This window comes from Bufo bufo, chromosome 2, assembly GCF_905171765.1.
Source record: "Bufo bufo chromosome 2, aBufBuf1.1, whole genome shotgun sequence".
Taxonomy (NCBI): Eukaryota; Metazoa; Chordata; class Amphibia; order Anura; family Bufonidae; genus Bufo; species Bufo bufo.
Window position 1 is genome coordinate 665,994,231 of NC_053390.1, and position 133,043 is coordinate 666,127,273.

A 133,043-nucleotide genomic window follows, 5' to 3' on the forward strand; every position below is an offset into this window, starting at 1 on the left:
CATCACCTCCGCCTGCCGTTACCACCGGTTCCAGAATTCGTTTGTCCTTACCAGACAAATATGACGGAGATCCTAAGCAGTGCCGTGGGTTCTTGTCGCAGTGCTCTCTCCACCTCGAGCTTCTGTCCGACCAGTTTCCTTCTGAGCGAGCCAAGGTAGCCTTTATTCTCAGTTTACTGTCCGGGAAGGCCCTGGCCTGGGCTACACCACTATGGGACCGCGCAGATCCTGCCACCGCTTCCGTCCAGAGCTTCTGCCTAGAGTTCCGGAATGTTTTTAAGGAGCCTGCCCGGGTTACCTCCGCAGAGACTGCCTTACTAAATTTGACCCAAGGAGGTTCTTCCGTGGGTGACTATGCCATTCAGTTCCGCACCCTGGCCTCTGAGCTGAACTGGAACAATTAAGCCCTTTGCGCCACGTTCAAGAAAGGACTTAACAGTGAAGTAAAGGATGTTCTGGCTGCACGTGAGCTTCCTTCCACTCTTAGTGACCTCATCTTGCTGGCCACTAGGATAGACAAACGTTTCGCCAAAAGACAAGAGGAACTCCTCCTTGAAAAGGAAAAAGTTCGTCCTAGACGCTTTCCTCGTCTGGCTCCCGTTTTTCCGCATCCCCTCTCAACCCGCTACTGGGTTTTCCGCCGTGGAAGCCATGCAGGTGGATCGGTCACGCTTGACTCCGCAAGAACGAAGCCGCCGCAGAAACGATAACCTGTGTCTGTACTGTGCCAGTACCGAGCACTTCCTTAGAGATTGTCCTCTCCGTCCACCGCGTTCGGGAAACGCTCGCACCTAGTAAGCGTCGGAGAGGCGTTGCTAGGTGTGGATTCTTCCTTTCCACGTCTCATCATACCCGTGCAGTTGATCATCTCTTCCAAGTCCTCTTTCTCCGCAGCCGCCTTCTTGGATTCCGGTTCAGCTGGCAACTTCATTCACGCCTCCTTGGTTGACAAGTACCGTATTCCAGTAATCCATCTACCCAAGCCGTTTTTCATTTCTACTGTTAACGGTGAGAGACTCTCAGCCACCGTGCAGTTCCGTACCCAGCCTCTGCAGATGGACATCAGAATATTTCATACCGAGACTTTAGAATTCTTTGTCCTTCCCTTCTGTTCCTCCGAACTCCTCCTGGGTCTGCCGTGGCTTCAACGTCATAGCCCTGTCCTGAATTGGTCCACCGGTGAGATCCTGCGTTGGGGCTCCTCCTGTTCGGACCGCTGTCTCAAGCCTGCTCTGGTCAAACAGAACCCGCAAGTTTCTCCGCCTTCTGGGCTGCCCAAGCCATACCATTCCTTCACGGATGTCTTCTGCAAGAAACAAGCTGAGGTTCTTTCTCCTCACCGATCCTATGATTGCCCGATCGACCTGATACTCGGTTCTACTCCACCTCGGGGCAGAATTTATCCTCTCTCACCTCCTGAGACTCTTGCCATGTCCGACTATATACGTGAGAACCTACAGAGAGGATTCATAAGAAAATCTTCTTCTCCTGCTGGGGCCGGTTTTTTCTTTGTGACTAAAAAAGACGGCTCCCTCCGCCCCTGCATTGACTACAGAGGTCTTAATAAAATTACCATCAAGAACCGTTACCCTCTGCCTCTAATCTCTGAGCTATTTGATCGTCTCCGAGGGGCTAAGATCTTCACTAAATTCGACCTTCGAGGGGCCTATAATCTGATCCGTATCCGTGAGGGAGACGAATGGAAGACCGCCTTTAACACAAGGGACGGCCATTTCGAGCATTTGGTGATGCCCTTCAGCCTCTGCAACGCACCTGCTGTCTTCCAGGAATTTGTCAATGACATTTTCAGGGACTTACTTTACACCTGCGTGGTCGTATACCTGGATGATATCCTCATCTTTTCCTCCAATTTGGATCAACACCGGGTCCATGTGCAACAAGTTCTTACTCGTCTTAGGAGAAATCGCCTGTACGCTAAACTTGAAAAATGTATTTTTGAACGGACTTCCCTGCCTTTCCTGGGATACATTATCTCAGCCCAAGGACTTCAAATGGACCCAGCCAAACTCTCGGCGGTTCTGGATTGGCCACGTCCCTTTGGTCTCCGAGCTATACAAAGATTTCTGGGCTTTGCGAATTACTACAGGCAATTCATCCCTCACTATTCCACTCTGGTAGCTCCTATCGTGGCCCTCACTAGAAAAGGAGCTAACCCCAAATCCTGGCATTCCCAAGCCGAAGAAGCCTTCCAGTCCCTGAAATCCGCCTTTGTCTCTGCACCCGTTCTCTCTAGACCAGATTCCACCAAGCCCTTCTCTCTTGAAGTGGATGCCTCCTCGGTGGGAGCCGGAGCTGTCCTCACCCAGAAGTCTTCCCGGGACAAGACTTCAACTTGTGGCTTCTTTTCTAAAACATTCTCTTCCGCAGAGAGAAATTACTCCATTGGGGACAGGGAACTGCTGGCTATTAAATTGGCACTGAAGGAATGGAGACATTTACTCGAGGGCGCCACACATCCCGTGTACATCTTCACGGACCACAAGAACCTGGCTTATCTCCAGTCTGCTCAGAGATTAAATCCCAGTCAGGCTCGTTGGTCTCAGTTCTTCGCCCGCTTTAACTTTGAGATCCATTTCCATCCGGCTTGTAAGAACATTAGGGCAGATGCTCTGTCTCGCTCCTCTGATGTGGTGGGCGACGAGTTAACACCTCGATATATTATCCACCCAGAACGCCTTATTACAGTCGCTCCCGTGGACCTGCGCCTTCTTCCTCCTGGCAAATCCTACGTACCTCCACGTCAGCGGCTGCGAATTCTCAAGTGGGGCCACGCCTCCCCTTTTGCCGGTCATCCAGGGGTGCTAAAGTCTCTCCAACTAATCTCCCGAAGGTACTGGTGGTCTTCTCTGGAGAAAGATGTCTCGGACTTCGTCCAGGCCTGTACGATTTGTGCCCGGGATAAATCGCCTCGCCAGAAACCAGCGGGTCTCCTCTTGCCTCTACCTGTTCCTGAAGTTCCCTGGTCTCACATCGCCATGGACTTTATTACAGATCTTCCCTCCTCCCATGGCAAGTCTGTTATTTGGGTCGTGGTGGATGGCTTCTCCAAGATGGCTCACTTTTTACCCCTGCCCGGTCTACACTCTGCACCCATTTTGGCCAAACAATTTTTCCAACACATCTTCCGTCTCCATGGCCTTCCCAAACATATTGTCTCGGATCGTGGGGTACAATTCGTCTCCAAGTTCTGGAGGGCTCTATGTGCTCAGCTCGGGATCAAATTGGACTTTTCTTCTTCGTACCATCCTCAGTCTAACGGCCAAGTAGAACGGGTGAACCAGGTTTTGGGTGACTATCTGCGTCACTTTGTATCCTCACGCCATGACGACTGGGTTGATCTACTTCCCTGGGCGGAGTTTTCCTACAACTACAAACAATCCTCTGCCACTAACAAGTCTCCTTTCCTTGTAGTTTTTGGCCGTCATCCTTTTCCACCTCTGCCGCAGTCTCCCACTCCTTCTTCTGTACCTGCAGTTGACAGTCTTGTACAAGATTTTTCCTCCATCTGGCGAGAAACCCACGCTGCTCTCCTCAGGGCTTCCGCCCGTATGAAGGTTCAAGTTGACAAGAGACGCAGATCTCCACCGGAATTTGGTCCGGGTGACAAGGTGTGGCTCTCCTCTAGGTACATCCGATTTAGGGTCCCAAGTTACAAGTTGGGCCCTCGTTTCTTGGGACCCTATAAAATCAAGAGTCGTATCAATCAAGTTTCTTATCAGCTCCATCTTCCTCCCTCCCTCCGAATCCATAACTCCTTCCATGTCTCCCTACTTAAACCTGCTGTCTTTAACCGTTTTTCTCCCAAGCTTATTTCTCCCACCCCTGTCGCCGGTACCTCCGATAAATTCTCTGTCAAGGAGATCTTGGCGACCAAGATCTCCCGGGGGAAAAGATTTTTTTTGGTCGACTGGGAGGGCTGTGGTCCTGAGGAGAGGTCATGGGAGCCGGAGGAGAACATCCTGGACCGCAGTCTCATCTGCAAGTTCTTCGGTACCAAAAAGGGAGGGAGACCAAAGGGGGGGTACTGTTACGCTGAGCGCTCCGGGTCCCCTGCTGGCCTCGGAGCGCTCACAGCGTATACCCGCAGGCAGCACTCCAGCGTCTCGGCGTGTGAGTCCTCGCTCTCTAGGACGTGCGCGCACCGGGACTCTTAGATTCAAAGGACCAGTGCACCAGTGATTGGTGCCTGGTCCAAAGGGGTTATTAAGGGTTAAGGTTGACAGGCAGTGCTGACTTAATTAGGCTGCACCTGTGCACTGCCCATTTATACCTTCTCCTCCCACAGCTTTCTGCCGGATCTTTGTGCCTTGTGCCTCAGAGAAAGCGTTCCCTGCGTTGTTAGTTTGCCTTACCTGTTGCCGTACCCGTTGCTACCGTCCACTCGCCTTTGAACCTTTGCCGCCTGCCCTGACCGCTGCTACGTCCGACTACGCTCTTACCTTCTCCCTGTGTACCACGCCTTATCAGCTGCCAGAGAGGTCGAGTTGTTACTAGGGGACACGACCTGGTAGTTACCGCCGCGGCAAATCCATCCTGCCTTGCGGCGGGCTCTGGTGAAGACCAGTAACTGCTTAGAACCAGTCCTCTAGTACAACCCGCGCCATCGCCTCTCTGGTCCAGCGGATTCACTACCTGTCCTGCCGGTTCGTGACATTAACACATGTGGAATTATATACATAACAAACAAGTGTGAAACAACTGAAAATATGTCATATTCTAGGTTCTTCAAAGTAGCCACCTTTTGCTTTGATCACTGCTTTGCACACTCTTGGCATTCTCTTGATGAGCTTCAAGAGCTAGTCACCTGAAATGGTCTTCCAACAGTCTTGAAGGAGTTCCCAGAGATGCTTAGCACTTGTTGGCCCTTTTGCCTTCACTCTGCGGTCCAGCTCACCCCAAACCATCTCGATTGGGTTCAGGTCCGGTGACTGTGGAGGCCAGGTCATCTGGCGCAGCACCCCATCCCTCTCCTTCATGGTCAAATAGCCCTTACTTTCAAAGTTTTCCCAATTTTTCGGCTGACTGACTGACCTTCATTTCTTAAAGTAATGATGCCCCTCTTTTTTATTTACTTAGCTGCTTTTTTCTTGCCATAATACAAATTCTAACAGTCTATTCAGTAGGACTATCAGCTGTGTATCCACCTGACTTCTCCTCAACGCCACTGATGGTCCCAACCCCATTTATAAGGCAAGAAATCCCACTTATTAAACCTGACAGGCCACACCTGTGAAGTGAAAACCATTTCAGGGGACTACCTCTTGAAGCTCATCAAGAGAATGCCAAGAGTGTGCAAAGCAGTAATCAAAGCAAAAGGTGGCTACTTTGAAGAACCTAGAATATGACATATTTTCAGTTGTTTCACACTTGTTTGTTATGTATATAATTCCACATGTGTTAATTCATAGTTTTGATGCCTTCAGTGTAAATCTACAATTTTCATAGTCATGAAAATAAAGAAAACTCTTTGAATGAGAAGGTGTGTCCAAACTTTTGGTCTGTTCTGTATATATACCAAAATAGGACTTCTATTTTTCTACTATTCAACCCAGAGACTTACTAATACTTCTTATACCCTACAGGTCTGACCATATGTAGCAGGAATCTTCTGAAACTTGTGTTACACTGTGTCCTCACCTAGACCTATGATTTTACGTATATACTTACCCTTTTGGCTACTAATCTCTTTTGTTATACCGACAGATCTCGTCTGTCCATTATATTCTATACTCTGTGTACTAAATCTAATATCCGATTTGGACTATGTACCTTGACATATATTATTAATATCTAGGAATATCGTTTTCCTATGTATGTATCGTCATATGTCCCATATCTCTTATTTTGCCCCAGGCCGTGAACAAGGTCTTGTGATAAGACAACGTTGGCCAGTATTTATTATTACTTCCTGGATGGATAATAAGGAAGCATTATTAATTCAACTATAAAACGAGTGCCGTGGTCATTCCCATTATTTTGTTTCAAACGTACACACATTTTTTTTCCTTTTTGCATTCTTAAAAAATGTAAAAAATTTGAAAAGTTTTGTTTTGAAATCTATTGTAACAGTTAGAAAAAAAATTGATAAGAAAGGAAAAATATACATTGTTTTCATAATTTTCAGTTTTTACTTCAAAAGGTCTAAGGTGTCCTGTGAAAAATCATATGAAATACATGTAAGTTTGCCCATAAATGTATTAGTTATTTGCAGTTGGATAGGCCCATTGCTAAAACTGAAAAATTAACCTGCAAAGGAAGGGAGTAAGCACTCCGGTAATGAAATGTAGAGTTAAGTGAATCCAAGTCCACAAAGAGGAGTTCGATCCAAATTTCAAGATGATTTGATTTGCTGCAAAGCTGAATTTTCTCGTGCTTTGTGGTAGCGAAACGATTTAACCTGAAATAATGCAAAAAAAACAACATACTTAAAACTGCTCCATTTGCTCGCACCGGGCTGGCTGCCGCCATCTTGCTTGAGGCTCTCAGCCGAAATCCTGTGCGTGGTGACGCATTAATAAGCCCATAACCAGTGGCGTAACTACCGGGGAAGCAGGGGAAGCGGCTGCTTCGGGGCCCGGGCTGACAAGGGGCCCGGCGCCTAGCAGCGTGTGCCTGTGACTGTGTCAGATGATTTTTTAATACAGCGGCGGCCCCCTTCACATACAGCAGAGGCCGGGCCCCTTCACAATTCAGTGATTCACATACAGTGCAGGCCGGGCCGCCCCCCCCCCCCCCCTGCCAGCATCTCGCTGGTCTAATTAGGCCCGCCTACTGACCTGACCTGAGGAGGGAGTGGCAGGCGGGAGAAATGAAACAAGCAAGAGGAGCTCCATGGCAGCAGCACAGCAGGCAGTGCACATCAGTCACTGGGAGTTTGGGGCAGATACCTGAAAACTTTTCAGGTATGTCCCCACGTAGTGTTGTGCCTCGGGGCTAAGTAGCAGGCAGCTTGTGACCTTGGTTGCTGAGCACTATCTGCAGCCGGCCAGTGCACAGCTTCCTGTGTGATCTGTCTGCAGTCAAAGAAGGATTAACCAGCTGATAGCCGGGGAATTGCAGAATCCCTGCACCCTTTTTCCCTCAGCTTCTGTCTCCTGCCGATCTCCTGCTTATTATGACCAAAAATTGTGAGTCTGTGCCCCCATTCCTGTACTGTGCCCCCATTCCTGTACTATGCCCCCCTGCCCTGTACTATGCCCCCCTGCCCTGTACTATGCCCCCCTGCCCTGTACTATGCCCCCCTGCCCTGTACTATCCCCCCCCTGCCCTGTACTATGCCCCCCTACCCTGTACTGTGCCCCCCCTGCCCTGTACTGTGCCCCCCCTGCCCTGTACTGTGCCCCCCTGCCCTGTACTGTGCCCCCCTGCCCTGTACTGTGCCCCCCTGCCCTGTACTGTGCCCCCCCTGCCCTGTACTATGCCCCCCCTGCCCTGTACTATGCCCCCCTGCCCTGTACTATGCCCCCCTGCCCTGTACTATGCCCCCCTGCCCCGTACTATGCCCCCTTCTCTGTGCCACAAGCCCTGTGCCCCTGGCCCTGTACTGTGCCCCCTGCTCTGTGCCCCCAGCCCCGTACTGTGCCCCCATCCCTGTACTGTGCCTCCTTCTCTATACTGCGGCCCCTGCCCTGTACTGTGCACCCTATGCTGTACTGTGCCCCCTGCTCTGTGCCCCCAGCCCCGTACTGTGCCCCCATCCCTGTACTGTGCCTCCTTCTCTATACTGCGCCCCCTGCCCTGTACTGTGCACCCTATGCTGTATTGTGCCCCCTGCCCTGGGCCCACTACCGTGTATTTGTCCACCACCCTGTACTGTGCCCCCTGCTCTGTGCCACAAGCCCTGTGCCCCCAGCCCCGTACTGTGCCCCACATCCCTGTACTGTGCCCCCTTCTCTATACTGCGCCCCCTGCCCTGTACTGTGCACCCTATGCTGTATTGTGCCCCCTGCCCTGGGCCCACTACCGTGTATTTGTCCACCACCCTGTACTGTGCCCCCTGCCCTGTGTCCTATTCCCTGCACTATGTCCCATTATAATACTGTGTAGGAGGCATATTACAGGAGTATAAGGAGATACCCCTGTACTTTGCCCTCTTATACTCTACACTGTGCCCCTGGTCATATATTGTACAGTGCCCCCTTATACTCTGTTATCCAGTCACTGTATGGCAGTGTTATCCAGTCACTGTATGGCAGTGTTATCCAGTCACTGTATGGCAGTGTTATCCAGTCACTGTATGGCAGTGTTATCCAGTCACTGTATGGCAGTGTTATCCAGTCACTGTATGGCAGTGTTATCTAGTCACTGTATGGCAGTGTTATAACGTTGCAGTGTTTGTTATCCAGTCATGGTATGAGCTATTATCCAATATGGTATTTAGTCTCTGTATGTTGGTAATATATAGTCACTAAATGTATTATTATTCGGGGGTATAAATCATTTTTTATTTTCTTCCAGAGGGAAGTGGAGATCTTGATGTTCCTCAACACCATAGTCATGATGAAGAACAGGCGGAGTAGTAAGTCTTAGAATTTTCAATATTAAAGAGCATGTGTCAGCATGATCAACCCTAGTAAACCATATTGCCTGGTAGGGTTGATCATGCTGAGTACTAGGATCAGTATTTTATGTTTATGCTAATTAGGTTCTCTGCCCTTGTCTGAGCCCCCCTGGCCTGTGCCCCCCCTTGCGCCTGTCTGCGTTCCACTGGTCTAGATCGTGAGTAGCCAAAGGAGTGGGGTTTACACAGGACGAGGGACTTGCAAAGCACCCGGGGGGCCCATACAAAAATTTGCTGTGGGGCCCAGTCACTTATAGTTACGCCCCTGCCCATAACATTACTTCAAGCCCAAAGTCTAGTTACTGATGTCTAAATTTCCATATACAATCAAACATATATTAATTGTGTCTGGAATATTGTACACAGATGGGAATAAATGAAAGCTATAAACAGAGTTCTTTGTGGGATGAGAAGCAAGCAGACATGTGCTTTCTTTCCCCGTAACAAGCTGGCAGTGTATATTATATTATAATGGACTGTATACTGAAGGGTCAAGTTCAAGTATGGGCTATGGACACAAAAACAATTTGAAAGACTGTGATTCTATCAGAATGTTTAAACTCTTTTGTACTTTGACCTTTTGCATCACCCTGAATACATCAACCCTACTGTTGTTTAAAGTGCCTTATCTGCTTAGTCAGTGCTGATAAAGCCATTTATGTAAACCTTCACATTCTACACTTGTTGGCTAGTCATGAACAGAGAAGGGTCTTGTATAATGGACTGACTGTGACCAAATATTTAAAGACACAGAAAGCTCTAAATATGTACAAAAACGTTATAAAATTATTTCCTTTGGCAAAGGAAAACATATTAAATGGTTCATTTTAAGTTTAAAGAGGACCTGTCACCGCCCCTGACATGTCTGTTTTGTAACTACTTGCATTCCCCATGTAGTAACAATTCTGGAGCATCTGTTCTTACTGCTCTAGGTTGTGTCATTCCTACTGGATGAAGCACCAAAGCTGTGTAGAGGAACAGGCCTTTACAGAAGTTTGGCGCTTCCCCCGGCAGACTGTGCAACATACTTAAATTTACACCACTTCCCTTGTTGGCGTAGATTTAAACCATTTTTGCTCCAAAAACTAGCGTAGATCATGGTAAATAAGCCGGGCCTGCCGGCACACCCTCGCTATGCCCCCTTTTCTCGCCACTTGGGAAAAGTGGCGTGAGTGGGGAAAAGTCACAAATTTTGCCACAAAATGAAGCGCGACAAAATCTGCAACTTAATTATACCGTTACTATGTTAAAAAGGACCACTCCTGACATGTCTGTTTTAATAGTTTCATGTATTCCCCATGTAATAACAATTCTGTAACATCTATTCTTATGGCTCTATGTTGTGCCATTCCTCTATTATTTCTACTAGAAGTTATGAATACATTGCTAGCAGTCTGCAGTAAGGGTACTGAGGGGTGGTGACCAGTTGGAGGTGTGTACCTGTGCAGCGTCCCACTCAGAAAATGTGGGAACTGCAAATAGCTTTAAAACGGTATTATCATCTTGCATGTCATTTTGTATTACAACACCTGTTGTATCCCTGTTCATAGGCTGGTCTGGTGTAATTTATACATCCCACCACTAGATGGGGATAGCACTTAGATTATATATAAACCTTAGCCAGGCCTAGAGTGTGGGGAATTAGGATTCAAATTCAAACAGAGATGAGAATGCAGAGTGAAGACTTCACGCCACAGATTAGTGAGTGGAGCCAACTTCGCTATGAGGTGATATTAAGATGTGAGAGCGTTTTCCTTCTGTGGCCGGACTATATACTTGCATCCCTGACCAGTAGGAGAGAGTTTGCCTCCCTGGAACAGACCCAAGCATCAGAAAGATTAATCGACGATAACAGCCGTTATTTAGGGCTACAGACACGTTTGCGCATGGTGGAGGACATTATAGCTTCTGGCCGCCACACCATAATTCTGGGAAAACAGATTAGCTACCTGTCCCAATATTCAGCTTGGAGGGAAAAGACAAGGTATAGGACTGAGCATACCAACTGAAGTAAGGTACTCCATAACCACAGCCTGAATCAGGGCCTAAGAAAGCCTATAAACAGTGGATTCGCAGATTAAGGCCTCATGCACACGACCGTATTTTTTCACGGTCCGCAAAACGGGGTCCGTTGGTCCGTGATCCGTGACCGTTTTTTCGTCCGTGGGTCTTCCTTGATTTTTGGAGGATCCACGGACATGAAAAAAAAGTCGTTTTGGTGCCTGGCCGTGCGGAGCCAAACTGATCCGTCCTGAATTACAATGCAAGTCAATGGGGACGGATCCGTTTGACGTTGACACAATATGGTGCAATTTCAAACGGATCCATCCCCCATTGACTTTCAATGTAAAGTCAGGAGTTAATATACCATAGGATCGGAGTTTTCTCCAATCCGATGGTATATTTTAACTTGAAGCGTCCCCATCACCATGGGAACGCCTCTATGTTAGAATATACCATTGGATTTGAGTTACATCGTGAAACTCAGATCCGACAGTATATTCTAACACAGGCGTTCCCATAGTGATGGGGACACTCCTAGTTAGAATATACTACGGCCCCCCTCTATTGTAATATTATTGGTGGCCAGTGTGCGGTCTCCGTCGCCCCCCCCCCCCCTCTATTGTAATATCATTGGTGGCCAGCGTGCGGCCTCCCCTCTCCCCCCCCCTGCCCGATCATTGGTGGCAGCGGAGAGTTCCGATCGGAGTCCCAGTTTAATCGCTGGGGCTCCGATCGGTAACCATGGCAACCAGGTCGCTACTGCAGGCCTGGTTGCCATGGTTACTTAGCAATATTACAATATTAGAAGCATCATACTTACCTGCTGCGCTGTCTGTGATTGGCTGGGAGCTCCTCCTACTGGTAAGTGACAGATCATTAAGCAATGCGCCGAACAGACCTGTCACTTACCAGTAGGAGGAGCTCCCGGCCGGTCACAGACAGCGCAGCAGGTAAGTATGATGCTTCTAATATTGTAATATTGCTAAGTAACCATGGCAACCAGGCCTGCAGTAGCGTCCTGGTTGCCATGGTTACCAATCGGAGCCCCAGCGAATAAACTGGGACTCCGATCGGAACTCTCCGCTGCCACCAATGATCGGGGGGGGGAGAGGGGAGGCCGCACACTGGCCACCAATGATATTAATACAATAGAGGGGGGGCCGGGGGGAGGCCGCACACTGGCCACCAATGATATTACAATAGAGGGAGGGAGGGGGGGCGGGGGGGCCGAACTGGCCACCAATGATATTCAAACTGGGGGGGAGGGGGGTCTGCCCCCTGCTGCCTGGCAGCCCCTGATCTCTTATAGGGGGCTATGATATGCACAATTAACCCCTCAGGTGCAGCACCTGAGGGGTTAATTGTGCGGATCACAGCCCCCTGTAAGAGATCGGGTGCTGCCAGGCAGCAGGGGGCAGTCATGTACACAGTTCATAGTATATTCTAACTAGAAGTGTCCCCATCACTATGTGAACGACTCTGTGTTAGAATATACTGTCGGATATGAGTTTTCACGAAGTGAAAACTCATCTCTAAAAAAGCTTTTATGTAGACGGATCTTCGGATCCGTCTGTATGAAAGTAACCTATGGCCATGGATCATGGACACGGATGCCAATCTTGTGTGCATCCGTGTTCTTTCACGGACCCATTGACTTGAATGGGTCCGTGAACCGTTGTCCGTCAAAAAAATAGGACAGGTCCTATTTTTTTGACGGACAGGAAACACAGATCACGGATGCGGCTGCAAAACGGTGCATTTTCCGATTTTTCCACTGACCCATTGAAAGTCAATGGGTCCGCGAAAAAAAACTGAAAACGGCACAACGGCCACGGATGCACACAACGGTCGTGTGCATGAGGCCTAACTCTAATACCAACAAGAGAGTATTCTGTAATGCCGCAGCCAAATTCAGTTCAAGTAAAAGTTGTGAGTTGTATCTTACCACTGTCTACCTCATCATTCTTACTATTGGTTGTACCACCATTAACGGTACTGGCGTCATGACAAATACCATCAAGGGACACAAGCACTCTAAGCACCCCTGACATCAAGGGCACCTCAATCTCCATCTTGGCTGATGCTTCCCTATCACAGAGCGTGCCCCGGAGGATTTCGTGCTGTCCACCTCAACACTGTGCTGCCAGCCCAGGGAGGCTTTCTGCTAACCGTGAGTAAACTGATGAACTGTGTTGCTATTTGGCCCCTCATCGGCCCACCGTGCACCTCACGTGTTGCCCCTGCGGTACTGGCTGGCTGCACCTGCACAGACTCCCTCTATCCAATCAGTGCTGACATTTTCAGACTGTGCAGGTACACCCCCCCAACTGGTTACCACCCTTCTGTACCCTTACTGCAGACTGCTAGCAATTCATTCATAACTTCTAGTAGTAATAATAATAAAGGAATGGCACAACATAGAGTCATAAGAATAGATGTTCCAGAACTGTTTACATGGGGAATGCATGAAGCTATTAAAACAGACATGTCAGGAGTGGTGAGGGGTCCTCTATAATACATGTCCCCCATAATGTTCAAATGCACATGTACTTGTATTTGTGTCTGTGTTTATGATGCTGATTATGTTTTACCATTGAAAGTACTGTATTTCTTTGTATTCACTTGATAAAATATGATATAAACAAAAAATTGGCATGCATTGGCTAAGATTGGACATTCACATTGGATTGTCACTGACAGGTGGTCTCCAATTCCTCTGAAGACAGTGTTGAGGAAAGAAGGATCAGATAAACTGAATTTCTATGCCGCAGTGTTCTGTTTGTCAACCAATATTAACCGAACAGAATTAAGCTCAAAAAAGCCGACCCGCAAGGAGCCACAATTGTCACCAACAAGTGAACATGACTTTCTTGTATCTGAAAATCCAAAAAAGCTTTATTATAAATATACATAAACAATACATACATAATGATAAAAAAGGCAGCACAAGGCGGGACACATGGATAAGGAACAGGACCCGGGAGATCAGCACACCAAGAGGACAGGGATAAAGAATGCTGGCTGGAAAAACATACCAAAAAACCTCATGGCAAGGAAGGAAGAAGCCAGGTTTACTGGCGAAACGGAGTTGGGTCAGGAGTCGGCCGAGAGATCGATATACCATTTAGGGTATGCTCAATTTGTTCTTTCACCAAACCTCTATAGTTCCATGATTGCCTCTCTTGTATTTTGTTTGGGACGTTTTTTGCCATGAGGTTTTTTGGTATGTTTTTCCAGCCAGCATTCTTTATCCCTCTCCTCTTGGTGTGCTGATCTCCCAGCCTCTCCTTGGGTCCTGTTCCTTATCCGTGTGTCCCGCCTTGTGCTGCCTTTTTTATCATTATGTATATATGTATTGTTTATGTATATTTATAATAAAGCAGTGTTCTGTTTGGCAGCAGCTTTCTACTCATGGTCTTCCAAACGGAGGTTCTTATGACATATGTCGTGGATATGCAATAAATGTCAAAGGTAGGAATATCCATTTAAACCATGAATACTCCAGACTGCCAACGGAGCCCAAATGTAGAAACAGCAGCAGCCCAGACCCTTTTCTAAAACCAGACCAATAGGAGGCCTGATACCAGCAGAATGAGCTTTGCTTTCTGCTTTGATGTGGCTGAGGCCATCATCATCAGCATGGTGACCTCCAGACTCCCTGTGAACTTAGCTTTGAGTTCCCATGCGCCCTGTTTAGATTGAAGGTTTAACATCATCATATTAATTCAAGCACAAATCCATGACTTTCTCATGTCAACTGTACACAGGTCACATCGACAGTAAGGGCTCATAGATTATTTGTGAAATTACATTATGCAATGATTAATCCAAATCCCAAGTAATCCACAAATGGAGGTATTCTCTGCTGAACCTCATGTGCTCCGTCTTTGTAGAATTTTTTTTGTAATCAGATTAATAAGAATCACCATAAGGCCTCATGCACACGACCGTTGTTTTATTCCGTGTCCGTTGTTCCGTTTTTTGTGATTTTCTGCGGACTCATTGACTTTCAATGGGTCCGTTGAAAACTCGGCTAATGCACCATTTGTCATCCGCGTCCGTGATCCGTGGTTCCAGTCCGTCAAAAAAATATAACCTGTCCTATTTTTTTCACGGAAAACGGTTCGCGAACCCATTCAAGTCAATGGGACCATGAAAAAAAACGCGGAGGCACACAAGATTGTCATCCGTGTCCGCGCGTCCGCGTCCGTTTTTTTCCTATCATTTGCACGGCAAACTTGACTTAGACTTTTTTTTCCTTTCCTTCATGTCTGGTGATCCTCCAAAAATAAAGGAAGACACACGGAAACAAAAACGGAAACGGATCACGGAACAACTGAAACCCAATTTGCGGAACGGAACACAACAACGGTCGTGTGCATGAGGCCTAACAGAGAACATTGAGACTACTGATCATATTGGACAGGTTTTTGAATATATACTGTTATTATGTGAGAAAATTCTGTAAAACCACAGTTTGGGGAAGCTACAGATGTATAGCATTAGCATATTAGCATTAAAAGCCCTCCTTCTTTATGCCTCATGCACACCACCATTTGTATTTTGCGGTCCGCAAAACACGGATCTGCAAAATACAGCTGATGTCCGTGTGAAATCCATGTTGTATCCATTTATTGAGGACCCATTGACTTGTTCTATCTTTTTGCAGAACGTTTTACGTTTTATGGCATGAGTACAATGTCTATAAATTATTGTTCAGACCTGATAACCCCTATGATACAAATTGATCACTTATTTTATTTAAACATGTTCATACTTTATGTCATTCTAATATGACTGCCTTATATTGTTTGTATTGTCTCACAGTGTTTTAAAAAGGTAATTTTTGACCGAAACGTCACTTGAATGTGAAGTTGCCTTACGAATAAAGATTGAATTCTGCATAGAATTGGAGTGCTGTTGTTAATATCTATTACTATTGCTCACACGTAGTAATGGTACATCTCCCAATCTGCACTCTTGCGGATTAGCTTTCCATGTTTCTTATATGATGTACAGGACAGGGTCATATATAGAAATCACAGTGCCCCATAACAAAAGTAAGACCTCTGCCCAAAAAAAGGTCAAGGTTTTCTTTAATTTTGGTTGCTCACTTCAGCAAATGACATTTATCATGAAGACAAATTAATACAAGGCACTTACTAATCTATTGTGATTGTCCATATTGTTTCCTTTGCTGGCTTGATTCATTTTTCCATCACATTATACACTGCTCGTATCCACAGGTTATGACCACCCTGCAATCCATCAGTGGTGGCCATGCTTGAGGATTTTTGGACCCCGGACCCGAACATTTCAGTAAAAGTTTGGGTTCGAGTTCGGTGAGTTAATGGCGCTTTTTGAAAGGCTGCAGAGCAGCCAATCAACAAGCATTTAACTCGTGTGCCCTTAGAAGCCATCACAGCCATGCCTACTAATGGCATGGACTGACTGCCCTACGTTTACCCTCCTCTCAAAAGAAGCACAGTGCCACGGTACCCCGTGAACCGACGGATATTATCTGTGTCACAGGTAAGTCATTTTGTGCAAGAACCTACATCTGGGGCCTTTGCTGCATTTGTCACAGTGAAATACAAGATTTAAATACTGCAATTATATTCTGGGTTTAAAAAAACAACCATTTTTTGCAAAACCCTACATCTGGGTCCTTTACTGCATTTGTCACAGTGAAATACAAGCTTTAAATACTGCAATTATATTCTGGGTTTAAAAAAAACACCCATTTTGGGCAAGATAATACATTTGCGGCCTTTGCTGCATTTCTGGCAGTCCAATACAATCGTTAGATACTGCTGTTATATTCTGGTATTAAAAAAAACCCACACATTTTGGGCAAGATAATACATTTGCGGCCTTTGCTGCATTTCTGACAGTCCAATACAAGTGTTAGATACCGCTGTTATATTCTGGTTTTAAAAAAAACACCCCTTTTGTGTAGGACACTACATTTGGGGTCTTTGCTGCATTTGTCACATTCAAATACAACCAGTCAATACTGCAGTTACATTGTTGGTTGGCAAATTAACATTTTTTGTGACCGTGAAGTAATTGTATAAAATTCGCCTGTCACACTGTTGTGTGACCTCAAGAAATTTTTCATCTTTATGACACCGGCACTGCCTTAACCCTCAGTGAACTTAATTGTTGACTATTGGCAGTCGCCTGACATAAACCTTCTGTTAGTTTGGTGGGTGAACGCAAAGAATAAGGAGAGCGTCAAATAAGGGACGTGGACAAGGTTGTGGTGCTGCTGGTGGAGCTCCTGTTGCAGGGAGAGGACGTGGTCGATCTGTGCCAGCTACACGCACAAGTGAAACACCTTCCTCAGGTGCGAGTAGGCGACAGAACCTTCAGCGGTATTTGGTAGCGCCGAATGCGGCTCTACGAATGGTGAGGCCAGAACAAGTACAGGCAATAGTAGATTAGGTGGCTGACAGTGCCTCCAGTTCCTTTACATTGACTCCCACCCAGTCTCCTGCTAAAAGATCAGAGTTGGCACCTGCAGCCCATGGCCATCAGTCTTTTACCTCACCCCCTTGCAAATCAGCAGAGCAGTCTGAGCCCCAAGTCATGCAGCAGTTTCTTCTGCTTTTTGATGACTCTGCTAGCAGGGTTTCGCAGGGCCATCCACATGGCCCTGCCCCAGAAGTGGAAGAGATTGAGTGCACCGATGCAACTTATTTTTCAGGATAAGTACATGGGAGGACGCCCGCAGCACGTCTCGGATGATGGCGAAACACAGGTGCCAACTGCTGTGGCTTTCTGCAGTGTGCAGATCGACAAGGAGGGCAGGGGTGAAGACTGGGTGGAAGATGATGTGGAGGATGCTGAGGTCCTTGACCCAACATGGAATCAAGGTCATGCGAGTGGTCGCACAGAGCCACCAGCACAGCAGAAGAGGGAGCAGGGTGCAAAAGCGGTGCGGCCGTCCCCTAGACAGTACGCCTGCTACTGCCCACCGCACCAAGGGATCGAGCATACCAAAGCCAGCTCCAAGGAGTTCTCTGGCATGGCAGTTCTTCAGAAAATGTGCTGACGACAAGACACGAGTGGTTTGCACGCTGTGCAATCAGAGCATGAAGCGAGGCATAAACGTTCTCAACCTGAGCACAACCTGCATGACCAGGCATCTAAGTGCAAAGCACGAGCTGCAGGGGAGTAGACACCTCAAAAACAAAGAAAGGTCTCTGGCTCCTCCTGCTTCCTCTTCTGCTGCAGTCTCGGCCTCTTCATCCCCCTCTGGAGTGACAGTGGCACCTGCCACCCCGCAAACAGAGGATCTGCCAGCAACGCCACCACCTGGGTCACCAAGCATCTCCACAATGTCCCATGGAAGCGTTCAGCTGTTTATCTCCCAAACACTGGAACGAAAGAGGAAGTACCCCCCTACCCACCCACGATCCCTGGCCCTGAATTCCAGCATTTCAAAATTACTGGCCTTTGAAATGCTGTCTTTCCGTCTGGTAGAGACGGAGGGTTTTAAAAGCCTTATGGCGGTGGCTGTCCCACAGTATGTCATGCCCAGCCGCCACTACTTTTCCAGGCGAGCCATCCCTTCCCTGCACAACCAAGTGTTCAGGTGTGCACTGCGCAACGCCATCTGTGGCAAGGTCCACCTAACTACGGATATGTGGACCAGTAAGCACGGTCAGGGACATTATATCTCCATAACAGAACACTGGGTAAATGCAGTGTCGGCTGGGCCTGAGGCGGATAGCAGTTTGGCGCATGTCCTTCCACCACCGAGGATTGCAGGGTGCTTCTCTTTGCCTCCTGTTGCTTCCTCCTTCTACTCCGCTTCCTCATCCTCTCCCGCCTCCTCATCCGGTCAGTGTAACACCTTCACCACCAACTTCAGCACAGCCAGGGGTAAACGACAGCAGGCAGTTTTAAAACTTATCTGTTTGGGGGACAAACCCCACACCGCGCAGGAGCTGTAGACGGGCATGGAACAACAGACCGATGAGTGGTTGGTGCCAGTGAGCCTCAAGCCCGGCCTGGTGGTGTGCGATAATGGGCGAAATCTCGTAGCAGCTCTGGGCCTAGCCGGTTTGATGCACATCCCTTGCCTGGCGCATGTGCTGAATTTGGTGGTGCAGAAGTTCCTTGAAAATTACCCCGATATGTCAGAGCTGCTGCATAAAGTGCGGGTCGTCTGTGCGCGCTTTCAGCGTTCTCACCCTGCTGCTGCTCGCCTGTCAGCGCTGCAGCATAACTTCGTCCTTCCTGCTCACCGCCTCATATGCGAAGTGCCCACAAGGTGGAACTCCACCTTGCACATGCTGGCCAGACTGTGTGAGCAGCAGCAGGCGATAGTGGAGTTTCAGCTGCAGCATGCACGGGTGAGTCGCTCTGCGGAAAAGCACCACTTCACCACCAATGACTGAGCCTCCATGAGAGACCTGTGTGCCTTGTTGCACTGTTTCAAGTACTCCACCAACATGGCCAGTGCCGATGACTCCGTTCTCAGCGTTACTATCCCACTTCTATGCCTCCTTGAAAAAACGCTTCGGGCGATGATGGAAGAGGATGTGGCACAGGAGGAGGAGGAGGAAGAGGGATCATTTCCAAGGGTTTCAGGCCAGTCATTCACAAGTGGCTCAGAGGGTGGGTTCCTGCACCCACAAACGCCAGGTACACAATTGTCCAGCAAGGGCACAGTTCTGGAGGATGACGAGGTGGAGGAGGAGGAGATGGAGGAGGAGGAACCGTGTTACAGCAGGGTGGCACCCAAACAAGCTCCTGGCCATTACTGGTGTGTGGCTGGGGGGATACAGAGGACACAGACGATACACCTCCCACAAGGGCAGCTTTTTGTTGCCTCTGGGCAGCCTGGCACACATTGTCTGGTGAAATTCACCAACTTTTTCACTGCTCTACCTAGTGGACAGGGAAATACATTTTACTAATTTGTTTGTTACATTGTTGGGTGAAATTCACCAATTTTTGGCTGTGATATACCCCTGCTCTACCTGGTAGACAGGGAAATAAATTTCACTAATTTTTCTGTTACATTGTCGGGTGAAATTCCCAAATTTTTAGCTGTGATATACCCCTTCTCTACCTAGTAGACATGGAAATACATTTAAATAATTTGTCTGTTACATTGTCAGGTGAAATTCACCAATTTTTGGCTGTAAAATACCCCTGCTCTACCTAGTAGGCAGTAAAATAAATTTCACTAATTTGTCTGATAAATTGTTGGGTTACATATCCCAAATGTTTAGCTGTGATATACCCCTGCTCTACCTAGTAGACAGAGAAATACATTTAACTAATTTGTCTGTTACATTGTCGGGTGAAATTCACCAATTTTTGGCTGTGATATACCCCTGCTCTACCTAGTGGACAGGGAAATACATTTAACTAATTTGTCTGTTACATTTTGGGTGAAATTCACCAATTTTTGGCTGTGATATACCCCTGCTCTACCTAGTAGACAGGGAAATACATTTCACCAATTTGTCTGTTACATTGTCGGGTAAAATTCACCAATTTTTGGCTGTGATATACCCCTGCTCCACCTAGTGGACAGGGAAATACATTTAACTAATTTGTCTGTTACATTGTTAGGTGACATTCACCAATTTTTGACTGTGATATACCCCTGCTCTACATAGTGGAAAGGGAAATACATTTCACTAATTTGTCTGTTACATAGTTGGGTAACATTTACCAACTTGTGGCTGTGATATACCCCTGCTCTACCTAGTGGACAAGGAAATACATTTCACTAATTCATCTGTTATATTGTTGGGTGACAAATGCTCATCTTTTGCTCTAGAAAGTACATTTGCGGTCTACACTGCATTTAGGACAGTACGAATGGTAAGGCCAGAACAAGTACAGACTATAGTAGATTGGGTGGCTGACAGTGCCTACAGTTCCTTCGCATTGTCTCCCACCCAGTCCCCTGCTGAAAGATCAGAGTTGGCACCTACAGGCCATGGCCATCTGTCTTTCAACTCACCCCCTTGCAAATCAGGCAAGCAGTCTGAGCCCCAAGTCATGCAGAAGTCTGTTATGCTTTTTGATGACTCTGCTGGCAGGGTTTCGCAGGGCCATCCACATAGCCCTGCACCAGAAGTGGAAGAGATTGAGTGCACTGATGCCCAACCACTTATGTTTCAGTATGAGGACATTGAAAGACCACCGCAGCACATCTCTGATGATGACAAAACACAGGTGCCAACTGCTGTGGCTTTCTGCAGTCTGCAGACCGACAAGAAGGGCAGGGGTAAAGAGTGGGTGGAAGATGATGTGGAGGATGATGAGATACTAGACCCCACATGGAATTAAGGTCATGCGAGTGACCTGTCTAGTTCGGAGGAAGAGGCGGTGGTCGCACAGAGGCAACAGCACAGCAAAAGAGGGAGCAGGGTGCAAAAGCGTCTGTTACATTCTTGGGTGACATTTTACCATTTTTGCCTTGAATAAACCCCTGCTCTGCATAGGTGACAGGGACCTAAATTTCCAAAAAATCATCTGTTAGATTGTCAGGTGACATTTTACCAATTTTGGCGTATACAAACCCCTGCTCTGCATAGGTGACAGGGATCTAATTTTTGTAAAATCGTCTGTTCAATTGGTGGGTTACATGAACCTAGTTTTGCCGTGAATAAACCCCTGCTCTGCATAGTTGACAGGGACCGAAATTTTTAAAAATCTTCTGTTCCATTGGTGGGTGACATTAACCCATTTTTGTCGATGAAAAACCCCTGCTCTGCATAGGTGTCAAAAATTTGTCTTTAATTGACGCACGCCACCTCCTTTCATTCGATCCTTCCGCTTTAACAACTTGTCCCACATTTCCGCTCGATCACATTTCAGCCATTGACCTCCCTTGGATGCGGTATCCCTTTCTCATGCTCCCTCTCCGGCGTTGAACCCTGATTCGCCGCTAACCGTGATCAACATGGTAGGCGCAGAAAAGAACATCGAAAGTTGATAGAGACTTGCGATCAGGCAGAAGTTATCTAGAGTCAACAAAGCAGCAGCAGGGCCTCTCCTGTCTAACGATTCCAAATCCAAAATACCCCAGTGACATTCCCTGTAATTTTTTATTAATCATTCCAATAACAAGGCATCTTAAGAGTCCTGTATTGTTATTTATCGTCACTACCTCCCTGAGTCGGGAGTGGGTAATTGCTGCGCACCCCCTCCTTTACTTTGAAGCTTCTGCTTCAATAATTTGTCCCACATTTCCGCTCGATTACATTTCATTTCATCCATTGACCTCCCTTGGATGTGGTATCCCTTTCTCAGGCTCCCTCTTCGGCCTGGAACCCTGATTCCCCGCTACCAGTGATCACTATGGTAGGCACAGAAAAGAACAATGAAAGTTGATAGAGAAGATATCCAATTGGATCGTGGATTTCAAGGGGACGTGCGACATGGTTGAGCAGTATGTGTGCACACGCCTACACGTACTGACTGATGGGTCTGCCCCCTTCAACTTCTGGGTCTCCAAATTGGACACATGGCCTGAGCTTCCCCTTTACGCCTTGAAGGTGTTGACCTGCCCTGCAGCCAGTGTATTGTCTGAACGTTTGTTTAGCACGGCTGGAGGGGGTTATCACAGGTTCTATTTCCCAATGTTTTGGGGTCTAACCAAATTTAAAATAAAATAAAATAAATAACAAAACTAAAAACCAGTGTTGGCTACATCCTCGTCCACCGCCGCTTCCACCTACACTGCCATATCCACCGCCTCCTCAACCCCCTACTTCATATGGACCTCCTCCTCCTAGATCAAGAATTTTTATTTTTTACGTATTTTATGTTATTTTAAGTCATTTCCCTATCCACATTTGTTTGCAGAGCACTTGCCATGCTCTTAACCACTTTTTGCAGCCATTTGCACCCCTCTAGCCCTTTCCATGACTTTTTTAGAGCCTTTTTAGTGCTCCAAAGTTCGGGTCCCCATTGACTTCAATGGGGTTCGGGGTCAAGTTAGGGTCCTGAACGCGAACTTTTTTGTGAAGTTCGGCCGAACCCGAACATCCAGGTGTCCGCTCAACTCTACTTGCAAACTATAAGAAAAAGCACCAGCCTATGCACATTCCCGTGGTCCCAGCCACCAGAGAGGCCAGTATGTTTTCCTATAGTGTGCAAGCACTGCCACCACTGCTGGACTGCAGGATGGTCGTAACCCCTGGATATGAGCAGTGTATAATGAGATGGAAAAATTTATCAAGTTCTGTAAAGGAGGCAATCACAATACATTAGTAAGTGCCTTGTATTACATTTCTCTACATGATAAATGCCATTTGCTGAAGTGATACAATCCCTTTAAGCTCCATTTGACTCACTTGCTGCTATAATGCCTACTGTGTAACCCAAGGTATCCTCTAATTCTGTGTTTGCTGTCTTACCACTACTATCCCCAATTACTGTATCTTCTGTCCTGCCACTACTGTCCCCAAATACTGTATCGGCTGTCCTGCCACTACTGTCCCCAATTACTGTATCTGCTGTTCTGCCACTACTGTCCCCAATTACTGTATCGGCTGTCCTGCCACTACTGCCCCCAAATACTCTATCGGCTGTCCTGCCACTACTGCCCCCAAATACTGTATCGGCTGTCCTGCCACTACTGCCCCCAAATACTGTATCGGCTGTCCTGCCACTACTGCCCCCAAATACTGTATCGGCTGTCCTGCCACTACTGCCCCCAAATACTGTATCTGCTGTCCTGCTACTACTGTCCCCAATTACTGTATCTGTTGCCCTGCCACTACTGCCCCCAATTACTGTATCAGCTGTCTTGCCACTACTGTCCCCAATTACTTCAAACTTCAAAAAAGCAAACTTTAGCCAACTAAGAGAGGCCATAGGCCTAACTAACTAGGACAAAGTCCTCAAAAATAAAAATACAGCCACAAAATGGGATATTTTTAAAAGCATCCTAAAAACTAATTGTGAGAGGTACATACCTTATAGGAATAAAAGGTTAAGGAACAAGAAGAAACCAATGTGGATAAATAGAACTGTAAAGAAGGCAATAAATGACAAAAAGAAAGCATTTAAATCACTAAAACAGGAGGGTAGCGAGGAAGCACTGAAAAACTATAAGGAAAAAAATAGAATATGTAAAAAACAAGACAAAGCCGCCAAACTAGAGACCGAGAGATTAATTGCAAAAGAGAGCAAAACTAACCCTAAAATGTTCTTCAATTATATAAATGGTGTCTGTATGTGGGTAAGTAACTGGCTCAATGATAGAAAACAGAGGGTGGTTATTAATGGTACACACTCAGGTTGGGTCACTGTCACTAGCGGAGTACCTCAGGGGTCAGTATTGGGCCCTATTCTCTTTAATATATTTATTTATGATCTTGTAGAAGGTTTGCATAGTAAAATACTAAACTGTGTAAAGTAACACTGAAGAGGACACTATACAGCTACAGATGGATCTGGATAGATTAGTGGCTTGGGCAGAGAAGTGGCAGATGAGGTTTAACACTGACAAATGTAAGGTTATGCACATGGGAAGGAATAATGCAAATCACCAGTACACACTAAATGGTAAAACACTGGGTAACACTGACATGGAAAAGGACCTAGGAATTTTAATAAACAGCAAACTAAGCAGTAAAAACCAGTGTCAGGCAGCTGCTGCCAAGGACAATAAGATAATGGGTTGCATCAAAAGGGGCATAGATGCCCGTGATGAGAACATAGTCCTACCACTTTACAAATCACTAGTCAGACCACACATGGAGTACTGTGTACAGTTCTGGGCTCCTGTGAACAAGGCAGACATAACAGAGCTGGAGAGGGTACAGAGGAGGACAACTAAAGTAATAACTGGAATGGGGCAACTACAGTACCCAGAAAGATTATCAACATTAGGGTTATTCACTTTAGAAAAAAGACGACTGAGAGGAGATCTAATTACTATGTATAAATATATCAGGGGGCAGTGCAGAGATTTCTCCCATCATCTATTTATCCCCAGGAGTCCAGGGGCATAGCTAAAGGCTCATGGGCCCTGGTCCAAGGGTTCAGCTTGGGCCCCCCCTTCCCTCAGTGTTTTGTGGCTAGGGAAGCACATAGCCTTCATACTGCCTGCGGCAAAAAATTGAAACAGTAGAACCCCCAATCCCCCATTCCAAATTCTTGACCTAACCCCTTCCTTCTAGCCAGAGCTATAACTTGACCAGCATGCACTTTCTATAATACTGGTGTCTTTCTATAATACTGGTATCTTCTTATGTGGCACAAGGGTCTTTGGACCCCCTCAGGCTCCTGCGCCCGGTAGCGACTGCTACCTCTGCACCCCCTATAGCTACACCCCTGCCCAGGACTGTGTCTGTGACGAGGGGACACCCTCTGCATCTGGAGGAGAGAAGGTTTGCACACAAACATAGAAAAGGATTCTTTACGGTAAGAGCAGTGAGACTATGGAACTCTCTGCCTGAGGAGGTGGTGATGGTGAGTATATTAAAAGAATTCAAGAGGGGCCTGGATGAATTTCTGGAGTGTAATAATATTACAGGCTATATCTACTAGAGAGGGGACGTTGATCCAGGGAGTTATTCTAAAAGCCTTATTCAAGTCGGGAAGGAATTTTTCCCCCCTTAAGTGGGGGAAATTGGCTTCTACCTCACAGTTTTTTTTTGCCTTCCTCGGGATCAACTTGCAGGATAACAGGCCGAACTGGATGGACAAATCTTTTTTCGGCCTTATATACTATGTTACTATGTTACTGTACTGCCACTACTGCCCCCAAATACTGTATCGGCTGTCCTGCCACTACTGTCCCCAATTACTGTATCTGCTGTCCTGCCACTACTGCCCCCAAATATTGTGCAAGCCCAGGTGTCCATAAGTGTTGTGCTTGATCCATCCCCTTATTCTGTGCCTGTTGTGCCCTTGGCATTTTACCCGCATCATTCTGTGCCCTGAAATATTGTGCCTAATGCCCCTTTCCATCTTTTGTTGCTATTGCTCTCTTGAACTTTGCCTGCAGCACTCTTGCACAGTGCCTGGTGTGCACCCATATATTGTTCCTGTTGTCTCCCATTTCCTTTTCCAGCTTATTGTTATGTCTGCCATGCCCCTATATATTATGCCCACTCTTCCCTTGTGCTATGCCTTCTATGGTACATCACTGCTAATGGATAGTGAAAAATGTTAATAACTCATCATGTCTGCTATTCAAGGGCTGTCTTACGCAGCAGCCAGCTGAACAAAAATCCTGGCCCTGGTATATAGGAAGCTTTGCTTTGGTGGAGTGACTCATTGATGACAGCGAGCTTGAAATAAAAAGTTAATAGGTTTTGTATGCTGTGGTTCTACAATAGAAAACATGCTGTATCTCTGCCAGTCATGAGTGTATAGTCGGATTACACTGGGGGACTTTTATTCTTGCTAGTAAGCAGATATCCTCTCACCACAGTAGAACAATATGTCAACTTCAGTGGAAGAAAATTAACCCTTTCACTATGAAGAAAGATTTGCAATAAAAGATTTTAGAGGTTAGAGATGGACAATATGCAAATGATTGGCAATACTGAAGATAAAAATGCCTATGTAGTGGGTAAGGTCTGAAGAGATTTAAAGGGAACCGGTCATCAACTTTATGCACCGAGCTTATTTCAGCGGTGTGTCATTCATGAGCTAAAAGTAAGTCGTTGCTGAGAGCCAGCATCATAATCATTGCAGTCTGGACCTGGAAAAGAGTCACAGCTGCCTGAGAAGAGTCATAGTTATTCATGAGTTCCTTTTCTGCCCGCCCATTCACTGATCATTGGTAATCTTCTCCTCTGTTTTCTCCCTCCATCACAAGTAGGTGGTGGAAGCAGGAGTTTATGAATAACCATGACTCTTCTCGGGCAGCTATGACTCTTTTTCCAGGCCCAGGCTGTAATGATTATAAAGCTGGTCCTCAGCAACCACTTAAGTTTAGCTCATGAATGACACACCGCCAAAATCTGCTTGTCTTTCACTACTTTATGTTGCCCACAGTGAGGGCGGCATAGCCTTGATGATAGGTTCCCTTTGAAACGTTTATAGCTTTGCGGGACTTGTGGAGTTTTTTATATGGGTGGGCTCATGGTACCTTCTCTTCTCCTGGCAATCAATTTCCAAACATTGTCACAAAAAGTCTGAAGGGAAATTCATCAGAGAAAATATTTTTCAATCCTTTGCAGTCCAATCCCTATACTTCCTGCCGAAGGTCAGTCTGTCCTTGGTGTTTTTTCTTGGAGAGAAGGGGCTTATTTGCTACCTTCTTTGGGCTCATGCACACAAACGTTTTTTTTGCGTTTAGTATACTGGCCATTTTTTTAGTTCAGTATGCGTTACTTATACTGAACCATTCATTTCAATGGGTCAGCAAAAACAACTGAAGTGTCTCCGAGTGCATTCCGTTTTTGGTATTTCCGTTTTTCCGTTCCGTTCAAAGATAGAACATGTCCTATTATTGCCCGCAAATCACGTTCCGTGGCTCCATTCAAGTCAATGGGTCCGCAAAAAAAAAACCACATATACGGAATGTACTACGTATCCGTTCCGTTTTTGCGGAACTATCTATTGGAAATTTTATGCCCAGCCAAATTTTTTCTATATAATTACTGTATACTGTATATGCCATACGGAAAAAATGGAACGGAACCGGAAACACTACTGAAACAAAAAACAGAAAAACGGATCCGTTAAAAACGGTCCGCAAAACACTGAAAAAGCCATATGGTCGTGTGCATGAGCCGTTTAGCAGATGGTCCTGGTACTTGCTGTACTTTCTTGGGCACCCTGAAACCCATCTTCACAGCAAATTGAACCTCTCTCCTTGAAGTTCTTGTGGCGGCGGCCATGCGGGGACCAGGAGCGGTGCAGTGTGCGGGGAGCCAGGTAAGTAGAATCAGTGTGTGGGGCCCGGGCATATGAGGGGGCATTTTCAGCCTTGGACAATCCCTTTAAGTTCATTTTCATGGCAAGGAATGATTTTGCAATTAATTGCAATTCATCTGATCACTCTCTGTAACGATCTAGAGCTAATGTAAACTGCCACCATAAAAACTGAACCCGAAAACTGTGTGAAAACCAACATTTTTGTCAGTGTCAAAAATGTTGGCCATGTCTGTAGATTATATCTGATATCACATATTTCCAAACAGACTTGCACAATATGACCTGCGGCCTTATTATTATAAATGAGTAACATTTCCTTTAGAGTCATGAGTAAGCTGTATGAAGAACAATCTGTCTCTAATTACAGAGAAGGGATTTTTCTCATGTGTATGCTCCTGAACTACTACTGGCATAAGCAAAAAATTATGTTAACTATTTTAGTTTGAAGAAGTACATTTATTTAACTGAGATAACACTTACAGATCATTAACAGGTCTTAATCTGGTAATGCTCTCAGTCCACAGCTTCCTCCCATCTCCCATAGTCTTACAATGTGTCCATGGGAATCTAAAGACCTGGGAAGCAATGGATTTCCTGTTTAGAGCAGCAATTCCCTCTGAAATTGCATTCTTCACATATATATTTTTTTCACATCGTTTCTTTCAGCTTTGGTTTATATTTCTCATTTCTGACTTGCCTTTGAGCCTTTGTGCTCGCTAGTGACTTAATTGCAATTTATGGGGGAATTTGCAATCCAATTTGGAACTCGGCACTGTTTTCCGCTATCAGAAAGGATTGTGGGATTCCAAAAGCAGACAGGCAATTTTAGTAGTGAGAGTTGCTCTTCAAAATGTTCAGTGTTGATGAGGTTTTAGAATGATCTAAATGGTTTTATCACGTATGAAAAATAGGAAAGAAATAATCCGGAACAAGAATCCAAAGTTCATTAAAATCACATCACCTTTATTGCAACTTCGCGATAGACGCAACACTGGAAAAAAAGATGCCCACTGCTAATATTTTTCAGCATTAAGAGGGGTTTTCTGGTTTGCATTGACATGCTTTAAAATATTTTTTATGAGCACAGCAGTAATTTTGTAATGTGTTTCTTTTACATTTATTGCTATCTTCCGTTCTATGGTCACATGACCATGTCCATGCCGCTCTTTCTTATTTCCTGTGATGTTTTGTCCATTGGCGTGTCAATGCAGCAACAGAGGAAGGGATAGGGAAGTGTCTATGTACAGTCGTGGCCAAAAGTTTTGAGAATTACATAAATATTGGAAATTGGAAAAGTTGATGCTTAAGTTTTTATAATAGCAATTTGCATATACTCCAGAATGTTATGAAGAGTGATCAGATGAATTGCATAGTCCTGCTTTGCCATGAAAATTAACTTAAACCCAAAAAAAACTTTCCACTGCATTTCATTGCTGTCATTAAAGGACCTGGAGATCATTATGTCAGGCTGATTGGGTTAAAATGGCAGACTTGACATGTTAAAATGAGGGTGATGCTTGAAATCATTGTTCTTCCATTGTTAACCATGGTGACCTGCAAAGAAACGCGTGCAGCCATCATTGCGTTGCATAAAAATGGCTTCACAGGCAAGGATATTGTGGCTACTAAGATTGCACCTCAATCAACAATTTATTGGATCATCAAGAACTTCAAGGAAAGAGGTTCAATTCTTGTTAAGAAGGCTTCAGGGCGTCCAAGAAAGTCCAGCAAGCGCCAGGACCGTCTCCTAAAGAGGATTCAGCTGCGGGATCGGAGTGCCACCAGTGCAGAGCTTGCTCAGGAATGGCAGCAGGCAGGTGTGAGCGCATCTGCACACACAGTGAGGCGAAGACTTTTGGAAGATGGCCTGGTGTCAAGAAGGGCAGCAAAGAAGCCACTTCTCTCCAAAAAAAATCAGGGACAGATCGATCTTCTGTAGAAAGTTTGGTGAATGGACTGCTGAGGACTGGGGCAAAGTCATATTCTCCGATGAAGCCTCTTTCCGATTGTTTGGGGCATCTGGAAAAAGGCTTGTCCGGAGAAGAAAAGGTGAGCGCTACCATCAGTCCTGCGTCATGCCAACAGTAAAGCATCCTGAGACCATTCATGTGTGGGGTTGCTTCTCATCCAAGGGAGTGGGCTCACTCACAATTTTGCCCAAAAACACAGCCATGAATAAAGAATGGCACCAAAACACCCTCCAACAGCAACTTCTTCCAACAATCCAACAACAGTTTGGTGAAGAACAATGCATTTTCCAGCACGATGGAGCACCGTGCCATAAGGCAAAAGTGATAACTAAGTGGCTCGGGGACCAAAACGTTGAAATTTTGGGTCCATGGCCTGGAAACTCCCCAGATCTTAATCCCATCGAGAACTTGTGGTCAATCCTCAAGAGGCGGGTGGACAAACAAAAACCCACTAATTCTGACAAACTCCAAGAAGTGATTATGAAAGAATGGGTTGCTATCAGTCAGGAATTGGCCCAGAAGTTGATTGAGTGCATGCCCAGTCAAATTGCAGAGGTCCTGAAAAAGAAGGGCCAACACTGCAAATACTGACTCTTTGCATAAATGTCATGTAATTGTCGATAAAAGCCTTTTAAACGTATGAAGTGTGTGTAATTATATTTCACTACATCACAGAAACAACTGAAACAAAGATCTAAAAGCAGTTTAGCAGCAAACTTTGTGAAAACTAATATTTGTGTCATTCTCAAAACTTTTGGCCACGACTGTAACTACCTGGGTGGGAGAAGCTATAAACTAGCTGGGTGTTATTAGGTGCAGTGCTGGAACTGTGGTAGAGATAGGCGAAGTGCATCATGGGTTTGGTTTGATACAGCAACAGGAAGTGCTACATACAGGATGTAACAAACCAAGGATATTTGTTTATATGGTGAAGATGGATCAGAAGAGTCCCAATTAAAAGAGAAAAAAGCATGGGGAAGATGTACATGAGGTAAGCAACTACAAGAGGGGGTTAAGGGATTGAAGTTGCAATACAGCTTTTGTGATTTAATTGAATTTGGGATTCAGATGCTTGAACTCTTCTAGAACTGATCTAATCCTCACTTCCAGTAATCTGTTCCATGATGTACTAGACACCTGTATTCCCCCAATAGTTACATCGGATCATGGTCCAGTCACCCTCCAGCTGGGTGGTTTCCCTGTACAGGCTCACACAAAAATATGGACATTCCCTTCCTGTCTTTATGACTTGCATTATTTTTGGTCCTATAAAAAAAGAAATTGGGTAAATTACATTGATGATAACATACTCCACTGGGACAATATTGGTCTATTATGGGCCAAGGTCGTGATGAGAGGCCATGTTATTAGTTACTTAGCATACAAAAGAAAAAAACACTGACAACTATTTCAGACACTACATGGGGAAGTCTTAAAAATACAAGACGCCCATACCCAATTTCCCTCTCCCTCTACCAAAACGTAAAATCAAGAGGCCTAATCATTACATCTTTCTCCAGGTTATTGCCAGAGAACAAGTGAAAAACACACAAAACCGTTATTTCAGGTGGGGCAATTGGGTGGGTCCACTCCTGGCTAAGTTGACTTATACTGAACATATAGATTCAAACACAGGACGCATGACCCCGACAAAATAGAACAAATACTTATGGACTTTTATGAAGATTTGTATAGGGCGGACCCAACAGATATACCCCCCATTGATAGGTTTCTGAACTCACTAACTCTCCCTGGTGTTCCTGATGACCTTAAGGATCTTTCATACTTGGATATATCACAGAGGAGGATGTACAAGGCATTATTGCCTCACTCATTGCACAACGACAAAACCCTGGGCTCAGACAGATTCCCAGCTATATATTATAAGCTACTGCTACCCGACATAGTTCCTCACCCGACACAACTATTTAATGCCGTATACAAGGAACATATTCGAGTTAATACCTTCATGGACTCCAGAACGATTCTCCTCCCGAAACCCCAAAAGAACCATGCACTCCCTCAATCGTATCAACCAATATCCCTCCTTAACCAGGATTTTAAACTGCCCTCTAAGATTTTAGCCAAAGGATTGCAGTTAATACTTCAATACTTCATCCAGCACAACAGGGCTTTACTATCAGCAGATATTCCATCAAAAACATTAGAACAGTTATTGTACCCACAATAGCAGCAAGAGACACAAGTCACCAACCTTCCCTGCTGCTTGGCCTAGATACAGAAAACGCCTTTGATAAGGTCTTGTGGCCCTTTCTGATGATGGCCCTATGCAAAAGGGGCTTTGGCTCCATTTTCTGCCAATAAATCACCCATACCCAGACCTTATCTAACACTTCCCTCTTTATAATGGGTAAACAATCAACACCTATAGCCCTATTGCGTTGTACCAGACAAGGATGCCCCCTATAGCCCTTACTTTTTAACCTCTCCCTTGACCCACTTCTATTCCATCTATACACCTCTAATACCTTTCAGGAATACAGATAGGAAGCAAAGAGATCCATGCGGTTGCCTTTGCAGACAACATCCTTCTGATGGTCTCTGACACAAAACAGCACTTGGCCCCTGTGATAGATGGACTATTTACTTTAAGTACCTTGTCAGGATACACATTAAATCTAGATAAATGTGAAGCCATCCTATTAAAAGGCCTTAATAAACCCCTATGGACTGGAAGGTTTTACCTATCAATGGCATTCAAAGGCCCTGACTTACCTTGGAGTAGAAATTAAACGCTCCCCTTCCAGCCTTTATTGAATTAACCTTAATAAAATATATCTGGAAAAACATCAATCTATCATAACATAGGTAGAGCTAACATCCTCAAAATGATCGAATTCCAGAGATTACTTTATTTACTACAATCAATGCCAATCTATCTCCGTCCTCATGACGAGAAATGAATCAATTATTTATACTGCTCATACATTTGGAAGGGGGGGAAGAGCCAATATCCCATACCATATACTTCAATAACCAAAACTAAACGGAGGCCTTAATTTTCCTAACATACGTTTATATAACTTAGCAGCACTGCCTAGATACTTGGTGGACTGCATACAAAGATCCTCCCTTGAAACTGACACTGAATTGGATCAGAGTTTTATCCCTCAGACAACCTTGATGTAATTAATGCATTCACAATTTCATTCCATCCCAGAGCATGCACGAGGCAACCCGCTTCTGATCACCTTCTTGGAGGGCCTAGCACAAAATGAGGCTTTTAAATGGACTCCATCCAAATTACTCCCCCCTCCTCTCTCTGATGAATAACCCACACTTCGAACAAGGGCAATCCTACACAATTTACTATCAATGGCAGCAACAGGATATCTCAGGCATTCGCCACTTAACAAACTTTTCGCAAAAACAAATGTTTACCCTCTCCAAACTACAAAATAAATTCCCAAATACAATTTTTCCCTTTTTTCCCTTTTTACAAACGCAGAGCTATGTGAGAGAAGTGATACGGAAAATGTCTCCACAAGACTGGACATCATTTAATACTCACTTCACTAGCACTGCCTCCCATAGGGCCCTCATCACTAGTGATGGACGAACAATGGCCGGGACATTTCGCGAACGCGCATTTGCTATCAAATGTTCGCGAACTGCGCGTTTGCGGCGGGCCCCATTTGTTTTAATGGCAGGCGAATCTGAAAAACCTTCAGGTCATTTTTGAAGCCAGCAAACACTTACTAGAAGTACACAAACAGTCCCACAACAGGACAGTGATATACCAGAAGGGGGATCATTGACAAAAATTCCCACAAAAAATATGTATTTTAATCAGGGGCCATTTTTATGCGTCTTAAAGGAAAAATCTCAAAAATGTGCCCTGCTGGAGCCTTGAATTATAATTTTTTCTATCGGTTTGATGTATACAAATGTGCAGCACTCCACGTTTTTGTATCCTGCAAAGTTCATTAAAAAAATGCATACGTTAACGAAAAAATGTTTTCTACCATGGAACTGTATGGTGAACGGACGCCACTGTATGGCATCAGTCTGAGGCTTCTGTTAACACATACATTTTTAGTATGCATTAAAAGGATGGCAAAAATAGGATGTGAACCCAGCCGTAGTGTCAGAATAAGCACCAGTACACAGCGGAGCAGCGTGGCGGAGAGGGGAGACCGCCATGTACTGACAGAGCGCTACCTGGTCCTGGTGGTCAGGGATGAGGACTGTGTTTCCCAAGGATTATTTTCTACTGGGAAATACAGGGCACAGTATAATACACTAGAATCTATATAATATAAAGATATTAGCCCTACCCCCAAATAATAATACAATTAGGTGGTCATTTATTATATAGAAATATGTCTTTGTTAGGCGTATTTCTGACACAGATTGTCGCGCAAAGGTCCTTAGCACCGCAATCTGCATATTTTTTACGCTCATGCCAGGTCTAAAAAAGTATGGCGTGGGCAGGGAAAGGGATACAGTTATGGCCATCCAGTTATTGGATACCACCGCCATACATTGACTGGATAACACCTATATACAGTGACTGGATAACACTGCCATACCGTGACCGGATAAAAGGGCATAGGAAGGCACAGTACAGGGAATGACTAGTGGCACTGCACAGGGTGTGGTAAGAGGGCACAATGCAGGATATAAGGGGGCACAGTACGGGTGAGGGGCACAGTAGGGGGTGGGGGGCACAGTCACATGACCCTGTGACATTAGAAGGTCCTTATGGTGAATGCGGTTCATACACCACCATCATGAGAGGCAGAGGAGTGAGACAGGGGTGTGATTATGTGTCTAGAGATAAAAAAATGTAACTGTCGGACAGCAAAGAACTTTGGATTCTGTGGCTTGAGGTATATTAAGCAGTCACAGAATAAATATGTAACTGTCGGCCAGTACAGGCCTCAAAAATTAGGAATTCACCTGACATAAAAGGCCTTTTATGCCGCTGTATATACATATGGCAAGGACCATTCTATGTTCTGGGTGGTGACGGATATGTGTGGGCTGGCATGAGGAAATTCAATTACACATGGTCATCACAGGTGTTGAATTCCTCTGAGATCCATGCCTCATTCATTTTTAAAAATGTGAGGTAGTCCACACTGTCGTGAGCTAGGCGAGTGCGCTTATCGGTCACGATCCCCCCTGCTGTGCTGAACGTCCTTTCGGACAGGACACTCGACGAGGGGCAAGCCAAGAGTTCCATGGAAAATTGTGCCAGCTCTGTCCACAGGTCAAGCCTGCACACCCAGTAGTCAAGGGGTCCCTCGCTTCTCACAGCGTCCACATCAGCCGTTAACCTGATGTAGTCGGACGCCTGTCGGTCTAGACGTTCCTTGAGGCTGGATCCGGAGGGTGGCTGTTGGTGGGTTGGATGCAAGAATGATCTCATATCCAAAGTGACCAACACATCTTCAAACCGCCCTCTTTTTGCAGGCACGGTAGGATTGGTACCAGCACCTGTTTCGCTGTAGGTGGAAATTCCTCTGCCAGTGCCCACAACAACAGAATGCAACATCTCTCGCAGCAAGGCAAGGAAATGCTGCATTCTGACAGCCCTCTGTGATGCTGGTAACATGTCCGTTTTGTGTTTGTGTTTGTACCGGAGGTCTAAGTACGTTGCCACCCAGTACAAGTCCTTGCCCTTTATGCTTTTTATACAGGGGTCCCTCTTCAAACACTGGATCATGAAGGCCCCCATTTGCACTAAATTGAAAGTGGTGGAGTGCCCTGGCTCCTGCTCATCACCCAGGAGAATGTCGTCCTCGGTCTCCTCCCCCCAGCCACAGACAACACCTGTTTAAGTTTAAAACCTGCTCTTGTTGTTCCTCCTCCTCCCCCCAGCCACTATCCTCCTCTAACTCCTCTTCAGACTCCTGCTGACAGCCCCCCCTAGGAATTCACTCAGCATTGCGACTTCCTCATCTTCCTGCTCCTGCTCCTCGACGGCTTGATCAATGACACGAAGCAATGCACGCTCCAGAAAGAAGGCGTAAGGTACGATGCCCTGGCTGCGACTGACCAGTTTGATGATCTTATCAAATGGCCACAGAAGTCTGCATGCGTCGGGCATGAGCAGCCACTGGCGAGGTGAAAAAAAACAAGCTCCCCAGAACCTGTCCTGCCGCAGAGTTTGTATAGGTAGTCGTTAACGGTATGTTTCTGCTGGAACAGCCTATCAAGCATATACAAGGTGGAGTTCCAGTGCGTCGGGCAGTCACAAATCAGACGTCTGACGGGCAAGTGGTGTCGCCGCTAAATGTCAGCAAGGCGAGCCATGGCTATGTAAGGCTACTTTCACACTTGCGTTAGGAGCGGATCCGTCTGGTGTCTGCACAGACGGATCCGCTCCTATAATGCAAACGCTTGCATCCGTTCAGAACGGATCCGTTTGCATAACTGTTTATTTCAGATCAGATTTTTCACTTCGGAAAACTCAGATCTTCTAAAATGGCCAGAGATTTTCCTGGCCTGCCGCAAGACGTCCTGGACCCCGGGGTATTTGGCAATGACATGCTGGCGCTGCACGACTAAGTTCAGGACGTGTGCCATGCACGGCACATGTGTCATTTTGCCCTGTTTCAGTGTTCTCAGCAGATTGGCACCGTTGTCGCACACCACTTTACTGTCAAATTAAGCGGGGTTAGCCACTGATCGACCTGTGACTGCAGAGCTGAAACGAGTGCAGGACCAGTGTGGCTCTTGGCTTCCAGGCACAACAGCCGCAGCACAGCTCGGCAATGTCTCACCTGGCACTTCGAATAGGTTCTGGGGAGCTTGGGGGGTGCAGTAGAAAAGGAGGAGTCAGCCGAGGAGATGATGGAGGATGGAGTAGGAGGAGGAGAAGAAGAGGCAGGCCTGCATGCAATCCATGGCGGTAACACCAAATCCGCACGGGTGTCATGGGTTACATGCTTGACGGCCGTCAGAAGGTTCAACCAGTGGGCAGTAAAAGTTATGTATCTTCCCTGCTCGTGTTTGCTAGACCACGAGTCTGTAGTCAGATGTATCTTGGCACCGACACTGTGTGCCAGAGATATATTAACTTGCTGCTGAACTTTGCCATATAGTTCAGGGATGCCCTTCTGGGAGAAATATTTCCTACCGGGGACCTTCCATTGCGGTGTGCCAATGGCCACACATTTTCTAAAGGCCTCCGAGTCCACCAATTTATATGGATGTAGTTGGCAGGCTAGCAGTTCTGACAAGCCAGCGATCAGCCATTGGGCAAGAGGATTATCCAGCATCATCATTTTTTTACTCTCGAACCTTTGGGCCACGGAAGCCTGCCTTGTGCCAGATGAACGCAACGACGGCACGGTGAAAGGTGGAGTGGAGGACAAATGGGAGGAGAGAGGAGAAGGAGAAGAGGCAGGACGTGGAGCGCCGGGAGTGTGGCTTTGTAAGTTCTGAAAGCGTTGCTCCCACTAGGCTCGGTGATGGGAGGCCAGGTGCCTTCTTAAGGCCTTTGTCCCTAGGTGAGTGTTGGGCTTACCGCGACTTATGACCGCGACATATGCGTTGACAGCACAGGCTGCAGATGGCAACACTATTGTCAGCATCTGACACGTTAAAAAAAGCTCACATTGTGGAACCATGTGCCGGCGTCCTGGGAGCGCAAGGTGACCGTGCATGGTGGATGGCTCGCTCCAGATACATTTGCAGTCTGCTTTTTGCCTCCTGTGCACTGCGAGTTCTGCCTGCTTCTCTTCCCTATCTGCTGCTCCATCTCTCCCTCTGAACTCACCTCCTCTTCCTCTCTTGTGGGCACACACGTGACGTCCATCGACACGTCATCATTGTCACCTTCACCAACACTGACATTAGAGATCTTGGAGTAGGCAGCAACAATGGGGACCACCCTCCTTGGGCTGATCTGGGTACTGTCCTCAGCGGCCGTTGCTACTTCCTCTTCCTCATCCGATGCTAAGAATGGCTGTGCATTGGTAAGGTCTGGGAATGGATGGGAAAATAATTCCTCTGACTTGAGTGAAGGGGCTATGGTGGTCGTGGTGGTGTCTTTAGGGGTGCACACAACAGAGAGTGAGGAGGGTGCAGATACAGAGGATTAGGAAGGTGCAGAAGCAGAAGGCTGAGTAAGCCACTCAACCAACTCTGGTGCGCCCTTCGAAGTTATCGCACATGCCTGCCCGACCCCTACCATCCCTGCGGTCTGCCTCTTCCTCTGTCTGTCATTTTATAAATGACCCTCTGCCTAAGTCTGTAGAGAAGAGCAGTATTTGTGGAAGAAGGTATATCGCAGCCCTCAATCAGTATTTGGTGGAAAAAGGTATATGGCAACCCTCAATCAGTATTTAGCGGAAACAGGTATATAGCACCCCTCAATCAGTATTTTGTGGAAGCAGGTGTATCGCAGCCCTCAATCAGTATTTGGTGGAAGAAGGTATATAGCAATAGCACCCCTCAATCAGTATTTAGTGGAAGAAGGTATATGACACCACTCAATCAGTATTTGGCGGAAACAGGCATATAGCACCCCTCAATCAGTATTTGGTGTAAACAGGTATATGGCATCCCTCAATCAGTATTTTGTGGAAGCAAGTGTATCGCAGTCCTCAATCAGTATTTGGTGGAAGAAGGTATATAGCAATAGCACCCCTCAATCAGTATTTTGTGGAAGAAGGTATATGGCACCCCTCAATCAGTATTTGGCAGAAACAGGTATATAGCACCCCTCAATCAGTATTTGGCGGAAAGTGGTATATAGCACCACTCAATCAGGATTTTGTGGAAGAAGGTATATCGCAACCGTCAAGCAGTTTTTTGGGGGGCAACAGGTATATCAGACCCGTTGCAATTAGTTGTTCCAAAAGTGTTTGTCCCTCTATATAGCTGCGGTATCGCAGCAGAACCGCACACAACTGCTGCACAATACAAATGCACTATAAAATAATTTCTATGTTAGAAAGTATATAAGTATATCACACCCCTCTATATCACACCTATTGATAGCACAACTATACCAGTCCTTAAAAGGACTTTTGTGGCCCTATTAGCTAGCGTTTGGTGTCCCTAACTGTCCCTGCTCCAAAATGCAACCTCTCCCTACACTGGCAAAACACATAATGTAAAATGGCTGCCAGATTGGGTTCTGTTATAGGGTTGGGGGTGTCCATGTGCTGAAACGTCCTAATTGGCTGTCCTGTCCTACCTGATGGATGTGTCATGATCACACGACTCTACAACTACCTTCATACGCCCATAGACTACTCTACCTCTAACCTTGCCTTAGGCAAATGGCACCAGGACCCAGCTCTCACTCCCTCCATGATTTTACTGGCCATTGACCAGACACACCGATTTCTTCCATCTTTCCGACATACTGAAATGCTGATAAAAACTACCCACAGAGCATACCTAACACCTCCCAAAGGATACAGGATGGGGTTATATAACACATCTCACTTCTTTAAATGTGGCACAGCGGAGGCATCTCTCTATCACTGTCTGGAAATACCCCCAGATAAAAGCATTTTGGACAAAAATACACGCCTTTACCATGAAATACCTGGAACCGCAGGCCCCATTAGATTCCACTTGGGTTATCTTTAGTTTGGTAGATAAGAATAAACACAATACTCCAAGGGAATATTATAGAATCCTACACATGGTGGCAACGGCTGCCCGCAAAGCCATACTGCAAATGTGGAGACAGCCATTACTCCCTTCATCAATGTTATTAGTGGACAAACTCTCCTATATTATAAAGATAAACTAGGTGGAAGCAGCACATCATAAGGAACATAATGTTAAATATTTCTTTGAGGTGTGGGGGAAGTTCCTAATCCTTCTACCCCTTGCCACTATGTCAAAATTACACACCTGCTTCTCTACCACTAACTGATACCAGGAGAGAATTCTACATCCTATTTCCTCACTTGATGGATGACCTGTTGGGAGACTATTTACATAGAAATTAAAAGGGGCAATGGGAGACTGAGCACAGGCATTTACTAACACAGGGATGGACTGCTGCAGACTCGGACCTCAACACACAGACTTAATGACTTGGGTGCTCTGGCAACTTCAGTTTACAGACACACAGAACAACCTGTGTCTCCATCTAGAAACCAATCTGAGACAATGGATAGCCAATAGTTTGATTGTTTGCTGGTTTAATTAGTTAATATGTTAGAACACAAGATATAAGTACATATTATTTTACAAATCAAAATGTTGCAGTATACTGTATATGGTGGTATGATTTTTGCATTTTATAAGTCAGGCTTTGTGTGTACATGTTAAAAAGTGTTATAACCGCCCTAAATCCCTGACAGCGAAAGGGTAAAATCTGTTATAAATATAAGCAAATTTCTAGAAATAAATTTTGTGTGTGATTCGACAAATGTTTAAATAAATTCGGTTTAGGTACCAATCAATTCTACCTGAATGAAAAGTAGTATTAAAATCAGAGAGAGGGAGACAGAGACAGACCCATGTGTAATACTCCAATGGAGAGACGTGTTATCCCTCCAAAAGTACAAGAGTACTAAATGTCCCCATATTACGCTTCTCTGAATGAGATGTGTAAGTCAAGTCTCTCTTTATCATTCGCCTGAAATGACTGACAAGAAATTGGGGTTCATTAGAATCTGAATTTTTTGGGTAATTCGGGACGAATTCCAAATCAGTAGAATTGATTTGCTCACCTCTATGGTGATATTAGAACTATACTGCAGTCAAATTTGATATAAAGTGTAACTGCATATTCTACAAGATTGTGGAATTTAACTCTATTAAATTGTAACCTTTTTGGTCCTTCATAGGGGCCTGTAAGTTAGATCATCTGACAAAAATGAGAAGGTAAAAACGTCCGTATTTTCATAATATCACTGCAGGATCTACAGCATGTGTGACCAAATTTATATAGACTCATTCACTAGATGTGCAAAAAATATGGTTAGAAAGAATGCAGATTTATTAATATTTGAACCGTAAACTAAAAATAAACCTGTAGGCTGATGCCTTTGATCTGTAGTCACGTATCTGTGAAATCATTCTTAGCATTACAATTTTTTGAACATTATGTTTATCTGATACAAAAATATGGTATAAAACCAATATATGCTGATCACATCTTGGCTTCATGGATACTTTGACTTAGTCGCACCATCTATAGACATAACTATGTTGACGAATGCACAACATGCTGTAAGATGGGGACACTGTTCTGGCATACTCTTAGGTGCATGGGGGCTGAAGGAGTGGACATGCCAACTGTGGGCAAAAAAATGTGAGGCAGATTTAGTGAACCTATAGATGGCGTCAACTTTGACAGGCTGTCTAGACCTGCACCATATTTATCACAGTGTCTCAGGCTGGATGATATATTTGGTGGATGGCTGGAACTTTTGTCTAGCTTAATACTATTGATTGGCTTATAATTGACGCCAGAATTGTGGTGAAATTGTAAAATGTTGCACACTGGACCTAACGCAACTTTTACAGGATGGCACACCTGTTTGGTGTTAAGCCATGACAGAAAGATACAGATATTTTCTTTAAACCTAATTATGCCACATTCTGGCACAATTTACCCCAGAATCTACAGGGTGGGCCATTTATATGGATACACCTTAATAAAATGGGAATTAACTTCCTGTTTGTGGCACATTAGTATATGTGAGGGGGGAAACTTTTCAAGATGGGTGGTAACCATGGCGGCCATTTTGAAGTCGGCCATTTTGAATCCAACTTTTGTTTTTTCAATAGGAAGAGGGTCATGTGACACATCAAAATTATTGGGAATTTCACAAGAAAAACAATGGTGTGCTTGGTTTTAACGTAACTTTATTCTTTCATGAGTTATTTACAAGTTTCTGACCACTTATAAAATGTGTTCAATGTGCTGCCCATTGTGTTGGATTGTCAATGCAACCCTCTTTTCCCACTCTTCACACACTGAAAGCAACACCGCAGGAGAAATGCTAGCACAGGCTTCCAGTATCCGTAGTTTCAGGTGCTGCACATCTCGTATCTTCACAGCATAGACAATTGCCTTCAGATGACCCCAAAGATAAAAGTCTAAGGGGGTCAGATCGGGAGACCTTGGGGGCCATTCAACTGGCCCACGACGACCAATCCACTTTCCAGGAAACTGTTCATCTAGGAATGCTCGGACCTGACACCCATAATGTGGTGGTGCACCATCTTGCTGGAAAAACTCAGGGAACGTGCCAGCTTCAGTGCATAAAGAGGGAAACACATCATCATGTAGCAATTTCGCATATCCAGTGGCATTGAGGTTACCATTGATGAAGAATGGCCCCACTATCTTTGTACCCCATATACCACACCATACCATCAATTTTTTTGTTCCAACAGTCTTGGAGGGATCTATCCAATGTGGGTTAGCGGTGGTTTTGTTTTTTAACTTCACCATTCACATAAAAGTTTGCCTCATCACTGAACAAAATTTCGTTCAGATGCTGCAGTAGCTGGAGTTTGTAAGGGTGCCATTTGTGAGTAGCTAATATCCGCCGAAGGGATGTTCGACTAATGCCACTCTCCAGTGACATGCGGCGAGTGCTACGCTGTGGGCTCTTGCTGAATGAAGCTAGAACAGCCACTGATGTTTCTTCATTAGAGACAGATTTCATGCGTCCACATTTTGGCAAATCCAACACTGAACCAGTTTCACGAAACTTAGCAAGCAGTTTGCTAACTGTAGCATGGGAGATGGGTGGTCTCGTAGGGTGTCTTGCATTGAAATCTGCTGCAATGACCCGGTTACTGCGTTCACCAGACATCAACACAATTTCTATCCGCTCCTCACGTGTTAACCTCGGCGACATGTCAATGGCTGTAAACAAAGAGAAACTTGTAAATAACTCATGAAAGAATAAAGTTATGTTAAAACCAAGCACACCATTGTTTTTCGTGTGAAATTCCCAATAAGTTTGATGTGTCACATGACCCTCTTCCTATTGAAAAAACAAAAGTTGGATTCAAAATGGCCGACTTCAAAATGGCCGCTATGGTCACCACCCATCTTGAAAAGTTTCCCGCCTCACATATACTAATGTGCCACAAACAGGAAGTTAATTCCCATTTTATTAAGGTGTATCCATATAAATGGCCCACCCTGTAGATTCTGGGGTAAATTGTGCCAGAATGTGGCATAATTAGGAAGTTAATATCACCAACCATTCCCATTTTATTAAGGTGTATCCATATAAATGGCCCACCCTGTAGGTGCACTCACATTAGTAAACGTGGACCAGTGTGTATTTAAGAACTGCCCAATCTGCAGGTACTTCCTGAGTTTCCATTGGAAGACATCTGCCATCATGGTAGACAAGTCTTGGTCTGTTTGAAATTCACAACAGCATTAAATACTTTACTGAAAAGTTAATCTTGTTTTATTTTTTATGTATTCACCTTATCAAATAAAACACTTACCAACATGGTAAAAAAGTGACTTTGCAAGATTTCACATTGACATGAGTGTTTCACAATGAAATCTAGTATCATTCTTTTGCAGGTAAGGTTTATACACATCATCATTGCTGTTCACAAATCATACACTGCTAATTCCTTCAAATAAGACAAAATTCAAGTGCTGAAAAAATTTACTTTTGCATATAAAATCCTATTCTTAAATACATTTTGTACAATGTCTTTTTCCTTGAATTATACATTTGTACACATAATTGTACTGTAAACATATCAAATGTTTACAGTAGTTTAAAACATAAATCATATATGATGACCTAAAGTGTATATGCAACACTGTGTTAGTAGAGCAAGTATAGAGTATGCTTCAGCAATATATGTTTTTATTACAGAAGAGGGAAATATAATTAGTCAGGGCCTAAGGAAGTAGAAGCGGATGTGATGAATAAGGAAGGGAGGATACTGCCACACAAATTACGCAGTGATACTCAATGTATTCTTACGTACTGAAATTACCATGCCACAGTATAGGGGAGAATATGGCACTTTACGGAGGCTCAACATGGCGGTACACAGACTGTCTACAGTTTTGGTATCCTCACCCATATCAGCACATAAGGTCTTCTTCACATGACCACATTTATTTTGTAGTCTGCAAAATGCTGATTTGCAAAATATGGATGATATCCGTGTGATTCATCCATTTATTTATTTTTGCGGACCCATGACTTCAATGGGTTCGTGTACCGAATTTTGTGGCCAAGAATAGGATATGTTCTATCTTTTGTGGAATGAACATATGGATGCAGAAAGCACACCTATCATTTGTGTGATTTCCATATCCGTATGCCCGTTCCGCAAAGAGATAGAACATGTCTTTTACTTGAAGTCATTGAGGTCAATGAGTCCACAAAAAAAAATAGATGCAACACAGAGGTCACATGGATGTCATCCATATTTTATGGATCCATGTTTTGCGGACCAAAAAATACACACAGTCATGTGCATGAAGCCTAAGTGTAACGCTGTGTGCGTCTAGTTGCCATGTTACATTTGATGCTAAACCATCTGATAGAATCAATGTTTTTAGGGAAGATAACCACCATAATGTGATGCCCTATACAGCTCCACTTAAATTTTTTTTTTATTACAAATACATAAGGAATGTGAGAAATAAATATGGCATATAACATTGCAACATTGAATTATGGAGGTACGGTCCCCTAAAATACAATAGTTCCTTTTAGGGAACATAAAGGGGGTCATTTATGAAGAGATATACGCCATTTTGTGGCGTATATCTGACACCGATTCTGTCATGCCATGTTGCGGCAGAATCTGCAACTTTTCCCCCGCTCAACCCAGATCTAAAAACGGGGGTGTAGCATGGGCGGAGAAAAGGACGCACCAGCAGGCCCCTTTCATTCATCTTTTTCTACGACTGGTTTAGGCATAGAAAATGGGTACGTTGTAGTCATGTAGAGGCCGGCGCCTCTATATACCACCAGCTTAGGGGCTTATTAAGACCGGCTTCTAAAATGCAGGTCTTAATAAATGTGTCCCAAATTGTCTTAAGGACTTTAGATTATGCAATAAATTTTCATTCACTAACTCCATCTACCTTCCAATTCCTGCTTTCTGATGGTGAAATATACATTAAGAAAGGAGAACCAGTAGCAAAGAGTAGCATAGCAAGACTCTACACAAGTTCTTTGAATAAACTGAAGCTTCTGGGTAGCTTGCTTTACTAAGAGGGTGTCCTGCAATGCTACTGGGTGGTGGACCCAGAGCTGAGTCATTCCCCTCCCAACAGTTTCTGAGGGTTCAAATGTGTGACCTACATTATGACAAGAAATTGCTCAAAAAACTTAAATGTAGCCAAAATATAATAATTACATTAGAATAGGGTTAGAAATAATAAAAGACTGAAGACATGTATACATTAATACACCAAAAAACAAGCTTTGGTCCTATTTAGAATTTTTTTTTTCTCATGGCTCCCCTTGCACCATGTTTTGATATAATTGTAAACAGCTGTGAGAAACTATTACATAAAAAGTGAAGTAACGTTCTACATCAACCACTCATGAAAATTAGATCCTTGTGCCTTTTCATTGCATTAGGAATTAGGATTTATTCACATGCTGATGATTTGTTGCAGAAATGTACCAGTAAATGACTTGGTAAACACATGGATTTCTGCAAGCTCCGTTCAAATCAATGGGACAGTTAAAGGAAAAAGTAAGAGATCAGATCCTGTCCTAGAAAATTAGGAAAGCCTGATATATTGGCAATTGTCAAGTTCTCATGGAAAGCCTGCCATAAGCAGATGGCTTGTTTCAATGTTGCACATGTGGTCTGTTCAATAGGTAAAATAATCCTAGAATGGTTTTGCAATTTTGCCTTCCCTTCCCTTAACTGATCATTTAGTTTTATCATCTATGACCTGAAGTTTTATTTGTAAAATTTTTTAATAAACTCAATCCATAATATTCCTAAATTCAGATACATTACCACTTAGCACTGGCTTTCTGTTCCCATTATTTTCACTTAAAGGGAATGTACACCAATTTGAAAGCATTTTTTATACTGCTCCAATGTATCAAAAATAAAAACTTGGCTTCAATAGTCTTGATTAAAACATACTCATTTTGTGTACAGACCATTTTGTGTACAGACCTTTGAGGCTACATTGTTACAGATTACAAATGACTACAAATAATTACTGTAAAAGAGTAACATGCTTAAAGTCAGACTACATCCTGAGTCTGCTTAAACTAATAACACACAAAGAATTAAATGTTACCATATTTATATTGAACACACCATGTAAACATTCACAGTGCAGGTGGAAAAAGTATGTGAACCCCTAGACTAATGACATCTCCAAGAGCTAATTGGAGTGAGGTGTCAGCCAACTGGAGTCCAATCAATGAGATGAGATTAGAGGTGTTGGTTACAGCTGCCCTGCCCTATAAAAAACACACCCCAGTTCTGGGTTTGCTTTTTACAAGAAGCATTGCCTGATGTGAATTATGCCTCGCACAAAGATCTACGATTAAGAATTGTTGACTTGCATAAAGCTGGAAAGGGTTATAAAAGTATCTCCAAAAGCGTTGCTGTTCATCAGTCCACGGTAAGACAAATTGTCTATAAATAGAGAAAGTTCAGCACTGCTGCTACTCTCCCTAGGAGTGGCCGTCCTGTAAAGATAACTGCAAGAGCACAGCGCAGACTGCTCAATGAGGTGAAGAAGAATCCTAGAGTGTCAGCTAAAGACTTACAAAAGTCTCTAGCATATGCTAACATCCCTGTTAGCGAATCTATGATACGTAAAACACTAAACAAGAATGGATTTCATGGGAGGATACCACAGAGGAAGCCACTGCTGTCCAAAAAAACATTGCTGCACGTTTACAGTTTGCACAAGAGCACCTGGATGTTACACAGCAGTAGTGGCAAAATATTCTGTGGACAGATGAAACCAAAGTTGAGTTGTTTGGAAGAAACACACAAAACTAGGTGTGGAGAAAAAGAGGCACAGCACACCAACATCAAAACCTCATCCCAACTGTGAAGTATGGTGGTGGGGGCATCATGGTTTGGGGCTGCTTTGCTGCGTCAGGGCCTGGACGGATTGCTATCATCAAAGGAAAAATGAATTCCCAGGTTTATCAAGACATTTTGCAGGAGAACTTAAGGCCATCTGTCCACCAGCTGAAGCTCAACAGAAGATGGGTGTTGCAACAGGACAACGACCCAAAGCATATAAGTAAATCTACAACAGAATGGCTTAAACAGAAGAAAATATGCCTTCTAGAGTGGCCCAAGCAGAGTCCTGACCTCAACCCGAATGAGATGCTGTGGCATGACCTCAAGAAAGCGATTCACACCAGACATCCCAAGAATATTGCTGAACTGAAACAGTTCTGTAAAGAGGAATGGTCAAGAATTACTCCTGACCGTTGTGAACGTCTGATCTGCAACTACAGGTAACGTTTGGTTGAAGTTATTTCTGCCAAAGGAGGTTCAACCAGTTATTAAATCCAAGGGTTCACATACTTTTTCCACCTGCACTGTGAATGTTTACATGGTGTGTTCAATAAAAACATGGTAACATCTAATTCTTTGTGTGTTATTAGTATAAGCAGACTGTGATTGTCTATTGTTGTGACTTAGATGAAGATCAGATCACATTTTATGACCAATTTGTGCAGAAATCCATATAATTCCAAAGGGTTCACATACTTTTTCTTGCAACTGTATATAAAGGAGGACGTATATACTGTATGTGTGTGTATGTGTGTATGTTTCACGATCACTCAAAAACGCAACCATCTATTTCAACGAAACTTGGTATACACGTCCCTTGCTACCTGGAAAGAAATCTTGTGGGGGGTCACAGCTCTCTAGCATGTACCGTTCCTGAGATATTTCCAGAAAATGCAAATATGGCACATTCACATTACCTACATTAGCCAATAGAAACCTCCAGGTCGTTCTCTTCATATCCCAACTGCCATACACATGGTCACATGTCCCTTATAAGCCAATAGAAGCTTGCAGAGCCAAGCCCTAATCAGTTTAGGCCGCCCCTCCCACTCCGCAGCTGACAGGGATTGAAAAAAATGAGGGTAAAAATCAACTTCTGTCAGCTGCAGGGGTGGGAGGGAGGGTGACTTTCTCCCTGCAGCTCACGCTCAGACAGCACAGTGCTGCTGTCTGAGAGTGAGCTGTTCAAAAGGACATCCCTGCGTGAGATATTCCCAAAACATTTATTAGCCAATAGAAGCCTGGTCACATGACCCTTATCAGCCAATAGACAGTTAAAGGGGCTGCTGTGGAGGTCACTGATAAGGGGGCGGGATGCTGTGGAGGTCACTGTTAAAGGGGTGGGCACTGTAGGGATCTCTGTTAAGGGGACAGAGAACTGTGGAGGTCACAGTTAAGGGGTCGGTCCGCTATGGAGGTAAGTGTTAAGGGGCGGGGTGCTGTAGAGGTCACTGTTAAGGGGGCGGGGTGTTGTGGAGGTCAAATTTTAAGGGAACAGAGCTCTGTAGAGGTCACTGTTAAGGGGGCGGATTATTGTGGAAATCACTGTTAACGAGACAGGGTACTGTGGAGGTCACTAATAAAGGGGTGGCTGCTGTGGAGGTCACTGTTAAAGGGGAGGGCACTGTGGATGTTACTAACATTAAATGAAATAGATTAAATATACACGTGCAAATCCGGGTCCTTCTGCTAGTGGAGTAATAAAAAAAAGTTATAAACAAGTGATCAGATTTCTTTGCATGACATCATTACTATAGTAATTCATTAAAGGGGTTATCCAACCAACAAAATGCCCCTCATACTGGTTATACTTACCTGCTCCCTGGCACCCGCGTCGCTCCAAATCCCTGCATGGCCGCCGCTGCATCTCCCCGTCATTGGGGTTGACGCTAGGGAGGCTCGTTCCCATCACGGCCTGCTATTGGCTACCCTTCCAAGTCACCGGATGTTTTGATCTGGGTGAGTGGGAGATGCAGCGGCGGCGGTGTGGTCATCAGAAGCGACGTGGGTGCTAGGGAGTGGGGTAAGTATAATCTGTATGAGGTGCCCAGTCATTTTGGGGGGCATTTTAGTGGTTCGATAACCCCTTTAAATTCATTTCTATCTTTGAATCTTATTCCCATTTAATACTTTCTCTTGGTAAAACTTTCATGGCAGAACATGGAACTTCACTATGTATAGCTTTTATCCCAGATTCATTGCACTTGTAGATATTAAAGTGGTTGTCCAAGTGTTCATAGGTCATCAGTATCTGACAGGAGGGGGTGTGATGCCCGGCACCCCCTGCTGACCACCTGTTTGAAGAGACTGCAGCAGTCTAGTGAGCACTGCAGCCTTTTCCTAGGCCCATGATATCACATTCATCGGACACGTGGTCTAGGGCTAGGCACAGCTCAGTCCTATTCAAGTGAATTGAACTGAGCTGCAATACCATGCACAGCCGCTATCCAATGGACACTGCTCTGCTTGGTAAGCTACAAGGAGGTGAGCACCACAGTCTCTTCACACAGCTGATCAGCGGAAGTGCCAGGAGTCAGACCCCCACTGATCAGATACTGATGACCTATCCTGAGGATAGGTCATCAGTGTAAAACACTTAGAAACACGTTAAATACATGTCAGATGCTTGCGTAGTCATTTGGTTAATTTAATCATTCATTGGTATGACTTTTATTCCATGGGCATTGATGTAATTCAGCAGGATTTTGGCCCTTCTCTCTATCACGTCAATGAGTTTTTCAATCCCTTGACGTCCTCTTTGACTTTCCCAAAATACTTTGTCCAGGAAGAATGACTGGAGGAGTTTTTCTCGTAGTCTGTGACTTTTTAGAACCGAAACAGCTGATTCAGGAAACCTGGAAAACAGAAATGACTAAGATCACGACTAGAAATATGTAAACATCCTGCATGCTGGACAAACCTATTGGTATTTGATTAAAAGGGGAAACATTGTTATATCTTAGTTTATCAATAATATTATGTCACAACTACAAAGCATAATATTTCAGATTTAAAGGGGATGTTCAGGATTACAAAAAAGGCATACTTTGTTTCTAGAAACAGCACTGATCTTGTCCATGGGCTGTGTCTAGTATTGTTGCAAGTCCCACTGACCCAAATGGGGACAAGTTGCAATGATAGCAGCCAACCCCAGGCATTCAACCGTAATTCTCTTTTAATGCATGTTTATCCTATGAGATAAAGCTGGGCTAAAGTACTAAATTCTGTTAAAAGATTGTCCCTGTAAACAACAGAGCCCTTTTGTTAGACCATGCCAGAAGCTACTTTCCTTGCCAGGGAAACGAACAGAAACAAACATAAACAGCGTAACAGTGATGAGCGGATCAGAACTGGGGTCCCCAGTAATATTATACTCACTCTTTGATTCCTTCCAACAATTTAAAATCCAAATTATCTTCACTTCTATCAAAATATCCTTTGTTATTAATAAAAACCAAGTGGCGAGGGTCATGCTTCCTTTGTACAATGTGTGTCAGGTCAATATTGCTGAGGTTGTCACATTTTAAATGTAGACCTTGTTGTACACATTCATCTTCTTTCCGAGGTCTGAAGCCACAACAGTGTTTATCAAGACGATTGTAAACCTGCAGGAACATAGCAAGAATAAAAGTACAATATAAGTATCTTCTTTACAGAGTAAACTCACAATGTTCCTGTCATGGTATCCTCATGCTTAGATAGACAACATGAGTCCATATGTGGAATGTACCAGAATCCAGAGCTGTTCTAGAGTATCAAAGGTGCGTCATTGTGAATTAATATATGCCCAAAATAGTCAAAGGCTAACGCTTGCATTCACTCTGGGCACTCAAGCCTAAGGCTAGGTACTGTAAGGCCCACAGGAGTCAAAATCAATATGCTGTATATATTGTATATATGGGTATGTCTCTATCTATCTATCTATCTATCTATCTAGCTATTCATCCAACATGTTTCTAGGTCTCTTAACTGCCTTAGGCATGAATTAGGATCTAATTCCAGTACATTTTGTCAGAAACAATCAGAAGCAGAATAGTAGCAAAGAGTGACATACAAGGGCTAAGACAAAGTGGGGAAATCTGTATTTTGCATGTAATAACTTCCTAATTGCTCTCTAATACCCTCCAACATCCGGAAATCAAAATGGTATACTCAGCATCTTTAATCTCAAGCAGGTAGACATGGAGACAGATCTTGCAGGGACAGCTGGTATGGCCAAGACTGTTAGGGTATACGCACATGGCACAAGTTTGCTTCAAAGATATCTGGGATTTTCCCATTCATGTCAATTGAACTGGCAGAAACAGCCCCATTCACACGTATAAAACTGAATATACTGTTGCCACGGAATGGAAAGGCAGTGTTGATGACAGTCTGAAACGTCATTATGAACTTAGCATATGTAAAAATATACCACTGGGTCACTGGGGTTGACAGTGGTTTGACAAAAGGATTCTCTTCTTTTGGTTTATATGTCCGTATAGATTACATATTCAAAGATACTACAATAATAATAATAATAATATATATTTTATGCAAATACGGTGCACCGTGGGTGGGAAGACTCTGTTTGGAGCACCATCGCTCCGCCGTACTGCTGCCTAGTGCCTCTCCCTCTAGATTTCAGAGCTGGTAGAGACGATACAGGGGAGGCTACATGCCCCGAAAAGAGCAGTCCCACCCACATTGGGGCTGATATGTCAGCCTCCGTCAAAACAGAAATTAGCAATAAAAAGATACAATGTTAAATGCCCCCCAAGTGCACTGATTAACAAAAAATTATGCACACAGAAATGTCATATCCCTGCATAACTTAGCGTGCAGCTATGTCTCAGGCAGATATGTGTAATTTACAGGTGTGGTCTGTTTATACACTGGGTCTTGCAACAAGAGGCCGTAAATGTGCTTCTCCTGATGCCCTATGAAAAAGCTCTCAGAGGCTACATTTGAGTAGTGTACTTTTTGGTGAGAGATCTTTGACTTCTACAGTTATGCCTCTATGATGCACTCAAAGACAGTTATCTCAGTTGACAGACTTTGAGAGGGGGAGCATCATTAGACTGAGAGAAGCAGGGTGATCATTTTGATTAATTGCCCGCCATTTAGGCCTTTATGACCTAGGTGTTGGAATCAGTGGCTATATAGTGGCACACAGGGTGGTGAACAGCCTCCAGACAGTCCACCAGTAGAGAGAGTCATTTGATCTGCCGACAAGCATGAGCAGCTTTCATGGTTTCGTTGGCCACTAATCAGACACAGGTGACACCTTCTTTACACACCCCTATCTCTGCCCGGACCATTTCCAGCTGCTTAGCAGAAGGAAATTTAGTTTTATGGCACCCATTACATGTTCTGCCATTGACAGCCAGCCACCATCATCTTTGTTTGCAGTGGTGTTGCGAACAAGAAACCTGAACTACTATGGACTGGAACCGTATCGTCTTTTGCAACGAATCCAGGTTCTATTTGAGATCCCATACAGCTCTGGTTCAAGTATGGAGGTCTCGTGGTGAGCGTTTCCATCTTGTCTTTGCTGTGGAGTGACACACTGCCCAAACTGCTGGCGTGAAAATCTGGGGAGCCATGACATATGACAGTCGGTCACCCCTAGTAGTGATACGAGGAACACTAACAGCTCAGCAATATATGCAGGACATCTTGCATCCATGTGTTGCCTCTCTTGATATTCACTCATATAAAGTTTCATTCCATTCCAACAACTCCTTCTTGGTGCATAATGTTTTTTTGTCAATGAGTGTATTTTTATGACCTTACCAGAGGCACAACGTGTGAAATAAAAAGAATTAAAAAAAAAATAAAAATAAAGGAACAATAAAAAAAAATCACAAGCTGTACTGCAGCTTCTAGCCCTGCCCCCAACAATCATAAACTATATATCCCCCTATATCAAAATTATGGAAAGGACTATTTTCCTTTATTTTTACATTTTCCCTAGTATAAATATAAAAAATGTAATAAAATGGCAATTATTTACATAACCAAACAGAAAAAAAAGGTATGGCTTTCAAAGACACTTGTACTGTACTGAAGGAATGGAAAATGCACTTGGTCAGGAAGGGAGGTCTTCAACTGGTTAAACGACTTGTTCAGGTTGATTCGTTAACCTGAAGGACTATAATCCTTTGTCTTATCTTAAAAATGAACAAATCAGATCCTATTTAGGACATTCCTCACCTACACACTATTGCAGGAAATTGTCTCAGTTTCCTGCTTATCCAGACACCACCCTGGCATAGCTATGTTTAGCTTGGAGAACATTGAAGTATGATGCCACTGCTAAATATAGGTTTTTAAGCCAGACAGAACAAGGTCTTTTCCGTGATGATGAGGGAGACTGCCACAACCACAAACATTCCCTCATGCACTGTCTGAAGTTAGTCTGCTTTATAAAAGCGACCAGGTTTATTCCAAAGTACTATTATACCCATACCAACACTTATATGATGTTACTATGTTTATTTCAAAGATGCACAACTTGGAATTAATGACCATGCATGGTAATAGGAAGAGAAGCAAGACTTTCTGCTACCCATTCCAGAGGTACCACCCATGCTTTATTCTGCTACAGATATAGTCCATCATTGGGTCAGCCTTTTTAAACATCCTGTCACCAAGTAGTAGCATATTTGGTCATGTGTAAAGTTGACATTAGAGTGTGTTCAGGGGTGGATTAAGGGTAACCTGGGCCCCGGGCTCTATGTGAGGTGTGGGCCCCCCTTGATCTCAGAACAAACACCACAAACATGGATGCTCCCATAAACATGTTCATCACATACATGGATGCTCCTACAGGTGAAACTCGAAAAATTAGAATATCGTGCAAAAGTCCATTTATTTCAGTAATGCAAATTAAAAGGAATTGCATTATTGCAGCTTAAAATTAGACTTTTGTGAAAAGGTTTAATATTCTAGGCTCAAAGTGTCACACTCTAGTCCGCTAATTAGTCCATACCCCCTGAGCAAAGGGGACCTCAAAATTGTGACTTTGGGGTTTCATAAGCTGTAAGCCATAATCATCCAAATTATAACAAATAAAGGCTTGAAATATCTCACCTTGTATGTAATGAGTCTATCTCATATATTAGTTTCACCTTTTAAGTTGGATTACTGAAATAAATGAACTTTGCACAATATTAAAATTTTTCGAGTTTCACCTGTATATACACATTCACATGTAATACCACAGATAACACAGCGATAACTCTCTGAGTACAGATAATGTAATAAATGGTACCTGCAGTCCTATGTAACACTGCAGATAACACAGTGATAACTCTCTGAGTACAGATAATGTAGTAAATGTCACCTGCAGTCCAATCTAATGCCACATACAATGATAATTCTCTGAGTACAGATAATGTAATAGATGTTACCTGGGTAAGGTCATCAGGAGGAAGCTGTGCAGGGGTGTCAAAGCTTCTGTCCTACTTCTCTTATGATTGCAGTAGGGTGGCAAGAGGGAAGACGTGTTGCCTGCTTTGAGAGCCTTACACATAACATCCTGACACTAGCTGGTCTCAGGACGTTATGAGTACTGTGGACAGCATGGCTTGTGTCTGTTTGGGGCTGCCCACCAGGCAATGCACACAGTGGAAATTGTTTGCATTGTCGGGGTGAGCAGACCTAGAATATGAAATGGGCACAGTGTGACCTATAGTCAGTGGCCCGGCCTGCAGGCTGCGGAGGTGAGTGGGCCTAGTGGGGCTCTGAACGTGAGCAATATGCAATCTTAGTGCAGCATAGTGGTATTCAGGCCCGTCGCTAACAGACAGGCAAAACAAGCAATTGCATGGGGCCCCGAGCTGGCCCGGGGCCAAGCAGAGCCGGTGCTTGTTTTGCTTCCTTTAAGGCTGCAGCCGCCTGAGCGCTCTATAGAGAGCCTCAGGCGGCTGCAGCACTCCTGGTTACCTCCCGAGTTCCTCCTCTGCTGACTGCTAGTCTGTAGCGTGGCCGAGCTCTCCTCCTCTACCTCCTGGCTGTCACTCAGTCCGGCCGGGTACCGCACGGTACAGGAACAGGGGATTCAGTTTCCTGTTCCCGGCCGGACTGACAGGAAGTGTACACTGAATGCTCACTTCCTTTTAGTCCGGCCGCGGCCGGGAACAGGAAACTGAATCTCCTGACCTGTACCACGTGGTTCCCGGCCGCACTGAGTGACAGCCAGGACTGGAGGTAAAGAGCGAGGAGCTCGGCCACGCTACAGGGTCCAGAGAAGGAGCCGGAGGACTGAATTAACTTAGGAACTTATCTAAGGTAGGGTAGGGAGTAAAAAAAAAAAAAAAACAGGGAGGGGGAGAGTAAGTAGGACATTTGTTGAAAATGTTCAAATTTCATGCACATTAAATGCAACAGCAGTATTTGCACTGTAAACCTCCTTTTTTATTTATATAAAGTGTGGGTGAACTTAAACTGTATGGCTATACTGTGGTTCCTGTAGGCTTTGCGTGCGTAAGGTGGGGAGGGCGTGGAGGGGGGGCCTCCATGTCTATTTTGCTTGGGGCCCCCAAATTCCTTCAAACGGCACCGGTGGTATTTAGTGCTGCAAGCCTGTTCAGGGATGAATTGTAAAGATGGCAAGATTTCCCGGGCCCCCTGGAGCATTGGGCCCCGGGCAATTACACAGATTCCACTCATCCTGAATGTGTTACAAAAATGGAACAGTATGTATGATCATTTGCTGCTTATGATCCATAAATCTAAAACCATAAAATAGCTCTTTAACTGAAATTTATAGTTTTTAATTATGAAGAGTATTTTTGGCAAAAAAGTTAAATATACGCAATTTTACTTAAGGGCTATACACAGATCAGAAAGAAATCCATTGCCAAAGCTAAAAGGGAGTCCTCGATACATGCCACGCATTGCAACTCTCCATCTCAGGAAAGAAAGCCCCCACCATCACCACTATATTACTTTATCCCGGCAGACAGGGCCGGCATGAGGAGATCAACGCTGGCCTGGCCCTGTCAATCAAGAGTAGAAGAGAGTGGAAAGAGGTGGGAGAACGGAGCCTCTAGGAGCAGGTGCAATGCCCCCCCCCCCCTGCTCCTATAGGCTAATTAGCATATTATAAAAGTTAAAATTGCACAAAAACGGGGCACACTGAAAAAAAAAGAATGGCAGAGATAAATTCAGGTGACATTTGCACATGTATGTCAGCTTGTTTAATAGTGAAAAGTGTGGTGACAGAAACCCTTTAAAAGAGAGAAGATATGATATTAAATGCCACCCAAAGTACACTCATTAAGAAACATATAATGGGGCCGGACGGCAGCACACAGTAACACTAGTGTTGAGCGCGAATATTCGAATAGCGAATATTAATCGCGAATATCGCAACTTCGCTAATTCACAAATATTACGAATATAGTGTTATATATTCGCTATATCGAATATTCGTCATTTTTTTACATCTGAAAACATGATTCCTTCCTGCTTCTTTCTTGTGGGTCAATGAATCATTGGCCCACAAGCAACTTAAGCAGGAAGGAATCATGTTTTCATATGGAAAAAAAATGACGAATATTCTAAAAAACAAATATATAGCAATATAGGGAATAAATTCGTTATTTAGAATATTCGTCTTTTTTTTTTCCAATCTGTACGGTCATTCGCATACTTCTCCCCGACAAGCGTCCCCGTCATATTCGTCATATTCTAAAACATGAAGTTATAGCAATATAGCGAATATTCGTGAAATACACATATAGACTGCAATTTAGCTAATATAGTACTATAGTATTTTTTTTATAGTGTACATTTTTTCCAAATCTGAACTTCAGAAGAGTCAAAAAAAAATTAGACTATAAAAAAAAATTAGAGCACTATTTTAGCTAAGCTGCAGTCTATATGTGTATTTTACGAATATTTGCTATATTGGTATAACTTCGTTTTTTTAGAATATTCGTAATATTCTAAAACAAGAATATATAGCAATATAGCGAATACTCGTAAAATACACATATTAGCCATAGCCATAGCCAACCAATAGTAAAGTTGACTTATACAGTTAAAAGAAAATCGCAATACGCGAATAATTAAATCGCATATTATTCGCGATAAATAGAATAATAATGAATATTCGATTTCGACGAATATAAGACGAATATTCAATTGAATATTCACGAAATATCGCAAAATCGAATATGGCACCTCCCGCTCATCACTAAGTAACACCCAGTATTCACAGATCCAGCAGGCTGTTCCTGGTCATCAGTGGGAGCAGCGCTGCCATCCCTAGGCGTGGCCACCCCACAGTGTGTAGTTCCGGTGCCAGGAGTTGAACTCCTGCCGATCTGATACTGATAACCTATCCTAAGGACAGGTCATTAATAAGTCCTGGAAAACCCATTTAAGCTCAACCTCCACATGATTTGTTAAAGTGTAACCTCTAGTAGAGAACACTTCAACATACATTGCACATAGGAATTTGGCACCATACGTTTCAGTGTATTGACATTTCCCAGACTATTATTAGGTGGCAATAACTCATCAGTTAATAAATCACTTCTGTTTGGTTTCCATGTTTCTGTAACTTATTAACGGGACAATAACATTGGCCTCTGAACCATACAGAAAAGGGCCTAGATTGTAATGATTTCCTAACGTTTGCTAACATGTACTCTGTAGACCTGGGGAATGTGACTGGATGGTGAGGAATGCTGTGACTATTGACTAGTGTTACACATGACACACATTGAGGCCTCAAAACTATAGAAGTTCTTCCTTGAGTTCAAAGTGCACAATTATTTAGAGCTGTAAAAATAACATATGAATAGTATAGAGACGTATGTCATCACAAGCATGCAGTGAGGTGTCAGGAGTTGTTACATGTAAAAAATGTACATACAGTATGTTGAACTTTAAAAAAGTTTGAAAGAATGAGTGCTGAGATCCCCACTGATCCGTAGAATAAAGTGAGAGAAGCGTTCATACATCATGCTCTCTCTCCTTGCTGCAGGAGATTGGTCAATAGAAGTCTATGGGCTCTTCTCAATTCCATCTCCTGCAGTGAGGAGTGAGTGCATGATATGCAGGTGTTTCTCTTATTTCATTCTACCTGCCAATCAAATTTCTGCTACGTCTGTATGACATGTGTTTGCAAGTGCTGTACCATTGACACTTGAAGGGGAATTCCAGTTGTTTAAAGTTATCCCCTATCCACAGGATAAGGGATAAGTATTAGATTGTGGGGGTCCTATTATTATTATTATTATTTATTATTAAAGCGCCATTCATTCCATAGCGCTGTACATATGAGAAGAGGTATACATACATAATACAGACAATTGCACTAATCATAAACAAGACGAGTTACAAACTGGTACAGAAGGAGAGAGGGCCCTGCCCGTGAGGGCTTACAATCTACATGGTATGGGAGAAGGACACAGTAGGTGTGGGTGAAGTTGGTCATGGCGGTATGGAGGAAGCAGGGTAACTGGTTGTAGGCTTGTCTGAAGAGGTGGGTTTTCAGGTTTCTTTTGAAGGATTCCACTGTAGGTGAGAGTCTGATATGTTGGGGTAGCGAGTTCCAGAGTATGGGGGATGCATGGGAGAAATCTTGGAGGCGATTGTGGGAAGAGGCCATAAGAGGAGAGGAGAGAAGGAGGTCTTGTGAGGATCGGAGAGTGCGTGTGGGGGTGTATCGGGAAAGTAGCTCAGAGATGTAGGGAGGGGACAGGTTATGGACAGCCTTGTATGTATTTGTTAGTACTTTGAAGTGAATTCGCTGGGCAATGGGGAGCCAATGAAGGGATTGGCAGAAGGGAGAGGCAGAGGAGTAATAGGGTGAGAGGTGGATTAGTCAGGCAGCAGAGTTGAGGATAGATTGGAGGGGTGCGAGAGTGCTAGATGGAAGGCCACAGAGGAGAGTGTTGCAGTAGACTAGGCGGGAGATGATGAGGGCATGTACAAGCATTTTCTCAGATTCAAAGTTAAGGAAAGCACGGATGCAGGAGATGTTTTTGAGTTGGAGGCGGCAGGTGGTGGAAAGTGCTTGAATGTGCAGTCTGAAGGAGAGGGCAGAATCTAAGGTCACTCAAAGGCAGCGCACCTGGTTGACCGGGGAGAGTGTGCAGCCATTGATCGTGATAGATAGGTCTGTTGGGGGGGTTGAGCAAAATGGGGGAAAGAGGATGAATTCTGTTTTATCCATGTTAAGTTTTAGAAAGCGAGAAGAGAAGAAGGATGATATAGAAGATAGACATTGTGGGATTCTGGATAGTAAGGTGGTGATGAATGAAAGAAAACCGGCACTCCCAAAAATCTTTGCTGGTGATAGATTTATTGGTCACTCATATGACGCGCAGCGTTTCGGCACTCACAGGTGCCTTTTTCAAACAAGAAGTGAGCAGCAGTATGAGTGCTGCTCACTACTGCTGCTCACTTCTTGTTTGAAAAAGGCACCTGTGAGTGCCGAAACGCCACGCGTCATATGAGTGACTAATAAATCTATCACCAGCAAAGATTTTTGGGAGTGCCGGTTTTCTTTCATTCTTCAGATTTTGGGATTACCTCCACACAAACCGAGCACCCCTCAACCAGTACGCTGTGCCGCCTGACTTCATTACACAGTAAGGTGGTGATGTCTGGACCAGAGAGGTAGATTTGTGTGTCGTCAGCGTGGAGTGATACTGAAAGCTATGGGACTCTATGAGCTGTCCCAGGCTAAAAGTGTAGATAGAGAAGAGCTAGGACAGAGCCTTGCGGGACACCAACAGAGAGGGAATGAGACGAGGAGGTGGTGCGGGAGTGGGAGACGCTAAACGTCCGGTCTGTGAGGTATGATGTGATCCAGGAGAGGGCCAGGTCAGTGATGCCAAGAGATGAGAGAGTTTGCAACAGAAGGGAATGGTCAACAGTGTCGAAGGCAGAGAAGGAGAAGGAGGACAAAGTATTGTTTCATGGTTTTGGCTGTCAGTAGGTCATTGGTGACTTTGGTGAGGGCAGTCTCAGTCGAATGGTGGGGTCGGAAGCCAGATTGTAGGCGGTCAAAGAGGGAGCAGGAGGAAAGGTGAGAGGACAGTTCAGAATGGACATGTTGTTCAAGTAGCTTTGAGGCATACGGAAGCAGTGATATGGGGCAATAACTGGACAAAGAAGATGGATCAAGTGAAGGCTTTTTGAGGATGGGTGTAATGGTAGCGTGTTTAAAAGCAGAGGGGAAGACACCAGAGGTTAGTGATAGGTTGAAGAGATGAGTTAGGGCTGGGATAAACACTGTGGTGAGGTTAGGGATGCGGTGGGATGGGATTGGGTCAAATGCACAGGTGGTGAGATGTGATCTGGAGAGTAGAGTGGAGAGTTTTTCTTCTGTAATGGTGGAGAAGTGGGACCCCCACTGATCACCAGAACAGGGCCATGTACCCCCTGCAGCCTCCCTGGAAAGAACGGAGCAGCCAGTCAGGCATGCGTGTGGCCGCTCCGTCAATTTCTATGGGAATTCTGGAGATAGCCGAGCGTTGCTCCATTCATTTCTATGGGAATTCTGGAGAAAGCTGAGCTCTGTACTTGGCTACTATCTCCTGAACTCCCATAGAAATTAATAGAGTGGTCATGTGCATATGCGACCAGCCGCTTCATTCAATTTCAGGGGGGCTGCAGGGAGAAGGCTGTCCCCATTCTCGTGATCGGTGGAGGTCCCAGCGGTGGAACCCCCACCTAATAGTTATTGTTAACGTCAAATAACCAGAATAATAACACGATATAAAACTGCTATGTAGATACATAATCCACTGTCAGTTTACTGCTGCTGTGCAGAGAATATGTTATCTGCTAGTATAATAGTAGGTAGAATTGTGATAACAGTATGACAGTTCTATTATTCTCTTGATAGATCTAGGTAAAGATGCCCACAAAAGAGCACTTAGGATACATGCTGGGAGGACAGACAAGACAAATAACGGATCGTGAACGGACCAGGTGAATACCAAGAGAGCAACGCAGTACAGAGGGATAAGCAAAGAATAGTCAGGAGAAGCCGAGGTCAAATACCAGGAGAGTAATGAAGTAAAACAGGAGTCCGCAAAGAATCGTCAGGTGGAAGCCGGGGTCAGAATACCAGGAGAGATGCGCAGTACAGGAGGAGCAGGCAGAGGATGATCAGGGAACACAGGATCAGGTAAGTATACAGGGAATCAAAAATCGCCAGGAACGTAAATTAACAGGCAACCTGTGGCCAGCAGGCTGTCTGTTAAATACTAGATAGCTGGGGTCATGTGACGTGGCCAGCGTCACATGACCCGCACCAGGAAGTACAGCTGAGCACCGAGTGCCCAGCTCGGTGCTCAGACCTCGCCTGGTTGCTGGGGGAACTGGGGACGCGGAGGAGACATGCGCGGCCAGTCCGTCCCGCCCCCTATCACCAAGGAGACGAGAACACTGTGCGTGTCCTCGCTCCTGCACAGAAACGGGACGCCGGCGCCGCTAAGGACAATGAGTGACTCGGCTTCCCGTGACAGCGGCCTTCTCAGTGAGCAGGTCAAAGAAATAAGAAATTAATTGGCACTATATAGATATATTTAATTGAAGAACTTGGTAGCTATACAAAATTTTTATTTAAAAGCAATTACAAAAGTATTCAGATCCAGGTGCTGGTTTGAAAACTGTAGAATATTTTTTGTGGGACAACCACTTTAAATGTTGGACAATAACGCAATGTGAACAGCGCCTTATGATGGTTACCCTTGCTTCTGTAGCATTGCTAATAAATTGTAGTTCATGTTGAGAGCAGATAACTTGGCTGTCTACAGGATCCACACAATCAGCAATGTATCTACCCCATGCCTTTTTCATTATGGGTGCGGGGTGTCACACCAAGGTCGGGGATGGCAAAATGCTTTATTTGGATTAACACCACTTTCATTTAGCCCTTATTCATAGAAAGGTTTGGACTTATGCCATAAATCTACAAAACGTAGGGAGTAACTGTACGGGTGAATGGACATTGTAAACTCTTTAATTCTGTACATTCACAAAGCTCTTTGTTTTATATGTATATTTTCCTGGAAAAAGCTTCCTGACCTGGGATTACAAGAGTAACACCATCACATTTTCCCACCCATCTGACTAAGCTGTTGATAGGACCTATAAGATGAAAAGCAGACACCTATTAATAAGCTGCCATGTATTCTGAAGTGTGACACACTCCAAACTATTTCTAAAGGACTAGTACTATGTTTGGGGCCAATATAATCCTCACATGATTTTTATATTACATTCCAGGCATAGCATAGTCACAAAAGGGCAGTTATGTATGTAACGACACAAAGGAGACATTACTGTAGGGAGCCATCCTATTTTTGTCTTCTAAATTCTTTCTGCACAAATGTATTATATATAATTAGGATATAGCGACACTGCTACACAGATTATTGGTACAGTAAAAATGTTTCCCAATGATTGTTTAGGGGTTCACTTCATACAAAAGAGTAGTTAGGGAGATATATGTAACTCAATATCTGCCTGTTCTCTAGTACTGTGCAGTCCCACTCGCTTGTCATCCAGATCTTCTCCAAGGGCAACCCCACAGCTTCCATTCTGAAAATGGCTGCAGATGGAAAAGCACATGACTTGACTCCATCCATCAGCATCTGCTGTAGTAATGTACTATGCTTGTGCTAGTTTCCTGGTAAAAGTATTATAAAGAGCATAATCAAATATTACAAAGACCTGAATGACAAGCGAGTAGAGTTTCACAGTGCTAGAGAAGTATTTATAGGCAGTAATAAGTAACGTAGGGTGCTTTCACACCTGTGGTCCGGCATACAGGTCCAGCAGACAATGCCAGGAATTGACAGGACAAGAACCGTTGCGTGCAGAGTTTTTTGTCTGTCCGATTTTCTGCATATTTGCTGGGTAGCAGCCGAATCTCTTCCAGACGCCATTATAGTAAATGTAGTCCAACGGAAAGGTGGTAATATGCGGATCCAGAGAAATCCGACAGGCTGTTCTCTACCGAAGCAGTCTGCCACAGATCTCTGCTCCAAATGTGAAACTAGCCTTACATATAGTGTATTTTCCTTACATACTCTTTTGAACACATTATATATAAAGTGTTGCATTAAAAAACAGATACACTAATGTCTATGTGCAAAACACATCATCAAACAGTTCTGTATATTTTATATACAATTTCTACTTAAAAAGTAATAATCTGTTCCCTTACTTGAAGAAGAAAGTCAAAAAGTGCCATCTTGGACCACTCATGATGATGGACTTCTGGACAGCCCAAATCTGCTTTGGGGATTTTTCCATTCAACCAACACTTATGTGTAAGGATCTTTTGGTAACTTCCCCGTTTTAGTTTTATGGAAGACTGTGTGACGTTGTCTGTTGGAGATAGAAAGGAGTCCCACAAAATAACGGGGCAGGGAAGGACATCTGCAAAGTAAAGAATATGTTGCATTTTATTTTATCGGTGCTGACAAATGGCATGTTGGCATATGTCTATGTCCATACCTATACAAGGGCATTCTCTCATGCTTCCCTCACTTTTGACGGCAAAGATAGTACACCATGCAGACCCCATTATAAGTCAGTGGGATCTAATTGTTCAACATGACAGCATCTTGTCTTTCAATATACAAACCGGATTCCCAAAAAGTTGGGACACTAAACAAATTGTGAATAAAAACTGAATGCAATGATGTGGAGATGGCAAATGTCAATATTTTATTTGTAATAGAACGTAGATGACAGATCAAACGTTTAATCCGAGTAAATGTATCATTTTAAAGGAAAAATACGTTGATTCCAATTTTCACGTTGTCAACAAATCCCCAAAAAGTTGGGACAAGTAGCAATAAGAGGCTGGAAAAAGTAAATTTGAGCATAACGAAGAGCTGGAAGACCAATTAACACTAATTAGGTCAATTGGCAACATGATTGGGTATAAAAAGAGCTTCTCGGAGTGGCAGTGTCTCTCAGAAGCCAAGATGGGTAGAGGATCACCAATTCCCACAATGTTGCGCAGAAAGATAGTGGAGCAATATCAGAAAGGTGTTACCCAGCGAAAAATTGCAAAGACTTTGCATCTATCATCATCAACTGTGCATAACATCATCACCCGAAGATTCAGAGAATCTGGAACAATCTCTGTGCGTAAGGGTCAAGGCCGTAAAACCATACTGGATGCCCGTGATCTCCGGGCCCTTAAACGACACTGCACCACAAACAGGAATGCTACTGTAAAGGAAATCACAGAATAAGCTCAGGAATACTTCCAGAAACCATTGGCAGTGAACACAATCCACCGTGCCATCCGCCGTTGCCAGCTGAAACTCTACAGTGCAAAGAAGAAGCCATTTCTAAGCAAGATCCACAAGCTCAGGCGTTTTCACTGGGCCAGGGATCATTTAAAATGGAGTGTGGCAAAATGGAAGACTGTTCTGTGGTCAGACGAGTCACGATTCGAAGTTCTTTTTGGAAATCTGGGACGCCATGTCATCCGGACCAAAGAGGACAAGGACAACCCAAGTTGTTATCAACGCTCAGTTCAGAAGCCTGCATCTCTGATGGTATGGGGTTGCATGAGTGCGTGTGGCATGAGCAGCTTGCATGTCTGGAAAGGCACCATCAATGCAGAAAAATATATTCAGGTTTTAGAACAACATATGCTCCCATCCAGACGTCATCTCTTTCAGGGAAGACCCTGCATTTTTCAACAAGATAATGCCAGACCACATTCTGCATCAATCACAACATCATGGCTGCGTAGGAGAAGGATCCGGGTACTGAAATGGCCAGTCTGCAGTCCAGATCTTTCACCTATAGAGAACATTTGGCGCATCATAAAGAGGAAGGTGCAACAAAGAAGGCCCAAGACGATTGAACAGTTAGAGGCCTGTATTAGACAAGAATGGGAGAGCATTCCTATTTCTAAACTTGAGAAACTGGTCTCCTCGGTCCCCAGACGTCTGTTGAGTGTTGTAAGAAGAAGGGGAGATGCCACACAGTGATGAAAATGGCCTTGTCCCAACTTTTTGGGGATTTGTTGACACCATGAAATTCTGATTCAACATATTTTTCCCTTAAAATGGTACATTTTCTCAGTTTAAACTTTTTTTCCATGATTTATGTTCTATTCTGAATAAAATATTAGAAGTTGGCACCTCCACATCATTGCATTCAGTTTTTATTCACGATTTGTATAGTGTCCCAACTTTTTTGGAATCCGGTTTGTAAATAGAAAAGCCATGACACCACTCAGAACAAAACTTGTTTTTTTCCAGGAAAAATACAATTTCAGACTATATGCTATTTTTGCAGTTAAAAGGAAATGGAAATGGAATGGAATAGAAACTAATGACATGGGAACTATTTAACTCTTAGAGTTCTACATCTACTATATTACAAGTTTCTTTTGGCTACTAAATCAACCATTTTATTTTCAGCCACTTCAGGCATTTAATCTCTGCTTCCACATCTGTTAAATGTTGCTTTAAAATATGCCCTCATCACCCTCATACTGAACTTTAAATTCTTTCAGAAAATATGTAATCACATAACTTTGTTGAGTGACATGTTCAATACATCTCTTGTGCAGGCACATACCATGCTGGGTAACCTGTGCTTGACATTATTCTATCCTAAAGTAACAGCGAGACATGAGTAGGCAAAATTTATGACATAAGTTTTAATTTGTGCAGTCATGAAAGATGCAATGTTCACTGACATATGAGCTGAACTGAATACTTTAAAAGGTACTATACAGTAAAAACCCTTTAATCTGGCATCTGATAACATAACATATTTCCCAGCACAAAATGCCATGTATTGTATAACTGAGTAAGGTTTCACACTTGGGTTTTGGTAATTCCAGTTTTGACATCCGGCAGAGGATCTCAAAACTGGAATTAAACGTATCTGTTTTGATTTTGCACATCAGGTTGCATCCGTTCAGTTAGGATGCAGTTCTGTGAAATCAAAGCAGAACAAACTGGATCCATCACTAAATACATCGAAAGTCAATCGTGACAGATCAGTTTTTTTGGGCTCCTAACAAACCAGATCCGTCACCACTGACGAACATTGTTTTTAGTGACGAATACGGTTTGTTCCGTTTCAATGACCGGACACCAAACCGCAGCTTGCAGCGGTTTTGAGTCCGGTCACAAAACGGAATGCTGATGGAACGGAAGACATCCTGATGCATCCTGAACGGATCTCTTTCCATTCAGAATGCATGAGGACTAAATGGAAACATTTTTTTTTCCAGTTTTGAGATCCTCTGGAAAACAACAACAGGAAACAGGCCTAAAAACAAGCATACTGTATAGTAATATATTCATTAGCAAATGTATCTGATTAAAATGCAGTCATAGTAGCAGATTTTTTTTAGACTCTCCTACTGAAGGTAATCTACCCTACAAATGACTTTTATATGCATTCCTATTACAAACTGATAATCCAGAATATTTCATTATGTGGCACAAATCAGGACCATAGATTAACGCATATACTAAAATTCATTTCAGGTATCGGAGGATTGCACAACAATAAAATACTGCCAGACACCTCTAGATCAACTTATATCAAAGGGAAAAATCCAACCAATCTGTCCCTTTTCTACCATAAGTGGAATTGTTAGGGGAAAGTCGTGCTGACCCTCCATTTATTACAATATTCAATTTTTTTAATCGACATTTAGTGATTACTGCATTCACAACCGCATCATTCACATTAAAGTTTATGAAGAACTTTTATGCCGCTTTCATTTCAAGAAAAAAAAAAGTGGTTAAAATAGAAAACTTCAAGATATACTTCAACGTCAAGATATAGTTAGGGCAGATACACCATATATAAACAAATTACAGCTTTAGCATCCTTTAATTATGGTGAGTTGTTATATAGCTGTGGGATGAATTTGTGGTTTCCTGTCTTTACTCAAAAGAAACCCTAAATTTATACTTGTATTTTTATGGTCGTCTTGATTGTTCGTTATCTTAAAGAAGTTTTTCCAGAATTAGAAAAACATGGCGGTTTTCTTCCAGAACCAGCACACACCTGTCCACAGGATGTATTAGTGGTGCTGCTGTTTTTTAAAGGAAAGCTGTTTTTTAATCCTGTACTACCTTTTAAAATTTTACTACTATGGACCCAAAGGGAGGCAAAGGCGTTAGGTAGGTGTATAACTTCAAAAACAATTTTTTTATACTAGTTAAACCCAACTCTTCAACACACCCAACCCAGATCACAACGTAAGTAACATTTAATTGTGATGGTGAAATGCAATGATACCTTAGGGACACCATAAACATTAGAAAACATGAAATATATAGAAGGGTATAGCATATTATTTTGGTACAATTGGTTGTTTCTTTGCTTGTCATACCACAACTTCCAACAGCACAATTCAGAAGGGTCACAAAAACCACATGTAGCCAGGGGCTCTGCCAAATGTCATTGTCACTATTAGAGATGAGCGAATCGAAGTTGACAAAGTGGAATTTGATCCGAGTTTCAGGAAAAATTTGCTTCACACCGAATCCGAATTTCTTCACGCTTCATGATAACGAATTGCATTTTTTCCTAAAATGGCTGCTGCACGTGTGAGGACATGGAGCAAGGAACTCTGGGAATGAGGGATCACCCATAATGCCATGCATGCAGCCAATCAGCAGCCAGCCAGCCCTGTGATGTCAAAACCCTATAAATAGCCTCATCCATCTTGGATTCTGCCATTTTCCAGTGTAGTTAGTGCAGGGAGAGACGTCAGCAGGCGCTAGGGACAGTGCTAGGAAAGACTTCATTGTGCTAAAAACGATTTACAAGTTCAGGGAAAGATTATTCAAGGTGTAGGGAAAGGATAGGGAGGAATCATTCCACAACATTTATGTTGAAAAGGGTTCAAAAAGGAAGGTTAAAGCCTGGGTAATAGGAACAATCCTATTACACCTTGCTGCACTGACTGGGGATCCAAATTGCCATTATACAGCTCTGTAATTCCAGCAAACCGTTTTTGTTATTGGGGTGCAAGTTCTGTTTGATACAGCCATTAACAGGGTTTATTACAAGGAAATGTTTCTATTTCTGTCTTATTTGCCCTTGTGCGGTGCAGTTATAAGTTCTAAAGCATTTGTTGGCTTGTATTAGTGTGAAAAAATGGCTTATTAGCCGTTATGTAGTGAAGTGCAAAAATTACAGCCCTTTTTGGCGTGTATTAGTGGCACAAAATAATTCCGTTCAGCGGTGCAGTTATATGTTCTAAAGCCCTTTTTGTCATGTATTAGTGGCAAAAGAAAAATATATTTGCCATTCAGCAGTGCAATTATATGTTCTAAAGCCCTTTTTGTTGTGTATTAGTGCCAAAAGAAAAATTTACTTGCTGTTCAGCGGTGCAGTTATATGTTCTAAAGCCTTTTGTGGAGTGTATAAGTGGAAAAAAGAAAAATATATTTGCCGTTCAGTGGTGCAATCATATATTCTAAAGCCTTTTGTGGAGTGTATAAGTGGAAAAAATATAAATATATTTGCCGTTCAGCAGTGCAGTTATACGTTCTAAAGCCCTTTGTGCTGTGTATAAGTTAAAAAAAATATGGGCCTATTTGCCGTTCAACGGTGCAGTTATAAGTTCTAAAGCCTTTTGTGTCATATATAAGTGGAAAAATATAAGGGCCTATTTGCCGTTCAGCGGTGCAGTTATATGTTCTAAAGCCTTTTGTGGAGTGTATAAGTGGAAAAAAGATAAATATATTTGCCGTTCAGCGTTGCAATTCTATGTTCTAAAGCCTTTTGTGTCATGTATAAGTGGAAAAAAATAAGGGCCTATTTGCCTTTCAATGGTGCAGTTATATGTTCAAAGTGCTTGTGTGTCGAATAGAAGTGGAAAAAAATAAGGGCCTATTTGCCGTTCAGCAGTGCAATTATATGTTGAAAAGCCTTTTTTGTCATGTATTAGAGGCAAAAGCAAAATATATTTTCCGTTCAGCAGTGCAGTTATATGTTCCAAAGCCTTTTTTGGAGTGTACAGTCGTGGCCAAAAGTTTTGAGAATTACATAAATATTGGAAATTGGAAAAGTTGCTGCTTAAGTTTTTATAATCGAAATTTGCATATACTCCAGAATGTTATGAAGAGTGATCAGATGAATTACATAGTCCTTCTTTGCCATGAAAATTAACTTAATCTAAAAAAAAACTTTCCACTGCATTTCATTGCTGTCATTAAAGCACCTGCTGAGATCATTTCAGTAATCGTCTTGTTAACTCAGGTGAGAATTTTGACGAGCACAAGGCTGGAGATCATTATGTCAGGCTGATTGGGTTAAAATGGAAGACTTGACATGTTAAAAGGAGGGTGATGCTTGAAATCATTGTTCTTCCATTGTTAACCATGGTGACCTGCAAAGAAACGCGTGCAGCCATCATTGCGTTGCATAAAAATGGCTTCACAGGCAAGGATATTGTGGCTAAGATTGCACCTCAATCAACAATTTATAGGATAATCAAGAACTTCAAGGAAAGAGGTTCAATTCTTGTTAAGAAGGCTTAAGGGCGTCCAAGAAAGTCCAGCAAGCGCCAGGATCGTGAATTCAGCTGCGGGATCGGAGTGCCACCAGTGCAGAGGATGCTCAGGAATGGCAGCAGGCAGGTGTGAGCGCATCTGCACGCACAGTGAGGAGAAGTCTTTTGGAAGATGGCCTGGTGTCAAGAAGGGCAGCAAAGAAGCCACTTCTCTCCAAAAAAAACATCAGGGACAGATTGATCTTCTGCAGAAAGTATGGTGAATGGACTGCTGAGGACTGGGGCAAAGTCATATTCTCCGATGAAGCCTCTTTCCGATTGTTTGGGGCATCTGGAAAAAGGCTTGTCTGGAGAAGAAAAGGTGAGCGCTACCATCAGTCCTGTGTCATGCCAACAGTAAAGCATCCTGAGACCATTCATGTGTGGGGTTGATTCTCATCCAAGGGAGTGGGCTCACCCACAATTTTGCCCAAAAACACAGCCATGAATAAAGAATGGTACCAAAACACCCTCCAACAGCAACTTCTTCCAACAATCCAACAACAGTTTGGTGAAGAACAATGCATTTTCCAGCACAATGGAGCACCGCGCCATAAGGCAAAAGTGATAACTAAGTGGCTCGGGGACCAAAACATTGACATTTTGGGTCCATGGCCTGGAAACTCCCCAGATCTTAATCCTATTGACAACTTGTGGTCAATCCTGAAGAGGCGGGTGGACAAACAAAAACCCACTAATTCTGACAAACTCCAAGAAGTGATTATGAAAGAATGGGTTGCTATCAGTCAGGAATTGGCCCAGAAGTTGATTGAGAGCATGCCCAGTCGAATTGTAGAGGTCCTGAAAAAGAAGGGCCAACACTGCAAATACTGACTCTTTGCAGAAATGTCATGTAATTGTCGATAAAAGCCTTTGAAATGTATGAAGTGCGTGTAATTATATTTCACAGAAACAACTGAAACAAAGATCTTAAAGCAGTTTAGCAGCAAACTTTGTGAAAACTAATATTTTTGTCATTCTCAAAACTTTTGGCCACTACTGACTGTATAAGTGGAAAATATAAGGGCCTATTTGTCGTTCAGCAGTGCAGTTATACTGTATGTTCTAAAGCCTTTTTTGTCGTGTATAAGTGGAAAGAAATAAGGGCCTATTTGCCGTTCAACGGTGTAGTTATATGTTCTTAAGCCTTGTGTGTCGTATAGAAGTGGAAAAAAATAAGGGCCTATTTGCCGTTCAGTGGTGCAGTTATATGTTTTAAAGCCTTTTTTGTCGTGTATTAGAGGCAAAAAATATATATATTTTCCGTTCAACGGTGCAGTTATATGTTCTAAAGTCTTTTGTGGAGTGTATAAGTGGAAAAAAGAAAATATATTTGCCGTTCAGCTGTGCAGTTATATGTTCTAAAGCCTTTTGTGTTGTGTATAAGTGGAAAAAAATAAGGGCCTATTTGCCGTTCAATGGTGCAGTTATATGTTCTAAAGCCTTTTGTGTCGTATACAGTATAAGTGGAAAAAAATAAGGGGCAGGGCCTATTTGCCATTCAGCGGTGAAGTTATATGTTCTAAAGCCTTTTGTGGAGTGTATAAGTGGAAAAAAGAAAAATATATTTGCTGTTCAGCAGTGCAGTTATATGTTTCAAAGCCTTTTGTGGAGTGTATAAGTGGAAAATATAAGGGCCTATTCGCCGCTCAGCGGTGCAGTTATATGTTCTAAAACCTTTTTTGTCATGTATTAGAGGCAAAAGAAAAATATATTTGCCGTTCAGCGGTGCAGTTATATGTTCTAAAGTCCTTTTTTGCGTGTATTAGTGGCACAAAAAAAGTATTTGACATTGTATGGTGAAGTGAGAAAGTTACAGTTCTTTTTGGCGTGTATTAGTGGAAATTAAAAAAGGGCTTATTAGCCGTTGTGTGGTGAACATATATGTCCTACCTGGCCAGTAGTGTGGCATCATAGCGGGTGTTTAGTGCGGCGGGGGCCATAGTTACCTCAAGAAGAACTCGCCTGTCCACCCAAAATGTGTAGAGACTGACCTTTGTCAAGAGAAATCAGGTGTGGATGAGCCAGGATTTCCACCCACCAATGCCTGATGCATCAAACTAGATCATCCATGGTGCCACACCAACACTTTGACCAAATAGACCGGTTTCTTCTGGCTACCTGCCTCAGCTACTATTCTGATGCTGCCACCCGCCTGATGCCACACATCTGATGCCAAGTGCTTTCACATCTTTCACCATCTTCAGCTAGTACTCGTATTTCCACCCACCTCCCCACCGGGTCACTCTGTGGTCTCCTGATGCTGCTGCCACCTCTCCACTCTGTCACCAGGTCACTCTGTGGTCTCCTGATGCTGCTGTCACCTCCACACTATGTCACCTTGCCACTCTGTGGTCTCCTGATGCTGCTGTCACCTCCACACTATGTCACCTTGCCACTCTGTGGTCTCCTGATGCTGCTGCCACCTCCCCACTCTGTCACTGGGTCGCTCTGTGGTATCCTGATGCTGCTGTCACCTCCACACTATGTCACCTTGCCACTCTGTGGTTTCCTGATGCTGCTGTCACCTCCACACTGTCACCTTGCCACTCTGTGGTCTCCTGATGCTGCTGCTGCCACCTTCACACTGTCATTGTGCCACTCTGTGGCCTCCTCCTGATGCTGCTGCTGCCGCCACCTCTACACTCTGTCATTGTGCCACTCTTTGGCCTCCTGATGCTGCTGCCACCTCCACACTCTGTCATTGTGCCGCTCTGTGGCCTTTCTGATGCTGCCGCCAACTCCACACTGTCATTGTGTCACTCTGTGGCCTCCTCCTGATGCTGCCGCCACCTACAGACTCTGTCATTAGGCCACCATGTGGTCTCCTCATGCTGCTTCCACCTCACCACTATGTCATAAGGTAACTCTGTGGACTTCTCATGCTGTTTTCACCATCCCCACCTCATGGCTGGGCCACTATTTTGCCTTTCGGCTTGGCTGACATCATCATTTATTTGACCCTTCTTCTGATTTGTCAGAAGGAAGGAAAAATTTGACGCACAACGGATCCTGTCTGTGTAGCAGCTGTAAGGCCTGTATGGTCCCATCAGAATTGGCTTGTGATTTGGTAGCTAAAAGCAGGAGTGGGTACAAAACACAGAAGACATGCAAATATCCCATTCACGTGTCATCTCTGTTTTGGATCCACTCCTGTTTTTTTTTTGCATTAACAATACTGATGTATTACTGACCAAATTCTGACCGAATGAAGGTGGATGCTCAACAGACAGGATCCGTTTTTTAGGGGTTATTGTTCTGACAGATCAGTTGAAGGGCAAAATAATCAGTGACATCAACACAAATTTACTGCTGACACCCTCTCCACTCTGTCGGGGGGCTCTACTTGAATAAGCGTTTAATAGAACAGGTTCTGTAGACATCTATGTGGAATCAGCTGACGATAGTGTAAAAGGAGTGCGCTTCTTTTTGACACTAACATCGACCTGTAAGGCCCCTTTCACACGGGCGAGTTTTCCCGCGCGGGTGCAATGCATGAGTTGAACGCATTGCACCCGCACTGAATCCGGACCCATTCATTTCTATGGGGCTGTGCACATGAGCGGTGATTTTCATGCATCACTTGTGCGTTGCGTGAAAATCGCAGCAAGCTCTATTTTGTGCGTTTTTCTCGCAACACAGGCCCCATAGAAGTGAATGGGGCTGCGTAAAAATCAAGTGCGGATGCGGTGCGATTTTCATGCACGGTTGCTAGGAGACGATCGGGATGGGGACCCGATCATTATTATTTTCCCTTATAACATGGTTATAAGGGAAAATAATAGCATTCTTAATACAGAATGCATAGAATGCATAAAATAGGGCTGGAGGGGTTCATCTGTGAGGAAAAGGACCTTTGATGACGTCACTACGCTCATCACATGGTCCATTTCATGATCCATCACCATGGTGAGGTTAAGGTGAGTTAAATTATTTTATTTTATTTTTTAACCCCTCCAGCCCTATTTTAGTATGCATTCTGTATTCAGAATGCTATTATTTTCCCTTATAACCATATAAGGGAAAATAATACAATCTACACAACCTTGAACCCAAACCCGAATTTCTGTGAAGAAGTTCGGGTCTGGGTACCACAGTCAGTTTTTTATCACGAACGTGCAAAACACATTGCACCCGCGCTATAAAAACTGAACAACGGAACGCAATCGCAGTCAAAACTGACTGCAATCGCGTAACTACTCGCGCGGGTTTGCCGCAACGCATCCGGACCTTATCCGGACACGCTCGTGTGAAAGAGGCCTAAGGCTGAGGTCATACTTGAGTTATTTGGTCAGTTTTGGCCCCATAACTGCCCAAATAAGTGAAGTGTGCAGCAATTCTAAGAGCGACGCCTGTCATCTGCATGTCATACTGACTCACAGTATTATTTCACTACCACCGCAGACTACCTATGCATGTTACTGCAAGGCACAGTGTTCCACACCACTATAAAGGCTCTCTGCAGCCAGGAAATATACGTTTTTTTTTATGTGATTCACCGCAAATAAATTCATATCGAATTTTTTTTTTTTTTCTTGCTTCGAACCGGCCAAATCGAATTTTTTTTAATTCGCTCATCTCTAGTTACTGTACATCTTTGATTGTCACTGCACATCTCTATCTGCAAAAGTGCTTATTACAGGGAATGGAGAAGGAGCTGCTCATTTTGTAGCCTGAAAAAGAAAACCCAAGTGATTGATTTTTTTGCATAATGGACTGATTCTTTAATGTGCTCATCTGACTCATGACACAGTTTTGTACTTACACACAACAGGACAGCAATTCCTAATAGCACAATATAAAGCACAGATCCTTTGATAAGTCATCCAGTGGTACAATCTGGCCAATACCATTATTTGAGCAATTTCTTAAAGGGGTTCTCCAGGAATTAAGAAATGAAAATACTTATATACTACTTTATTATAAATATATTCCCAAATGCCTTTCATTAGTTATAATGGCTCATTTTGTCTGGGGAGCAATCGTTAGGAGAAATAAAATGGCTGCCGTCCTATTAGTACACACATAACCTGTCCTAATCACACAGCAGGACAAGGTACTTCATAACACTGAGCTAAAGAGCTACCTCATTCTCCTCTTTGCAGATTCCACCTTTCATTTTTGACAGCTCCTTTGGAAAATAAAAAGTGGAATCTGATTGGTTGCTATGGGCAACTAAGCCAGTTCTACTTTACACCAGTACTACCAGTTCTGTTAATGCTATAACTTCCCCTATGCCCCTAGTGCACTATAGTATCTACAGTTACCAGATCTAGGGAGTCCCTCTGGAGCCACTGATCACAATAGACTGTATTAAAGTTAAAAAAAAATAGTAAATTGGCACCTTTTGACTTTTTTCTGTTTTGCCAGATGGGATAATTTAATAGTATGGGCGTTTCAGCATGCGGCGATGACCACGATTCTTATTTTTTTTTGTTTATGTGTTTTTATTTTGATTTCTTTTTTATATTTTTAAAGTATTTTTTACACTTTCTTATAGTTCCCATAGGGAACAATAACAAATAATTGTCAGATTGCTATTCTCACAGACTCCAATGAATTAGCATTTTACTATGCTCCTATGGAGCCCTGCCAAAAAGAGGGGCTCCATAGGAACTAATGTGTGGCAGCCTCGTATTACTCAGGAATACAGAGGCTGCTACATACACACACTCCAGCTCCCCCGATCCTCGCTAGGGGGAGCCAGTACAAACCTGGAAGCACGTGCTTCGGTTTTTTTGCGCTCCCATATGCCATGGTCATGTTTGACCATAGCATCTGAAGGGTTAAAAGTATGCAATCAACTTTATCACATATCTTATACTGTATATTAGCATAGATGTATGCGCCATCTTAAAAGGGGTTAAGTTACATGCCTATTCTAACATAGTGAGTGGTCCACTGAATGGCTACTCCTAATTGCCCTCTTTTGGTTTGCACCTTTTGACACATATACAGAGATCTGATCTTCACTGCAGGGGAACCACCAGGTTGCTACCTCTTGGAATAATCTCCGTTCAGTGACAGCTGACCCAGGTAGAGCAACAGTCATCAGTGCATGGCACCAGGGTATAAACAGAATCGTAGTCAGTGGACAGGCCAAGGTCAAGGCAGGCTTCCCGGTTGGAAGGAGCAGGGAGATGATGGCCATCATGGACAGCTATAGCAACCAAGCCGCAGAACAGGTGAGCATTCCTGCGGCTGTGCTTGCCAAAAGCAGGGTAATACCGGCGGGCATGGACCTCCTGTGCTACACCTAGAAGTATGTAACATGTCTGGTGAAAAAAACAGGTGTGTAGAAAGCTTGTATTCTCAGTCTTCCCAGTGAGCCAATGAGTGTTTTATATGAAAAAGCATGTCAATTTTTAGCATAATGACAATGAATTTAGTTTGACCTGTCTTACCCCAAAACACAATTGTGGTATTTGTTTTCCCGGTTCTGTTTAATATTGATATGGTGTAATCAAAGGAGATTTGAGAGGAGCTCAGAAAAAGAGCTGTAGTGCTTATAGGGTTTTATATAAATACACCTCAATTCTAGATGACTTCCATCGTCTATATTTGGTCAATTTTTCCCATGTAGTATAAAATCTTTCATATACTCTATTAAGATTCCAGCGGATAGGTCATCAGTTTTAAAAATCTCAAAAAAAAACTTAAAAGCAGTAAAGTATTTTTTGAACCAAACAAATGCATGATGCTTGTTATGAGTGAACATTTGAACAGTTGGAGCCGGTCAGCTTGTTGGGAGGCTGGAAGATGCTGCCAGCAGGCCCGTCTCATTTACCATTTTCTATGCCTGTTTTAGGCGTAGAAAATGGTCTACATGTAAGACAGCTAGGAAAATGTCTTACAATTAGAACCAGCAGTGGATCTGCCATCATTTACTTCGGCGGAACCAGCGCAGGGGCTTTATTAAGACCGGCGTCTAAAACGCTGGTCTTAACAAATGTGCCCCATAGCTATAAAAAAATATCTATAGTACATAAGCTTTATTGGAGTTAACCCAATATCCAACTTGCCCCAATTACAAATGGAGGGAACATTGTATACAATGTGTGGACCTAATGAAACACCTTGACAGCTTCCTGGAACGCACATTAGTCAAAACAAGATTAAAGGGATTGTCTGGCCAGATACTGTACAAGTTTGTGTCAATGAATTTGAAATTGATTACACTTACAGTGTTCAGTACAATAGGTAATCTGATGTCCTGCTAACAGTGTTGGCCCAATTGCACTTCCAGGTTGGATCCAGCACAGAACTAGAGTTTCCCCCTCTCTGTGTTGGCCCATTGCGGTGGTTATTTACTAACAGAAATACGTCTATATTCAGCATATTTCTGGCACTTTTCCCTGCTCACACCAGGTCTAAAAAAGTGGGCGTGGCTTGGGTGGGGAAAGGGGCCGGGCTTGCAGGCCCATCAGTCATCATTTTCTACGCTTGTTTTAGGCATAGAAAATGGTCTAAATCTACGCTAGCAAGGAAGCTGCGGTGGATCGGCCGAAGTTATGTAGATGCCGGTGCCTATTTTGGTGGATTCATCGTCTGAAACGCTGGTCATAATAAATAATCCACTATGTATTTAAACAGGGCTGGTTGCAAAATAGCAATCCCACCCCATTCTGTCTCCCATAAGCCGCAATAGGGAAGGGGTCTGGCTTAGCTATTGTACTAAGCCACACCACCAACCCCCTTAAAGTACGTCAGTAGTCATATGCCTACACAAAGGGGGAAGCTCTCTTTCTGTGTTAGAACCATCCAGTAGCATGACTGGCACTATTAGCGGCTTCATCTCAGGTTGTGACAACTATGTGGTCTACAAAAATGATCATGTTGGCTTTTATGTATACAGTAGGTGAGACTACTCGAAAAATCTACCTGCACCAAGCAGCTGGAATTTCTAGTTCCGCAGAACTTTTAGGGTACGGCCAGACAGTCGGATTTCTGCTTGCAGTTTTGGAAGCCAAAATCAGGAGTGGATCATAAAAGGAGAAAAAGTGTAAAGGGTAGATACAACTTCTCTTTTTTGAATTCACTTCTGTATTTGGCTTCCAAAACTGCATGCAGAAACCTGACTGTGTGGCCATACCCTTATTCATATGTGACATTCTCCCAATTAAGTGAAATTCCTAATCTCAGACCACAATCCACAGTCTAGATCACTAAAATGTCATTTACTCTTACTAATAGAGGTGGCATCACCAAAAACAATTTCAATTTGTTCTTATTTGTGGTAAGAATTAGGCTAATAGACTCCATGACGCTCTGCCAGCTTCGTCACACTCTCTGCGACTCATGGTGCACACGATATTGTTATCCCATCAAATCTTATGGAGTTTGCAATGGTGGCTCTAAATGGAGCCTCTGACACAGACGAGAAAAAGCCTTAGCAAGTATAACACATATGATACATGCAATTGTTCATGCTTTCAATGTAAAGAAAAAAGGTCTCTGATATGTTGCCTGGACCCTTCGCGCTGCAGAGCCTAGTGCAGTGATGTGGGTCAAGTTCACTTTAAACCTAAATCGTACGAAAATAGGATTGCATTGCAGATATTCCTGAGGTCCTCTTTCACACCATGCGGTTTTACACCATCAGATCCAAGCACCGGACGAAATGTAAGTACTCCCCTCATCCAAACCTATAAAAACCAAGGGGGGTCGCAGAATAGTGAAGCACATTCATATATATGTCCCGTAAAAAGGTTTATTGTACTCACAAAGTTACACTTCTAATCAGCATATCAGAATTTTAAATCTCCATGCTGCCTGACTTGGGTTTCACTGCTTTGACGCCCCTGACGAAGCTCAAGCAGCGAAGACGCCCCTGACGAAGCTCAAGCAGCGAAGACTCCCCTGACGAAGCTTAAGCAGCGAAACCCGGGTCCCCTTTTTACGGGACATATATGTGAATGTGCTTCACTATTCTGCGAACCCTTGGTTTTTTATAGGTTTGGATGAGTGGATGAATTTTATGAGTACTTACATTTCGTCCTGTGCTTGGATCTGATGGTGTAAAACCGCATGGTGTGAAAGAGGACCTCAGGAATATCTGCAGCATGATCCTATTTTCGTAGAATATGCTTTCAATGTAGTATAGGGAAAAAATCAGAAAGCCTTGTAAAACGTGAAGCTTTGTTCTATATGTGCGAGTACGTGTAACTATCACATCTGATAAAAGTTATTATATCCTGAAGCTTGTCCTCGTATTCATGCCACAAATAGTGGTGTCATTGGAATTTGAATAAAGGATGATTTCACACCGTTCCTGTGGATTTGATCACTGATTATATATTGGTGAGACTGAAACGCGCTGTACTGTATCTGGTATAGTGTTATGGGCGGTAAATTAAGCAGTTTATACAGTAGTGCTAATTACAAGAGTAATATAGATTTTTTTTTTTTATAATACCAAAGGATAATGTAAGTAATCTCAAAACATCTCCCACGCAAAGGAATGGAAAAGGAAAGTGTTCTACAGCATACTACCATGACAAGTGCAATAAAATGTCATTTCTATGTCGGAAAAGTCCCTTGTCAGTAAATTGGCACAAGTGTGCTCTAAATTTGCCATGTTCATTAAGATAATGACACATTTAAATTATACATCATGTGACAGCTCCAAATACATAAGGAAAGCGTGTAACAATATATCTGCTGTATTGTATACTGTGGGGGGCTATATACTGTGGGGGGGGCTGTATATTGTGGAGTGCTATACTACTGTACTGTATACTGTGGGGGGCTGTATACTGTGGGTGCTGTATATTGTGGAGTTCTATACTGCTGTACTGTATAGTGTGGGAGGCTGTATAGTTTGGGGTGCTGTATTGTGTGGGGGGGGCTGTAGATTGTGGAGTGCTATACTACTGTACTGTATACTGTGGGGGGCTGTATACTGTGGGTGCTGTATATTGTGGAGTTCTATACTGCTGTACTGTATAGTGTTTGAGGCTGTATAGTTTGGGGTGCTGTATTGTGTATAGTTTGGGGTGCTGTATACGGTGAGGTGCTATACTGCTCTACTGTATACTGTGAGGTGTTGTATACTGTGGGGTGCTGTATACTGTGGGCTGCTATACTACTCTACTATATACTGTGGGGTACTGTATAGTGTGGGGTGCTATACTGCATACTGTGTGGTGCTGTATACTATAGGGTATACTATAGGGTGCTATACTGCATACTGTGGGTTGCTGTAAACTATAGGGTGCTATACTGCATATTGTGGGGTGCTGGGGTGCACTGTAACGCTAGGGTGAGCTAGGGTGAGCCTTCCTGCAGAGCGGTGCCCACTTCCAGCCCTGAGCCCAGCTGCCCAGAGCACTGATCCTGAGCCGCTGGAGTCTTCAGAACTGGAAGTATTTACAGTCATTCACTGTACTCTACCAGATGTGTAGATTTTTTGTGTGTGTTGTGGTGGAGGGCGTGATTGCCTGCTAAGGTGTGGGAAGGCGGGATCCAGGGGGCCCAAGTAAATTTTTGCCCAGGGTCCAATCAATATTAAAAACGGCCCTGTTTAACTGTATTTAAAATCATAGTGAATTATGCTTTTCAAGTAAGGGAACCCTCATAAAAAATACTCATTTTTACAAAGCGAGTGAACGGCAGATGCAAAAGTAGGGCAAAATGTAAATGTGCATAGCAAGTGTTGCATGACTACTGATGACGGCAGCTCTTGATTTTATCTACATATGCACAATCCACTAAGTGAAAATAATGCACACAAGAAGGCCTCCTTCTAATTAACCACTGCCAGACATGTCACACCAGATCCTCACAGTCCTCTGCGAGCCGCAGAGGAAATAGTTACACAAGTCACCCACATATAACCTCACACGTGCCTTCACAGAGTTTATTTTTCTGGAACAAACTGCAATATGTTTATCTTATTACTGTACATATTTTTGCTGCCCAGTAAGTACCGGTAGTTTATTCATAGCTGCCAAGACCATAATGGAACAAATTACCTTTCTTGGGGGCAAATCTGTCAACTACATTAGCACAATAAAACAATTGTATCAGCAGGTAACAGACACATTTCTAGTATGAGTCACCTTCCTGAGGAAGCTGCTTAGAGATAAGAGAATGCAAGAGCTTTAGATACTTAACAGGCACTATCAACTCCATCACTTCTTGTCCTATGCTGGCCAGAGCCTCCCACATCATCTTTTTTTTAGCTGAATTACAATAACCATATAAGAATAAAGCAAAAACATGATATATATCCAAGGTCTGCCAAAAAGTTTGCAAACTCATCACGGTAAAAATACTACATAACTCATTGCTGAATTTCACTTTGGTTTCTTCAAAGTAGTCCCCTTGGGAAACTATATGCAGCGTGCCCTGGAGAAGCCAGTGCAGAGGATGGGAGTAGCACTGGTCTTGGTGAAGTGCTGTATTACGGTGCACTCTCTCAGGTCGTTGCTCCCTAGGGATCAGTGCAGCGAAATGCAGTATTGAAGAATGAGGCCAGAATTAAATGTATAAAAGTCTCTTTTATTAAGTGCAATGTAGAACGTTAAATATAGTCAATGGCAGCTGATTTTAAGTGCAATATTTTGGCACCTGTAAGGAATATGGAGGCATATTGGATGGCTGCAGTATAGCACTTGTATTCTACTGACCTACTAGTAGTCTGGGTGATGGGTGTCTCACAATAGTGTATTTAATGCAGATTGTAGCTGCTCACTCTGCTGTCTGTCTTCTCAAGAATTTACTTGAGGCTGTATATTTTTGATACCTCTGGAGAACCTCTGTTAGGAGCAGGAGCTCTGCAGTGTGCTTCCTCACCAGTCACTGTCTTTACAGGAACTCCCTCTCCCGGCAGACAGTAGGACCAGGCCACTCCTAACAAGAGGGGAGTAACAGCCTGGTTCTTGCTAACCATTTGCCATCCATTTCCTACTGATAGTAATGGCCATATACCACATAAAATACATAACAGTACATAACAATATAAAACATAACTATATATATTTTTAATACCCACAGGTCTGGGGTACTGCATATGCACTGGTGCCAGTTCCTTGTCCACGCGTCAAAGCACTGGTTTTGTGGAATGGCCTTCAGCACAGCTATCGTATTACCTTTAATGGCATCAAAAATCCTTCCTTTCAATATACACTCACCTAAAGAATTATTAGGAACACCTGTTCTATTTCTCATTAATGCAATTATCTAGTCAACCAATCACATAGCAGTTGCTTCAATGCATTTAGGGTTGTGGTCCTGGTCAAGACAATCTCCTGAACTCCAAACTGAATGTCAGAATGGTAAAGAAAGGTGATTTAGGCAATTTTGAGCGTGGCATGGTTGTTGGTGCCAGACGGGCCGGTCTGAGTATTTCACAATCTGCTCAGTTTCACGCACAACCATTTCTAGGGTTTACAAAGAATGGTGTGAAAAGGGAAAAACATCCAGTATGCGGCAGTCCTGTGGGCAAAAATGCCTTGTGGATGCTAGAGGTCAGAGGAGAATGGGCCAACTGATTCAAGCTGATAGAAGAGCAACGTTGACTGAAATAACCACTCGTTACAACCGAGGTATGCAGCAAAGCATTTGTGAAGCCACAACACGCACAACCTTGAGGCGGATGGGCTACAACAGCAGAAGACCCCACCGGGCACCACTCATCTCCACTACAAATAGGAAAAAGAGGCTACAATTTGCACGAGCTCACCAAAATTGGACTGTTGAAGACTGGAAAAATGTTGCCTGGTCTGATGAGTCTCGATTTCTGTTCAGACATTCAAATGGTAGAGTCCGAATTTGGCATAAACAGAATGAGAACATGTATCCATCCTCTGAAGGCTACTTTCAGCAGGATAATGCACCATGTCACAAATCTCGAATCATTTCAAATTGGTTTCTTGAACATGACAATGAGTTCACTGTACTAAAATGGCCCCCACAGTCACCAGATCTCAACCCAATAGAGCATCTTTGGGATGTGGTGGAATGTGAGCTTCGTGCCCTGGATGTGCATCCCTCAAATCTCCATCAACTGCAAGATGCTATCCTATCAATATGGGCCAACATTTCTAAAGAATGCAATCAGCACCTTGTTGAATCAATGCCACGTAAAATTAAGGCAGTTCTGAAGGCAAAAGGGGGTCCAACACCGTATTAGTATGGTGTTCCAAATAATTCTTTAGGTGAGTGTATGTCTTATCTTTGGGAACAGAAAAAAGTAATTGGGGCCAAATCCGGTGTATAGGCAACACAATTATTTGTTTTTTAGCTAACAACTCACTCACAGACAATGCAGGGTGAGCAGGTACGTTGTCATTGTGCAAGAGCCATGAAAACTTGGGTTGTTTTCTTCTTACTTTTTCATGAAACCTTTTTTAGCACTTTCAAATAGTAAATTTGGTTGACTGCTTGTCCAGCTGGTAAAAATTCATAGTGAACAATCCCTCTAAGAGTACTTTCACACTAGCGTTTTTCTTTTCCGGCACTGAGTTCCGTCACAGGGGCTCTATACTGAAAAAGAAGTGATCAGGCATATCCCCATGCATTCTGAATGGAGAGTAATCCGTTCTGGATGCATCAGGATGTCTTCAGTTCAGTCTTTTTCACTGTTCAGAACGGAGATAATACCGCAGCATGCTGCGGTTTTATTTCCGGCCAAAAATCCGGAACACTTGCCGGACTTTACCCATAGGGATGTATTAGTGCCGGATGTCAAAAAGATAAATGCCGGATCTGTTTTCCCGGGTGACAACGGAAAGACGGATCCGGCATTTCAATGCATTAGTAAGACAGATCAGGATCCTGATCAGTCTTACAAATGCCATCAGTTGGCATACGTTTTGACGGATCCGGCAGGCAGTTCCGGCGACGGAACTGCCTGCCGGATTTCCCTGCTGCAAGTGTAAAAGTACCCTTATGTGAGAAAGTTACCAACATTTTTTTTATTTTAGATTTGAACTGGTGGAACTTTTGTGGTCAGGGAGAATTATCAGTCTTCCATTGGGCACTTTGCCGCGTTGTTTCAGGGTCGTATTGATAGATCCTTGTTTCATCACCTGTGATGACACAGACCAAAACGTCATCTTGCCTCTTCAAAAAAGGTCTTGGCAAATTTCAACTCTTTGCTTGTGCTCATTGCTGAGCGTCTTGAGAACTGTTTTTGCAAGCTTTCCTCATGCCAAGATTTTCAGTTAAGATTTTTCTTACTGTTTCTCTGCTGATGCTCACTTGGTCTGCCATGCCCCTAACAGTCAGCCAAAGATTTTCACGCACAATTTGACTAGCTTTTGCTATATTTTCATCAGTTCTTGTAAGAGAGGATTAGAGCATTTACAGCCCTCTTACAGATAAATTATGAAATAATGGTTTTAAAAAAAAAACACTTTCTTCATCCCTTTGCTGCACCTCCTATAGTGAAAAAAGCCTACCAGTAAAATATGTTGGAGTCAGCCACCAAGATCAGAGCTCAGGCATCAAAGATGTGTGTATTACAAACTATGAGCACTTTACTTTTACAATCCTGATCATTGCAGCACACAAAGGCATGACAGTCTAGAGCCTAATGCAAAATTTGTAACAGGGATACCAACGTATCATGTGCTATTTGTAACACAGTGGTTTTTTTTATGTGGCGAGGGGGGGGGCAGTTGATCCCCCTCAAGCACCAAGGCCAAGACTACCACCTATCCAATCTCCTATGGTTAAAACCCTGGCAACACATTTTAATCCCTCATTTCTGCAGCAAAGTTTTTGACTTTAACTAATTTAGCTGATCAGAGTATATGGTGTACAGTCGTGGCCAAAAGTTTTGAGAATGCCAAAAATATTAGTTTTCACAAAGTTTGCTGCTAAACTGCTTTTAGATCTTTGTTTCAGTTGTTTCTATGATGTAGTGAAATATAATTACACGCACTTCATACGTTTCAAAGGCTTTTATCGACAATTACATGACATTTATGCAAAGAGTCAGTATTTGCAGTGTTGGCCCTTCTTTATCAGGACCTCTGCAATTCGACTGGGCATGCTCTCAATCAACTTCTGGGCCAATTCCTGACTGATAGCAACCCATTCTTTCATAATCACTTCTTGGAGTTTGTCAGAATTAGTGGGTTTTTGTTTGTCCACCCGCTGTCACGGCCATGGTCATGGTCGTGACTCTTAACCGCATGCTGTTGCCTGCGGTTTGGTTTGGGTGTTCAACCACAGGTGAGGGCCGCTAGTGTGTTGCCTCACTTGTGGTTGCCGCGGGCAACAAGTGGTTTTGTATTGTCGCAGTATAGCAGCCTTTAGTACAGTGAACTCATTGTCATGTTCAAGAAACCAATTTGAAAACATCCCCCACACCATTACACCACCACCACCAGCCTGAACAGTGGTAACAAGGCATGATGGATACATGTTCTCATTCTGTTTATGCCAAATTCGGACTCTACCATTTGAATGTCTGAACAGAAATCGAGACTCATCAGACCAGGCAACATTTTTCCAGTCTTCAACAGTCCAATTTTGGTGAGCTAGTGCAAATTGTAGCCTCTTTTTCCTATTTGTAGTGGAGATGAGTGGTACCCGGTGGGGTCTTCTGCTGTTGTAGCCCATCCGCCTCAAGGTTGTGCGTGTTGTGGCTTCACAAATGCTTTGCTGCATACCTCGGTTGTAACGAGTGGTTATTTCAGTCAACGTTGCTCTTCTATCAGCTTGAATCAGTCGGCCCATTCTCCTCTGACCTCTAGCATCCACAAGGCTTTTTTGCCCACAGGACTGCCGCATACTGGATGTTTTTCCCTTTTCACACCATTCTTTGTAAACCCTAGAAATGGTTGTGCGTGAAAATCCCAGTAACTGAGCAGATTGTGAAATACTCAGACCGGCCCGTCTGGCACCAACAACCATGCCACGCTCAAAATTGCTTAAATCACCTTTCTTTCCCATTCTGACATTCAGTTTGGAGTTCAGGAGATTGTCTTGACCGGGACAACACCCCTAAATGCATTGAAGCAACTGCCATGTGATTGGTTGACTAGATAATTGCATTAATGAGAAATAGAACAGGTGTTCCTAATAATTCTTTAGGTGAGTGTATATCATCTGCCAGTGAGGGCCACCCTTGTGGTCAGAAGTTTATGTCTATGTGATGTTCAGTTGATATTTTCCTTTTGTTATTTGGTGTAGCTATGGATCTGGGTTTCTGTGTGTGGATGTGTGTTTGCTGGGTTCATTTAATGTTGTGTGGACATCAGCTTGCCAGCACAGGGATCCAGTCAGCAAGGCTGTGGCAAGTAGGTGGAACTAGTTCAGTTAACCTGCCATATCCATGGGACTGTTTGTTCCCCTTTTTCCCTGCAGCTTGGCCAGTGAAACTCCTGTTCCTCCATGTCCAGAAGGAACAGGTCGTCTTACCCTGCTCCTAGTTTAGGGCCGTCCTGAGGGCTAGCAGGGACTTCAAGGTTCCGGAGCATGAGCCCTCCTACCATCAAGGTCGGCTCATGCAGCTAGGAGTCAGGGTCAGATTAGGGATGCGATTAGGAGGTGACCTGCTCCCTAATTCTGTCGTCCTGGTCGAGCAGCGACCACCATCTTCGATCATCGCACGGCTGAGGGTTTTCCCCATCCACAGCCGTGACACCCGCCTCTTGAGTATTGACCACAAGTTCTCAATGGGATTAAGATCTGGGGAGTTTCCAGGCCATGGACCCAAAATGTCAACGTTTTGGTCCCCGAGCCACTTAGTTATCACTTTTGCCTTATGTCACGGTGCTCCATCGTGCTGGAAAATGCATTGTTCTTCATAGAAACATAGAAACATAGAATGTGTCGGCAGATAAGAACCATTTGGCCCATCTAGTCTGCCCAATATACTGAATACTATGGATAGCCCCCGGCCCTATCTTATATGAAGGATGGCCTTATGCCTATCCCATGCATGCTTAAACCCCTTCACTGTATTTGCAGCTACCACTTCTGCAGGAAGGCTATTCCATGCATCCACTACTCTCTCAGTAAAGTAATACTTCCTTATATTACTTTTAAACCTTTGCCCCTCTAATTTAAAACTGTGTCCTCTTGTGGTAGTTTTTCTTCTTTTAAATATGCTCTCTTCCTTTACCGAGTTGATTCCCTTTATGTATTTAAAAGTTTCTATCATATCCCCTCTGTCTCTTCTTTCTTCCAAGCTATACATATTAAGGTCCTTTAACCTTTCCTGGTAAGTTTTATCCTGCAATCCATGTACTAGTTTAGTAGCTCTTCTCTGAACTCTCTCTAGAGTATCTATATCCTTCTGGAGATATGGCCTCCAGTACTGCGCACAATACTCCAAGTGAGGTCTCACCAGTGTTCTGTACAGCGGCATAAGCACTTCACTCTTTCTACTGCTTATACCTCTCCCTATACATCCAAGCATTCTGCTGGCATTTCGTGCTGCTCTATTACATTGTCTTCCCACCTTTAAGTCTTCTGAAATAATTACTCCTAAATCCCTTTCCTCAGATACTGAGGTCAGGACTGTGTTAAATATTCTATATTCTGCCCTTGGGTTTTTACGCCCCAGGTGCATTATCTTGCACTTATCCACATTAAATTTCAGTTTCCAGAGTTCTGACCATTCTTCTAGTTTTCCTAAATCCTTTTCCATTTGGCGTTTCCCTCCAGGAACATCAACCCTGTTACATATCTTTGTGTCATCAGCAAAAAGACAAACCTTACCAGCGAGGCCTTTTGCAATATCACTTATGAAGATATTAAACAAAATCGGTCCCAGTACAGATCCCTGTGGAACCCCACTGGTAACATTACCTTGTTTTGAATGTTCTCCATTGACTACAACCCTCTATTGTCTGTCACTCAGCCACTGCCTAATCCACTCAACAATATGGGAGTCCATGCTCAATGACTGCAGTTTATTGATAAGTCTTCTATGTGGGACAGTGTCAAAAGCCTTACTAAAATCTAGATATGCGATGTCTACTGCACCTCCACCGTCTATTATTTTATTCACCCAGTCAAAAAAATCTATAAGATTTGTTTGACATGATCTCCCTGAAGTAAACCCATGTTGTTTTTCATCTTGCAATCCATGGGATTTTAGATGTTCCACAATCCTATCCTTTAATAGGGTTTCCATTAATTTGCCTACTATTGATGTCAGACTCACTGGTCTATAGTTGCTCGATTCCTCCCTACTACCTTTCTTGTGAATGGGCACGACATTTGCCAATTTCCAATCTTCCGGGACGACTCCTGTTACTAATGATTGGTTAAATAAATCTGTTAACGGTTTTGCCAGCTCACCACTAAGCTCTTTTAATAATTTTGGGTGTATCTCATCAGGCCCCTGTGACTTATCTGTCTTCACCTTAGACAGCAAACTTAGAACATCTTCCTCTGTAAAGATACATGCATCAAACGATTTAATAGTCATTCTTTCTAGTGGAGGTCCTTCTCCTTTTTCTTTTGTAAAAACTGAACAGAAGTATTCATTAAGGCAGTCGGCTAGCCCTTTATTCTCTTCTACATACCTTCCGTCCTTTGTTTTTAATTTAGTTATTCCTTGTTTTAATTTCCTTTTTTCATTTATATATCTGAAGAATGTCTTATCCCCTTTTTTCATAGACTGAGCTAGTTTTTCTTCTGCCTGCGCTTTAGAAGTTCTTATAACTTGCTTGGCCTCTCTCTGCCTAATCTTGTAGATTTCCTTATCTTCATTGCTCTGGGTTTTTTTATAATTACAAAATGCTAGCTTTTTATTTTTAATGATTTGGGCCACTTCTGCTGAGTACCACATTGGTCTCCTCCTTTTTTTGCTTTTACTGACAAGTCTAATGCAATTTTCTGTTGCCTTCAATAATGCACCTTTTAAGTAGTCCCATTTCTCCTGGACTCCATGTAATCCGTTCCAGTCTGATAAGGACTCATTTATGACTAATTTCATTTTTGAAAAGTCTGTTTTTCTAAAATCTAAAACTTTTGTTTTTGTGTGGTGGGACTCTTTCACAGTTCTTATATTAAACCACACTGACTGGTGATCACTAGATCCCAAGGTTTCGCCTACAATGACATCATATACCGAATCCCCGTTTGTGAATACCAAATCCAAAATGGCCTCCCTCCGGGTTGGCTCCTCTACCACTTGTTGTAGAGATAACCCCAGTAGGGAATTTAGAAAATCTGTACTCCTGGTAGAACTTGCTATTTTGGTTTTCCAGTTTATATCTGGAAGATTGAAATCTCCCATAATGATAACTTCTCCTTTCATTGTCATTTTAGCTATTTCTTCAACTAGTAGATCATCTAGTTCTTTAACTTGACCAGGTGGTCTATATATCACACCTACACGAGTTACTGCATGGTTAGCAAACTGCAACGTAACCCAAACTGACTCTATGTTGGCCTCACCAACTTGTATTAGGTTAGATTTAATGCTATCTTTCACATACAGGGCCACTCCTCCTCCTTTCTTGCCTTCTCTGTCTCTTCTGTATAAAGAGTACCCTGGTATGGTTATGTCCCAGTCATTTCTTTCATTAAACCATGTCTCCGTAACAGCCACTAAATCTACATTCTCAGATGCCATTATTGACCCAAGTTCATTGATTTTTTTACCTAAACTGCGAGCATTTGTAGACAGGACTCTGAGCTTATCATTTCTTAACCTCAGTGCTTCTGGCCTGTTCTGGCATTGTTTCGGGGGGCAATTGGACTCTTTTATTTTCACTCTTTTGCCCCCCCTTCCTAGTTTAAATACTCTTTCGCAAATTCTTGGAGTTGTTCACTAAGTACATTTGTTCCTTTGAGAGAAAGATGCAAACCATCTTTTTTGTACAGTTCCTTTCTATTCCAAGTAGAGCTATCATGAGAAACAAAGCCAAATCCTTGCTCTTGACACCATTTACCAAGCCATATGTTGAACTCCTTTATGCGCCTCTGCCTATCATTCTGAACATTATGCACAGGCAGAACTTCAGAAAATGAAATGGTGGATGCAAAATCCTGTACGTCATTACCGAGTGTGATAAAAGATTTTTTCACCTCTGACACTTCATTGCAAGCCAGGTCATTTGTCCCTAGATGGACAAGAACATCCACGTCCCCTTCCTGCTTTGCTTGCTTAACAATATTAATAATACGTCTTCTATCTCTTCTAGCAGTAGCCCCAGGGAGACATCTCACAAAACCATTTTCTTTAAGCTCCACACTTCTTATGATTGAATCACCCAGCAACAGCTGCATCCTTTGAGACTTCACTTTATCTTTTTTGTTGCATACATTAGACATAGGAGTCGATGGTTTCTCACCCTCTGTGCTTGAGTCCATATCCATGTTGTCCTTACATTCTGAGAGTGCTGCAAATGAATTATGGAGAACCACCGACTGTGGGACATGTCTTCTATCCACCACGCTAAGACTTCCAGAACCTACATTAACCCATCTGCCATTTCTGGGGGTCCTCTGTGGCAGTGGCATTGCAGCAGTCCTAGCTGGAGTTTGTTTAACAGATAATTTAAATGTTTCAGCTTTCAAAAATGCAATTTACTGCTGCAGTAAGGAGAACTGTCTACAGATCTGACAGCATCCAAATCTCCAAAGAGTGGAACATGAAATAAATGCACAACAATTCCTGCACTGAACCAAGTCTGCCATTTTAAAGAGGAGAAAAAAAATAACAAAAATAAAATAAAAAATTTGTAACTTTAAATCAAACAAATCTTACCTTTTTTTTTTTTGTATTGTTTCCACCTTCCAGCCTACCTCCTGACTATCTCCTGCAATATCTCTTTACTAGTACTTAATGTAGTACTTGAAGCTAGTACTTTCAGCTAATGAATTAGGCCAGCTAATGAGTCTGTCTCTATATATACACACACTCCTTCCCAAACTCCTCCCCCAGCAACAAACTGTTTTTGGATTGTTGGAAGAAGTTGCTGTTGGAGGGTGTTTTGGTACCATTCTTTATTCATGGCTGTGTTTTTGGGCAAAATTGTGAGTGAGCCCACACATCAATGGTCTCAGGATGCTTTATTGTTGGCATGACACAGGACTGATGGTAGCGCTCACCTTTTTTTCTCCGGACAAGCCTTTTTCCAGATGCCCCAAACAATCGGAAAGAGGCTTCATCGGAGAATATGACTTTGCCCCAGTCCTCAGCAGTCCATTCACCATACTTTCTGCAGAAGATCAATCTGTCCCTGGTGTTTTTTTTGGAGAGAAGTGGCTTCTTTGCTGCCCTTCTTGACACCAGGCCATCTTCCAAAAGTCTTCGCCTCACTGTGCGTGCAGATGCGCTCACACCTGCCTGCTGCCTTCCCTGAGCAAGCTCTGCACTGGTGGCACTCCGATCCCGCAGCTGAATCCTCTTTAGGAGACGATCCTGGCGCTTGCTGGACTTTCTTGGACGCCCTTAAGCCTTCTTAACAAGAATTGAACCTCTTTCCTTGAAGTTCTTGATGATCCTATAAATTGTTGATTGAGGTGCAATCTTAGTAGCCACAATATCCTTGCCTGTGAAGCCATTTTTATGCAACGCAATGATGGCTGCACGCGTTTCTTTGCAGGTCACCATGGTTAACAATGGAAGAACAATGATTTCAAGCATCACCCTCCTTTTAACATGTCAAGTCTGCCATTTTAACCCGATCAGCCGGACATAATGATCTCCAGCCTTGTGCTCGTCAACATTCTCACCTGAGTTAACAAGACGATTACTGAAATGATCTCAGCAGGTCCTTTAATGACAGCAATGAAATGCAGTGGAAAGTTTTTTTTGGGATTAAGTTAATTTTCATGCCAAAGAAGGACTATGCAATTCATCTGATCACTCTTCATAACATTCTGGAGTATATACAAATTGCTATTATAAAAACTTAAGCAGCAACTTTTCCAATTTCCAATATTTATGTAATTCTCAAAACTTTTGGCCACGACTGTAGAAATTCTGGTTAGGAAAAAACCTTGTATTTCCAAGCAATTCTGCATTCCTCTGTAATCCCTGAGAACACAATGCAGACATAGAGTATGTTCACAGTCCAGGGTGGAGACATGTGAAGTTGTCTTTACTTTTATTATATGGATTCTTCCAGGTGTATTTATTCAGCATATCTATAAGTGCTGTCAGTAAAACTCTGATCTCCGTATATTGCGGAAATTCCATTTTATTTAACAAACACTGATCTAAAGTGTGTATATATATATATATATATATATATATATATATATATAGTCACAAGTTAAAGAGGTTATCCGAGAGTATAAAAATGTCCCCCAATATGCCAGGCCCCCCACATTGAATATAATTACCTGGCTCCCTGCGCCGCCCCTGGTCCATGCTGCTGCTTCTCCCCATGCGCAGATGAAAACATCTGGTATCGGGAAGGGGGGAACCAGTGGCAGGCGGGAGCTTCCCTAGCATCACGGGTGACACTAGGGAGGCTTGTCCCTGCCTTCCATTGGCTGCTCCCCCCGACACCGGATGTTTTCATCCGTGCACGGGGAGAAGCGGCAGTGCGGGGACCAGGAGCGGCACAGGAAGCGGGGAGCAAGTAAAGTATATTCAATGTGGGGGGCCCGGCATATTGGGGGACATTTTTATACTCTCCCCTTTAAATACAGTGGGTTCATAGGAGATCTCTAACATTGTTCTGAATCTGTTGCTAATTCTCTACTTGTGTTCATCTTAGGCTGGTTTCACACCGCCGGCAACCTGCTCCGGCATAGAACGCTAGGAATCGACCAGACAAAAACAGTTGCATGCAGCGGTATTTGTCCATCCCATTCTCTGCATATTTGCCTTATCTCCCCATTATAGTTAACTAGACATTAAGCCTGTTACAATAATGGGCGCTAGAACAGTAGTGCATAAACATTAGAAGAAACAGTCTATATTAAATGGCAAGGGAACTTGACCACATTGTATGGCTGAGACTGCTGGCACCTTGACTGGCTGCACTGACTGGTGGCTGAGACGGCTGGCACTGACTGCTGGCTGAGACTGCTGGCACTGACTGGTGGCTGAGACTGCTGGCGCTGAGTGCTGGCTATGACTGAGATTGTTGACTGTCGCGAAACTAACCTCGCCACTGGGTTCTGGAGGGGCCTGTTTGCCAGCCTCTTGCCCCAGGATTATGGGCCCTTTCACCAGCCCATGCTAAACTTAAACCCCATGGCGATTTCAGCGCTGTTCGGATATATTGAGCGCTCAGATCCAAGCCATCTGGGGATAAGTTGAATGTGGGGGTTCTGTTCAGTTTGATAGGAGTTATGTATTTTTGTGTAGTTTTGCTGTTGTGAATAGAGGTATTTTCTGTACCTAGTTGGCTTACCACACCCAGTTAAGCCAATTATCTCACACAGCCTAACTCTGTAAAAACTGGTTCTGGGCAGAAAAGCCATGCTTCCTTTGTTCACAAAGGACTTTTACTAACTTTTGAACCCCATGTCTAATTCGTGCCATTTTGGGATATGTTAAATGTCTATGTGTACTGTAAAGGGTGGAGATTGTATATTTGAGTAGTGATGTCTGTCCTATTGTCTCCACGTGTGTATTGGCGATTTCCCTTTGTCCTGAGAGATAATTGACTTACTCCTCGGTTGTCTCCAGGACCGAAGACATTGTGTATTCTCCTGCCTGTGATAATTACATCAACCCATTGTGTAAGGTAATTGTATCACAGGCAGAGGGGAGGATTTTTTGTGGGAGTGTTTTACTGTATTGTACGTGTTTATTGGTTGTTTTTACAAAACCCTGTGGGTGGTACTGATGTGTACCAATGTTATATAAGAACAATAAACACACAGCTATGGGTGACCACTGCTTGACTCTCAACACGGAGCCTCGTCTCGTTCTTGGGGGGATTCACTGTATGCTGTTAGAGACTGATTGCTAGGAGTGTACTCCGCTAGGGTGCGTTTCCTATTCATCTGCTAGCAGCTGGTCGTGAGGTTCCGTTCAGAGTTTGGAGCATTCCCTTGTATGCCGTTACAATTGGTGGCAAGCGGCGGGATCGTTCTCACAGCCAAGAAGGACAGCTACAAAGTAACATCATTCCCTGGATTTTACAATTTGAGGGCAACGCATGTCCTAGTACAGCGACCCTGACAGCACCAGAATGGAACCAGCAGTGGAGTACGATGAGGAAGACCTGGATTGCCGGGATGCATTAAGAAAAGGCATCTGGTACCAGGCCCTGGATAATGTACAATACCAGCGAGGCGAGAGTCTCCCCAGTGAAGAGCAGCGATTGCAGAAGCAAGTCGCCCTGCGGATGCCCTTCCTGGGAGAGCAGCCCCTGGAGGAATGGGTGAAGGAACTAGAGCACTGGGTATGGCAGGAGCTATGGCTGGAGAATGCCTACCAGGCGCTCTGGTGGTATATGGCACAGTATATACCCTGGACAGCTTAGCATGACAAGCCAGAGGGAGAGGAGTTTGATGGTCCTGGCTTGTTATGGGAGTCCTTTGCAGAGCCTGACTTCGGGAGCCCTGCACAGTCCAGACTTCAGGACATTTTCTATGAGAGGGAGGCTAGGCAGGATTGGGATGACCCCCATGAGGTACAGAAAGACCTGGCTAACCTAGCAACCCTGGAGTGGGAACTGGAGCAGGACTACTAAGATCTCTTCCACTCCATTGGGAAGGCTCAGCAGGACAGCAAGAAGTCAGACCCAGATCCAGAGCCCTTCAGCTGGGATGATATTGTGGATGTTTACTGGGAAGAACCCCAGGTGGCTGGTGGAGATGGGACCGAGGTCTCTCCACTGCTCCTGCAGGGAATTGGGAGCCCAGTCTCCATTCCCCAGCGGCAGGCTGAGTTACAGGGGGCAGAGACAGACGGTCCTTTCCCGCAGCGACAGTGTGATTTACAGGGAATTGGGAGCCCAGTCTCCATTCCCCAGCGGCAGGCTGAGTTACAGGGGGCAGAGACAGTCGGTCCTGTCCCCCAGCGGCAATGGGAGTTATTGGGAATTGGGAGCCCAGTCTCCATTCCCCAGCGGCAGGCTGAGTTACAGGGGGCAGAGACATTCGGTCCTGTCCCCCAGCGGCAGAGTTTCCTACAGGGAATAGAAAGCCCAGTCTCCTTTCCCCAGCAACAGGACACTGTATTGGGAGAGGAGACAGTCGGTCTCCCTCCCCAGAGGCTGGAAGTATGTATGGGAGAGGAGCTTGTTACCCCCTCTCCCTATTGGCAGTTTGAATTGCAGGGAATTGGGAGCCCAGTCTCCATTCCCCAGCGGCTGGGTGATTTACAGGGAATTGGGAGCCCAGTCTCCATTCCCCAGCGGCCGTGTGATTTATTGGGAATTGAGAACCCAGTCTCCATTCCCCAGCGGCAGGCTGAGTTACAGGGGGCAGAGACAGTCAGTCCTGTCCCCCAGATTGAGTTGTTGGGAATTGGGAGCCCAGTCTCCATCCCACAGCAACAGAAGGATTTGTTGGGAATTGGGAGCCTAGTCTCCATTCCAAAGCGGCAGCTTAACTTACCAGGGGGAGACAGTAAGCCCCACAACCGTGCAGATGGGACCGTGGTCTCTGCACTTACAGCACAGGGGGTAGGGACAGTCAGTCCTGCCCCCCAGCAACAGGGTTGTTTAGCCAAAGGGGAGACAGTTGGTCTCCCCCTCCAGCAGCAGAGCTGGGTATCCAAAGGGGAGACAGTCGGTCTCCCCCTCCAAAAACCAGGCTCAAACCAGGCTGCTTCCCTGGTAGCGCTGGCACCAGGGCATAGTACCGCTGATCTCTGCCCACAAAGCAACCTCCACTCCAAGCCAGGGAGCATCACAGAGACCGGGAGTACCAGTTACCAACATAACCTTGGTGGACTCACTGGACAGAGACAGGCTACCAAATTCAACAGGTCCAGTAATTGGTTGTGGGTGGACTGCCAGACTAACTCAGATACCGACAGGCGTGAGGTCAGGTATCTGGTTAGTCTTCCCTAGGAGGGGGAGATGTGTGGCAAAACTAACCTCATCACTGGGTTTTGGAGGGGCCTGTTTGCCAGCCTCTTGCCCCAGGATTATGGGCCCTCTCATCAGCCCATGCTAAACTTAAACCCTCATGGCGATTTGGGTTCATAGGAGATCTCTAACATTGTTCTGAATCTGTTGCTAATTCTCTACTTGTGTTCATCTTAGGCTGGTTTCACACCGCCGGCAACCTGCTCCGGCATAGAACGCTAGGAATCGACCAGACAAAAACAGTTGCATGCAGCGGTATTTGTCCATCCCATTCTCTGCATATTTGCCTTATCTCCCCATTATAGTTAACTAGACATTAAGCCTGTTACAATAATGGGCGCTAGAACAGTAGTGCATAAACATTAGAAGAAACAGTCTATATTAAATGGCAAGGGAACTTGACCACATTGTATGGCTGAGACTGCTGGCACCTTGACTGGCTGCACTGACTGGTGGCTGAGACGGCTGGCACTGACTGCTGGCTGAGACTGCTGGCACTGACTGGTGGCTGAGACTGCTGGCGCTGAGTGCTGGCTATGACTGAGATTGTTGACTGTCGCGAAACTAACCTCGCCACTGGGTTCTGGAGGGGCCTGTTTGCCAGCCTCTTGCCCCAGGATTATGGGCCCTTTCACCAGCCCATGCTAAACTTAAACCCCATGGCGATTTCAGCGCTGTTCGGATATATTGAGCGCTCAGATCCAAGCCATCTGGGGATAAGTTGAATGTGGGGGTTCTGTTCAGTTTGATAGGAGTTATGTATTTTTGTGTAGTTTTGCTGTTGTGAATAGAGGTATTTTCTGTACCTAGTTGGCTTACCACACCCAGTTAAGCCAATTATCTCACACAGCCTAACTCTGTAAAAACTGGTTCTGGGCAGAAAAGCCATGCTTCCTTTGTTCACAAAGGACTTTTACTAACTTTTGAACCCCTGGTCTAATTCGTGCCATTTTTGGATATGTTAAATGTCTATGTGTACTGTAAAGGGTGGGACATTGTATATTTGAGTAGTGATGTCTGTCCTATTGTCTCCACGTGTGTATTGGCGATTTCCCTTTGTCCTGAGAGATAATTGACTTACTCCTCGGTTGTCTCCAGGACCGAAGACATTGTGTATTCTCCTGCCTGTGATAATTACATCAACCCATTGTGTAAGGTAATTGTATCACAGGCAGAGGGGAGGATTTTGTGTGGGAGTGTTTTACTGTATTGTACGTGTTTATTGGTTGTTTTTTATAAAACCCTGTGGGTGGTACTGATGTGTACCAATGTTATATAAGAACAATAAACACACAGCTATGGGTGACCATTGCTAGGAGTGTAAGCCGCTTGGGTGCCTTTCCTATTCGTCTGCTAGCAGCTATTCGTGAGGTTCCGTTCAGAGTTTGGAGCATGACTGGTGGCTGTGGCTGAGACTGCTGGCTGTGGCTTGGGGCTGAGAGTGCTGGAACTGAGTGCTGGCTGTGGCTGAGACTGCTGACTGCAGCTGAGACTGCTGACACTGACTGGTGGCTGAAACTGTTGGCACTGAGTGAAGGCTGAGACGGCTGGCACTGACTGGTGGCTGAGACTGCTGGCACTGTGATTGGAGGCTGTGGCTGCTGGCACAGACTGATGGCTGAGACGGATGGCACTGACTGCTGGGACTGATGGCTGTGGCTGGTGGCACTGACTGATGGCTGAGAAGGCTGTCACTGACTGCTGGCTGAGACTTCTGGCACTGTGACTGGTGGCTGTGGCTGTGGCTGGTGGCACTGACTGATGGCTAAGACGGCTGTCACTGACTGCTGTCACTGACTGGTGGCTGAGACTGCTGGCAGCGGGTGCTGTCTGTGGCTGAGAGTGCTCGGCTTTGTGATGCAGGGACAGTAATGGCGGCGGTTCGATGTGGAGAGCACACCATAACCTGCAAGCGGCCGGCGTGCAGGTGTGGGTGGTGCGGGCGGCGTGTGGAGCACCGTGTGATGATTGGTCGGCACGCAGTGTGCACTGGTGTGGGCGGCGCGGTTGCGTGTGGGGCGGAGGTGATTGGGAGGCACGCTAGTGTGGGCGGTGCAGGCGGCGTGTGGAGTGCTGTGTGTTGATTGTTCGACGCGCCGTGCATGCCCAGTTCAATTATCGACATACATGCACGGACACGCAGCCCTGAGCATGCACACAGGGCTTTTATTATTATGGATGGGGTCAGACAGCATTCTGGTAGCGTACAGCAATGCCGGATTTGGCAGGCTGCTCCTGACCAGAACAGCCTGCCGGATTGGCAAACGCAAATGTGAAACAAGCCTTAGAAGCAGGACTGCACATGACAGAACTATTGGTCAACAGTTTAGTAGTGAAGGTACTGTAAACCTAAGACCCTCCCTAGGTAATGTCTTGGGCATGCTCAGGAGACTACTGAACGATAATAATTTGTATGTATAATTTCAGTATACTAAACCTGGCAGCTCTCCTGAAGTGTCTGTTTTAGCATATATTTGATACAAATTCTGGAGCATCTTTTCTTAGAACTCTGCATTGTGCTGTCCTTCTGTTATTCCTCCTGTAAATGTATAAACAAACTGGCGTGGGCATTACCTCTCTCCTTGTCAATAGGCTGTGTCAGTACTAACTGAACAGTGTTAAAATGTATAGACACCTAATCAAAAAGGATAATGGTTACACTTATTCATACATTTCCAGGAGGAAGAAAAAAGAAATGGTACAACGCAGCATTCTAAAAAAAACATACTACAGAATTGTTATTTTAATATATTATTTTTTTGAAGAATGCAAAAATTGTACTACAGTAAATACGGTAGATATGTCAGGAGAACTGACAGGTCCACTTGACCTATGGCGAGGCTGGTCATAAGATTCCAGGCCATGTCCACTCGTGGCAGATAATGACCGCACTGTTTGGTGATAAACTCTGGCAGGTCATCACTATCACATCAGGGTTGGGAACCAACTCCTGGCACCTTCACTGATCATCTGCTGCATCCCACTAAGTATAGGGCACCAATATTACAGTCTCAGACAATTCCTTTAAGTTTTAAAATATATTTTAATTGAGGCTCCAGCTTTTAAAATAACAAACTAGGAAAACCCTATAATCATGTTTCTACCAGTCAGTATATGATGACATGTACATAAGAAATGTGATTTGTTGGTTTAAAAAGTATAGAGGCCATTAAAGCATTCCTACTACTATCATTCCTCAATCATTGCCGTCACTAAAATCATATTTTACAACAAAGATCAACATGGATGATGCTGAGAGTTATGTTTCTTTTCAGCGCTGGTCTCCTGGGACAAAGAAGCCATGGATATGAAAACATTCAGCTGTTACCATAGAGAAAAATCCTACATACAATGGTACAGAATAAACGTATGGTACAAAGTCATTGTGCCCTGTGTCCTGTAATGGCATCAAGGACTGGAGGGTCTGTACACGTATAGCAATGACCAGTGCGGCTATGATGTTACGTGGTGGCAAAGAAAACATTAAACTGCGCGCTGCTTTACACTTTGTAATGCCATCAACCGTCTAGTATAGCATTTTTCCTTTTTATTTTATTATCAATACTAAAATGCAGCAGTCAGATTCATGATTTGATTTGTTAGATCTCCTAGGAAAAAAATTAAGGAGGATATTCTCAACATAGCAGAGGTCAGGGGTGCTGCTGTTTTTAAAAAAAAAAAAGCTGCCCCTTTACTGAAGTCATCAATGGAGACCTCCATTAATTGTCAGTTCCAATGTAGTTTAAAGCAGAACTCATTTTCAATACTATGTGTACCAAAACTGGCTTTAACAATCCTCAATCACCACTAATATGTAATACTACCACATTCCATATCTGCAGCTTATACAGGTGGCTGACAATAAAGCTCTGACAATCCTGGAGGCCTCTGTTAGTCCTCTTGGTACCTAGCCACCCAGACCTCTCTAACCATTTAGATGCTGTGGTCAACATTGCCTACAGCATCTAGGGGGTTAAACTACAGAGATTGGAGTTATCTCCTATCCTGGTCATTAAAGTGGAGTGTCAGCTGTATAACACAGACAGTAATTGCAAGGGATGGGAAAAGGTAAACTAATATCCATGTGTTTGGATTGTTAACATGAAAGTCAACATTTGGACAACATTTGAAGTAATGACTTTACTCTACTTCAGGTGCTGCATGTCAATCTACTCTCTATTTTCCAACAGGGAAACTGTCAGCAATGCTGACAGTTTCCTATTGGTGGGCACAGATAAATGGCTGGTTTAGTTAGTAAAATGAGCCAGTCAGACAGACCCCTTCAGATACAGCCCAGGTCCCATGCCAGGACTAGAACAGCCATCTTCAGATATGGGCACCTTGAATAACAGAAGTATATTAGTAAGTGATCTAATTTTCTAATGTAGAGCACAAATTTTTTTTTAATGGACAGTTGAATGGACAATCGACTCTAAGAGATAGAAAACAGAAAATATGTTTAAAGGGAATGTTACATCAGAATCAGAAAATGACCTATTATTAAAATTATGTTTTTATTTTCTGGATATGTTTTAAAAACAATTGTGGTGTTTCTTCTAATTTTCCATGTCACTATTTATATTATAAAAATTGTGAAGGCTTACAGTTTTCACTCTGGCTGCTGAGACTTATAACCTAAAACTTAATGCTGAGTTCATATCTCAGGAGTCATCTCATTATCATCACAGGCAAGATTACAATTATGAGTTACATCTACATCTTATAGAATCAAACCATTGACAATCAGTGATTGTGACAACTCACCTCCGCTAAGCTGATGGTACTGGGTAAAAGTTGGGGAGAGCAGTAAAAACATTCCTTTTTTGGAGATTGTCTCATCAGGAGAAGGGTGAATATGAAACCGCAAGGGGAGAGTTTCAATGTGAAGTGCTCTCTTGCATTTCATATTTACACTACTCCTGATAATAAAAGGTATCAGAAAAGACATGTTTATATGTTTGTCCTGCTCTCCCAGCCTCTACCTTGTGCTATCAACAGTTTAGCATGGTCAAAACTGCTGACTGACTCCATTTAACAAAGCTAAGTAGCAGCTCAGGCAAGATGACTGCCCCCACAACCATGTACAAATGTAACACAAAATACAATTAGAAACTGAAAATGATTAGAATTCAAGAATATGTTTCAGTATCTGGTTTTAATTAGTAGAAAAACAATGTTTACTTTGATTTTCATTATCAGTATTCTTAATAAAGTATATACAGTAGAATGTGAAATACTGATGTTGTTACTGTTGATACTGTTGATCCATTTCTTTAAACATGAATAAAACAGATGAAACTTTGTAATATATCTTTATCAGAGAAAGATATTTAGTATTCCTCTCATGCTTCCTCTTCCTCCTCACTATCTCTCAAGTCCTGTGTAACAGACAATGGTTGTGGAACCACTGTGCCAACCAACAGATTTGGCTATGTGCTACCTCTATCCTGGTAGCTTCCTGGTATTCATCCTTTAAACCCTATATAATTTGGTTTTGGTGGGAGGGAACACACCAGGCCGCTACACTCTTGGAGTAGTCTCCGTGTGGTTGGCTGATGACTCACAGGGTCAGAAACAGTGGTGCTTGGCACCGAGGGAACAGTCAAACTCATAATCAAAAACAGGCCAAGGTCAGGGTGGCCACAATCTGCGTGAATCCATGAAGCAGTCCAAAGGTCAGGACAAGCAGCAAAGGGTCAGAATCCAGGAATTATAGCACCTTTACAGAATCTAGCAAGCTAGAAATTCCTAGTGCTCAGGCACCTTTTCCATAAATACCTAATGCTCAGGCACTTTTTTCTGAAATATTCATAGAAGTCCAGCCATAGGCTGGTGCAGATTGTATACAGGTGTGCTGGCCGTTTAAGAGCTGGTAAGCATGTGTGCGCACCTTATGGAACACAGGAAGAGGCCTAGCAGCTAGGCTGTGCCATGCAGTGTGGGACACAGGAGTCCGGTGTATTTCCCTGCTGCTGATGGGCAGAGGAATACCAGCTGGACCCGGCCACTGGCAGAAGCTAGAATGCCCATCCCAGATAGTGGGATGGCAGTGGGCATGGAGTGCCGCCATTACATCTTGTCTTAAATGAAAATGGCTGCCTGCTCACTGAAAATGATCAGATGACATCGATGTCTAGGGGAGGAGAAGAGAGCGGCTGCTGGAGACAGGCAGAGGCAGAGAGAATGACTCAGAGAGACTTTTGCTGATTTGTAAGTGATTTATTGTCTAACTTAATTGCTGGATTTACATCTAAATGCTCAGCACTGTTGTATAATATCCCCCATTACTACTGCTGCTTCTGAGGAGACACTACAAAGAGTTAAGAAGCAGATAATGCTGCTCATCCATGTTCTATGTATGGGCAGACATGATACCAACTACTCTCCACCCACTAGCTCTGAAAAACCTGAGAATTATAGACTGCTAAAAATACAGGATACAATCTCATAATGGTCACAAATAGTGTTACTCTTCGTGTGCACCCACAAGGCAGCTTTTTCTGAAAAATGACCTGAAACGACAGTTGCATTTTAAGCAGATCATATGAAGAGTGAGCGGATATTCTAAAAAATGTATGTTTATACTAGATTAGTTGGGTATATTTGGCAGCTTCTAATAAGATGTCTCTCACAATAGAAGTGGGAGGAGGACTGGATTAAAACCATCAGCCTTTAATGTTGCATTCCAATGCCTTGATAGAACCGCTACACCAGCTCACTGGGATAAGGGCATTGATGTGGATTGACAGATACATCTTACACAGCTATGTATTTCTAAAATATACAAGTGTTATATATTTTACTTTACTTGCAGCCTTTATGCATCTAGTACTGTTGCACTCCCATAATCCATTTGACCTAAAAAGCCATATGGCAGGTAGTTGTCCTGCTGGAACAACTGACCTTTAGGGCACATTCACACGACCATAGCAATTGCAGAAAAGAATAGGACATGCTCTATCTTTTTTGTGGGGCTGCGGAACGGAACTATGGATGCTGCCTTCTCTTCATTGTTTACCTGCTTGCCGTCGCAACTGCAGCAGTTAGCAGGTGTAATTACAACTAAACTGTCCTATTCATTTCAATGGGACGGCTACTTCATATTCAAGTCATAAGAGCGATGCTTTATCTTCAAACAGCTGACCATCTGATCTGCAGTATGAAACCCAAAAGGTAATGTATGGGTGGAAATATGTTAATCTAGCAGTCTTTGGTTCCCAGGAGACAAGCTGGTTTTTCATACACACCCCTCCCCTGCTTGTGACAGGGCTCCATAGGAATGTATGGAATCTCCCATAGACTGCATTGATAATTCATTGCAGTCCGTGGGAGAAGAGATCTAAATATTGCATTTAAAGTCTCCTGAAGGGGGACTTAAATAAAGTAACAAAAAAAAAAGTTTCAAAGATATAATAAAAAAATATAAAGATTGAAATCAAAGCCCTTTCTCCGTAATAAAAATAATTCAAAACACCTGAACTATTAAAATATAAATGTATTTAGGGGTTTTCTGGGAATTAAGAAAATTAAAATACTTAATTATTACTTCATTATAACTGTATTTCCAAATACCTTACATTAGTTATAATGGCTCGTTCTGTCTGGGGAGCAATCATTATGAGAAACAAAATGGCCGCTGTCCTATTAGTAAGCACAAAAGCTGTCCTAATCACACAGCAGGACAAGTTAATTCACAACACTAAGATAAAGAGCTGCCTCATTCTCCTCTCTGCTCTAACTGTCGGGGATTATGATCCTGAATACAGATGATAAGATCTTTAGCTGAATCTCTGTTGGAATTTAGTTCATGAGCAGATGTGGCTAATGAGCAGCAGCACTTGTATGCAGTCTACATTACCACAGTCTGTCCTGTCTATCCTTTCTGTACTTCATGTCTCCTCATGAACTCCATTCCCACAAAGATTCAGCTAAATATCATAATAAACTGTATTCAGGATCATTATCCCTGACAAGTAGAGCAGAGAGGAGGATGAGGCAACTCTTTACCTCAGCGTTGTAAAGTAACTTGTCTTGCTGTGTGATTAGGACAGGTTCTGTGTGCACTAATAGGACAGCGGCCATTTTATTTCTCCTAATGATTGCTCCCTAGACAAAACGAGCCATTATAAACTTATGAAAGGTATTTGCGAATACATTTATAATAAAGTAATATTTACGTATTTTAATTTTCTTAATTCCCGAAGAACCCCTTTAAAGGGCATCTGTTAATTTTTTTTTACCTATGATACTGGCTGACCTGTTACATGTGCACTTGGCAGCTGAAGGCATCTGTGTTGGTCCCATGTTCATATGTGCCTGCATAGCTGAGAAAAATGATGTTTTATTATGAGGGAGTTGCCTAGAGGCTCTACTCTCTCTGCAACTGCTGTGCCCTCCGCACTTTGATTGACAGGGCTGGTTCTCCTGCAACTATTTGTTTACAAACTACAGTGGTAACATGTCGTGATAATGACTACTGCAGCCAATCATTGTCTAACACTGATGACAGTGATTGGCTGCAGTGGACCAATGCCACCTCAAATGGTGCTGAAGAAAGGGATAAGTAAACATGTTTATTTTATTTCAAACCCTCATTTGCCTTAGCAACTATATTGTACTAGGCATTAATATATGTTTACACCTGATGTCAGATCAGGTGGAAGATTGGAATTGGAGAGACATTTTAAGGACTTAGCAGGGTTTTCCAGCTTTATTTAACTTTTTATTTCCCCCCCCCCCCCCCTCAAAATAAAAAAAATATAATCCTTTAGAAACATCTATTTGACTTTCTTTTTTGTTTGTTAATGGATTCAAAGGATTTCAGTGGAGCTGACAAATTGAAAATGTCTCATTTTTCTATGCTTTTCAACTAAAATATCCTGATGGATCAACTTTCTTGTACAATGAATGTATATGGCAACAGGATGCTACAGAATACACATCCTGTTGCATCATCCTGTTTGACAGGAAAAAAATGACATTTTAACAGGAGGAAATTGTCTTAAAAAACCTAGCCTAAATGCAGGTGTAGATATTGACTGCAGCATTTAGGAGGTTAATATGGCGGGAGCAAAATGTTCTTTTTATGGCCACTATAGCGGGAACCAGGCTGTCATTCACCGTCGGGCTTCTGATATTGATCACACAGGAACAGCATACCAACATACCAGTGACATACATGTACGTCATGATGTGTTCAAGGACATCAACTAGTAGATCCATGTTAAAGCCTTGTTAGAAAAGTAAAAAAACTGTCATTCATTGTAGTTTAAAGTTACAGATCACTTGAAAAGAGCTTTGATTTCTGCATAACAGCCTTTTCTTTTATATTTGTGAAGCATATAGAAGACTCTTTAATGTTAACATTAGTGGCATTGCGTTTATACTGGTTCAAAGTCCAGAAGAATAGTGCCAACATTATTATGAAATGCCCTTAAAGGGAACCTGTCATGTTGAAAGTGTAGCTTAAACTGTGGGCAGTATGTTATAGAGCAGGAACAGCTGAGCAGAATGATATAGCGTTTTGTGGGAAAAGATTCAGTACAACTTGTAATTCATTAATTTGAATTCCTGCTTATTCTGAGCCTAGGAGTCCAGTGGGCGGTCCCAAACAATGATTATTGTATATGTGTGTACAGAGATAGCTAGCACCACCAATGACATTTTAAGAATGTTCATAAATGGCAGCTCCGGTTTACTTGTCATAAGAGCATTTTTAGGATACAATGTAATATGATATTTAGGGTTCCATCACTTAAAGGGGTTATCCCATGATTAATGTAAAAATTTAAAATCATACATAGTCTAGAACCGGCCCTGTACCTCACATGGATCCACAGATCTCCCTATTCATTGCTTCTATTGTTCTGCTAGATTTATTTCAAGCTGACAGCTCATGGAGCGTGTACTTTCTCAGAGGGCAGTTGAAGGATAGAATTGAGCATGTGCTTCCATCTCAGTGAGAAAGACAGAGAAATTAGAAAAACAACAAACAGTAGGTGGCGCTATACAGATAGATTTCATTGAATAATTGAGTAGCTACAATATATTTTCAGTTACATGCAAATACAAAAGTATTCAGATCCAGGTGCTTGTTTGAAAACTGTAGAATATTATTTGCAGGACAACCCCTTTAATGTTATTTTACTTGGTCATCTGTAGTAGATTTTCAGTAAAGGTGAGTTGCTGTACTTGTGGTAAAGGCCACCGCAGACATTTTTGACCAATATAACCTCATATATTACTACATTCAAATGTACAGTGCCTTGCAAAAGTATTCAGCCCCCTTGACTTTTTTCGTATTTTGGTGCCTCACAATCTGGAATTAACATGGATTGTTTGAGGATTTGCATCATTTGATTTACAGAACATGCTCACAACTTAGAAGATGTTTGTTTTTTTGTTGTGAAGCAAACAAGAAATAGGACAAAATAACAGAAAAGGTCAATGTGCATAACTATTCACCCCCCTAAAGTCAATACTTTGTAGAGCCACTTTTGTGGCAATCACAGTTCCAAGTCGCTTTGGATAAGTCTCTATGAGCTTGCCACATCTTACCACTGGGATTTTTGCCCATTCCTCCTTGCAAAACTGCTTCAGCTCCTTCAAGTTGCATGGTTTGCGCTTGTGAACAGCAATCTTTAAGTCTGACCACAAATTTTCTAATGGATTGAGATCTGGGCTTTGACTAGGCCATTCCAACACATTTACATGTTTCCCCTTAAACCACTCAAGTGTTGCTTTAGCCGTGTGTTTGGGGTCATTGTCCTGCTGGAAGGTGAACCTCCGTCCTAGCCTCAAATCACGCACAGAGTGGTACAGGTTTTGCTCAAGAATATCCATGTATTTAGCACTATCCATCTTTCCCTCAACTCTGACCAGTTTTCCAGTCCCGGCAGCTGAAAAACATCCCCACAGCATGATGCTGCTACCACCATGTTTCACTGTGGGGATGAAGATCTTTGGGTGATGTGTTGGGTTTGCACCAGACATAGCGTTTTCTTTGATGGCCGATAAGTTCAATTTTAGTCTCATCAGACCAGAGCACCTTCCTCCATACATTTTGGGAGTCTCACACATGCCTTTTCCCAAACTCACATTGTGCCTTTTTGTTTTTAGATGAAAGTAATGGCTTTGTTCTGGCCACTCTGCCATAAAGCCCAACTCTATGGAGCATACGGCTTATTGTCATCCTATGTACAGATACTCCAGTCTCTGCTGCGGAACTCTGCAGCTCCTCCAGGGTAACCTTAGGTCTCTGTGCTGCCTCTCTGATTAATGCCCTCCTTGCCTGGTTTGTGAGTTTTGATGGGCGGCCGTCTCTTTTGCTGTTGTGCCATGTTCTTTCCATTTGGTTATGATAGATTTGATGGTGCTCCTGGGGTTCATCAAAGATTTGGATATTTTTTTATAACCTAACACTGACTTGTACTTCTCCACAACATTGTCCCTTACTTGTTTGGAGAGTTCCTTGGTCTTCATGGCAGTGTTTGGTTAGTGATGCCTCTTGCTTAGGTGTTGCAGCCTCTGGGGCCTTTCAAAAAAGGTGTGTATATGTAATGACAGATCATGTGACACTTAGATTGCACACAGATGGACATCATTTCACTAATTATGTGACCTCTGAAGGTAATTGGTTGCACCAGAGCTTTTTATGGGCTTCCTAAGAAAGGGGGTGAATACATACACACATGCCAATTTTCTGTTTTCTATTTCTAACCAATAGTTTTATTTATATATTTTTTTCATTTCACTTCACCAACTTAGACTATTGTGTTCTGATCCATAACAAAAAATTCAGAATAACAAAACATTGAACTTAAGGCTGTAATGTAACAAAATAAAAAAAGTCAAGCGGGGTGAATACTTTTGCAAGGCACTGTACATTGACAAACACAAGGAAGATACAGACAACAAAACCATTCTTACTTGCAAATGCAATAATGAATGTAATGCTGGAGCTTTGGTTTAAATTAAAGAGGTTTTCCAGTAATTATACTCTTTTTACTTATTCCCGTAGCCTGCATCACCCATAGAAAAACTAATACTTACTCGCTTCCTGACACTCTGATCCTGTGCGCTGGCTCAAGCTTATCCAGACCTTGGCTTGTTTTCTTCTGGATGACTATAGTATGGACATGGACCCAAGCTCCGCTGCCGTCAATGACTGGCTTCAGTGGTGACATGTTCTCACTGACTGGCTGCAGCAACGCAGATGACCATGTCCATACTCGGCTGTAAGAAAACAAGTTGGGGACCAAAAGATGAACTAGCAGGAATGAGCAGACAGGACCAGGGTGGCACAGAGCAGTTAAGTAATTATGAATTTATCTGTAGGTGATGCAGGCTACAGGTATAAGTGAAAAGAGTATAATTCCTGTTAAACCCTTAGTCCAGTCGCACATGTCTGGATAAAATCTTCCAGAAATAATTTAATGTGCATAGGATACAAAGCCAATTGACTTGGCATAAGTTAACATGCAGTCCAACATTCTTAGAAATCAAGTGTATTCAGCTTATCTAGTAGCATACACTGAAGTGTTGAAGACAAGAGAAGTGCAGTAGAGGAGCATCCATTTAAAGAATACCACACTTAGCTATCAGGGTTAAATACAACCCAAAACACATAAGCATGGTTTTCTTGTATGTGGTCATTGGATTTTTATCAGAATTATCAATAAATCTGATTTTTGTAATGGATGCTGGATCCTCCTGCTTTTCTACTATACAGTCTGACATAGTATTTTAAACTATTATTTTTTCCCTAAAATAAAAGGATGGTCCTCTTCAACTATTCCCTGGTGCCCATATTTGCAGTTACCCAACTTTTCTAGAAGCAGATGTAAACAGTAAACAGAATAGATTTTTAACCACTTGGCAGAGGAGGACAACATCATACTGACTGACATTTGTTAATGAATATAGTATTTTGTTCAAGCTTCTTTGAATGCATCTTGGCACTAAGCTATGTTGACTACAGGAGCTAATGCATAGAAGGGTCTAAGGCTCGCTTTCCACATTTAGGTTTTGTCATGCAGTTTTGGAAATTAAAGCCAGGAAAAGATCATAAACAGAGAACACATATAAAATACAGTTTCCATTTTCTCCTCTTTTTGAATCCACTCCTGACTTTGGCTTCAAAAACTGCATCAAAAAGCTTGAAGGTGAAACCCCTGGGTAAATGTAGATTTGACAGGTGGCTGTAATAAATCTAATTCAGGAAACCAGATCAACATTACAATAGAGCAAATACATCCTCTTACCTTGAGGGAACTCAAACTTTCTGCTCACAGATGGCAAAGTTCGATTAAGCCCCAGTATCCGATCCAAGTGGAAAGCAAACACTTCACTCATGTCCAAAGGTCTTCTAACAAGACCACACATTCCCTGGCATGCTGAGGATGGGACAGATGGAGCAATCTTTTTCTTGGACGGGGTTTCATAGATGAGATAAGCCTGGTTAGAAGGCAACTGTGTTATTTTCTTTATCCTTGATTCAGCTAGGAACCTCATTGTCTGGATATCTTCAGCACTAAACCAAGGAGGGGCACGGTCACTGTAAATCCTAATGTTACTGTGGTGACTATCTCCCCTTGCATCCCTCAATATGATTGTTCCTGTGTCCCTAGACTTGAGATGAGTTGGGGTTCCTTTCTGTATATACCTGTCCATAAGCTTGTCCTCCAGTCTACCAGTGTCCTGCATGCTATAGCCAAACTCATGTTGTCCAACAACTCCAAACTTTCTCCTCTTCTTTGGTCTCACTGTCCCCCTAATGTTGGCTGGTTTGCTCCTCTTGGACCGCAGGGTGATATATACAACATTTGGCTGGAGTGTTGTAGAACTGTTTAGAGCAGTTCCAAGTGGCTGGGAATTTTCAACATAAAAAGTATTTTGTTCCACAAAGTTCCTCTGCTGTTCAGAAGCCCCATCACCATCAATCTGATTAGTCTTCCTAGGATCCTTATGCTGTGGGAAAAAACTACCTGCCTGGGTCACTACAAAAATCCCATAGAGCAAACAAGCAGTGCAGACCAGCAGCAGATTCCTCCTGCTCTTGGGACGCCTCCCACCCCAAATCCTGAAGATCCAGGAGAAGAATAATAGTATGAATGCGCTCCTGAGTGTTCCTGGGCGAGTAGAGGTCATCTCTCTAGGCATCCTACATAGTGACAGCTGCTAAAAAGCTGGGATCTCCTGCTGGGATCTTGCATGCTGCTTAGAAATACTATATGAAGCAGAGGAAGGAGTCTGTGTTGAGCCTGAGATCAGGAATGTGACTGTGACCCTCCACCGCACAGAGCCTTCTATCAACCACCACTAGGAAAGTGAATGAATGGAGTCAACTGTATAAACACAGAGAGGAGGAGATCTCCAGTGCAAATGTCAGGGGCTGCCTGCCTAGCAATTGTTACTGGGAGCTCTTATCTGTCCTGCCAGCAAATGTCTCTGTGCATTAAGAGTTAATTCCTCAGCTTATGAAGACTATCTTCATATAAAAGTATGCTGCTATGAGCTGACAGTAACTCTATTATATAACAGCATAGGAATTCCAGCGAGAATTAGAAACATGCTTGTGTACTCTACTTAAATGGAAACAATGTCTCAAGACTTCAACTCCCTTATTTCCCAGTAATCGCCTTATAATGACAGGTCACCATGATCAATTCATTTTTGGTCCATGAAGTTCTTTAGCCCTATGTCTTTCTTTGGAATTTGGTGTTAGTTCTGTCTGGACTTCTGGATCTTGTTAGTTGTGGCTGGACTTTGCAGGATTTTCTAAGAGCTGTAATATGTGATGTGGAAATGTTCTATTCAGTCTGTAGGCAGCCGCCAGAGCAATCTTCTGTCCTCTTCCTCTGTCTCCAGGTATTTTCTTCTACTTGTAGATGTGGGTAGCTTTTACAGTGAGGAAATGGGGCTGCTCCATGTCTCTTGTACTGTGGCTGAGTAATATGTAGTTACTGCATTTTATCTGCTTATATCTGTCCAAACACAGAGGGAGGGTGGGGAGCTGTGCTTTTTTTCTACTGGAAATAGCTACACTCAGTGTTGCAATTAGCAATATGTGTTGAACAGAAAAAAAAAAACCTGTGAATGTTTCAATATGAGAAATATATTATTAATTAAATATACAATATATAATGTATTTACATAAACACTCTGTATATAGTCCACATGTCTATTTTTCAACATTGTCACCTAAGGCAGGGTTCCTCAACTCCAGTCCTCGGGACCCACCTGCCGGTCATGTTCTCAGGATTTCCTTAGTATTGATAAGGTGATATAATTAGTGTCAGTGTATCAGGACTTACCACAGGTATTCATTCTGTGGGATATTCTCAAATCATGAGCAGTAGGTAGGCCCTGAGGACTGGAGTTGAGGAACACTGACCTAAGACACCTAACATGGCCACAGAATAACAAATCCAATACATGCTGCTCTGTTCCAACTCTGTTTTAGGACTCCTGCGCAAGACTGTGGGGCCACATTGACCTTGTTGTGGACCACAAACCGTTAGTCCACAAAACACGGCCATTTAAATGGGTCAGCGATCCGCAAGATGCAGTGAAAGATAGGACATGTCCTATCTTTTGAAGTGCAGAGACACTGTGAGTTTAACTGGCCTTGGAGGGGTGTCTGTAGCGCTTACCTAGAAGTGACAGGAGGCTTGACCAGGGGAACACCTGAATGATATCAGGAATAAAAAAAGATACCCCACTCGCAACTCATGTAAATGCCCAACATGGAGGGAAGAGCACATGCATGAAATTTTGTTGGCATTGAGCTGATCTTGTAACTCACTAGAAGGGAGGACTGGGACAAGAAAATCTTCCAATGAGAAACTTGGTGGATTTTCCATCTAAAAACCCATATGCTACTTCTATTCTACTGGGTCCTCCTTGCGTGACAAATGCAAAAGCTAAAAGGTACTGTACATTTAAAAGGGGGTATACATACATAATATAAAACAAAACAAAAACAAGTACAATAAACATGAACTTTTTAACAGACTGGTACAGAGGAGGAAAGGATCCTGCCACCGAGGGATTACAATCTGTAGAAAGGAAGGGAGAAGGAGACAGCAGTTGAGGGTACAAGCTGCTCATCTGTCTGTGTAGTGCTAGCATGCTTATTGTGGGTGATATGATTTCGTGAAGAGGTGAGGTTTTAGGATGTTTTTGAAGGTTTGGATGTTGGGGAGAATCTGATGTACTGGAGTAGTGATTTCCAGAGTATGGGAGATACACATGAGAAATCCTGTACATAATTGTATGAGGAACAGGCAAGAGGCAAGAGGAGAACTAAGGAGGCCATGTGAGGATTGGATATTATATGTGGAGATGTATCGGGAAAGGAGATGAGATATGTAGCGTGGTAGACAGATTGTGGACAACCTTATATGTAGTTGTTAGTACCAGTGTTTTGAATTGATTTTGTTGGGCAATGGGGAGCCAATGGATTGGTACAGGGGAGAAACGAAGGGAGAGGTGGGTTCAGGGCCGGCCTTTGGGGTGTGCGGGCTGTGCGGCCGCACAGGGCGCCATAGTAACAGGGGCGCTGGGCGGCCGACAGCTCACAATGTAATCTGCGGCAGGCGAGGCTGTACTTGTGTTCTCCCTCGGGGCGCCCCCTCCATCTCCCCCTCCCCTGTCTGACCTTCCTGCTGTGCCCCCGCCGCTGCCAATAAGAAGAGAGACAGGAGGAGGAGGGGAGGGGCTGTGGCCACTGCGCCACCAATGAAGAAAACTGACGTGAATACAAATACAGGAGGCGGGTGCCGGAATCAAATAGCCGGCACCCGACCTCTGTGACAGGGAGCTGCGATCAGCTGCAGTTGAGTTAACCCTTCAGGTGCGGTACCTGAGGGGTTAACTGCCGCTGATCGCAGCTCCCTGTCACAGAGGTCGGGTGCCGGCTATTTGATTCCGGCACCCGCCTCCTGTATTTGTATAAGAAACGTTGGTGGCACAGTGCGCCCCCCCCCCAAACACCCCAGTATAAGAAACATAATTGGTGGCTCAGTGTGCCCCCCCCCCTAGTATAAGAAACGTTGGTGGCACAGTGCGCCCCCCCCCCCCCCCCAGTATAAGAAACATTGGTGGCTCAGTGGGAAGTGCCAATGAGGGTTAAAAAATAATTTAAAAAAATTAACTCACCTCCTCCAGTTGATCGCGTAGCTGCCGGTCTTTCTTCAGGACCTGTGGTGACGTCACTGAGCTCATCACATGACCCATTACCATGGTGATGGATCATGTGATGTATCATGTGATGAGCACAGTGATGTCACCACAGGTCCTTTGACAGGTCATGAAGAAAGAACAGAAGACGATCAATTGGAGGAGGTGAGTTAATTATTTTTTTATTTTTTAACCCTCATTGGCACTGCCCACTGCGCCACCAATGTTTATTATATTGAGGGGGGGCGCACTGCGCCACCAATGTTTATTATATTGAGGGGGGGCGCACTGCGCCACCAATGTTTATTATATTGAGGGGGGGGCGCACTGCGCCACCAATGTTTATTATATTGAGGGGGGGCGCACTGCGCCACCAATGTTTATTATATTGAGGGGGGCGCACTGCGCAAATGTTTATTATACTGGGGTGTTGGGGGGGGCGCACTGCGCCACCAATGTTTATTATACTGGGGTGTTGGGGGGGCGCACTGCGCCACCAATGTTTATTATACTGGGGTGTTGGGGGGGGCACACTGTGCCACCAATGTTTATTATATTGGGGGGGCGCACTGCGCACAACGATGGGTTAGGGAAATTTCACAGCAGAGTGCGCATGCGCTGGGAGCCTCGCCGGCGGTTAGGGTAGGGAAAAATTATGGGCCAGTGCACAGGTGTGGTGATCGGATGGATGTTCTCAGCAGGACACCGGCCGACACTGCGCATGCGCTGGGAGCCTCACCAGCGGTTAGGGTAGGGAAAAAGCACTGGCCCGTACGTAATTTTTCCCTTCCCTAACCGCTGGTGAGGCTCCCGGTGCATGCGCAGTGTCGGCCGGTGTTCAGCTGAGAACATCCATCCGATCACTGCGCCTGCGCACTGGCCCATAGTTTTTCCCTACCCTAACCGCCGGCGAGGCTCCTGGCGCATGCGCACTCTGCTGTGAAACTTCCCTAACCTGACGTTGTGCGCCTGCGCGGCGCTGCACACCTCCTCATGTCATGTCCGGTGCGACCGGAAGTGTCGAGGGTAGGGAAATCTCACGAAGTAGGGAAGTATGACATTACACCGGCCTTTGGGGTGTGTGGGCTGGTAACTACTTGGTTGGATAGTCAGCCAGCCTATGCCATAATGCCAGCAACAAGCAGTGTTTTTTGTTTTTTTTTGGGGGGGGGGGGGGGGCGCCACAAGGTTAGCTCGCACAGGGCGCCTGGACACCTAAGGCCGGCCCTGGGTGGGTTAACAAGGCAGCAGAGTTGAGAATAGATTGAAGGGGTGCAAGAGTGTCAAATGGGAGGCCAGAAAGGGGGATGTTGCAATAGTCCAAGCGGAGATGACAAGGACAAGCGCTAGCATTTCAGTTGACTGAGGGTTGGGAAGGAGTGAATATGAGAGATGTTCTTGAGTTGAAAGCAGCAGGTGGTGGTAAGGGTCTGGATTTGTGGCTCGAAGGACAGGGCAGAATCAAATACTTGGTTAAGAGAGGACTGGTCAAGAAGGAGTACTAACTAATGAAATTTAGCTTTGGCAGTGAGCAGGTCATTGGTGACTTTTGTTAGGGCTGTTTCAGTGAAGTGATTGGGTTGGAAGCTGGATTGTAGCTGATCAAAAAGTGAATGGGATGAGAGGTGGAAGGACAGTTCAAGATGGACATATTCTTCTAGAAGATTTGATGTGAATGGGAGTAGCAATATGGGGCAATAGCTTGATGGGTCCAGAGAAGGCTTCTTTTGAGTATGGGTGTGATGTTGGCATGTTTAAAGGGAACCTGTCACCTGGATTTTGTGCATAGAGCTGGGGACATGGGCTGCTAGATGGCCGCTAGCACATCTGCAATACCCAGTCCCCATAGCTCTCTGCGCTTTTATTGTGTTAAAAAACCTTTTTGATCAATATGCAAATGACCTCATATGAGTCCTGTATCCGGAAAGAGTCAAGCGGAAAGGAGCCCAGCACCGCCACACGTCCTCCGAATCTCCTCCTTGCTGGCTGACGTCACAGAGCTGGAGCGCCGAAATCTCGCGATGCGCGAGCTAGCGCACGCGTAGTTCGTTCCCTGTGCTGATGCCAGCACAGGGAATGAACATGATGCCAACACTGCGCATGCGCTAGCTCGCGCATCGCGAGATTTCGGCGCTCCAGCTCTGTGACGTCAGCCAGCAAGGAGGAGATTCGGAGGACGCGGGGCGGTGCTGGGCTCCTTTCCGCTTGACTCATCTCCGGCTACAGGACTCATATCAGGTCATTTGCATATTGATCAAAACGTTTTTTTAACACAATTAAAGCACAGAGAGCTATGGGGACTGGATATTGCGGATGTGCTAGCGGCCATCTAGCAGCCCATGTCCCCAGCTCTATACACTAAATCCAGGTGACAGGTTTCCTTTAAAAGAAGATATGAAGACACCAGTGGTTAGTGATAGGTGGAAGAGATGGTTTAAGGCTGGGATAAGTATAGTGGTAAGTTTAGGGACAAGGTGGTATGGTATCTGTCAAGCTCACAGGAAGTGAGGTGAGATTTGAAGAATTAGGTGCAGAGATTTTCCTCAGTGATAGTGCTAAAATAGGTTATGTGGGGAAAAGTAGTTGTGTAGAGGGGTTGTCGGGATAGTTGGTTGACGCTTTTTTTGATGTTATATTTACTGTAGCTGTGTTTACGTAACACATCTATGGGATGAAATATGGCATAAATTTGTATTTTAGGTCACTAATTGACAAACTCTGCATCTTCTCTGTGGAAAACCATCAAAGTAATCTATTAAAAATGTGCTGGTTTTAGTGATTGGCGAATCGATTCTAACAAATTTATTTGTCTCATTAGGAGAATGGGAGTGGTAATGGCTCTGACTATAGGATGTGTCATAGTGGTTTCTCTCAGGCCATAGCTCCCTAGGGCGGTGCAGTGACAGGGGGGTGCACCCAATCTTCGCTCGGAGCACTCTCTGTAGCTGAGGCTTCTGCCTGATGGTAGTCCGGAGCAGTGATGGATGAACATCGGCCGGGACGGTTCGAGAATGCGATCAAATGTTCGCGGCGGGCCCCATTCACTTTAATAGCAGGCGAACCTGAATAACCTTCAGCTCATATTTGCGGCCACCAAATACTTAGTAGAAGTGCACAAATAGTCCCACAACATGGACAGTGACATACTAGAAGAAGAAGAAGAAGAAAATCCCTTTATTGTCCCTCAGTGGGGACATTTTGGCATAATAGCAGCAATCACATTCACAACAGGAGCAAAAATAAGAGTAATTAGACATTGAAAAGTGAAAATACAAGAAAAACATAATACAGAATTTACTTTTAAAATTCACTACTGGGTTTTTAAGAACAGTGGTGGTTATAAATCCTAACCGCTGCTGGGAAGAAGGAACTACAATAAGGTTCCTTCGTGCACCAAGGATGCAGCTGTCTGTCACTGAAGGAGCTCTCCAGCTCCACAACAGCTTCGTGCATGGGGTTGGAGACATTGTCTAACAGTGATGTTAAGTTTGCTAGAGTTCTTCTGTCACCCACCTCCTGCACTGGATCAAGGGGACAACCTAGGACAGAGCTGGCCTTCTTAATGAGCTTATCTAATCTCTGTCTCTCAGCCACAGATAGGCTGCCACCCCAACACCATAGAATATGGCTGATGCCACCTGCACTCCAAAGGACCTCAGTCTCCTTAACAGATAGAGTCTGCTCTGACCCTTTTTGAAAGAGCATCAGTGTTATGGCTCCAGTCCAGTTTGTTGTTCAGGTGAGATCTTCCTGGCCTTATTTCGGCTTTACCCTATCTCTGCTGAACAACAAATGGAGATCCTCCTAGCTCAGTTAGAAGGGGCCGCCCGCAGGGAAGTCATGTCATGGCCCCATTCTGAAAAGAGTAGCCTAGAACACATCTTTGATCGCCTCGGCACCATGTTTGAGGCCAGAACGGTGTCCGAAGTTAAGATGCGATTTTTCAGCAGGAAACAACAGCCTGGGGAGTCGCTCCGCGATTTTGCTCTGTCCTTGCAAGAGACCCTGAGAGCTGTGGTCCAGGTAGACCCCAAGGAGGCCGAGGATTAGGACAGGACTCTAAGAGAGCAGTTCATTCCGGGTATAAATACTGAGCATTAAAAGGGCCAGCTGAGGATGCTGTCAGCCCAACACCCCAATTGTGCGTTTTTGGATTTTAAAGAACTGGCCATCAGTATCCTAGGCCAACACCCAGCCACGTGGCCCGCAGTTCCCCTGGAACCTCAGGCCTGTCTGCCAAAAACCGTTAATGTAAGTCCGTCTGGGGTCATTCAAGCCACGCAGGCTCCAGTGACAGATGTGGTGGCAGCGCTAATGGAGCAAGTAAATCATCTCACTAAGAGCCTGGAGAAGGTGTGCAGGAAAATGGAGGAGTGGGAGAGACCATTGTTACTGGAAGATGAAAGCCCCCTGCCTCCAAGGCTCCCGCCTGCATATAAAGATGTATACCACAAAGAACCTGATGGACGACCGAGTTATCGGTCCACTATTGTAAAAATATGAAACACAGAGAGGAAATGCACCAAACAGAAATGCTACTGACTATACTGGGAAGTCATACATGCAGGTATTAAAAGCTGAGACTTTCGCCAATATGTTCCAGTCAGGAAGATATCGGAGCCCATCAATGCACCACGTCACGGTCACTCAGCATGGCAAAGGGTCCTAGCCGCTACTCTAACTATGGTGTGAACATGGTCTGGGGGTGATATAATTCAGCACACAGCCAAGCCTCCACACAAAGGCCCAGCATGAATACTGTGGTAGTACAATGTGAATGAGGCCAGGCCGTGAGCCACACCTATGCCAGACCATGTGATGGAAGTTACCAGGTGCAACAGAGTGTCCAAACACACTCAAATCTAACAAGACAAAAACACAGAAATGAAGTGGCAATTCTGGAGGAGCTGCTCAGCCCCTGACACTGTGGCGTGTCTATTTATTGGGGGAGCAGCCCCACCGCATGTGGACCGCAATAATCGACTAACCCCAGCAAAATATGCATACAATGGAGGATGTCGACGCGGTCCACATGCACCACAAGAAGCAAACTACACAGAATGTAGCAAATAAACATATGAAACACAGAGAGGAAATGCACCAAACAGAAATGCTACTGACTATACTGGGAAGTCATACATGCAGGTATTAAAAGCTGAGACTTTCGCCAATATGTTCCAGTCAGGAAGATATCGGAGCCCATCAATGCACCACGTCACGGTCACTCAGCATGGCAAAGGGTCCTAGCCGCTACTCTAACTATGGTGTGAACATGGTCTGGGGGTGATATAATTCAGCACACAGCCAAGCCTCCACACAAAGGCCCAGCATGAATACTGTGGTAGTACAATGTGAATGAGGCCAGGCCGTGAGCCACACCTATGCCAGACCATGTGATGGAAGTTACCAGGTGCAACAGAGTGTCCAAACACACTCAAATCTAACAAGACAAAAACACAGAAATGAAGTGGCAATTCTGGAGGAGCTGCTCAGCCCCTGACACTGTGGCGTGTCTATTTATTGGGGGAGCAGCCCCACCGCATGTGGACCGCAATAATCGACTAACCCCAGCAAAATATGCATACAATGGAGGATGTCGACGCGGTCCACATGCACCACAAGAAGCAAACTACACAGAATGTAGCAAATAAACATATGAAACACAGAGAGGAAATGCACCAAACAGAAATGCTACTGACTATACTGGGAAGTCATACATGCAGGTATTAAAAGCTGAGACTTTCGCCAATATGTTCCAGTCAGGAAGATATCGGAGCCCATCAATGCACCACGTCACGGTCACTCAGCATGGCAAAGGGTCCTAGCCGCTACTCTAACTATGGTGTGAACATGGTCTGGGGGTGATATAATTCAGCACACAGCCAAGCCTCCACACAAAGGCCCAGCATGAATACTGTGGTAGTACAATGTGAATGAGGCCAGGCCGTGAGCCACACCTATGCCAGACCATGTGATGGAAGTTACCAGGTGCAACAGAGTGTCCAAACACACTCAAATCTAACAAGACAAAAACACAGAAATGAAGTGGCAATTCTGGAGGAGCTGCTCAGCCCCTGACACTGTGGCGTGTCTATTTATTGGGGGAGCAGCCCCACCGCATGTGGACCGCAATAATCGACTAACCCCAGCAAAATATGCATACAATGGAGGATGTCGACGCGGTCCACATGCACCACAAGAAGCAAACTACACAGAATGTAGCAAATAAACATATGAAACACAGAGAGGAAATGCACCAAACAGAAATGCTACTGACTATACTGGGAAGTCATACATGCAGGTATTAAAAGCTGAGACTTTCGCCAATATGTTCCAGTCAGGAAGATATCGGAGCCCATCAATGCACCACGTCACGGTCACTCAGCATGGCAAAGGGTCCTAGCCGCTACTCTAACTATGGTGTGAACATGGTCTGGGGGTGATATAATTCAGCACACAGCCAAGCCTCCACACAAAGGCCCAGCATGAATACTGTGGTAGTACAATGTGAATGAGGCCAGGCCGTGAGCCACACCTATGCCAGACCATGTGATGGAAGTTACCAGGTGCAACAGAGTGTCCAAACACACTCAAATCTAACAAGACAAAAACACAGAAATGAAGTGGCAATTCTGGAGGAGCTGCTCAGCCCCTGACACTGTGGCGTGTCTATTTATTGGGGGAGCAGCCCCACCGCATGTGGACCGCAATAATCGACTAACCCCAGCAAAATATGCATACAATGGAGGATGTCGACGCGGTCCACATGCACCACAAGAAGCAAACTACACAGAATGTAGCAAATAAACATATGAAACACAGAGAGGAAATGCACCAAACAGAAATGCTACTGACTATACTGGGAAGTCATACATGCAGGTATTAAAAGCTGAGACTTTCGCCAATATGTTCCAGTCAGGAAGATATCGGAGCCCATCAATGCACCACGTCACGGTCACTCAGCATGGCAAAGGGTCCTAGCCGCTACTCTAACTATGGTGTGAACATGGTCTGGGGGTGATATAATTCAGCACACAGCCAAGCCTCCACACAAAGGCCCAGCATGAATACTGTGGTAGTACAATGTGAATGAGGCCAGGCCGTGAGCCACACCTATGCCAGACCATGTGATGGAAGTTACCAGGTGCAACAGAGTGTCCAAACACACTCAAATCTAACAAGACAAAAACACAGAAATGAAGTGGCAATTCTGGAGGAGCTGCTCAGCCCCTGACACTGTGGCGTGTCTATTTATTGGGGGAGCAGCCCCACCGCATGTGGACCGCAATAATCGACTAACCCCAGCAAAATATGCATACAATGGAGGATGTCGACGCGGTCCACATGCACCACAAGAAGCAAACTACACAGAATGTAGCAAATAAACATATGAAACACAGAGAGGAAATGCACCAAACAGAAATGCTACTGACTATACTGGGAAGTCATACATGCAGGTATTAAAAGCTGAGACTTTCGCCAATATGTTCCAGTCAGGAAGATATCGGAGCCCATCAATGCACCACGTCACGGTCACTCAGCATGGCAAAGGGTCCTAGCCGCTACTCTAACTATGGTGTGAACATGGTCTGGGGGTGATATAATTCAGCACACAGCCAAGCCTCCACACAAAGGCCCAGCATGAATACTGTGGTAGTACAATGTGAATGAGGCCAGGCCGTGAGCCACACCTATGCCAGACCATGTGATGGAAGTTACCAGGTGTAAAAAGTATGGACACACTGAGTCAACGTGTTGGCAGTTAAACGGGCCACCCCCGAGGCCGAGGACCGCCCTTCGGGAGGTCGAACAATAGGTCCAAAGGATCCAAGCTGGATACCCAGATACGTAGGATCTCGTCCAAAAATTAACATCTGCATCAACGGGATACCTTTTGAAGCCCTGCTGGATACTGGGTCTCAGGTCACCACCATTCAACGACCCGCCTTTGACAAATTCTGGGATTCAAGCCTCCTCACCCAGCCGCCAGAATCCTGGCTGGATATCATCGCCAGCAACGGTAAGCCAGTGAAAGTTCATGGGTACTGGGAACCTACTCTTCAGGTGGGAGAGGCCACCTTACCACAGCAAGGTGTGATTGTGGTACAAGCCGGAGATAAAGGGGGGCATCCTGTGATCCTAGGGACTAACGTCTTTAAACATTGTTACTCCGAAGTACTTGAAACATTGAATCAAACTATACCCTCAGCCTCACCTGCTTCTAAAAGGGTCATTCAAAAGACTATCAGTGTGCTGTGTGCTCAACAAAGGTTCGCAAATGGAAAAGGAGAAATCTGTACTGTCCGGATCCGGGACAACCGGCCGGTAATTCTGCCTCCAAATTCCCAGATCATCCTGTGGTGTCGTGCTGTGTTAGGGATCCAGGGCCAGGACTATCAAGCCCTAGTGGTACCTATTCAAATCGAGAATCATCCCTTCGTACGAACAGCCAAGAGTCTGGTGACCGTGTCTCAAGGTAAAGTGCCTGTCTGTCTGATTAATTTCGGTGATCACCCTGTTACTCTTTTTAAGCACTGCCCCATTGCTCAGCTTTTCCAGGTGTCTTTCCAGGATGTGATCCGTCTGCCTGCCACGGAGACGTTCCAGACCACAGAGAGCAGCAGCGCCCCTGCCAGCGCCTCTTCAGTAACCTGGTGGGAAGAACTTCATGTGGGGAACGAATCCACCCCGAAGGAGCAAATAGAGGGAGTCCTGAGTTTGGTGAAAGAGCACCACAAGGCCTTTAGCAAGCACTCCACGGACTACAGAGAGGTCAGTGTAATCAAACACACCATACCCACTGCCTCTCATCCTCCTATCAAGGAGAGATACAGCCCCATACCACCGACTACCTATCAGTCTGTGAAAGAGATGATACAAGAGATGAAGGACTCTAATATAATCCGGGACAGTCATAGTCCCTGGGCTGCGCCCCTAGTTCTTGTCCGAAAAAAAGATTGCAGCATAAGGTTCTGCGTGGATTATAGAAAAATCTATCAAATCACCCACAAAGACCCTTATCCGTTACCATGCATTGAGGAGTCCTTGACTGCCCTGGGGTCATCAGCCTACTTCTCCACTCTGGACTTAACTAGCGGGTACTGGCAGGTACCTATGGCCCCAGAAAATCGAGAGAAGACTGCTTTCACTATGCCTATGGGCCTGTTTGAGTTTAATTATATGCCGTTCGGATTGTGCAACGCTCCAGGGACATTCCAGCGGTTGATGGAGCGTTGTTTAGGCAATAGGAACTTTGAGACTGTACTACTATATCTGGATGACGTCATTATCTACTCCAAGACATATGAGGACCATCTAAAACACCTGGCTGAAGTGTTTCAAGTCCTTGTTAAATATGGCCTTAAAATTAAGCCGTCCAAGTGCCACCTGCTGAAACCAGCAGTAAAGTATCTAGGGCACGTTGTTAGTGCTGAAGGAGTCCAGCCTGATCCTGATAAACTTGCTGCTGTCCGTAATTGGCCTACTCCCACCACCGTGAAAGAGGTGAGAAGTTTCCTCAGCTTTGCAGGATATTATAGACGCTTCATCCCGCATTTTGCACAAATTGCGGATCCGATCCAGGAACTCCTAAGGGGGCATCCCAAGAAGAGTCCAAAGACTCCCATCCCTGTGGAATGGAATGAAGAACGGGAGATTGCCTTCCAGCTCCTAAAGAAGAAGCTGACTGAACCCCCTGTCCTGGGTTACCCGGATTATCAGAAGCCGTTTCACCTCTACACGGATGCCAGTAAAAGAGGCCTGGGAGCCATGTTGGCTCAAGTGCAGGACAACAAAGAGAGGGTGATTGCCTACCCCAGCAGATCCCTGAGGGGAGCTGAGAAAAACGATCAGAATTATAGTTCCTTCAAGCTGGAGTTCCTTGCCTTAGTGTGGGCTGTGACTGAAAAATTCAAGGACTATCTTGCTGCTACTCCATTTGTTGCCTTCACGGACAATAACCCCCTGGCGCATCTGAATACAGCCAAGTTAGGGGCACTGGAGCAGAGATGGGCCTCCCGCCTTGCCAACTATGACTTCACTGTGAAATACCGAGCAGGCCGCTCTAATGATAATGCTGATGCCCTGTCTCAGCTCTCCACTACAGAAGCACCAGATGAACCAAGGGATGCCTGGGAAGAAGTGGAGATGCCGGCGTTTTACAACAAATTTGCTCAGCAAGATAATGTTCGCACTGAAAATCACTCAGCTGCTGATCCCTCTACATCAAACATTCCTGAGTCCAGGGGTGAACAAGAAAGATGGATTAAGCTCCAGTCAGAAAGTAGAGTCCTTGGTGAACTGCTCAACTTCCTTATTAGTGGGAGAACTCCTCAGAGAGTCCGCAGGAAGAGTGAAGACCCAGAACTATTGAGACTGTGGAGACATCGCCACCAACTCTTCGTTCAAAAAGGCCTGTTGCTTAGAAGGAGCCTGGATCCAGTGTCCTGCGATAGGGTGTACCAGATCCTCATACCACGTCGAGATGACAGTCTGGTGTTAGAGATGTATCACAACCAGTCCGGACACTTCGGTGTGCAGAAAATTGAGGCCACCATTCGCAGGAGGTTCTATTGGATCGAGATGAGAGAAGACATTGAGAAATGGTGCCGGGAGTGCACTGTCTGTGCCGTGGGGAGAAGTGAACGCCATGACCAGAGGGTGCCTCTCCATCCTATCGTAAGTAAAACTCCCTTAGACCAGGGGTCTGCGTTTGAATCACAGCTGTTCCAGGAGATGTGCCTGCTACATAATTGCCAGAAAGTCCGGACCACCGCCTATCATCCGCAAGGTAACGGACTCTGTGAAAAGATGAATCAAACTCTCATTGAAATGCTGAGAGCAGTACCCCCTGAGACAAGGGGTAATTGGCCGACTCTGCTGCCACAACTCATGTACACCTATAATAACACAATTCACTGCTCCACCGGGTACACGCCCTTCTATCTGATGTTTGGCCATCAAGGGAGGCTGCCTGCTGACCATTCCAAAGACCAAAGACTGATTGGGTGGTGGAGCATCAAAGGCGTCTCCTCAATGCCAAGGAAATTGTTCAGGAGCGTATGAGAAGTGCCCGAGAGCAACAGCAGAGAGACTATGACCTGACTGCTCATGCAGAGCCTCTAGCTATAGGAGACATGGTGTGGTTGAAAAATAACCACCGAACCAGTAAATTGGACAGTAAGTGGGAAAGGACTCCCTATGTCATTTCTGCCATCCCTAATGCTGAGGCCCACATTTATCAAATTTCCAGAGAAGATAAAGGCTCTCAAATTGTTCACAGGAATCATTTAAAATCCCTGCATAGAAGGAGAAATTGCAGCAGAGGACATTGATCCGGAGTCCCCTGAGCCCGAGTTGCCAGCCCAACCTGCTGATCCTATGCAGGCTGTTGAGAACCTGATACATGATACAGAGCCACTTCATTGGTTCCTCACACCCTGGTTGAACTTGGTAGTACCAGCTCCGGTTCCTGCTAGTTCTCAACCCCAGGATGAACCAGCTTCAGTTCCTGCTAGTCCTCCACCTCAGGATGACCTGTCCCAGAGTGTACCTGAAAGAGCTCCAGAGCCTGTGTACTCCTCTGACCCTCCTGAACCAAGGCAGGAAGAACCTCTGCCAGTAAGAAGGTCCACACGGTCTACTAAGGGGCACCCACCTGTGAGATTCGGGGGCTACATTGTGGGCCCAAGTAGCCCCTCCCGGGAAACCCCTGTTTAACTATTTACAAGACCCGGGTACGGACTCATTTTGTTCTTTTGAGCCTCCAGGAACTTATCTCATATTTGCATTTTCTATCACTATCATTATGGACTATCCTGGTTATCTTTGATACACTGTACCAGGTCAGCGCCCCCTGTTCCCTTATACTATCCTGAGAGAAGAGAACGACGCCCCTTTCCACCGCACTTTCCAGAGGAACTGCTTGATATATTTGTACTGTAAAAGTGTTGACTACGGTATATGCCTGCTTTCCGTTTTGTCTTTCAGGCTGCAATTTCCAGCTGGGCGGGCCCCTTATGTTGCGCCGAGGACGGGCAACGTCACAGCAACGGGGTATGTAGTGTCCCACTAGGTAAATGTGGGCACTACACAAGGGTTAATATGATCATTATAATTGATATGATGTGGTATGTGTATCTTCCCTGTGTTATCTGGGTATCAGGCCTGTTAGGGTGTAGTTCCTCCTCCTAGACATTAGAGGGAGCTAGGGAACCCCTAATATATATAGTTAGGCCCAGACAGGAAGAAGTAGTGCAGTCCAGGAGGCTAGTAAGTGCAGTCTAGCCTGCCTGAAGTTCCTGAGACCCTGTTAGCTCAGAAGATTCACCCCAAGAGAAGAGTTTGTCTCCTGGGAGAAACCTGCAGTTCCCTAACCAGAGCAGAGCAGAGCCAGTGTTCCAGCTAGTCAAGTAAGCTGAAGGGCAGAAGGATCATTAAACTGAAGCAAGGGATATATACCTGAGGAGGATTTCTACCAAGGATAGAAGCCAGCATTAGGGCATACGGGCCTTGGGATACAGACAGCCAGGATATCTGAGGAATAGTGCAGCCTGGTCTGTGAGTGATGTTTTTACCCTCTGAGTATCTTGCAAAGAACATTACCTGCCATTGATGTAAAGCCTGCTATTGATTACTACTGCAAAGTGGAACTGAATTCAAATTGTATAAAGTTGAACTGTTTCCAGTAAAGAAAGTTTGGTTCACCCCAACAACGTGTTCCTCACTTTTTACTACTACTAATCGGTGTGCCACCGTTACAGGCACTGGCGTCACGAACCTTAAAGGGACCTTGCCCTAGGCACATTAAACATCTGCAACACCCAGGGCACCTCATCTACCATCAGGCCTGGTCCCTATATACAGAGAGTGCCCCAGAGGACTTCTGTGCCAGCCTCTCCATCACTGCTGTATGCTGCCCAGGGTCATCCTACAAACTGTGAGTAACCCATAGCAACCCTCGTTTGCCTAAGTAACCGTGACCTCACATCGCTATACCCTGCAGGCCTGCGTACCGCACACAGAGCTTATCCCACACAGTGCAGCTGAAACAGTCCCTCATAGCGTCTTCAGTCTCCTAAGACCATCCTCTCACTGTGCACCTCACAGCTGGTTCTCTGCATACAAGGGGTCTGTACACAGGCTGAAGATAAACCAGATTGTGGTCTGAGTTTCCCAGGGGAGGGAGAGGTGAGGGGCTGTATGTCTGTTTAGTATTAGCATACAGTAGGTCCAGCGTTCTATTGTCTCTGGTGTGGCAGTTAACATACTGGGTGAAGGTGGGAAGAGTGGAAGACAGGGACACGTGATTAAAGTCTCAAGAGATCAAAAAGAGAGCCTAGGGGTGTTTTGTCTGGAGTCTGCTGCTCACAGTGTGAATAATGTCACAGGCAGCTGAAGCATTGGCAGAGGGGGGCACGTAGACTGCTAACACAATAACCTGTGTAAACTCACGTGGCAGATAGTGAGGTATCATGCTAACAGCTAGCAGCTCAATGTCTGCACAACAAAGGATCTCTTTAATACTTGGATGCCCAGAGTTACACCATCAATCATTCACAAACACAGCCAGACCTCCTCCTCTCTTCTTACTGCTCTCTTTGCTTCTGTCAGCCCGGAGCAGATGAAACACTTCCATGTATACATGCATGTCCGGCGTTAATCCGGTCAGCCATGTCTCAGTCAGAATGAGTAAACTCTACTCTCTCTATAGACGTGCTGATGCTTCGTTAGCACAGCAAGTTCATCCGCTTTGTTTTGGAGCGATCTCACATTTCCCATGATGATGGAAGGGATGGCGGGTCTGTCCCTTTTCCTCCGGTCCCAACGTCCTCTTCCAGCCCAGGTCCCGTGTCTCTTTCTCCTTAATTTGCAAGGAATATCGTCATGTTGTGTGGTAAATGACCCAGTGGAGCTACGGAGCGCTAACAGCTGATCCCTGCTGTAAACAATAGCAGCTTGATCGCTCACTCTCTCGCCGGACGCAAAAACCAATAAAAAATAAAATCCGGGTTCACCAAAATGTAGTCCACTCTCTTGTCACTAAGCAAAAACTAAGTAACAAGTAAGTAAACAAATACACAATAGGTCTAAAAAATAATTAAAAAAGGAAAAACTCAAGAATGAATGGTGACATTGGAGAGCTGCTGAAATAGGCTGCCTGCAGGAGTGGTGCCTCTAGATAGGTGTTTGTGGAGGGGGATCAATGACAAAAATACCAACAAAAAATATATATCTTAATCAGGAGACATTTTTATGCGTCTTAAAAGGGAAATTCTCAGAAATGTGCCCTGTCGGAGCCTAGAAAATTTTTATTTTAGGCCACGGGAGTACGGGCCTTAAAAATTAGGCATTCACCTGACATAAAAAAAATTCTGATTATGTGGCTCGAGGTACATTATGCGGTCAATGGATAAAAATTTTACTGTAGGCCACTGGACTACAGGCCCCAAACATTAGGCATTCACTAGACAGAAAAGATCAAGTGATTATGTGGCCGGAGGTATATTACACGGTCAATGGATATCAATTTTACGGCAGGCCAGTAAAAATACAGGTCAAATACATATGTTTAAAAGAACTAAAAATATAAAATTGGATTAAAAACATGGCTAACGAAATCCCCCCTCTTGAAAAAAACCCTAATGATAATAGTTGAAATTTGATAACACGTGGTCTTCACTGGTGTTAATTCCTCAGAGGCCCCAACAATTATTCATTCACCATACAGAAAAGAAAAGTATGTGGCTGGAGGTAGATTACACGGTCATTAGATATCAATTTTGCAGCAGGCCAGTGGACTACATGCCCCAAAAATTATGCATTCAGTGGACAGAAAAGAATAAGTAAGTATGTGGCCGGAGGTAGATTACACGGTCATTGGATATCAATTTTACAGCAGGTCAGTGGACTACATGACCCAAAAATTATGCATCCAGTGGACAGAAAAGAACAAGTTAGTTAGTATGTGGCTGGAGGTAGATTACACTGTCATTGGAAATCAATTTTACAGCAGACCAGTGGACTACAGGTCCCAAAAATTATGTATTCAGGGGACAGCAAAGAACAAGTAAGTATGTGGCTAGAGGTAGATTACACGGTCATTGGATATCAATTTTGCAGCAGGCCAGTGGACTACAGGCCCCAAAAATTATGCATTCACCGGACAGATAGTTGAAACATGTGGTTGTCACAGGTGTTAAATTCCTCAGAGGCCCAAAACATTAGGCATTCACTGGACAGAAAAGCCCTTTTATGCTGCTGTATTTACCTAAGACAGGGACAATTATTTGTTCTGGGTGGTGGCGTATATTTGTGGGCTGTCATGAGAAAAATTCAATTAAACCCGGTCGTCACATGTGTTGAATTCCTCCGAGATCCATGCCTCATTCATTTTTAGAAACTGGATGAGGGGCAAGCCAAGAGTTCCATGGCAAACTGTGCCAGCTCTGGCCACAGGTCAAGCCTGCACATCCAGGGGTTCCTCACTTTTCAGAGCATCCACATCAATCGTTAACCCAATGTAGTCGGACACCTGTCGGTCTAGGCGTTCCCTGAGGCTGGATCCGGAGGGCGGCTGTCGATGGGTTGGTTGCAAGAATGATCTCATATGCAAAGTGACCAACACCTCTTCAAACCGCCCTCTTCTAGCATGAGCTGTTAGATTGGTACCCGCAACTGTTTCTCTGTGAATGGAAATTCCTCTGCCAGCACCCGCAAAAGCAGAATGCAGCATTTCTCGAAGCAAGGCCTGGAAGTGCTGCATTCTGACAGCCCTCTCTGATGCTGGTAACATGTCTGCCATTTTGTGTTTGTACCGGGGGTCTAAGTACGTTGCCACCCAGTACTGGTCCTTGCCCTTTATGCTTTTTATACGGGGCTCCCTCTTAAAACACTGGAGCATTAAGGCCCCCATTTGCACGTAACTGGAAGTGGTGGAGTGGCCTGGCTCCTGCTCAGTGTCCAGGATAATGTCGTCCTCGGTCTCCTTCCCCCAGCCACAGACAACAGGGATCCCAGAAAAGGTTAAAGCATGCTTTTCTTGCTCCTCCTCTGCCCCGGCATCATCCTCCTCTGACTCCTCTTCAGACTCCTGTTGACTTGTCTCAGATGGAGTAGCCCCCCCCTGGGAATTCATTCAGCATTGCGACTTCCTCATCTTCCTGCTCCTGCTCCTCGATGGCTTGACACGACGCAATGCACATTCCAGAAAGAAGGCGTTAGGTACGATGTCACTGGCCGCAGAAGTCTGCATGTGTCGCGCATGTGCAGCAACTGGAGCGGTGAAAAAAAACAATCTCCCCAAAACCTGTCCTGCCGCAGAGTTCGTACAGGTAGTCGTTAACTGCATGTTTCTGCTGGAGAAGCCTATCAAGCATATACAAGGTGGAGTTCCAGCGGGTCGGGCAGTCACAAATCAGACGTCTGACGGGAAGGTGGTGTTGCCGCTGAACGTCAGCAAAGCGAGCCATGGCCGTGTAAGATCTTCTAAAATGGCCAGAGATTTTCCTTGCCTGCCGCAAGACGTCCTGGAACCCAGGGTATTTGGCAATGAATCGCTGCACGACTAAGTTCAGTATGTGTGCAATGCACGGCATGTGTGTCATTTTTCCCTGTTTCAGCACACTCAGCAGATTGGCACCGTTGTCGCACACCACTTTACCAACTGTCAAATTGAGCGGGGTTAGCCACTGGTCGGCCTGTGACCGCAAAGCTGAAAGGAGTGCAGGACCGGTGTGGCTCTTGGCTTCCAGGCACAACAGCCGCAGCACAGCATGGCAACGTCACACCTGGCACGTCGAATAGGTTCTGGGGAGCTTGAGGGGCGCAGCGGAAGAGGCCGTAGCAGTGGAAAAGGAGGAGTCAGCCGAGGAGGAGACGGAGGATGGAGGAGGAGGAGGAGAAGAAGAGGCAGGCCTGCATGCAATCCGTGGCGGTAATACCAAATCCACATGGGTACCATGGGTTGCATGCTTGACGGCTGTCAGAAGGTTCACCCACCGGGCAGTTATGTACCTTCCCTGCCCGTTTTTGCAAGACCACATGTCTGTGGTCAGATGTATCTTGGAACCGACACTGTGTGCCAGAGATACATTCACTTGCCTCTGAACGTGGCCATAAGGCTCCGGGAGAAATATTTCCTTCCGGGGACCTTCTATTGCGGTGTGCCAATGGCCACAAATTTTCTAAAGGCCTCCGAGTCCACCAGTTTATATGGCAGTAGTTGGCAGGCTAGCAGTTCCGACAAGCCAGCGGTCAGCCGTTGGGCAAGAGGGTTAACCGGCGTCATCATCTTTTTACGCTCAAACATTTGGGCCATGTAAGCCTGCCTTTTTCCCAGATGAATGCAACGACGGCACGGTGGATGGTGGAGTGGAGGACAAATGGAAGGAGAGAGGAGAAGGAGAAGAGGCAGGATGTAGAGCGCTGAGAATGTGGCTTTGTGTGTTCTGACGGTGTTGCTCCCACTGGGCTTGATGATGGGAGTCCAAGTGCCTTCTTAATGTGGTCGTCTCTAGGTGAGTCTTGGGCTTACCACAACTTATGCATTGACAGCACAGGCTGTAGATGGCAACACTATTGTCAGAAGCGGACACGTTAAAAAAAGCCCACACTGCGGAGCCATGTGCCGGCATCCTGGGAGCACCAGATGTGACCGTGCATGGTGGTTGGCTCGTTCCAGATACATTAGCAGTCTGCTTTTTGCCACCTTTGCACTGTTAGTTCTGACTGCTTCTCCTCCTTCTCCTCCCTATCTGCTGCTCCGTCTCTCCCTCTGAACTCCCCTCCTCTTCCTCTCTTGTGGGCACCCACATGACATCCATCGACACGTCATCATCGTCACCTTCACCACCACTGACATTAGAGATCTCGGAGTAGGCAGCAACAGCTGGGACCACCCTCCTTGGGCTGATCTGGGTACTGTCGTCAGACCACTGGGTGGCGGCTGTTGCTACCTCCTCTTCCTCATCCGATGCCAAGAATGGCTGTGCATCGGTAAGGTCTGGGAATGGGTAAATGGGAAAATAATTATTCTGACTTGAGTGAAGGGGCTATGGTGGTGGTGGTAGCGGTGGTGTCTTTGGGGGTGCTTGCAACATAAAGTGAGGAGGGTGCAGATATAGAGGATTAGGAAGGTGCAGAAGCGGAAGGCTGAGTGAGCCACTCAACCAACTCTGGTGCGCCCTTCGAAGTTATAGCACGTGCCTTCCCGACCCCTACCATCCCTGCGGAACGGTCTGCCTCTTCCTCTGCCTGTCATTTTTTAAATGACCCTCTGCCTAAGTCTGTAGAGAAGAGCAGTATTTGTGGAAGAAGGTATATCGCAGCCCTCAATCTGTATTTGGTGGAAAAAGGTATATGGCAACCCTCAATCAGTATTTAGCGGAAACAGGTATATAGCACCCATCAATCAGTATTTGGCAGAAACAGGTGTATCGACACATCATCATCGTCACCTTCACCACCACTGACATTAGAGATCTCGGAGTAGGCAGCAACAGCGGGGACCACCCTGTTGTCAGACTGCTGTATGGCGAACGTTGATACCTCCTCATCTTTGACAGAAGGCCCTCCAGAATTTGGACACAAACTGCACACCCCTGTCCGAAACAATATTTTACGGGATGCCATGTAAATGAACAATCTCTCTCAAAAAAATAGACACCAGAGTTTTAGCATTCGGAAGTTTAGACAGGGGAATGAAATGAACCATCTTGCTAAACCTATCGACCACTACCCAAACCACAGTCTTACCCTCCCCTAGCGGTAGGTCAGTTATAAAGTCCATCGAAATATGGGACCAGGGTCTACTGCGAATGGGTAGGGGTCATAGGTTACCAGCAGGGCGAGTCCTAGGTGTCTTAGACCTGCCACAAACCTCACAGGCTGACACGTAGGACTTGACATCCCTGGTCAGAGTGGGCCACCAATAAGATCTAGAAACCAGATCCTTAGTGCCCTCACCCGGATGTCCACAAAAGGCAGAATCGTGACACTCACCCAACAGTTGGAGATGAAATTGTACTGGAACAAACAACTTATCTGTTGGGGTGGATGCCGGTGCCAGATGTTGTTCAGCCTTAATGCGAGCCGAGATATCCTGGGTTAGAGCCGCTAAGAAGATGTTTGCTGGTAGGATGGATTCAGGCGGCGTCTCAGTGGGTTGAAAAGCATGGAAGCTCCGAGATAATGCGTCTGCCTTTACATTTTTACTTCCCGGCCTGAACGTAATGGAGAAATCAAAACGGGTAAAAAACAGAGCCCATCGGGCTTGTCGGGGATTCAACCTCTTAGCGGACTCGAGAAACATTAGGTTTTTATGATCAGTGACAACAGTTACTCGATGCCTTGCCCCCTCCAAAAAATGTCTCCACTCCTCAAATGCCCATTTAATAGCCAGCAGCTCCCTATTCCCTATGTCGTAGTTTCTCTCCGTGGGAGAGAATTTCCTAGAGAAGAAGGCACACGGTCTCAGGTTAGTGAGGCTAGCAGGACCTTGTGAAAGGACTGCTCCTGCGCCGTCCTCGGACGCATCCACCTCCACAATAAAGGGTCTCTCCTGATCAGGCTGGATCAGAATGGGAGCGCTACTAAATGCCTTTTTTAATGTTTCAAATGAAGAAATGGCCTTGGTAGACCAATTCTCAAAATCCGCCCCTTTATTAGTAAGGTCAGTCAATGGCTTAGCAATTACAGAAAAATTCATGATAAATTTACGGTAGTAATTAGCGAAACCCAAAAACCGTTGTAAAGCCTTCAAGGATGAAGGCCTTACCCATTCCTTAATTGCTAAAACCTTACCAGGATCCATCTTAAAGGCGTGAGGAATCAAAACATGCCCTAGAAACAGTATCTCCTGTACACCAAAGACACATTTCTCTTTCTTAGCGGATAGCTGGTTCTCCCTCAACACCTCTAATACTTGTTTGACATGGGACACATGAGATTCGAAATCAGGAGAGAATATCAAAATGTCGTCAAGATAGACAATAATAAATTTACCTAAGAACTCCCTAAGAATATCGTTCATTAAGTTTTGGAACACAGCTGGGGCATTGCTGAGTCCAAAAGGCATCACCTGATATTCAAAGTGTCCTATCGGAGTATTGAACGCTATCTTCCATTCGTCTCCCTCCTTGATTCGGATTAGATTGTATGCCCCTTTCAGGTCAATCTTGGAAAACCAGGTTGCCCCCAAAACCTGGTTAAATAAATCCGGAATCAATGAGAGAGAGTATCTATTTTGGACAGTGATTTTATTTAATCTCCAGTAATCAATACAAGGCCTAAGACCACCATCCTTCTTTTTAACAAAGAAAACCCCTGCTCCCATAGGAGAGACTGAAGGTCTAATATGCCCTTTAGCAAGGCTCTCCTTAATATAATCTTCCATAGCCTTGCGTTCGGGCCCTGAAAGATTATAAATGCGACCTTTAGGAAATTCAGCACCCTCAATTAGCTCTATGGCGCAATCATAAGGTCTATGGGGGGGGTAGAACCTCTGGAGTAAGGGACGAGAACACATCAGAATATTCCTTAATAACAGAGGGTAATGTATTAGACCTTACTGAAACCCCAGCCTGGACCACGGACAAGCATGAGTCACACTTAGGTCCCCATTTCACCAACTCTCCTTTGGACCAATCAATTGTGGGGTTATGTAAACGGAGCCAAGGCAACCCTAGTACCACCTCAACCAGTAGGTTCTCCAGGACTAGAAGAGAACATCTCTCAGAGTGGCACACACCCACGGACAGAGAAATTTCAGAGGTACATGACCTCACCGTACCACCAATCAGGGGAGTAGCATCAATAGCCATGACATGGATAGGTGTAGGTAAAGCAAACATTGGAATACCCAATTTACAAACAAACTCAAAGTCAATAAAGCTGGCTGCTGAACCGGAGTCAATAAAGGCCTTACCCGGCCACTTATTAACCCCCAGAGAAATTGTTATGGGTACCAAAAGCTTACCTTTAGAAAAATCAGGGTGTACCTGGTCTTTAGGTTGACT

The 133,043-nt window shown here is 44.3% G+C and overlaps 1 protein-coding gene and 1 long non-coding RNA gene across 2 annotated transcripts; one reads left to right on the plus strand and one right to left on the minus strand.

Moving 5' to 3' along the window:
• The first annotated feature begins 42,662 nt into the window (after positions 1-42,662).
• LOC120990076 lies at positions 42,663-54,465 on the plus strand. The gene is made up of 5 exons (XR_005776368.1): positions 42,663-45,385; positions 47,001-47,006; positions 53,310-53,315; positions 54,164-54,167; positions 54,453-54,465. It is a non-coding gene; the product is annotated as an uncharacterized LOC120990076 (long non-coding RNA).
• GASK1B (golgi associated kinase 1B) lies at positions 48,385-109,769 on the minus strand. Its single transcript, XM_040418595.1, has 4 exons — positions 108,111-109,769; positions 62,591-62,805; positions 49,783-50,009; positions 48,385-49,259 (listed from the first exon to the last, which is right to left on the minus strand). Exons 1-4 carry the CDS (start codon positions 109,006-109,008, stop codon positions 49,052-49,054), a joined length of 1,548 nt encoding a protein of 515 aa, XP_040274529.1. The 5' UTR covers positions 109,009-109,769; the 3' UTR covers positions 48,385-49,051.
• Positions 109,770-133,043: the final 23,274 nt, after the last annotated feature.

Bases quoted from the DNA above. Each gene is read 5' to 3' on its own strand.
- GASK1B (XM_040418595.1), bottom strand. From the start codon at position 109,008: ATGCCTAGAGAGATGACCTCTACTCGCCCAGGAACACTCAGGAGCGCA. The intron at 62,806-108,110 runs GTAAGAGGATGT...TTTACTTTGCAG, and splicing joins AAAGTTTGAGTTCCCTCAAG to ATGTCCTTCCCTGCCCCGTT. The intron at 49,260-49,782 runs GTGAGTATAATA...TCTGTTTTCCAG, and splicing joins TTGTTGGAAGGAATCAAAGA to GTTTCCTGAATCAGCTGTTT.